The sequence below is a fragment of the Macrosteles quadrilineatus genome, unplaced genomic scaffold (genome assembly GCF_028750875.1).
Source record: "Macrosteles quadrilineatus isolate MER2022 unplaced genomic scaffold, UCM_ALF_1.0 Scaffold_5__1_contigs__length_97177068, whole genome shotgun sequence".
Taxonomy (NCBI): Eukaryota; Metazoa; Arthropoda; class Insecta; order Hemiptera; family Cicadellidae; genus Macrosteles; species Macrosteles quadrilineatus.
Window position 1 is genome coordinate 52,129,461 of NW_026542598.1, and position 144,179 is coordinate 52,273,639.

At 35.1% G+C, this 144,179-nt stretch overlaps 1 protein-coding gene across 5 annotated transcripts; it reads left to right on the forward strand.

The window, feature by feature from the left end:
* The first annotated feature begins 7,025 nt into the window (after nt 1–7,025).
* On the forward strand, nt 7,026–72,383 carry LOC128994181 (serine/arginine repetitive matrix protein 2-like). 5 transcript variants are annotated; one of them, XR_008490875.1, is made up of 15 exons: nt 7,026–7,225; nt 32,100–32,155; nt 36,868–37,002; nt 37,854–38,020; nt 38,678–38,941; nt 41,748–42,038; nt 42,276–44,196; nt 44,430–44,602; nt 52,519–53,518; nt 54,060–54,186; nt 55,290–55,454; nt 55,864–55,979; nt 56,708–56,864; nt 57,708–57,774; nt 66,694–66,726. XR_008490875.1 is itself a non-coding variant. In XM_054418550.1 (15 exons), the coding sequence occupies exons 3-14, from the start codon at nt 36,870–36,872 to the stop codon at nt 67,052–67,054; spliced, it is 4,875 nt and encodes a 1,624-aa protein (XP_054274525.1). In that variant the 5' UTR covers nt 7,026–7,225; nt 32,100–32,155; nt 36,868–36,869; the 3' UTR covers nt 67,055–67,059; nt 71,189–72,383. The 5 variants fall into 5 exon arrangements, 4 of the variants coding, with proteins under 4 accessions (XP_054274525.1, XP_054274523.1, XP_054274524.1 ...); XM_054418550.1 differs by lacking the exon at nt 57,708–57,774 and adding an exon at nt 71,189–72,383 and having other exon boundaries at nt 66,694–67,059; XM_054418548.1 differs by lacking the exon at nt 57,708–57,774 and adding an exon at nt 71,189–72,383 and having other exon boundaries at nt 66,694–67,046.
* The last annotated feature ends 71,796 nt before the right edge of the window (nt 72,384–144,179 follow it).

A 144,179-nucleotide genomic window follows, 5' to 3' on the forward strand; every position in this document is an offset into this window, starting at 1 on the left:
AGGAACTTCGTGATACTCTGGAGACGCGAAGGAAAAATGGTGATACTGATCTCACGATTAATATCGAAATGGAGTACCTAAGATTGTTAAGATTAAAAAAAACTAGTCACGCCCGATCGCAACAACCTCCAAGCGTATATGCAAAACGTCAACGGACTCCGCACTAAGCTGGCAACTTTTAGGAAATTATTATCCACTGCTGTCTACGATATTGTTGCTTTGCTGGAAACTAATCTTTCAGATGACATATTAAATCAGGAAATTGTTCCTCCTCACTACAAAATATTTAGGAAGGATCGTTCCTGCATAACCAGCAACAAATGCAGTGGCGGAGGAGTTCTTGTTGCGATCAAATCAGAGTTGAAAGTCAAGGAATTGCCATCTCCCGTTCCCGATATTGAATGTATTTTTTTGAGTCTCCAGATAAACCCTCATATAAATATGCTTATTGTAACCTCTTACATACCCCCACAAAGACCATCGGCTGATTATGATCGCTTTTGTGAAGGTGTTGATGAGATCTTATCAACCGGGCCCAACTTCTCCATGTGTCTCCTCCTTGGTGACTTCAACCTGCCGCATGTAGACTGGACTGCTAATATAATTATGCCATCTTGTAACTCCTCTAGAAGACTGATAGACTTGGCAACTCTACATTCCCTTTATCAAGTTAACAATGTGCCTAATGCCAGGGGAGTCACTCTTGATCTGGTCTTTTCCTCGTCTAGTTCTACTAAAGTCTCACATGCATTGGACAATATTCTAACTCTTGAAGATATTCACCACCCAGCTTTATCTATCGATCTGAATGTGGATACCTTTGCCGATCAAAAAAGCACACTTTATGTCCCTGATTTCAACAGATGTGATCTTGATATGATATATCAGATTTCATGATGGGTAGCCTCTGGACCATACAGCAACAATAATAATGGTTTAGTTTACCTCTGTCAATATGGTCCTTGCGTGTAGTTTGTCACTACTGCAGTTTCGTGCTCGTGGAGCACATCATCAGGTGAAGGTCAAAAAGTTAAAACATTTTCCTCACGTGAAGGTCGTCAATTCAAACACACCGAAAAACATATACACACGAACGGTACGATAAAAAACATTTATAAACATGGCCAATACATTAAAAACGTTACACACGGGGTCCGGCGCCGGTAGAAGACAAGTCATGACTGACCTTTATTGGTCAGGACTGACCGGTTGATTGGTCAGTCATGACTTGTCTTCTACCGGCGCCGGACCCCGTGTGTAACGTTTTTAATGTATTGGCCATGTTTATAAATGTTTTTTTATCGTACCGTTCGTGTGTATATGTTTTTCGGTGTGTTTGAATTGACGACCTTCACGTGAGGAAAATGTTTTAACTTTTTGACCTTCACCTGATGATGTGCTCCACGAGCACGAAACTGCAGTAGTGACAAACTACACGCAAGGACCATATTGACAGAGGTAAACTAAACCATTATTATTGATATATCAGAGTCTCCTCAACAAATTGGGTACAGTCTACTATAGGATCCCAGGAATGCAAGACAGTATCTTCAGCTGGTTCTTGGAAACTATCAGATCTACAGTTCTACAGTTCACACCTATGAAGAAACTTGGGGCCACACGTTTTCCATGTTGGTTCAATGCCGAGTTGAAGAAACTAGTCGTGCTCAAGAAGTCACTTCATGCTCGGTACAAATATTCATTGCTACGCGCCGACTACGAGGAGTTCAGTAGAGCTAGAGCCAGGTGCAAAATACTTGCTGACAAATGCTTCTCTGATTATGTTGCCCATATAAACTCTTCTGTGCCTAGTAACCCAAAAATCTTCTGGAGCTTTGTAAACAAAATGAAGCGTGATAGAGACTCGGCATGCAGTTATACATTCAATGGACAGCTTGCGTCTGATCCAGCTGAAACATGTAATCTATTCGCAAACTATTTCTCTTCTGTATATAGACAACCTTCAACTCCACCACCAGCGTATTCATTCGACACTCATCTCAACATTTCATCTTGCGTCTTATCACCTGAAGATGTCTTGAAGAAACTGAAGTCACTGGATCCTCACAAAGGAATCGGGCCTGATGAAATACCTCCATCAGTTCTAAAACACTGTAGCGAACTCATTGCTCCCGAGCTAACTGTTCTTTACAATGACAGCTTAGCATCTGGTGTATTTCCTGCTGAATTTAAAATGGGCTTCGTAGTACCAATACACAAGTCTGCGTCTAAAGAGGAAGTAAAAAACTATAGACCCATTGTGATTCAGCCTGCACTCGCAAAAATCTTTGAGAGTCTCCTTCTTGATGCAATTAGTTTTCCCTTCAAGAGCTTGTTAAGTGTGGCTCAGCATGGTTTTATGCAGGGTAGATCTACAAACACTAATCTTCTTATTTTGCAACATCACATAATCACAGCATATTCATCCAAGGAGCAACTAGATTGTATCTATATTGACTTTAGTAAAGCATTCGACTGCATCAGCCACGACCATCTTTTGGCAAAATTAAAAGGGTATGGCATAGTCGGAAGCCTTTTGCGATGGTTTGAATCATATCTTAAAGACCGCACCTTAGCTGTCAAGTTTGCAGGAGCCAAGTCAATCCCTTTCCCTGCGGTTTCTGGAGTCCCCCAGGGTTCTCATCTAGGTCCATTTCTTTTCAATATATTTGTTAACGATGTTGTGGATAGTATCGACTCTCAGTGCTTGCTGTTTGCTGACGATATCAAGGTTTTCAAGTGTATAAAATCTCAGGCAGACTGTTCCACCCTTCAACAATGTTTGCACTCAATCGACAACTGGTGCCTGGATAACAGCATGGATATCAATGTTTCAAAGTCTGCAGTGGTATCTTATCACCGTACCGAGCAGCGTATTGACTTCTACTACACGATGAATAATGCCATCCTGCCACGGAAGAGTGCCATACGAGACCTAGGAGTTTTAATGTCATACGATTTAAACCCAGACCTGCACATAAATACAATCTGCAATAAAGCCTCTAAAGCTCTAGGTTTTGTCATTAGATGTGGTAGATACGGACTTGATGTTAATGCTCTGAGAACTCTTTACATGACTCAGGTTAGGCCTGTGCTGGAATATGGCAGCTTGATATGGAATCCACATCAAATCAGCCACATATCAAGAGTAGAAAAAATTCAGAATCGCTTTCTTCGCTCTATTGGCGTCAAGTTGGGCCATGAATTCTATACAGTGCCGATTGAAGATATTCGCATCGATATGGGCCTTCCTCGACTGAGTGACCGTAGACAATCTGCAGACCTGTCTTTCCTCTGGAAGTTGTTGAACGGCGAAGTTGATGCTCCAGAAATACTTCGCCTAATTAATTTCCACGTTCCTCGACACTTCAGGCACATTCAACTCTTCAACAAAGCTTCTTTTTCTACAAACTACGCCTTCCACAGTACAATTCCACGGCTCCACAGAATTGGAAATCAAGCATGCCAACATGTTGACGTGTTCACCTGCAAACTGAAAGCCATAAAAAATATCATAGTTTAAGTTGTTATTGTTATTGTTATTTTGTTGATGAGAAATTGTCCTGAGATCACTGTCCGGAATTTGCACCTTGTTTGTTGTTTGCACATTCAGATAAATTTGTATTGCACTGTTAAAATTTTTCACTTAGTTTACGTCACTCTTATTAATTGTTGTAATTTTTTTTCTCTTTTTTTGTCTTGTCTGTCAAATATATTTATATTTTTGCTTGTTATTGTTATTATATTGAAATATTTATCAATTGTTATATAGTTTTGGTAATCGTATTTTTCTCTAAAAATGTTTATGCTTGTTAACTAGGATTTATAATACGCATGATCCAATTTTTGTTAAAGCATTTTTGGACAATTCTGTTGGTGTCATTTTTTCATGTTAGCAATCTTTTTTTTCAGCAAGATGAATCTGAATCTGACTTATATATATTTATAAATATTTTATTGTATTGCCCTCATGTATTATCAATTGTAAAAATGGTGTTTACCGTATGATAAATAAATAAATAAATAAATAAGAGAAGAGTGACGTCACGCCCCCCAATCCTTCGCTAGAGGTTCTCATCGGTTCCTGACTGGGAAAACGAGGCGCTATCGCTATATATTATAGTAGTCACATGACATATGTACTAACTACCGGTAGATCTACCACAGATGCCCTCAAACTTTCAAGAACGAATTACCATACACTTAATGAACCCCTCACTCCTTTTCCAGAAGATTAGATTACATAAACTGTCAACACAACCGGGTGTGTATTTAAAAACGAAAATAAGTATAGTTATAACTTATGAACTGTCTAGTGCTTTTTTACTGATTTAGATCATTATTTGCTCTAAATCTATACATTTTTTTACTTGAAGCCCAATAATCAAATACAGCTGTAATCAAATACAGCTACCGCTGTAATCAAATACACAGCTACAGCTGTAATTAAATACAGCTACAGCTGTAATCAAAATCAAATACAGCTGCTGGCTAGGAGGTGGATCACAGCCACCTTTGGATCCATCCTATTGCTCTAAGATATTTGGTTTACAGGTCTAGTACTTTCAATTCAAGCAAAAATTAATTCAAAACTATCAGAATTCCTATAAATTATAAAACTAGTTGCAGGCCAAAATATTAAAAACCCAAAATGCACGGTAGTTAATTGACTTTCATATTCGATGGTGGTATCATTGATTATAGTGGGGAGGTAAATAATCAATTGTTAGTATGCAATTCATGACATATTATGGCTTACACTGTCGGTTATTTGGGAAATCGGTCAGATGCGACTATTTCAGTTTCGGCCATCTGGGATCCCACGTCCATAAACATGTCAACACAGTCAAACCGTCACAAATAGAAATAATTATTTTGAATCTGAACTGGTACAGTCAAGATAAAAAAATAAAACAATGAATTAAAAACCAAAACAAATGTTTAAATTGAAAATCCATTTTTTGTGCATTAAAGTGGAGTGAATATTTTCATAGCCCAGTAACCAAAAGCTCTCGTATTCTAAAAAAAATACAGAAATGCCTAGCTCCAATAACGCATTTAGGGCTGGAATTCTCAGATTGAAGCAAATATGTGGGTGGCTGGTTGCGGAGTGAAAATTAGTTTTGACTTTAAGAAAGTGAGTACTTCCAGAATGTAAATACAGGGAAAAGTTAGAATTGCAGATGATTTAAATACAGCTCTACGACTACGAGTATGTTTGTAGAGGAGGCCATGAATTATTCTGAGCTCTCCCTTGAAGACGAAAAAGGAAATGGGTTCTTGTGTGCTTTCACCACCCCATAGTGCAACTGCATATATCATGTGTGTGGATAAAGAGCACCGTAAGAAGCAGTAAGTACATCTACACATGTAAACCTACATTTATTCGAACGAGTTCGCGAACCATCATGATCGGACTATGGGAACGGGGGTTTATGGGGTAAAAATATGGTTTTCGCGTTTTTATCCTAAAAACACAAATTTTCACAGTTTCTTTCCAAACCCTTTTGTAGAGCTTAAAACAAATAATTTAGTATATTGAAGCGTTATTGTGCACCCAATGTTCACGGAGAAAATTCCAAAAAAATTGTAAATTTTAAATTCCCATGTTATTCTTATTGTAGTTTGCTTGTTTATGAACATATTTGATCGAATTTGGAAAATACATTCATTTCTTACAAAACTATTTACCTTAAGAAATCAGGTAGTTATAACCAAATAAGAAACACCAAAAATAACTACTATAAGAGGTTGTTTGAAGAGAACAGTAAAAACCCAAGTAAGATATGGGAAAATATAAACAGCTTGTTAAACTGAAAGAAAAAGAATTAACATTTCACAACAAAAAAAAACACTTGATTACCCTTCCTGTTGCAACAAACCTAAGTAATCGTTAAAATAATTCTATTTAAATAGGGAATAAATGGGATATTTCTAAGGAGGCATTTTAGTGTAAATCCAATCAGGCAAATGAAAAATTTGCTTAGTCTGCAGGTTTGCTGTGGTGGGGGTATTTTTTATTTGACTGGCTGCCAATCTCGAAGAAGAAATTATTAAATCGATCAGCTACTATGTGGATCTATGATTAAATTAAATTTCTCATCAAGGAGGTGGGGTTCCTTAAATTGTTTTTATTTCCCCATTTTTATTTTCATTCCATTGCATCCCATATCTTGCTTTTATTTTCTACCTGGGGCCCATTTCATAATAAAGTACAACCTAATATTATTAGTAAATCAGCTGATCGCAAATCTAATGAAAATTACAAGTTACAAGTTGTAACTTGTAACTTGTAGTTTATTATGAAATGGGCCCCTGGTTTATTTTACATAAGAACAATAATTCAGAATTCTTTTGCCCCACGAGTGTTTTTTTTTTTTTTTTTGCCTCATGTAATGTTCGGAGGGAAGATATTTTGTTCGGTTTTATTTAGAGCCGGTCAATCATTTCTGTCATTAGCTGCTTCCAAACAAAACAGCTGTTACTACACCACTTGCAATGTTGCCACTTCGAAGGCCGCGACTGTCCTCTGTAGGTAGAAAATTCTATAGCCCCGGGTAGAAAGTTCAGAGATGTTGTTTTACCTGATTATTTTAGAGAAATGTGTTTCGCTCCGGTCTGTAAAGGAGTGTTTTTTTTTTAAATCGAAACAATGGAGATGTTAACCATTTTTACCATACGATATTATAACGAAAGAATAAAGCATAAAATATGTAAATAAATGTCCGATCAATGTAAAAACTACCCAAAAATATGCGAGAAACATTGAATCGAAATCAGTGCACTCAAGCGTAATCATCATGAAACACATAAAACCAGGCTTGCGATTGTACAATAAGTCTACTTGTGACGAAGTCTATTCCTTGGAAATATCTTTGATTATGACTGCAGTAATTTGGGTCTAATGTGATCTAATGAATTATTCTTCATTACTAGGACTTATTATACATCAATACTAATCTTTCTTTGCGGCGGGATTCTATCCCACAATGCAAAGCATTGATTTGCGCATGTCAGTTAGGAGCATTGCAAATGGCGGCTCTTGTTATTGTTCCGTAGCGTTTATGACTTTGTCCATTATTATGTCCGCTTTTTCTACATTTTTAGGTAAGATGACATGAGTAATCAAATAATACGAAGTTTCTTGTGTGTGATGATTCGTTTTAAAGTGGTGTGCAGTGATGGATTGGTTCTCAAAGCAAGTTAATGGATATACGAAAATTGGGTAAGATTAGATTTTCCGTATTTTATTCGATCTATTTTTCGTATCCTGACAATATTTACCGTCTAAATTTGTTTAAGACCCGACGCATTGTGTGTTACCGATGATTCGATTAAATTCCTTGATTTATTCTTAATTTATAAAAGCTACTTTTAATAATTTTATTTGAAATTTAAGTTAAATTTTCACTGAATATTTGGAACATGCTGGAGTGATATTCCACTCCCCCATGTCACAAAATGGAGGTCGGGATCCCCTTCAAGTTATTAATGTTACTCATTAATAGAATATGTTACTAATCCTACGCATTGGGGTGGAAGAAACGTTTACAAAATGTAAATCAGAATAATCTTTAGGAAGTAAAAACATTCCCTGGCTCCCTTTTCTTGTTCAATTACTTAAGCCTAGCTGTAATTGTAGGCCTTGGTTAGGTTTACCCTGGTGGGGTAGCTTTGCCATCAATGACAGTAGGCTGTTAAAATTAGCTTTTTATAACAATGTATAGGTGTTTTAAGCTTAAATATAATAAAGAACATGGTATTATACATTTGAATCCAAATTTTTGGGCAAACTTATCCTACAATTGAACCTTAAGTTTTTTAATAGATCCCTAGATGAATGGTAAAACTTAGCCATCCAATCTAAAATTGGTTTTTAATTACCCTAAAGTAAAGGTATCTTACTGTATTTTAAGCCTTATTATAGTCCTAGTAGGAAGCCTAAGTTCAAAAAACCTGTTTGTGACAGCAAACAATTAACTTAATACAATTATGCAAATATAAAGTAGGCTAACTTAACTTAAGTTAAGTATAAACAGTTTTAACTTAGGCCTAACTTGGCCTTTTAAGTTAGACTAGGACACAGGGCTAGGGCATAACTTCATCATAGGGCACTATTTTCTTCATACGAGTACGGTTTAAGGTAGCCTAGGCTATCAGTCTTATAACTTAGCCCTTAAATCCTTTAAACTTGGTTAGTCTATCAAGGTAGCCTACTCAATATTCCCAAGATCTAACTTAACCCTCCGAGTGTCCCTTGTTTAGGCCTTAATGTCTGCCTAGGCTATTTTTTGCTCATTTGCAAGGTTTTATTAAAACGGATCTGAGAAGCTTGAAAACAATGTTAATTATACCTACTGTTCTATATACCATTTTGTTTGGAAAATCATGGACTTCAATATTATACACAGAACATAAGGATCATTCGTTTAAAAAAAAATATTTTTTAGGTACCCTAGCCTAAAAAAAATATTTTGGAAAATTTTCAAAAAAAAAAGTTTGTGCTCGCTCAATGAAATTGTATAAATTATACGCCTATAAATATTTGAAAATAGCCACTTTGTTCTAAATTTTATGAGGATTACAAATATATAATAATATAAGGAAGTAGATTTGCAAATAAATAAGTTATGGGCAAAAAACAGATTTCAGTACATAGTGTTTAGCTAAGAATGCATAGCCTAGGCCTAACCATAGCTGCTAGGAATCTGGCTGATAATTTACATCAATATCACTAGGCCTACCTACTTCTTCAGGATCATCAACCAGCCCTTCAAAATCACTTAAATCTTCTTAGGCCTATAATGCACCTTGTATATCACTACTTTTGATTTTTAACACTAAAACAATGATAAACGTAATAAAACACATCAGTCATCGGTCCGAGGTTAACCGAGCTGTTTACAAAATACGCACGTCAGCTGTCTGCTACAATATTTTTGGAACTAAAATGAATAGCGCTTAGAGACAGACCTCCGGAGAAAGCTCTGAATCTGTCAAATAAAATGATGCCTAACTCGATCCAGTTCAATCCGATTTTGTCAGTCATAGAGCCTTCGCCGTAAACAGTGTTTGTGAGTCGCTGCAGCGACACAAAACACTACACAAAGTGTGTTATGTGTCGCTGCAGCGACAAATAACGCTCGGAGGGTTAAATAGGTGTTTGTATACCGATAAGTTAAGCATAAGTTAAGCCAATTTTTTTGTGATTAATTTTTGAGTGTAAACCAAAGCATTCAGGAAACTTGAGTTAAGTAGGGGTATTACAATTTAACTTAAATTATGATAAAAAAATCTGCCTAAGTTAGCAACAGGCTTCTAAATTGTAAAAAGTAAACAAGTTAACTCTGAGCCTAAGTTTTAGAACGGCAAATATTTTCTTAAGTAAAATCTAAACCAGAACTTACTAAAGGTACTGTACCTAACTTAGCCAATGCATAACACCCTGGCACCCTGATGGTGTTAATACTTAGGCTTGATTAAATTTAACCTAAGTCAACTTAAGTTGTACCGGTATGTACAACAAAAGTTATATCAATAACAATGGAATTACAATAAGAATAACACTGGAATTACAATAAGAACAAATAGAACAATAAAGAGCAACGAGAACAACAAAGAACAAAACAAGCATTAATAAATTAAATTTAAGAGTACCAAATGTAACTAGAGGGTAGCATATTTCTGAACTCGTGTAAAAGAAGACACAAATATAAATAAAAAGTCTAGGGCCTAGTCGGCTAGATTTAATTCACTGTAACTTAGGTACTGCCTAACTTAACATACGGTACCTAGTCTAACTTACTTATCTCTTCCAAGAAAAAGAAAAGAAAAAATAGATTTACAAAAGATTCTTCTGAAAAAGACTCTAAGGTAGGCTATGGCTGAAAATGTTCAAATAGGTTCAATATTTAACTTGAGTTTAAGTTGATCAATGTTAAGTTCAACCCATATCGCTTGAAACGATTTGTGATAACTAATGATTTAGGCTATAGGTACATATCAAATTAATAAACTTATTTCATCCGATAATATATTGTTGGTAGGTTCTCTGCGGTCAACTATAACTGACTTACGGTATCCCTTTTAACTTAGCATACCGGTAACATTGTTGGAAATTGTGCATATTAAGGTGACCATGGTAACCTTGTAGTAATTTACATATAAGGAGATAGGGCCTACGGTATATAGAAACTAGATTTTTACCTGAGAACAATGGTGCAAGATTTTTCTGCTGTGACAAAAACTGAATAAACTATGATTATTTAAATTTTATTAATTTAATGCCTCTTGTCTGCTTGTCTCTGTCGCCATTACTGTATTAGGTACTGTAAGTAAATTGAATACTAACACAAAAATGAATGATTGAAAGGATTAAGTTAAGTCTTTTTTAAGGAAGAAGGTGAAACCTAAGACAACAAACATTAAGTTTAGCGGGTACACTTCCATATCTGTTGGTACAAACAACCGAATGAAGATATCAATCGATAGGCTATATCGATTATTCGATATATCGTTTTTTTAGTTATGTAAGGTTAACCTAACCTAACTAACCAAACGATATATCGAATTAAACAATCAAATAATCAAAATTACTCATTCGGCTGTTTGTGCCAACAGATATGGAAGTGTACCCAGTTTAGCCTATACAAGGAGGACAATGCGGTAGAGACATTTGTAAATGCAACTGATTATTGATTATTGTGAACTAACTTAAGTTAATCAGTTCTTATTTAGACATAGGTTGGGTTTTATGTGGATTCGTGACTGTATAAAGTGTTATGAAGTTAGGTTAGATTTAGGGAGGTAAAGTTAAGGTTATATATTTAATGAATCAAGTTTATGTAAAAAAATTATGTTTTCACCAGAGTGTTTTTGCACTATTGAAATAAGTGAACACAATAAATAATTCAAAAATGCTAGCACCAAGTCGGAAATGCCCGAGCAGAAGTTCTACTGCTCTTGTCGACGTTCTGCAGATGACTCGTTCATCTAACCCAAAATGATTAGTGGCCAAACTAGTGCAATGCCAGTACTGTGTGTGATTTTCATTTTCTAGGTTATTGCGGATCATTTGTACGTTATAATCATTACTGAATCATTATTAGCACAATTTAAATTATTAATTTTAAGAAATCACAAATTTCTTGTTATCATTACTTAACTTCAAACTGAAACATTCCTATAAACGTAATTATTGTTTTCAAACTGGAAATTAAAAATATATATATTTACCTGGCTAAAACAACCTCAGATAACCGGAGCTCGGAGTGTACTGTACAGTTGTTTTGGTTGTTGCAAATGGAAACTGTTGTTGATAAAATATTAACAAATGTTTGTTTACATTGACAGTACTTAACAAATTTGATTGAAAACATTAAGTTTGCATTAAGCACTGTTAACATTCTTTTTGAATGGTAAACAATCATGAACTTTTGCTGGTGATAAACATGTCACAAAAAAATTGATTACATAGTAGAGAAGTGAAAATACAAAACACCATAGCCTTTATCAACAAACAAAAGAAACATGTACGGTACAATATAAACTGTTTACTTTTAAACTTTAAAATAGGTTTACCATTCAAGATGCACTTTAGCAAAATGCGCAAAAGAAAACTACCGCCGCGGTAGTCTCAACAAATCGGTAGGAAGCGGTAGTGCTGTGTGACTTGGTCCATTTGATAACATGGTGAGCGATTTTGCAAAGTTCGCTCCTGGCGCATATATATTTTGTATTTTTGTAACCAACTCACACAATAATCCAAACATTTAAAAATATGTAATAGGCTAATATACATTCTATAAGCACAATATTTAACAGGCTATAAGACTCACTTGGAACTTATTCTTGAAGAAAAAGCCTTTTTCTAGTTCTAAAGGTTTAGTGTATTAAAGTGAAATTATTATGGTTGTGACTTACATCATTGTCAGAATGTAACACCTCAGTATCTCGAATTTTTACTCTTTCCCTTTCAGTTTTAAGATATATAGGTCCGTCGATTCTTATACTGGACTCCACGTAGCCACTTCAGACCTTGCTTTGCAGTGTTTAGCTTACTGATCATCTAACCCAAGATAAACAAATCAAATCTCGCCAGTAGTAGGCCTAGCGCTATATTTGTTATTTTTTGTTTATTATAACTTATTTTGTATATTTATATTTTGTAGGCCTAGGCTATATAGAAATTGTATATTTCTTAGAAATAATTAATATTTTCTTTTACAAACCGGTTTCCCCGGTATGTGTGTTCATCTCAATAAAGCACAATGCCCCGCTACCCGATGGGCCGGTGAAACTGGTGGTCCGGCGAAGTAGAGAATATCCGGCGATTTTGCCGGAGCATTTTCCCGCCGGACTGGCTGTTTCGCCGAACCAGAGAAGTGTGGCCTTCCCGATGCCTTCCTGTGTATCTCAACTTTCTCCGGCTCCGCTGGATACGGCGTCCGGCAGTTTCGTGTTTTAGTGTTTCCTTGGCCTAACTGACTTCGCAGGATTGTTCTGGCAACATTCTGCTTCTGATCCACAGGCCATTTAAAATTGTTGTATTGTAACTTCTGATAAAGTCTGATCTCAGATGATCATTTCTACATTCTATGCTGAATAATGTTTTATTAACCCATAGGCCTAGAATTATTTGTGAGAGCTACTACCTACACAAATCAAATCCCACTTTATCTTTTTGATGTTCCATAGGCTATAAACATTGTCAAATTCATACCGTATATGTTAATGTGTATAGCACGATAACTTATTACATGTATGCACAGAGAAGTAAGATACAGAGATACAAGCTTATGGGGCAACCATGCGCTTTTAGCTCTAGTATGGTGGGGTGGAAATGTACCTATACCGAGCAAGGAAGACACCGCACGGCGATGGCCTCAATAGCATTTTTGTTCAGCTGTTGTAGGGCACAGGTCTTCCTACAGTGCACACGCTATAGTTTGTGATGGCGAGAAGGGAAAGGAGAGCGGGAGGGTACGATGAATAGAATTTGCCCTAGACACTAGCGACTGGTGCAAGACATCACTTAGTGTACCATTGAATGAATCCTCTGCATTTACTTCTCTGTGGGTTTATTTTAAGTTCGAGAACCAACATGAGTCGTGGTTTATGGCGTAAAAATAGGTTTTTTAATTTTGACTCAAAATATAATATGTCTCAGTTTCTTTTCAAACTATTTTTTTTATAAAAACACCAATAGGCTAATTTAGTATACTAATGCGCCATGGACTGAGAAAATTCATATAAACAAATCCCCATGTTAATCTTACGGTATGGAATATAAATAAAACAGTAGTTGTAGTTTACTTGCTTATATGAATATAATATGTTCATCAAACTTGGTAAATTCATGACATTCCTTTTATCAGCAAACCTAAATACTCACTAAACCTAACTTTGTTTAAATGGTGAATAAATTAACATGTTTAAGTGGATATTTTAGTGGAAATCTGATCATGCAAATAGTAATTCTCTTAGTAAGCAGTGGCAGGGGTAGTAAAAATTTAATTTGTTTCTTAAAACCTATAAGGATTTATGGAGACTGAGTGATTCTTGAAACATTATTCTGCTTCTGTGATTCTTTTAAGATTGTCAAAAATTACAATAATTGCTTTACCGATTGATTTTTTATATCCTAGCATATGCAACTATTAAAACCTATGCGGTTAAGCTTATTTTCTTTGTATTGAATTGAACGATCAGTAGGTCTACTGTAGGGTCTAGATCTGCTATATACTTTCTTAAACATCTTTAAATATTATACTTACAAAATTAATAAATTCTGTTAATCATGCAAACTGGAAGCTTTGTTTTCAGTAGGCCGAGGTGCTCAAATAATGCTCCATTTTAAATGCAATTAAAGGGCACTTTCTTGTTAAAGGGAACATTTATCATTATTGATGATTTTTCGATGTATCGATATTTTTGTTTTCCTTTGTAAACGATCCATTACAAATTGCCAACTGATCTTGTTTAGGCTAAAATATAGGCCTAGTCTATTATATGGATTAAGGAATGAAACTGTTCTAAGCTAACCTAACATAACCAACCAAACTTCCGCTAATAACAGAAAAGGTAAGTTAAACGGAATTTTGTAATGTTACAGCGAGTTTGGTTAGTTATGTTCACAGAAATATAGTCGCCACTCCTATACTTACAGCTATACCAGTAGTGAAGCCGATTTCCGCCATCTTGGTAAGAGAGTCGGGCTCGGAACTTTGAAAACACGGCGTCATCACCACTGTGTTATTCTATGCTACTTTATGAATTAGGTGAAGCTACCGCTCCGAGGATACATATACAACTACCCCCCCCCCCCCTTCGATATTGATCTGGGACTCTGCCCCGCGGGCTTTCAAAGTTCTGAGGTGAGAGTTTTTAAAGTAAATATTGATTGGTAACAATATAATGGTTTAAATGTAAATGGAGACCGGGCCGGCCGCCATCTTGGTACGAGAATCCTGCTTCCCCCAGACAACAAAGTGCCGCCTCTATATTTATTCTATGCTCTGTGGTTATGTGAGGTTAGTTTAGAACAGTTTTTTTTCCAAATTTTTTACAACTATTGTTTGTTATACTGAACATTATTTATTCATCGTAGTTGTCAGCTAATATGTTTCAATTCGTTAATTCAGCATCGATATATCGAGAAAAAAAATCATCGATGACAATGAATGTTCCCTTTTAACAGGAAAGTACCCAATGAAGTTTGTGAGAGAATGAGAATGAGTGAGTTGAATGAGCTAGCAAAATAGAAGCTAAGTTTATTTAGTTTATATCAACGAGCCGGCCCAAGTACCAGTCAGTTTGATCAGTTGGGTGGTAGGTGTCAAGTTACTTAGGCCTATTTGCACCATGTTAAATTGTTAGCCGACTGGCACATTTTCAAGAGTAAAAAATGCAAAAATTAAAGTAGCCTAATTATAAAATATGACGTAAAATGTTACATGATAGTAAAATCATCGGTTCCAACCAAATTCCCGTGATTCTTACCCAGTTGTTCAAGCTATATCTTGGATACAGTTATAGATTTTCCCCATTCTGGGAAACTGCCACTGCCACAGCCTACAACCATTTGACTTTAGGATACTGAACTATAGTCGAATAGATTACAGAATAGGACTGGCCATTGAAGAGGTAGGGGATGCGACATTGCCTCGTCGTTTTTCTCTGGTGAGCTGACTTTTACCTAGAGCCTGGCACCCCCCTGACTCTATCTTCCCATTTGTAGGGTAGTTCAACTCTGCAAATTAATAATTTATTTTTTTCTTGGTAGTATCGGTTAGTGTTGTTTTATTTTTATATCAAATGGAAGATACATTCATCCCATACATCATTATGGTTTGATTATTTGCATCACAGTTATCTTTAAATTGGCTCAAACAACTACAAGATGCAGTTTTTGAAAAATATACAAACATAAAATTAATAAATTACACTGTAACAATAACAGTAGATTTATATGGCCAAACAATTTTTATAACAGTTCTAAAAATCGCCTTAAACATTGCCCAACTTATCGATTGATACATGAAACAAAATTAACATGGAAATGAAGAGGATAAAAAAATCTTCCATATTAATTATTAATCTGAGATGGGGAGGCCACCTATGAGCGTATTTTAACACGTTCAGTGCGGCAGTCATTCCAACAGGCGCTCGCCAATGGCGGCGAGGCCCGGGCGAAGCCCCGGCGTGGTACCGTAACAGCGAACGCAATTGGCAATCAAATATTTCAATCTGACGAATAACAAAAGAGCAACGGCGATTGTACTTAGTTACCCCGAGATTGGACGTAGTTCCCTAAAACACCCAAAGGTAGCAGCACTGCCTGGATCAGTAAACAGTGGCTTTGTAATATGACTTAAAGAGAGAAAATTCCCGAAACCGGGACATATCAGTAAGCATTGTCAGATGGGATTTTACGGGAAATTCTAGTACCAACCTACATAAAAATAAAGCTCACATTCTAAGCTACAGGCTAGCAAGGATTTTAACGTTCCCCGGCAATAACTGAGCTCATACTGAACTAATGTAGTGGGGGTTGCGCAACTACATCAATTGATGTAAGCCACTTGTGGCGCCTGTGACTACATCAATTGATGTAGTCAGCACTGAACGTGTTAACCCAAATATGAGTGTAGAATGGAGTGAGATGCCTTGTGTAGGTATGTTACTGGCCTGTTTCGAATTATAAGCACACTTTAAGGGAATTTCTTGATAAAAGAGGATATAGGCCTACTCTAAAGCCGGGTTTACACGATGCCAGTCGGCGAGGCAATTGTCATGAGACAACTGACTGGCTTGGAATTACTGGCTTTGTGTAAAAACTTCAGGCCAATTGGCCCGTCAACTGTCCCGAAATTCAGTTGTCTCCGGGAGCAGACTGAGGACAATGAGCTGGGCCCAGTGAGGCCCCCACCCCTCAAAAACCCAGTTGTCGTGACAATTGGCGCCGTGTAAACGGTGTAGAGGCCAATAGCACTGTTTTGACTTTTAGCAGTAGTACCCTGGTTCAATGTAAAATGCCTGGGCAAGTGTTGGCCACGTGTGAACATGTTCTCGTTCAACTTGCCTGGCCTACGACAATTCCAAAACCACGTGATGCCAATTGGCATCGTGTAAACCCGGCTTAAACGCACAGGCCGGCTGTCGGGCAAAAACTGAGTGCATGGCACAACTTGGCATCAGTGGACAGTTTTCTGAAAGCTCATTGGATGCCGCTTGTCCTCACCCTACCCGACTTAACCTGGTTTTGGTCCTATTCTGTAATCTATTGGACTATAGATATCCCATCTATCCTTTATGAACCAGCTGTAGCATATTTTTTATTCACGAAGAACCTAGTTGAATGATATTCATTTGTTAAATCTGTTAATCATTTGTTTTCCCATTAACGGCTTTTATTATAGGGTAGGCCGCAGTGAATATAGCTAGGTTAGTTTATGGTATAGGCTAATAATGATTGTACAATACCTTCAGAATGAAATTATTATGAGAAAACACTTGTTTTATTGTAACACTAAATATTTGTGCAACACCTGACCTTTACAATTTAAGCTGGGCTATTTCATAACTTTTAGATTAGTTACCATAATATAGCCTAGGCCCGAGGTATGACTATTTAAAATACAATCTTTGTAATTTCAATAAAAATTGATATTTTTAAAATTCTAAAATTGCAAGTTTTTTTATCACTTAGATTGAACAAAATGATCTAGTCAATGTTGTGAGGACTACATTATTAGTAAATTACTAGTAAACATCATAAACTAATTCTGCATTTTCTACCTCAACTGGTTGGCCTAAATCCATGGATCTTGGTAACATTTCACTGTAATCATATTTGGCTTGGCTTAAGTAATAAGCTTGTTTTGCACCTCCTTTTGCTAGAACTTCTTCTGAATTGCAATGAGCTAAGACTTCAGTTGTAGTTCCATCAAAAAGTGAGGAAACAGCGTGTTTAAGACTAGGTACGTTTACACCTCCACCACATAGGACCACTTTGTCAATCGATCCATTTAATTCAAACTCTTTAATAAATACTCTCAGTGGTTCAATACATCTTTCCAGAGTTGGCTTGATTATCAATTCAAACCGTGCTCGTGACAAGTTAACAGATAAATCTAACCCTTCATGTAGTGATTCTATCAAACAGTTCACTGTTGGTAGATTGGACAAAATGTTAACACAATTCTTTGCTTCAAGTTTGAGTTTTTCAAAAGATCTTCTTCTCTCCCTTGGATCAAGCTTGTACTTCTTGACAAATTGGTCAGCCAAGTAGTTTGCAAGCACGTCGGTAAAAAGATTTCCACCGATGTCTTCTTTGTATGTTGAACCAATAATTGTTACCATCCCTTTGGAAATTTCACTACCTGTTATTTCACAAGTAGTTCCCCCCAGACGGTAAACTATGATAGTTTCACTGAGCTTGTCTTCGTAATCCAATAGTGAGTAGGCAAGAACAGCTGCAGATGCTTCATTAATCACCTGTATTACTTTCCACCCTGCTTCTTCTGCTGCAGTTTTGTAATTTTTGCAGTATTCTTCTGGGAAACTTTCTGGCATCAACAACACACAATTAAAACAATCATTCTTTACACCCAAAGCACTTTTTGCTGAGGCCAACAACTGTTTTAAAATTAACACCATGATGTATTGTGGTGTTACATATTGTATGTTTCCCTTTTGAGGGATGCAATAACTGAATATATTATTTTCCATTCGAGTTTCAACTTGATTGTGGAAAGTATCACCATTCAGATTCTGACTGGCCATTGCAGATTTATTGTGTGTGATTGTTTTAGACATATCTTTTTGGGCTGTATCTCCAAATGTAATACCTGCATCTGTAAAAGTCACTATAGTGGATGTCTGTCTATCTCCACTTTCATTGGTTATTAGTGATACTTCCCCATTCTCTTTACAATAAGCGATTGAAGCATTTGTATTACCGATATGTATACCAAACATTTTTATACACTCACAAAAAGTTAAGTTTCAATAGAAATGTTTATAGACAAATTCTTCATTTGTAAATGGTTGCAGGTTAAGAATTGAATGAAGTTTTGTTTGTAAACAATGCCTGGTATTCACATTTAAGACCAGCTGATTGCTTGTTTCAAAACAAGTTGATTTTGTTTTACATTTTATTGCTGTCTTACATTAAATATCTTTTGCTCACTACAGTTGTTTTGTGCCAGTGACCAATACAATTTACACAGTATGATTAAATATAATTTTTTAAACTATCCAAACCAGGCCTTTTATCAGTCCTATAAAATAAAAGAAAATTAAATAATAATATAAATTTTTATTATATAGCCTAGTTAATTTCTTTGAAACTAAATTGAACAAGCAATTAATAAGTAAATTAATTCTATTCATAAAAGATTGTTTGTATAAAAAAATTATAATATTGTCTTTAAATACTTTAAATAGCCTACTTTTATATGAAATGGTGACCATACTCAGTAGGTATTTTAAGCCAAGTATGAATGGAGATGAGTGTAGGATGAGTCCTTTAAAGGTCTAGTTTTAACCCAGTGGTGTACTGTCATAGTTGGGGGCTTGGGGCGGCTTAGATAAGGGGCCATTTTTATATATACACACACATATTATAATTTCTTAAGTACTTTTTTTGTCGGTTCACCATAACCTTCTTAATTCTTTGCCAATTTTCATAAATGAGGTGTCAATTTAAAACTCCTTTTACCCGCTACATCAGGGAAGTATACAAATCACTCACTCATGTTTCAGTATTTTTTTTGTAAAAACGATCTATTATTATATCATTCTGCAAGTAATTTAAACTTGAAATTTTTTACGCTATTCGATCAGCTGAAACATGTGAATTAAATTATTGATCAAAACAAAAAAAATATTTATTTCTCAAATCTGAGTGTCAAATTTCAAATAAACAAAAATAGTCTGTGCTTTTCTACGATAAATAACCCCAGAGATGAGAAAAGACTACTTTAATGAAGTCTAAACAAGAACAACTAAAAATAAGTACAGCATGGATTCTTTAGCTTTTATATTTCTTTATACCACATAGGCCTACCATAATTTTGACATACCTACCGACCATTTTACTACAGGTTTCAATGAATGGTTATGTTGTGTCGAATTTGTTAATGGTCGACAGGAAACGGTTTATATAACTTTTGATTCGGTTCTTTACCAAGGAACGTAGAACGCTCTGTTGTATCCATTAGAGTTTTTAAAACTCATTTTAGCCCTTTAGGTTCGTTAACACATAAACCCACGCTAAAAAGAACTCTATTATTATGAGACGTAGGAATTGGCTAACTCAGGAACTCGCTAACTCGCTTGTGTGTCGGAACTGGCTAACTCTGGAACTGGCTAACCGTCTCAGTCAGGAATTGGCTAACTCCGGTACCCGCTAACTTGATTTTGTCTTGCGGCGGAATTCGCTAACTCTGGAAGTCGCTAACCCGGCCGCACCCACTGCACAGAGCGGTGCCAACCTTGTACAACAAAATGGTACTCTGCCGTATTTCAAAATGTCAGTGTCAATGAAGATACAGTAAATGTTATTGTTTTTTGTTATAAATTCCACTTGTAACAGATAACTAGCCCAAAGTAATTCAAAGACAATTAAGTAATCAAGAAAAAGACGGTTAATATAAATGCCATCGGTATAAAAGAAAATAATAGAATATGAAAAATATTGGAAATTCAGTTTAATTGGTACTACTGTAAATAATTAAACCTGTACCAAATTAAGCTATAATACACAAGTTCTCAAACACGGAAAGCAAATTTAATCGTAATGTCGTAAGAAACCAAAACCATTAATTAATACAGTTATCAACCATCGTAACATTCATAACTAGGCCTAATTCATAGATTTAAAATTAGATGTTCGTCGTTGAACCGTCCAACTTACGTGTACAAATATGATGACATAGACTAAGTTTTTATCTAGGCCTAATAGTTTAAACCAAAGCATTGTAGGCCTACTAGTAAATAGTTGCCTAATTCTAAAATGTGTTGAATTTTTTAGCAATAATGTTACATGTTTTAAAACAGTTTTTAGATTGTACACCACTACTAGCACCACTTGTAAAGATATAATATTGCTATGATAAAACGTGACAGGGTTATTTTAATTCACGATTCTTAATAAACGAATTGACGGATTTTCCTGATTTGAGTGTTGTGTTTTCTTTATATTGCTTTCACAACCGAAATAAACTATACCAAGCCATTGCTCGGTTCACCGTTCCCCGGTACTGAGCTACACAATAGACAATAGCTTTGTTTTTGGATAAGATCAAGTAATTTTAGCTATGGCCATTTAGAACCAACCAGCCTGGAGAAAAACTCCAGACTTTTAAAAAGTAGGCCTACTGAAAGACGTAAAATTATTAATTCAACAAAATTAAGAGGATGACCCGGGTTCTACACTAATAGCCCACGATAAAAGAAATTTACAAGTTGTATTTATGCATAGACTAATTTTTAATGCAATCCATGAATACATTAGGCCTACCACTTGATAATGTATTGATAAATCTATTATATTATTAAAGTGATACAATCAAATTTTATGTAAACATTTAAGGCCATTTACCAAATAAAAATGTAGGCATATGTCACATCAAAATGAAGCTTAGAGTGTGTAGATTTGCCGAAAAGTATTGATATGGACGAATGTCCTAAGGGCTCTGCCCCACAGGCTGATTTCCAAAGGGCTACACCTGGCATACTTCCAAAGGTTAAATGATTTAATTTAGTTAATGGAACAGCTGGTCAGTACAATGAACTGTTGTTTGTTTATTTACTCGAAAAAGATGATTGTGACGCTTTATATAGATTAAGGAGGGTTATGTTTGGTTTTAAAGAAAGGTTGTATACGTTTTGTAAAGTATTGCTCAAAGTTTCATTTTGTAATTTATATAGTGAGCTACATGTAAAGAGCCTTGACTAAAATTGAAGATTTATTGTCAAACATGTCATTCATGAAGCATCAATATGAAGCAATTGATGCTATTGCTACACTAAGGTATCTTGTCATATTCTTTTGGATCTATTAACATTAAAAGTAGGGGGTTCAAAAGTAAGTAGGTTTAAAATCAGTTTATATTTTCAAACTAAATCATAGAGTTGCTGTATTTTAAAACACACATCCGCATCTGCACCACTTTAATAGCTCTCTAAGTCCCATTTTCTTCCCGTTGCAAAGCACGGGTATAGCAGCTTGTATTTATTTAAATTCAATAGCTCTATTTAAAAATACATTACCACTACAATGTAATTCTGTAATGACGTTTAACGTGTAAATTTTATTATGATTTATGATTCAAGGTCACAAGCCCAGTATATAAAATACGAACTCAATAATTTTATTTGCAGAAGTTCACAAAATGGTATTTATTCGAATAGGAGAAACAAATGGCGGACTACGAAAATAGATATTTCATAACATGTAATAGATCCATATTAAATGTGCATTTTTATCTTTTTGCATACCAATAAGCTACTATTTAAGTAAGAAACCCACATATAAAACATACTCCCTTATATTAGAACATTTCTCATCCTTAGCCCTACCGCACACGAGAGACTTTTTGTCGGCCGACTGTTGGCCATCTGTCTGGCTGGAGTCGGGTGGACAATCGAAAAGTCGTCAAGACTGTTTGGTCGTTGACTATGGGTGCGCACACGCCACGACTGTTTAGTCTTCTTTTGAGTGTCAAAACGGTCAAAAGGATGTATATGACAGAAACCGCTGTCATATGTGCGTTACTGGTAATATTTCGTGCAAGAAAACGTGAGAGAAAATACTGGGTGCATCCAATTTATAGTTCGAGAACCTTATAAGGCTATTTACCTATATACTCGGATTTGAGGAAATATCCGGACAAATCTTTCACGTACTCATGATTGAGTGTTGATAGTTTTGACCAATTGTTAATACCCCGGCTTTAAATATCTCATCCCATATCTTTTAGGGAATAAGCTTTAACCGTAGGTCTCATGGTAAGACCTGGTCCCGGGACCGATTTACCTTTTAGTTTTGATGTCCCCAGAGGCCAAAAACACCATCCGTTGAAATTCACACACACATATATATTTTTCCGTTAGCACGATAACTCGAGCAAAAATGGTCCGATTTTGATGAAATTTGGTACAAACGTGTAAACCTACATGTATTTTATTCAACGAGTTCGCGAACCAGCATGATCGGACTCTGGGAACGGGGGTTTGTGGGGAATTTTATCGGGCAAAAATGGGGTTTTCCCATTTTTTACGATAAAAACAAAAAAAATCCGCAATTTCTTTAGAAAACATTTTGCAGAGCTTAAAAAACAAATTTAGCATGCTAAGTGTTATCATAATGGTTACAGAGAAATTAAAAAAAAAATTAAATTTAAAATTTCCATGATATTCTAATGTAGAACAAGTTTCCAAACTGTTGTAGTTTGCTTGTTTATGGATATTTTGATAAAACTTGGCAAATCTATTTTATACTCAGCTATTAATCTATACTTATTTAATACGCAAGCAGGATTTTTGTGACAATTACTCCTCCGAAACTACTGAACTGATTGACATGTTTTTGGTCTCATTGGAAAGAGCGTAACGTGAAGTTGTGCAGGAAACTTTTTTTTAGGGAAATAATTAATTATAGAGTGAGGCCCTGGGGCCCTTTAAAGTTTTGTATTTCTCCATAAGATTAACATGGGAAACAAAAATTGTTTTGAAACTCCAGCTGTTGTCAGAAATTAAAAGTGAGAATAAGAACATATGTTGTAAACCGTCAATAAGTTTGCTAATTTAACAGTTTGCTACAAACATTTACTGTCTTGGTTGAAATGAAATTTTTACTACTATTTGAATTTTGGTTGGCGTAAATATTACAATGGAAAAAAGTGAGAGAGCCTGGATAAATTGATATCTTAAAAAGAAAACAGAATTAACATTGTGCTGCATTTCTTATTAATCATTGAAAGAGCCCATTTGCAAACTATGGAAACATAGGAAAGTCATAGAACACTACCAAGGAGAAGAAATAGAAATTTTTTTTTAAATTTATAATGTTATTATGGGTAGGCTATGAGTAAGGCTATTTGTAGAAAACACTAAAAAACAAGATCAGCTTTTAAAAAAAAATTATAAGATATTTACAAGAAATTGTGATTATATCGATCTGCTATGTACCTACATCATAAGTAAAAAAGTTCCAAAATCTTTGAGTTGAATCTTTTAAAGTCATCAGAAATTATGACTGTTATTCGTTTTAAAATAACGCCTTTAATACTTAGCAATTGCTCGAATTCAAGCAACAGGGACACTAGTGTTTTACTAAAACACACCCTGAATACCCTCCCTGTAGCAGCAAACCTAGGTACTCGTTAAACCTAATGTTATTGAAATAGATCAAATAAAACAAAAATTAAATCAGGCAAATGGGAATTCATTTAGTCTGCAGGTTTGCTGCAGCGGGGGTATTTTTTTATTATGTCCAAATACTCCTTCAAAGACTTTTTATAAAGAAGGGACCGTGCCTCCACTTCATCGAGAAGTTTATCAACTTTCTCGTCCCTCAAAACACTTGCACTGGTTGTTGTCGAAGCCATAATAATAACAATTACACACAAATAATAATACTAATCATAATAACAATAATAATACACATGATAACAACGCACTCGACTGTCAGACAGACAGACTTTTTAGTCGTCAGTGTGCGCGTTCAAACTTATCTCCATGCCTTTATGAATACGACACGACAGTTGAGTCGGGGAGCAGTCGGCGGGAAAATCGGTCATCACCAAACTGCCCCGACTGTCTGCAGACAGTCTGTCGACTGTCTTGCTGGGGTTGGCCCGTGTGCGCGTTTAGATTTATCACTATGGGGCCGACTTTGACTCCTGACTACGACTAAATAGTCGGCCGACAAAAAGTCGGTAGGCCTTATGGATCAGCTGAAGACAGTTTTTTATTGTTAGTTCTGACTGTCCGGTGCACTGCCTTTAGAGGTTGTGTTTTATTTACAATTGTTTCTCGTTTTCAGTCATTTAAAACCTCGTTTAACCAAACAAAACGTTCTAATCACAACTAATAACACGTCCCCTGGTTATATAACCAAACAGTAAATAACAAATCATGAAGTTAACTATAAAATAATAGAAACACAATTTTGTCGACACTAGCGATCAGTGTCACCGGATATGAACTAGACACGAAAAACGAGCTTAAAAGTTTACAATGGGATGTAAAGTTTACTTGTGTTGGTTAGTCTATGATAAGGCTGTAATGCATTTTCCACCCTGATAATCATAAGAATAATGTTAAACATAGGCTACTTCTAAATATATTTATTTTATCGACTACGTTGCTCTTGCTCCTAATTAATCGTAGGATACGACATTATGGTACCGATACGATATAGGTACTACACTTTCGGCAACACTGGCCAAAAATATTCGTGCTTGGCTCCCATTGGACGGCCCGCGAGGCTTCTGATTGGGAGTTAGCGAATTCCGCCGAGGGACCGAGTTGGCGACTTCCGTACGAGGACGGAATTCGCTAACCCGGCTCTAGAGCGGGTTAGCGGGTTCTGGAGTTGGCCAATTCCGAAACCGAACAAGTTAGCGAGTTCCTCTCATCAAACGAATTTGAAGATAGGGCGTTTAACATGGGGTTAGCGAGTTCCAGAGTTAGCCAATTCCGCGGACCCATTATTATGTTGATGAGAGACCTAAGCATTATCCAAGACTGGTTGTAGCTAACTTGGGCACATACACTATCAAAGCGAACAGTGGCGTAACAGAAGGGCCCGCAGGGCCTGCAATGTAGGGGGGCCCCGCAAAACTGCTAGCGGAAACCGGCGAGAATAGAGGCCCGTGAGACAAGTGGGGCCGAAAAATTGGAGTTCATTCTTATTGAAATGTAGTATCAATCATTCCATAATTGTATTGAACAAGTAATAACATTAATACAAACAAACATTTACAAACAACATTTACTGACTTGGTTGAAATGAAATATTTACTATTTGAATTTGGTTTGGCGTAAATATTACAAAGGAAAAAAAGCGAGAGAGCCTGGATTGATATACTAAAAAGAAAACTGATAGACCTAAAGACTGAATTAACACTGTGCTACATTTCTCAGTAATTTTAATCATTGAAAGAGTCAATTTGCAAACTATGGAAACATAAGTCAAAGAACACTTCAAAGGAGAAGAAATAGAAATAATGATATTTTTTAGAATTTATAATCGTTATTATGAACAACCTAATGCGGCTATGAGTAAGGCTAATTTAAAAAAACATTAAAAAACAAAACCAGCTTTTGAAAAATGATAAGATATACAAGAAATGTTGATTATATCTATCTTTTACATACATCTTGAGTATTTCCATAATCTTTGAGACCAATATTTTAAAGTCATCAGAAATTATGAGTGTTATTCGTTTTAAAATAACGGCTGTAATACTTAGCAATTGCTCGAATTTTAGCAACAGGTAAACTAGTATATACTTATATGGCAATACAATCAGGTGATTTTTGTTTGCAATCTGGGTGACGTCAGGATATTACAGGAATAGCACACCTATGTTTTCAGTTTAGTGTATAATGACTACGCACCTGACGTTGGAGTTATCTCCGAAACGGCCGTAGTGCTAAATCAACAGTATTGCGAAGACTGTAAGTAGTCTTTATATGCAATAGGCTATTTTAGCCTGTGATAAAAGTACGCCAATCTTCAAAATTAACCAGCTTTGAGTGTATGAGTTACGCTCCTTTCACACTATACAATCTCGCTCGTGCGGTTATTAATCATATTTGTAGTCGACCACTGGAGCTTATGGCCCCTTTCACATTATACGATCACCAACCATGTACGATTTTCACCCGCATAGCGACCGTAGGTGCACATGGTTGGTATCAGACTCCCGCACGAGTAAATAATCGTGTCTTCTGCTAGTGGACCATGTGACCATATGGCCCCTTTCACACTACACAATTTTTTAGTCTTACGAGAGCCCTCCATACAACTTAAAACACTTTCCACTGAAGTGTCAATGAACTCTGTTCTGCTGGAGTGGGGGTTAAGATTCTTAATCGTAAGATTGCAAATCGTATAGTGTGAAAGCAACATACCTATGATCATCTGCCCGTACGATTAACACTCCTACGAGCGATCGTATAGTGTGAAAGGAGCGTTGGCCTAATTATAACCATCAATAAAAACTAACCGAATAACCCTTTTATGGGACATGACATAACCCATAATATATCCATTACTACAGTACTACAGTGTATTTATGATTAATCCTTTTGGCCATTGTATTGTTCATCGAAAAATAACTCATGGGGGGGGAGGGGCGTTTGATTATGTTGTATTGGTGGTCTAAAAGTACCTCATGAGAGGGGGTCCAAAAAATAAGTTTGCAGGGGGGCCCAGAAAAATCTGTTACGCCACTGAAAGCAAAGTTGGCTGACTCCGGTCAAACTGTCATACTACTTAAAATTCTGTAATCCTTTCAAACTGACTAAGAAGGAATTTCCCTTAAAAGGTACCCCCCCCCCCCTTATAATTTTCCCTTATGACATTTTGTCTCTACTGATAAGGCATATGGACGGACGCTAACGAAAGAAGGATTGCACGTACCAGACCAAGACCCTGATTTTACACATTCGGTTTGTGTGGCTTTGTCAAGGGTGCGCTGTTTCAGTGGAAACTATGTCTGTGTAGAAACAAAGCCGTCAAAACAAAAATCTTATCAACATAGTGTTCAAATATGTCCTGTAAAACTGTAAAAACGCAAATAACATTATACTTTGTAAAGGTTATTTATCTAAAAAGTAAACCCACATCTATTTCTGAAATCATCAATGTACTTACTGCGCAATTTTAACTGTATGTTTTGTACTTCAAGTGAGATTTGAGAAGGATTAAATGTAAATAATTCTGTTGGCGAGTATATATATAAACATGAGGAATATAATTTACCCATTTTCATGAATGAAAATACATTACCAAATTTCAGCCCAATCCATCCAGTAGTTAATGCATGATTGAACTTCAAACAAACAAACAAACACACACACCTTCACATTTATAATATTAGTAAGAAGGAAAATTAAATATATTTATTTACATTTCCCCTCACTTATGATTACAAATAACCTTTTAAATTTATGGATAATATGTGCAGTAACCTAGTACAGCATAAACAAGTCTCGTTAAAAACTAAATTATAAAAACACTGTTTAGATATGGTAGTTAGTTATTTGATTGTTAACTTTTTAATTCTTTACTATGTGGCTGTTTAGACAAGGCACAAGATACAATTTCAGTTAGCCAAATTACTGTTTAAGTTCACAGTGTTGATGGATAGTGTGTGATTCCTCTTTAAATTTTCTTTAATTAATTTACCTACCTACCTTAAAAACAATAAGCAATTAAGCATAGTTCTCTACATCCTACGAACTATTAATTCACAATTTTGATATCAGTATTTTTGACACCATTGTAATTCCTACACAACCATTGTAATGAATCCTACTAATATTATAAATGTGAAAGTAGGGATGTTTGTGTATAACTCTGAAAAACTACTGGACTGATTGAGCTGACAGTTTGCAGAGAGGTACTTGATAGTCTTGAGAAACACAACAAATTTACTTATTTGCTGGAACTTGATCCACTAACATCTGCACAATTTGAGATTAAGTCCCTACTGATAATGTGTCAGGTTTGTGAGTACCGTAAAAGAAGTAGACCTAATGGTTAAAAAGTGAAAAAAAAAAATTTTTTCCGTAAATCTCTCAAACTACAAGAAAGGTCCTATGCATTTTTTGGCTAGGATTATTACTTTTAATAACCCTCCTGTCCGTTAAATTTCCCGTCTTAATTTAGGAAAAGTATGTTTGGATGAGTTATAAACATTCAGTAGAACCTTTATTTACCGTCACTCTTGGGGCCGGGAGCGGGTTAAGCGGATTGATGGATAACAGAAATCCTGTTATAAACCTCTACAGTAAGTTGATTTAAACGGTTTTGGAATAAATTAAACCCTCTAAAAGAGAATAGTGCATAATATTTAAATTACTTACATAGCCTACAACAGAACTGTTACTTTGTATGTTGTACTTGTTCAATGTTCGTACAGTGAAATAAAATCACATTTATAAATAATTGAAGTACTGTAGTGGGTTGACGGATAACATAGAGTGACGGTTAATCGAGGTTCTACTGTAACTGTCATGATTTCCTGTCATATTTAAAAACAATAGGCATACTACATTGAAAGGTAAATAATATTGCATTTTAATCTAATTCTCTTGCTACCAATTCTATAACATCACAACATACAGTTGTTTGTTTGTACTGTACTAACATTACCTAACTGCTATAGCACATAGAGTGGGATAGGTAGCCACCAGGGCAGCCACACTGTTATTGTAAAACTACTTATACTTGTGACTTTTAAAACTACCTACTCTTTTTAAACGAAGAAGTTTATATAATAATCACTGTGGATGATTCCTGTTGCCTCAAATGTTTGATTCCAAATACTTCTAATTGAGCTCAGAACACAATATGTGCTTAGCCTACTCTTATTGTTTACAATGAGAATTGATTGATTTGGAAGGGATTTATTGTGAAATCTAATGTAAGATTTAGAACATATAAAATTGGCAATAATGTGGTTTTTAAAGAGGTTGATAGACTTCTTTTAACGTTAATTTTGTTCATCCACATGAACCTCAGGTCTGTGCGGTTAACATACCAGGCAAAACAAGGGGTGAGCCGATACAAAACCTAGAGACTCTGAAACACGGACCCACAACCTCACTGCCATAGTTTTACATTATGTAATGCTACTGTGTACTGACTGAGCCACTGACACACAATTAACTGGAGAAACATTAAATGACGATACTTAACAGCCTCAAAACTCAATCAAAAGATACTCTGTGTAATGCATAGTGCCGCTTGTAAAAATTGAAAGCTTAAGACTTAAATTAAGTTTAATTAATTAAACTGTTGATCTACTCACTGAAGGTTTCTATCTGGCCACCGTAAATGATTCCAATTGCTCCAAACCTCTATCCATGGTAGCCAAAACACCTGAAGATATAGTAAACATTTAATACAGATATTCTTTGCCAACGACACAAAATTAAAATCAAACTGAAGTATTTTGTCAAGTCTTAGTCAGCATAAACAACCACACTTAGATTAGCAACCATAGTATAAGAGTTTTAGGCATAGATGAAGCAATTCAATGTGATAGAAGTCTTGAGTAATATAATATAATAGCCTCCTTGTATAAATTGCTATCAATGGATGCAATGTAAATCACTTAAATCAATGGTAAGGTCATCAAGTAAATTGTTATCAACAGTAAAAACTAATCTTCTCACTTTATTTTACAGAAATTTAATTTGAAAAAAAAAAAACAATATATTACATTAATGTAGGTATTAAAACTGTGTTAGTTGCCCTTACCGTTTTCTGCCATTCCTTTTTTTATCATTCTATAATTATATTACTGCTTTGACACTTTAATATCAATCTAAATTTAGTGTTTAGCCTAGTTGTTTTGGAAAATTCAAATAATATTAATTGATTGTAATAGCAAATTCATCAACCTTGATAAGTGTTTATAGTAATTAAGGAATCCTACCAATAGTCTTGTTATTGAGATGCTTTTGTGTCATAAAACAAAGAAGTATTAATTTTTAATATAAATGATCATGTTGTTAACAGCCACCATCTAAAGAGTAAAACTCTTGACTTGTCATTGTGGCCATTACAGAAGTGAATTTAAAAAGAAAAATTCCTAGGGACCTGTTCTTATTACTAAAACAAAGAACCATTGTAGTGTACCTGTGAACTGACGAACACATGTTGATTGGCTGAGACTGGAGGCGACACTGACAGTGGGGCTGAGATAAGTTGCATTATCAGCTGTTTTATCTCAAGGAATGTATTGTTGGCTAGCTCCTAGCTCAGCTGTTTGCCCCCTCCTCTGACCACCTGCCTTATCACTGCCTAACTGTTTGGCGGATAAGCAATCTTTTGCCAACTGCCAGATTACTTCATTGTATTTCCATGAATTTTGTAATGTAGGTGACTAAGTATTAATTTATTCCCCCACTGTCTGTAGACATTTAACTGAAATATAGAACAGTATAATGTTTATATTTTGTCTGTGTAACATTTTGACACCTAGTAGAAATTAACCAAGTTAATAAGGATTAAATTGAATTAAAAGTAGTTGAGATAGTAAAATAATCGATATTTAAATAGGTCTATTCTTCAATAGTTTGAAAATACACATTGTAGCAGCACTCTATTGGAGTCAATATTTTAATTAAAATCAATAGAGTACATTACTAGTTATAAACCAAAAGCAACTTAATGGATACCGTAACTTAAACTGGAAATTTCTTCCTGCGTAGGATGGTCTCTAACCCAATGTTCACAAAGAAAACTCTTTTGTTTAAAAAAAGGTTGTTTATACAAAGTCGCACAATAAAACTAAAAGTTGAATTTTAAATTGAGAGTTGACAGAATTTTATAAACATAATTGATGGCTTTTCTTATAAAAGGTCTAGTGGTAGGCCACTCAAAGTCTATATATTTTTACCACAAATCCTTTAGCACAAGGTAGAACCAGGTTGAAACAGCTCTGAATAAATAATATTTGAAAATAAAAATAAAACCATACCATGCTCTTAGACTGCTTAAGGTTTAAAATTCTAATTTGTATTTTATTCGTGGATATGAAACCTGGCATAGCATAATTGTCTGGTCACTGTGTGGTTATAGTGCTCCCCTCTAAATCTAAGGTGTCTGGTTTTTACACCCAAGTGGAATTGATCCTGGACTCAGATGCAGTGTGTAATAGGTATCAACCAATGATGCTTTCTAACTAAATGCTTTCCCACCAAAACCCATTTTAACAAACTCTTACAATAATTAACAAATCAATTGGAAAATCAGCTAGGCAACAAAAATTGTCTGTAGTGGTGTAGGTAGTTGGGGCCCGCCTTGGTTAACAGAATATAATGGCGGAGGCGATAACCCAAATCTAATAATATGATGAAGACAATGTTCAGAAAACATTCGTCAATTATTTTACGAGACAGATTTTGTGTATTACAGTTGTAGATTTTAAGATGACAGTATTTTTTTTAAATATTATACTATTGTAGATATCTTTCAACCAAAAAAGCCTTCTAATTACAATCATTGATTAATCTAAAAAATAGGTTATCCGATATGGCCTTGATTTAGGTTAATGTTTTTCTGTAAAAAGTAGGCTATTTACATTTCTCTTTCTAAAAACGTAAATATACCTTTGGGAAAAACGCAAAGATAAACCCAAATAAAACCTAAGGATGGAAACCTTGTCATTTGTGACTTTGTTTTAAGGGATGGGATTGTTTTTTCATACTTGATATAGATTAATTTTATTTCTTGTTCTCTTTCTGTGTGTAGGACTGTTAATAAATTAATTTCCGTTTCCATTTAATGCGGAGTGAATGATAGTGTGTGTTAATAATAAATTTTAATGTAGATTTTTCTGTTCCAGGTTGTTTCTTCATATGCAGTAGTAGCCTATTTTTGTGAGGAAATGTTGGCCTGTTGGTAAGTAAATTTATAATGAATCGGCTTGTAACTCTCCTATTATAACTTGAACTTGGCTTTAAACATTTTTCAATAAATTATAATTTATTATACGCCGGTTTCAGTAATTGAAACTTTTGAAATTGAGTTGAGCTTGTGTTCAAATAGCAAAATGGAAAAGTGCAAGACATCGAATGAAATTTAGTCCCAGTTCATAATAATAAGGCATTATAAACTTAACTGAGGTCTGTTTCCAAATCTGAAACTCAACTCGATGAGTTTCAAGCATTGAAACCAAATAGGTAGCCTACAGTAATTGGATACTTTGAACAAAGATTCAAATGCAAAACATCTTTATTTTCCTAAACATGTTCATGGGTACAAAAATAGTGTCAAATATAAAGTAGTAAACTAGCCTAGGTATTACATTTTAAGTACTAAATTATTAATGAGCATTTATTCAATGAGTTCCTCCATTGTATAGGCGCTTTTCCTATTAAATATATTTTTTTAATTTAGCTTTAAATGATTTATAATTTGATTCCTCCTTTATAGAGGCAGGCAGTTTCCCTAGAATTAGTGATCCAGTAAAAGTCGGTTTCTTTTTGGAGAATTCCAGCTTATAGATTGAAGTTAAAATATCCTTTTTATGTCTTGTATTATAACTATGTGGCACAACTGGCTCATATTTTATGCTCTCTTTTTTTTAGCTATGCTATTTCAAAAGTATTAGCTACAAAAACTGTCAAAATATTTAGATTTTTGAAGTGTAGTGAGACTTAACTGATTCATCTTTTTTAAGGTGTAACATAATTCTAATGGCTTTTTCTTGGATGTTTAGAATTTTATTTAAATTTGTCTTTGAAGTTGACCCATAATTATTAGTCCAATGCCATAGTTTATGTGAGAATGAATATGGGCAAAATATATTTGTTTGAGTGCATCGAAATTGCATAAATATGACATTCTTTTCAATGCATACTGTACACTCCAGAATTAAGCTTAATAATTTTTATATGTGAATATTGCAACTTAGATGTTCATCTACAGAAAGACCTAAAAATTTGGCCTCAGAAAGTTGTTCTATTCTGAATCAATGACCAAATTGGGTTCAAGTTTATCTGTTTAGTTTGTTTTTGTTGTATTAAGATTAAAATTATTATTTTTTATAAACTGCTGTAGCCTATGTTAGACAACTCTACAGAGGCGGAAATTTCCAACTCATCTTTACCTTTCCCCGCCACTGTTAAGTTTGAATCATCATAAACAAATTTTACGCTTTTGAGGATTAACAATACTTTTAGGCATTTATTTTTTATAACATAAAAACAAAATTGGTCCCAAAATTAAACCCTGTAACACTCCCCACTTAATTCTACATTTATGAGAATTAAATGTAGTTAAATAATTGTTTTTGTTTTATTTTATTTCAACAAATTGCATTCGACCATCCAAATAAGATTGAAACCATTTTAAGAGGACTTCCATTATAAATATATGGATACAACTAGATAGGATACATTTTTTTGAAGGAAAAGTTTCCATTTTATATAGCCAAACTAGCTGTGTGCCCGTTCTACGTACGGGGATCTTATAGTAGTTAGTTGAATGTGACAAAAATCTCACAATGTTGGGTTTTTTGACATTTGTAATTTTATTTCTTAAGTAGGTAGGCCATGTATTCTATGGAAAAGTACTGGTATCAAGGATCGTCGTCGAAAAGGTTGTTAGATGAACAAATAGGTAGGCGTACGTACCCAAGAGATGGGCTGTGGGCCTATTGGCTGTATGGTCCAGCGATTGCATCACACGGTGAGTAGGAACAGAAAGTTACACATTGGAAAAGCGACTTTAGCATCATCCGTAAACCTCTGTTACAATCACCCACTGCAGTTGTGATTTTTTTACTTTACACTTTACATAATCACCATTGAAGCGCCGTCAATGCGTGGAAACCTTGTTTGTCAGTTATTGGCGACGATCATTAAGTGTCCCAGCCATATACAGCACTGATTCAAGGTCTTTTTTTGGTTATCAAAACTCGAGAACAATTTTATACACAATGAATTTCTGGTTCCTGACCTGGATGATGCCTAGTTATTTAATTTCATTTACGGTTACACTATGATATTGCACTTGTGATTAATTAAATCCGTCATGTAAGAAAAACGTTTTTAATCTCACTTGTTTGGGATTTGCTTTCAAAAAGTGATTCGAAATGGTTGCGGTATTAGTAAACAACATTTGTAAACATATCAGTGACAGCTAGAAAAAATAATCTTGATCCGAACAGCTGTTCGTTATTTCATAGACGATTATGTGATAAAAATTGAACGAAAATTTGAAAAAAACCGCACAAAACTGCATTTTTGAACGTCCGTAATTTTATTTACAAAGTAGTGAGGCCATAATTTAATTGCTAAGATTGCGTAAAATGCCATCTTGAGTGTTACAGACAGACAGACAGACAGAAATAGAGATATGACTTGTTTCTGCTTATTTAATGTATAAAAAGTAAAAATAGCATAAAAATATATAATTCTGAGCAATGTACAGACACAACTCTAATTTTATTTATATAGATTTTATTAGGGTTTTAAAGAATTTCACTTCTAAATAAGTAGCCTACTATTATCTACACGTGGTGGCTATACAAGTTCTTGTAATACCAGCCTTCACTTATAATGTAGTAGGTTGGATGATGATTGGTTTATAAACATTTCATCTCTTTAAATTGTAATGGGAGATTATTTTTATGCACACTTCACCCACAAATTTTGTTCATCCTACCATGACCTATCGTACCTGTCCTACTAGCCTTGTACCAACATTGTTAGCTTCATGGTTGATTTGAAATATGATTTTACAATTTGAGTTCTACTACATTATTTAGGCCTATTTATATTTATGAAACCTCATAAAAAGTAACCTGGTTAATGAGTTTGTTTGAAACAGTAACAGATTTCATGGTTTTATTCTGTTATGAAACACTTACTTTAAAACTGGTAGGCCTAAGAATGTGAGCTTGAAACACTTTTTCTCCAATCGCGCTCACTTTTCTTATTTGACTTCTGAAAATTTTATGTAAAATTGTACTGCAAATTGATGTACACCTACCAACAAACTGAAGGGGCAACATAACAACTGTAGAAGTAGTATCTAGTTATGCCTCATCAACTATCATAGGGTAAAAATTAAAAGAGAAAATAGGCCTAGACTTTAATATATTGGTATATTAGGGACTAATTCAACTGTTTTTTTAACTGGCCATAGTTAGTTCTCGTAGATTCTATGTGTACTTCAGTATCCAAAGTCCATGATCCCATCAAATATAGTACTGTAGAACCTTGCTAATCCGACCTCGGATGGGCCGGCTGCTTGGTCTGACCGCTGACACAATAGGCTTCCACTAACATAACCTCATTGTCCAAGAAAAATACCTAGAAAGTTTTATAAAAAGTGTTTTTTAGTCAAATGACTTGAAATTTGTTGTATATTTAACTATTTCTGCCCATTATTTATATGTAGTAGGGTCCCATATTATTGTTTTTTAACAATCACAGTTCATTTGACAAAAATAAAATGGAAGCAAAACAAAGAAATGTCGAACAAAGCGTCAAGGTCAAGCTATCCGTTTGCACTGACAATCGTCTGCTCCTTAGACCTACACATCTGTCTGCTGTGGCACTTGCTTTGTCACAACATTTTGTGATTGAGTATTTGTTAAACATGACAACTTTAGTAGCCTTTGATTGGGTGATTAGTAACCATGGCAACTTGTTGAATGGGTGCATGAAGAGAAACTCAAGAAAGAATCTAGAAGAACAAAGAGAAAGAATACACGATCTTTTTATGTAATTGTTATCTTTACGATGTATTTTATGCGATTTTACGACTGTTTTTATCATAAATTGGCTACTGTTATTTTATACTTTTTTATGCGTTACCGGTATCTTATCTAATGTTTTTATCGACATTCTTCTGTCCTGAAACAGCGTAGCAGTAGCCTACACAACAGAATTATCATGATTGTGCAATAGCTTACTATTTGTATTTTGATGATGTAGTATGCAAATTATCACATTTAAGTTTATTCATACAATATTAGGCGTTGTTTATGAATTTTAAATGCCATGTTGGATTAACCATGGCTTTCAGTTATCTGTGGTCTGTTCAAAATACAGCTTTACTATGTTTTTATGTCAATAAACGCGTTCCTCTGATCATGCTCCCGGTCCCGTCGGTGACGGATTAGCAAGGTTCTACTGTAGAGCAAAGAAAAGAGCAACAACAACAACAAAAAGAACTAGGCCTAATCAATCCTTTGTCCTGTAATGATAATGGCAAATACAACTGATTGTGCTCAGCTCAGTCCGAAAATGGTTATTTTTGGTGAGTCGGTGGCTCAGTCGGTAGTGTCACGAACTTCGAACCCAAGGCAGCGATGTCGTGGGTTAGGATCCTGGTCACTGCTACTATCAGTACAGTTCACCATGTACTATACCGGCTTACCCCTTGCTTTGCTGGATACGTTCCACACAGAGGCCCAGAGCCTATGTGGACGGGATTGGAGCCAACCTCTTTAAAAAAAATGATATGTTTCTGAGTTTTTGAACCATCAAATTAATCATGAGATACAATGCAGTACTAATTTGCAGTCAATTTATAAATGTAATGATAGTTTACCTTGCTTCCCAATGTGATTTTGCCTCAATGAGTGTCTTCTGTTACAGAAATGGCCGCAGACAGTGACGGAGGAGGACAGTTGGTTGAAACTATTGTTACATGTGAAGGCGACATCACAGACCCCCAGTTCCCTCAGAAGTTTAAGAAAATCGTTCAGAAACTACGTTTTTTACTCTGCGACGGTAAGTTTAATCTGAATGCTAATTAGGAATTTATTCCTATCAGTTTTTCAGTTACCTTTTTTATCCTTTTAGGGCAAATTTCATCTGTAAGTTGACTAGAAATTCAGTGTTTTCAGACACACACGTAATTATGAAGGTGAAGGAATATTTTTGTAGGTACAGTAGAACCCCGGTTAACCGAAATAAAGGGGGGGGAGACGTTTCCAATTAGCCAATTTTTTCGGTTAACCCGTCATATGCTAAAAGTAGCCTTTATGTATTTACCACGGTGTGTAGGAAAAATTAATGTAAAACAATGTCTATATAATACAGTGTTTTATTTTAGCTACAAAAATGTTACAATGGGTTAGAAAAGCCCCTTTCTAGAGAGACAGGCTTGGTGCTACGTCTCTCTGATTACATATTACCATAGACAAAAAGAATTAAATATAGACCGTCAGCTGTACTGCGGTTACCATAGGTCATAGCGCTCCCTGCTGTGTGCGCCAGAACCTATTGTAACCATGGTAACCGCAGCACAGCTCTATATTCAATTCTTTTGGTCTATGATATTGTGTATGTACTTATATTTTAGTCCTGTATTAATTTAGGGAACTGTTTCGGTTACCCGGGTTTCGGCTAACCCAATTTCGACTAACCCCGGGGTTCTACTGTATTATAAATTATGAAAATGAAATAGCCTGATTTATCTAGCCTAAGATACAATAGCTATGCCCTAATATTGATTTAAAATGAACAACTTCTAAACATATTGTATTTTCAAACATTTTAAAATATGTTACTTGAAGTTTTATGTTATTGTTTAGTAAATGTATAGGCTACTGTATGTGAATTGTTGCATTTTTTATCAGGTAACGGAGAATCACTAAGAGTGGCTAAGGTAGAGCCATGGAACTCTGTGCGTGTGACGTTCACCATCCCGCGGGATGCGGCGCAACGGCTGCGACAACTGGCACAAGCTGGGGATGCGGCGCTGCACCAGATGGGCATCCTCAGTGTACAAGTGGAAGGGGATCAGGTAGGCTGAGTCTGGTCTTAGACTAACTTTAACTTTGACATGTGTTACCATTGGCGATTGACGGTATTTGAACCCAGGATCCTACTCCCTGAATTTCTTATTACTTCAGAAAGTACAAAAAAATTAGTACTTCTGAAAGTAGTCGATTTTTTTCTACTACCAGAAGAATAAAAGCTTAGCATTTAAAACATTTTTAAAAACATTTATTGTTTCTGAGTTGGCAATTTCTTAAAGTGTTATGTTTTTTCTAGTTTAGGATCCAGGCCTTATTAATAATTGGGATTATTATATTAAAGGGATTGCAGCTTACTTTATAAAAAGTCCATGTAGGCCATAGTACACACAGAATACAGAAGAACCCACATTATACTCCGTCCCTTGAGGATTTGTCAAGTGTAGACACAGTAGTTATTATTGGCAGAAGGAAATAACTTCAAATAAAGTGAGTTTTTCTTAACTGTATTTGCCTTTTCCAGGAGAAAAGATTAAACTTTGTCTGTTGTGTCTTCAATGTTTAGTATAGCCTACCTTCGTTTTTAAAGGTAATCTTGCTGCTATCTCTTTATTCTAAAAGGGTGTTGTGTATTTTTTTCATGCACTTGTTTACACAGTTTACATTTTACGAGCTTAGTGCTGATTGTTATTAATGTTTGACAGGTGATATCACTCCGCCTAGCTGGCAGGTTTGGTGGGGAGGGGCAGGAGATCGTGTTACGAACTGCAGACGCCTCAACCTCCTCAGCCTCCACCAGCGCAGACGTTGCAGCAGTCGCAGGACCTTCCTCCACGCAGTTCCGCAGCCCCAACGTGGTTGCCCCCTCTGACGGGGACCCCATCCCTCCCTTCCCCTCTGCCAACAAGAGCTCTCCCCCATCTACCTTCCCCTTTGCCAGTATGACTCACGCCGCCTCTGCTATACAGGCAAGTGAATTTATCTACATTTTCAAAATGTTAACCAAGTGGAAAGATTAGGAGAAAGCCATATGGGTAGATGAATAGTTCTCCAAGAAATGAAATATTATTAGATCCAAATCATCAGCTATAGTTAAAATATACGATCTGTGTGGGCTTTATAATAAACAAATAATAACCAACTAGCTGCTAGCCCGTCCTACGTACGGTAATCAAGTAGTCGATTAAAACTTTATTTAATTCAGAACAGCTAGTTTACACGCATACAGAAAAATTCTGCCAGTTTTAATAAGGAAAATCATCATGAAAACTAATATCACGTGACCACCTATTTCTTTCATCTTATTTAAGGCTAACATGATATGCATTTTAAATTCGATGATAATTTTACAATAAAACAGCAATTGTGTCGATTTTAAAAGCCTTGAAGTGAGATTGGCGGTTGTTTCACACACACTGGTTTAAAGTACAGTAGCTACATACCACCTTCCATTGTATATTTTCACTTACCGTACCTTATTTTACCTCAGTGGCCACAGAAACATGAAGACGGTTTTGGTCCCCCATTCTCTTCTATCCATCTTCTAATGCTGATCCCAGTGTGGGAGTTAAGTCTTTCATTGCTTGGTCCTCCAAGTGGTCGTCTTACTTGTGATACTTCCTGGAATACCTTTTTAAAAGTTAATGTATCTTCTCTCCTCCACGCATAGCCTGTCCATCCGAGCCCTTTACTTCTGGAAATCACCCATATATCTGGGTGTTTAAACATTCCTCTTAGCTCTCTGTTCTTTCGTATCTCCAACCTTTGTTATGATGAAATGATCCGTATATTTTCTCTGCACTCTATTCTCAAACTTTTCTTTGGTCGGTGCCCAAATTTCTGAACCATACAGAACTACTGGGATAAGATGGTATGGTATGAATCCAATTTGTTATCTTGTGACACCCTGCAGCTTATTTGACAGTTTTCTAGAGAACCACTATACCGGTTGACATTTGGATTACCAACCAAAGATTTGATGTGCCGACATTAAAGAAATCATCCATACCTATCTTTATATCGATTTCACTGCATTAATTGCTAAATAAATTAGTAAACAAAGGAAAGTAAAAACAATAACAGATAGTTTGTTTTGAAACAGCTGTTTGGTTAAAATAACATTCATTTGAAAAAAATAACTTGTCACATCCTGTAGAAGAAATTTAAAAAAATTAAACACGCTAGTAAGCCATATTGACGTAATTTTACTAGCCTATCTTTTTTATAAATAGCGTTATCAATCTAATATCTGATAATTACCCACCCTCATTGAATCTATGAACTGAACATTCTAATTTCCCATATTAATTTATTTAAACTATAAGATGTTTGGTTGAAATAAAAGTGACTTTTTGCCTACATCAGCGCAACCAAACGTAAGTCTACTTCTGGTATCCTAGGTCAATGATATAATCGTGTTTAATCTATGTTATCCATCTCTTTATCTCTTGATAAAACCCGTCAGAGGTTGTTGTAGTAATTTAAAATAGTGATTCCTGATCATCTTTGATCTTATTGTTTTATGACATCAATATTTCTAGGCCTAATCCAATCTAAGTTAAGCAGTCAAACATTTATTGTAAACAGAAAGCTACCAAGATGAATTAAATCATGTAAACATTATTATTTTCCTACGATTTCCTTAAAAAGTCGAGCAGTAAAATAATTTGCATAGAATTTTCTTTGAAGAGTCGTGGGCAGAGCCTTGATTTGTATTCAGCAATGCTCTTACTTATCTCTGTGGTCTACTTATATTTACTAATCTTTCTTATTTCCTATAATCAATGACAAAATCATAGAGGAAAAAATAACCTCATAGTTCTATAGGATATTCTTATATCCAACCAGCTGTTGGTTCAAACAAATTATATTGCACTAAAACAAACCCAAGTTTTAAAGACTGCTTTAAAAAATAAATTATACTAGGCCTATCAAGTATTTTACAATGTATATTTAAATAATCTGTCATCCCCTTAATGAATAAATGAACGTATCAATTATTATATCATTACACATAGTATAAATAAGTCAACCCTACGTATGTCATTTCATTTTTATCAACATTCTGAATTTGTTTCACAAATGCTGATCGTTTACAGCTGTTATGTTAAGCAAATGGTATTATACCAAAAGCTAGTCTTAAATTTTAGCATCGGCTGCTAGATTTTTTAAAAATTAAAATTTAATTTCTGAAATTGAAACCTTAAACTAAAATTATGGCTTCGACATTCCCTAGTTCTTAAAATTAATCTTTCTTTCAACACAAAAACCATGAAACCCGTCAAGTGCTTGATTCAAAATTGTGAAATAAAAAAACCCTGTCACGTTTTATATATATCTGTGTGCTGTGTCTAGACTCTACAGCTCCCAAGTATTTTGTTAGTAGTTATAGCTAGATGAGTGAGTTCAGAGGAAGCTTCGAGTTGTGCTGTTAACTAATTTATTTACGGTGAACTGTGATTAGGTCTACGTATTACGGTGACATGTTTTTTCACACACACTTAACTGTAATATAAGTATAAACATCACCAAATTTTCCCCTTTAGCATACATTTTGCAAACTTATTTTTACTCAATTTGTCACTCCTTGAAATCCTTGTGAAAACCCCGATTTGTATGGAAGATGGAAGTCATTGTAGACTCTCTCAATACAACGCCAGTAGTATTCATCAAAGGGAAGAATATTGATGGAAAGTAAATTAAACTAAAAGAATATTTTAAACAATTACAGTTTAAACAAGTTTGTAGATGTCAACAACTGTGATGATATTTCAGAGCCGGGCGGAGCCACATTTTCCTGCGCCGCCCCCACCGCCACCTTACCCTGAGGCGGCTCCCAACGTGGCGTTGTCCAGCCCTCTGCTGGTCAACCTGCTGCAGAATGACGGATCTCCAGGCCCCTCCACTTCAAAGATGCCACCTCCGGCTAGCAACCCCACTGCTCCCTCCGCCTTTGTACCCTGTCAGAGGCTACCTGTGGGGGTGAAGCCACCAACACCTGTGTACGCCCAGCGACCACCTGTCGTGGCCACTCCGACACCCGCTCAGCCTTTCAACTCACCTCAGGTATAGCTGTGCTGACTACTATGCATATTTGTAGAGTCAGGTTTAGCTACATCAAGAATAGTTTTGTGTCATAAGTATATTGGTAATGAAAAATAGACTTGGTGTTGTGTGTAGATAATGAGGTATCTAAGTATATTCTAAATCAAGTTTCTCCTAGTGCAAATAATCTATTTGTAATAAGCATTGTATTTTTATTATCTTACTACCTGTATACTAACAATGTTGTTGTGGTTGCAGGTAATCAGTCGAATGCCGCTACAGACGGGTCAGCCACAGGTGGTGTTACCTCAGAGGACAGTCCCTCTGACTCAGAGGCTAGTGTCTCCCAGCAATCCTCAACCTCCAGTGTACAACACACAACAATCCTCAGTACGCTACCCTCCCACCAAGACACCTCAGCTGCCTATCAAGACAACTGTTGTCAATCAGCAGAGGCTCTTCACACCTCACCAACAGCAACAACCCACTCAGATGCCTTTATCCAACTCACACAATCCTCTACTTCACCAGAACCAGATAGCTACGACGACGGGGCTCGTGGTGAGGCCGCCTCAACAGAGGATATTCCAAACGAGGCAGACCCTGGAACAGCGAGAGGCTACGTTGCCAGTCATTCAGCATGCCGTCAGACAACCACAGAACCCTGTGGTGAACTTTCCCCCTCCCTCTCCTGCCCCTGTCACCAACCCACCTCCCTACCCGAGGATGCCCAATCCTGTGCTGAGATTCCCCACGACACAAGACCCTCCTGTCACGCAGGAGGAGAAGGTGACAGGAAGTGAAGAGAAGGCTCCTGAACCTGTCAAGGAAGAAAAGGAGCCTACTCCCCCGGCCTCACCTCAGCTAACATCAAACGGCAAGAAAAGGCAATACTTAATAAACCCTCTGACGGGGCATTTAGAACCGATGCCTAGCGAGAGCAGTTCAGACAGTGAACCGGAAGAGAATGTGCCTAACTCAACGTCCCAGTCTAACTTGGACGATCCTTTTTTCACATTCCCATCACCACTGAATGACCGGTCAAACTCTGTATATTCGGATGATGATGATGACGTCAGTTCGACAGTTTCTCGACGTGCTGATACCACCACGACAGACCAGTCAGACTCTGAAGCCACAAACAGGTCTACTAACAGTGAAGCATCATCTGTAGTCAGGCATCGAGTGAAAGCGACGTCTAGTCCTGCGCCGGGCGAGAAAATCAAACTGAGGCTCAAGTTAGAGAAGCCAAACGAACCTGTAACATCGGCTTATAAAGTAGATTTTGTCAATGTGCCACAAGCCAGGAAGGCAGATAAAGGTGTGACCCGAATGTTCTCTAGCACAGGAGTAGCGGGACCTTCGGTGCCAGGAGAAGAGCCTAGAGTGCCTCCACTGCACATCTCTTTACGGGGCAGAGCTGCTGTTGTAGTTGGCTCTAAGAAGGACAAAAAGTACTCATCCAAGGAATCCAAAGAAGGGAAAAAGTCTAGTAGTAAAGTTAAAACCAAAGCTCTGCTTGAAGATTGTGTCGGAACAACGGTGGTAAAAAAGTGCAGCACAGGTGATAAGATTTCTACAAAAGCAGTAATCAAGTCCAGTTCATTTGAACCGGGCGAAGTGAAAGTGCGAACAAAGTCCAAAGGAAGGACGGCTTGTGACCATGACAATGAGGACGAAATATCCGAACCGCGGATCATCGAACCGGGCGAGATAGTTTTACCGTGCAATCAACATCAATTACAGACTCCTGTCAGGACATTCCCCACCCAGGAAGAGGTAGCCTCGATATTGAGATCCATGCCTTCAACGGGCGGCCACCATAAACTGAGTTTGAGTGGTAAAGTAAAGAAACGGGACTCAAAAAAGAAGCTTTATCCGAGAGAGCGGGGGTTGTTATCGGGCGGTAGGATATCTGAAGAGGGAAGTGGGGGAAGCAGTGGGGTCAAGAGTAGTGTGCAAAGGAAAACGGGTAAAAATAGTAATGTTTCGTTGTTAAAGAGTGTGGTGAAAACCGCATCGAAAGAAGCCCGAATGATGGCTGCCGCAAGGCATATGAACAGTCAGCTGAATAGTGAACGGCAACGGGTTACCAACGCTAACTCAGCCCTAGGCAACGGAGTCGTGCAGAGGAGGCCAAGCAACACCGCCACTGATAATAAAGACATCAGCTTTACAAGTTAGTAAACTACCAATTTAAACCCTTCTAATGTAACCTCAAGTTAAGTTTCTTGAGATAGGTCCAGTTAAATACATATGATTACTCTAGCTGTGTGGTTTCTTATGTATTATCTATGCTTGTGATACTTTTACATATAAGTCCACACATTGGTCAATTTAAGCTCCTTATAGATGTAACTCCTAAACTACATGTGAGCATTTTATAATAATTTATTTTTATTCCATATCTAGCAGGTACTCAATCACTGGTGCCTGTGAAGCCAACAACGCAGCCATCATCGCCTCATGTGCCATTCCGCCATAACTGCTTGACCGAGCTAGCAGCTGATACGCGCAAGGATTATAAGACCAGCAAACGACTGGACGCCAAACGCAACAACCAGGCTGCTCACTTCACTAAGAAGGTAGCCTACTGTAAAATTATATACTGATCAATTTATTTTTTTAACCCCACTCCGTTCTTTTTCTGAAGTGCAGTTTACCTGTGTGGAGTAAGATCTGTTTTTGAGCTAAACTCATAACCATCTAAGTCCAACCTTACTTAGTTATGTTAGCCATCCATACTCCAAGGTATGCTGCAAATGTGTCTTATCGCTTCCTATAGATTTTTAATAAACATCCTTCTGTGAGTAAGTGTTGTGGTAAGGAATAGAGTTCAGATAGTTTACCTGAGAATCGAGAATTTGTATTGATACTAATGTCTCATAATACCGATTCAATTCCTAATCTATTATATTATTAAAGTGATGCAATCAAATTTTATGTAAACGTTTAAGGCTATTTACCAAATAAAAATATAGGCATATGGCACATCAAAATGAAGCTTAGAGTGTGTAGATTTGCCGAAAAGTATTGATTTGCACGAATTTCCTAAGGGCTCTGCCCCACAGGCTGATTTCCAAAGGGCTACGGCTGGCATGCTTCCAAAGTTTAGATTATTTAATTTAATTTAGTTGATAAAACAGCTGGTCAGTACAATGAACTGGTGTTTGTTTATTTACTCGCAGAAAAATGTTTGTAACGCTTTATGTAGATTATGTGTGGTTTTAAAGAAAGGTGGTATATACGTTTAGTAAAGTAAGTTATTGCTCAAAGTTTCATTTTGTAATGTATTATATATAGTAAGCTACATGTAAAGAGGCTTGACTCAAATTGAAGAATTATGGTAAAACATGTCATTCATGAAGCATCAATATGAATCAATTGAATATTGATGCTATTGCTACACTAAGGTATGTTGTCATATTCTTTTGGATCTATTAACATCAAAAGTAGGGGTTTGAAAGTACTTATACTTAGTACAGTCCAACCTCAGTATAATGAATCTGAAGGGACCGAACTGAATATTCATTATATCAAGGATTTTGTTAGAACGAGGTTCGTTATATAGAGGTTAGGTTTGCAGGAATTTCGCTAAGTCGAGGTTCAGAACCAGCGTCGGTCAATACAGGTCGGGATTTGACCTCATTAAAATACAATTAAAGTAGCATAGGTTACAATACTTTACAGTACACTGTTTACATTGTACAGTAGAACCTAAATTATCCAGCATAATAAAGGGGAGGGATCTTGAATATTGCGCAATCATGACAATGGCATTGACCTTGGTACAGGTTAAAAACTGTAAGTTTAAAATCACAGCTTGTTCTAACCCTCCTAAAACCTAGCCAAACACTGTATTGTGTAGTCATAAACTATGTAAAGAACAAAACAGCAACAAACCGCAGTGCTCCTTCTTGGTTAACTGCGTTAACGGATGAGCGATTTCACTGTACTTGGGGATGAATTTCCTATAGTATGACGCAGTACCCAGAAAACTCAGCACGTCTTTGACTTTACGGGGACGGGGGAAATCCTGTATGGCCCGAATATTTTCCTGGAGGGGCCTTATACCATTTGGCTGTACTTCATGCCCCAATATTTCAATTTTAGTGTAGAAAAAATGACATTTAGATGTCTTAAGCTTCAAACGAGCGGTCCTAAGTCTTTTGAATGTCTCTTCTAAACTCTTAAGCTGCGAGTCAAAAGTGTTACCATACACGACCAAGTCGTCAATGTATAAAACTATTCCGTGATACAGCAATCCCGCAAAAACCCTGTTCATTGATCGCTGGAAAGCATTTGGACTAGTTTTCATTCCCTGAGGGAGACGGGTATAGCGATACAACCCCTTGTGGGTTATGAAAGTTGTATAATCCCTATGCTCGGGGGCTATTGGCTGTTGAAAAAATGCCTGATTTACGTCCATTTGAGAGTAGAATGACGCACCTTCCAAGGTCTCAAGGATAGTATCTATTCGGGGGAGAGGATATTTGTCATCCACTATTAGTTCGTTTATTTTCTTATAATTATGTACTAAACGAAACTTACCCCCAGGTTTCTTTACCATGAAAGTAGGTGCCGCATACTGGCTCTGACAGTGTTCAATAACGCCAGCTTCTAATAAACCGTCCACCTGTCTATCTAATTCTTCCCTTTCTTTGGGGCCTAACCGATAGGGAGGTAGGGCTACAGGTTCATCGGACTTAACTCTTATCTCGTACGGGGGAATATTGGCTTCCTCTAAGTCTGTATCGTCCTTAGCAAACACGTCCCTGTAAGAATTTATTAGCTCCTGTGCTAATTTGAATTGAGAAGGCGTTAACTGTGGGTTTATATCTATTTTGTTCCCGCCACTATCAGTTATACTTCCTGAGAAGGTAGGAAGTAGAGGGTCCGATTTAGGTACTATCGTTAGAATATCAGATTCTACAACATCAGAGATACCATTAAAAATAGGGCTTAAAGTCACGTTTTGGGGCTCGGGCTCGTGGAAAAGTGTTTCCAAATTATGAATCACGTTGGATGCATCTAGTGTAAAGTTTTGGGAAGCATCTAATAAATCGACTGAGACTATTTGTACTGGGGCACTACGTGTAGCGGCTGACTCATCATTGCGCGCTGAAGTGCGTGTCCAGTTACCTAGCATCGGCAACTCTGTACGTTGACCCTGGCACGAGAACGTAACTGTTCGCTTATCATAATCGAGTACTGTACAATACTGAGACAAGAAATCATTTCCTAGCAGTAGAGAACAATTAAGTTCCTCTACTACAAATACATTATGTACAAAACACTTAGAGTCTATGCGAAATTCCACTTCTGCTTCACCTAACACATTTAAATGGGTTTTACCCGCTGTAGTGAGGAGTGCGTTAGTTGGCTTGATAATATATTTTGATTCCCTGAGCTCCTTGCTATTTACACATGAAATATTAGCTCCAGAATCTAAGAGTATAGCTACTTCACCGCCCTCCATTAGTCCGTTCACGTGCAAAGGATATCTTTTCTTGATTCCCCGAGTAACAACTGAGCTGCAAACACTTTCCGCTTTCATTTGTTTTGTAAAGTCAGAAAGGAACCTTACATGCTTTTGCTGATATTGCTTTTGCACGCATGGATTGTAAATGTTACACTCATCATTATCTATGCTATGTACACTGTCGTTAAACTTCCGAGGTATTTGGCCAGCGGGGGGAGGTTCATCATCCCCCGGCCTAATTAGTTTTTTTGATAACGAGGGGCACGACAGTCAACAGTGAAATGTCCCATGTTATGACAATTCCTACAAGGCTGACTGGGGAAGTTAGAGAAATGCACCTGTTTACCAGGTCGGCCCCCATAATGTACATTTTCCCTGCGGGGGTATCGGTCACGATCACTGTACGAATTAAGCTGAGTATAAGACCTTGATTTGTGGTAAGGGCTTTCAGATCGGTAAGGACTACGTCCCCTTTCATCTCGATTATTATAGCTGGTACGGGCGGGGGAATGGCGATAACTTGGTCTCCTATTCTCCTCGCGGTATGGTGATCTGGCAGGTGATCGGTGATACTTTTGGGAACTAGACGACCTATTTTCTTCATGACGTGGTAAACTACGAGAGCTATGTGGAGTATAGGGCGAGATATCCCTACGAGATCGCCTGCTGTCGTCTAAGGATCTGTCGTCGACTCTATCTTTACCATAGCGTTCAACTCTGTCGGTTTTAGCAGAAACATGTATCTCGTGCACCATTTCAGTAAGAGAATTTAATTTGGCTTCAATATCAGCATGACTGGACTGCTTAGGCTCCAATACCCCAAATCTACGCCTTAACAAGTAATTACCATGCTCAAATTTAGCAATGTTCGCCTTTAACAATCCTAGAGTGGTATTATCCAAAATTGAAATTTGCTGCAACATCGCAGGATTTAACCCCTTTAGAATATGACCGCAGATTTTGGACTCGTCCATTGTCGAGTCGACCAGCCGGCAGAGTTTTTCAACGTCAGCAGTATATTCTGCTACCGTTTCATTAGGTTGTTGGACTCGTGAGTTTAGCTCTAGCATAAGCAGTTCTTTGCTTTCAACCGGTGCAAAATTCGATAAGAAAGCAGTTTTGTAAGCTTCATAGGTAGCCTGAGGGTTTTTAACTTCAAGATTTTCAAAAAAACTTAGTGCAGCGTTTTCCAGATACATGGGAAGATATAAGACCTTTTTATTATCATCCCATGCGTTTATCTTGGATGCACGCTCAAATTTGTTAAAAAATATGTGAATATCCTGACCAGCTTTTCCCGTGAAATTTCCAGGTTGATAAAAAGGAGATTTTTCCCTATTCATAGTGACGGCTTCTGAAGGTTCAAGCGTATAAAGTGAACTGTTGGTCTGGTCGACGGTATGCGATTCCGAGCCGGCACCTAAGGTCTGGATGTCGGTATTTTGATATACGGGGGCGGGGTTAGCGGTAGATGGAAGTTGTCTATTATCTAAATTTATCTCATTATGATACTCATTAACTGAATCATAAGTGTGGAACTCACTTGGTGAACTATACAAAGAAAGTTTAGAATCCTGATCGTACTTAAGTTTCAATAATCTAAGATTACCTCTTAAATAGTCGAGATCAGCGTCTACCGGATAAGTTAGCCCTAAATTTTTATACCAGTTTAATACCTCCTTTCTATTACAGCTTTTAATGTCTGACAAACTTAGTGCGTCCATTACTCGCCATTACACATAGTTTTGTTATATGACATGAAAAAAATGATCTAAATAAAATAATTCATAGAGCTAATGTAACAAAATCAATCCACACATTCCTACGTTAAAGAAACACATTACTAATTTTTAACTCGCTATAGAAGCCTATCGCATCCTATCAATAGGTACAAAATAAAAGACATGAACAGATATAAAATTTAACTTTAAACAGCGTTAATGTTATCAATCGTCATTTAAATAACACGCATAAGCAATCTTCAATAATACAAAACAAAAATATTCGTGTAAATAAGCTAATAATAATAATTATAATCGAGCCCTAATACCTGGTAAAAGACGTATAAAACGAAAGAGTGGCTAAAAACTTTAAAACTAGATTAATACAGAGGCCTAACAACGAGAATTAAGCATGAGCTGCAGCTCACTGTCGTCAAGCTATTTATTCTCAACGAGGGTATATCAAACGGCTTAAATTGCTTATCACGCGCCCAAAATCAAAAATAGATGATACTTTTATAAAACACAACACTAAATAGAAATTACTTACTTTCTAACATGCACAAAAACATACAACGATTGTCCAGGTAATAATAACAAAGGCCTAACAATTATAGACATATAAGATGTAACTCAAACAAAAGAAATTACTGATGTACACACAAAAGAACTATTCTTAAGTAAAAACTTAAGACACGGCTGTCTCCACCATTTGCCACGATTGAAATTGTGACCGGGGGCGTAACCGGGATCGATTTAAAATAATAAGAATACTTTAGTGAGAGGTAAAAGAATGTTTAATCACTATTCAAATAAAATGGGTGGACAATATGATAAAGATAATAATAAAGACAATAATAAAAATGGATGATAAAATAATTACAGGCTCCTTTTATTTAAGTAGGCCTAAGCAAATGAAATTTATATAAAACTCTAATAATTATAATTCTTTTTGACACTTTATTATATTCAAACAGGAATTTAATAGTAACTATATTTATTCACACAAATTATAAATGAAATCAATTATTATAAAAATGATTACGATTAACATCAATCAATCACTGACTTTAAAAAGGTAAGTTAGCCTGGACAATCACAAAAATTATAAAGTTAAATATTAATAAAGTAATCGCCTTACCAAAAACCCGGAGACCGGCGAAGTGTCCCCTTTGAGTCTGGGGGCCAAGTCTCTTCCTTTCGGTCAACTCCGACCTCAGTCTCTCCAAAGTACAATTGCTAAGTCTACGGTTTTTGTGGGTCGGTCGATTGAGCAAGCTACGTGTCATCAAGAATTCTGTCTACTAAATGCCAATGTTCTGACACTGGTATATGCATTGTGAAATCCATTTACCAGGTCTTTTACTTTTGAAATATAATCCCAAAATAATTTTTGGTGACTACCCGTCACAAAACAGTAGAAAGTTTTGTAAGCTACTGCTCGCGATAGGCCGGTAGGCTACTTACAGTACAGTACTGATTTATCACAACAGAGGAATGTCAATAATAATCATTATCTATAGCATTGGTGTTGCTAGTTGAAACGTGTATAATCATAGCCAACTTAAGGATAATAAAAACACTCGTAAAAGGAATGTTAAAATAACGATGTTGCTATTCTTTCTCTTTGGTTTTGTTTTTATATTCTTTCTTAGTTTTCTCTTTATCCAAAAATTGTACAGTTCACCATAGTTATCCATCCCTTATCGCCCAATCACAGCTTACTAAGGCCGGGGCCACACTTGTAATTTTTAACCAGCGAGACTGTTTTTTCCGTTTTCACGTGCGACGCACGTGAAACAGTTTGACCGTGGCCACACTCGTCTTACGAGATAGGGTTTTCGGGCCAACCAGTGAGACTGATAGAGCATGCCACACTGGCAATAAAAATCGTCCGTGTCCGTGTTCCGCCCCCTCCCCTCCACGCTCACTGTACAGTATAGAAACGTCCGTGGAAAAAATTCAACGGGATAAGATGAGTGTGTTCACTCCCATAAGCCGCAATGCCTCGCGACTAGTTTTACGTGCAACGCCCGTGGAATGTTAGTAGAGAATACACGTGCAATTCCGTTTGTCAGTCTCGCTGGTAAACGCGTTCACGGACGTTTTTACTCTAGTGTGGCCTGCCCCATATACCGTAATGTATCTCTCAAACCCACGGGTAACGCCCGTGGAAAAAATTCAGCGAGATAAGATGAGTGTGGCCCCGGCCTAAACATTACATCGTCATCAGTCCTCAGTGAATGAAATCGGTTCTCAGTTGCAACATAGCGCGCGCAGCGACAGCAGACAAAGATGTAAAACGGAGCAGACAAATGTTAGCGCAAGCGATGACGTGACCTTTCCATTTCATTTGATAAAGAAACAGATTTTCCCAAAACAATAATTGGGTGGGGGATTTGTTATATCGAGGGAAAGACGTAGACAATTCGTTATGCAGAGGTTAAATTCGCAATGTAGAGGTTCTGACAATGATAAATTCGTTGTATTGAGGTGTCTTATTTTAGCCGAAATCACGAAAAATTCGTTAAATCAAGGTCGTTGTTATGGTTTGTTTGTTATGGAGAGGTCTTATGGAGAGTTGTAGGGGATTAAAAAAAATTCGTTATATGGTCACATTTTCTTCCCGTTGCAAAGCACGGGTATAGCAGCTTGTGACTAATTAAACTACTAATGTTGGTCATCAGGGAATTGATTTTTTTTTAGTTCAGGTGGTTTGTCAAAAAGGGTTCTATTGCAGTGAGGTTACATTTGAACATTTGTTGTAGAGCAATTATTCAGGAGATTAGTTCTGTGTATTCAGTTAATGGTAGTTGGTTATCAGGTCGATGGACATTGTATCTATACAATTTTTTCTATACAAGTAGGCTTGCAGTTCTGTGATTTTTTTTCTACAAGTAAGCCACATCAGTGTTTCCTGTGTTTGCCAAGACAACATTATTAATAACTTGCATTTTTACAATTGTCAGTTTGTCAGCAGGGAACACATTGAAATAAACATGGAATGAGTACCATCTCCTGCTGCAAACCTTAGCTGCAGAGGTTCTTGATTTGCTCCTAAGGTTTATTTTTAGTTTGCTAAACCTTGAGCTTGGCATGGGTAACGTAAAAACTTGATGGGTCAAGTAAGCTTGCCATGTCTTAGGTTGCAAAAAGACATATGATACTGGATAAAAATGGTAACTTATATATTGTTATTTGTTAGGTTTACACATAAGCCTTTTTCACACTTTTTCATAACTACGATATTAATTAAATTTTTTTAACATCACTTAAAAAACACACTTTTATTTCTCAGGTATCTGAAGAAAGGAAACCCACCATTCTGACAGTAAACAGAGTCCAAGTGATGGAACCACTCTTACCTAGAGTGTCAGTTAACCCTACTAAGCAGTCTGGACCCAGCCTGCCTGTCAGTGAGTTGGACGTGTCGGAGAAGAAGGTGAAAGAACGTCTGCTAGAGGAGGAAGTGGGCAAGAAGGATATGGAACCCAGTGACTCTGTGCAAACGGACATAAAGAGTGAAGTGGAGTGTTGTACGGTGAAACCAGTGGTGGCAGAGATAACAGCTAGAGTGGGAGGAGGGGGAGAAAGTCCTGCGGGGGGAGGGGAGCAGGGCAACACGCAAGGTGAAGATTCAGGGATAGAATCCATGGACGCTCTGTCAGAAAAGTCACCCAACCAGGGCGAATCACCTTGTCGCAAAGACGATAAAGATCCTAGTGGAATAGTACCTGCCTCTAATTCTAATTTAGAAAAAACACGGACTAAAAGCGGTGAGGGAGAAACCCCGCCTCCTGTTAGTGTTTCTAGTGTTAAAGTCGAGGGCGCGAGTGATAGTGTCAATGTCACAGACAAAAGTGCCGATCGAACTGAACCCCCGGTACCTATACCCGTTGTTGATACATCTATAAGTAAAAGTGAACCTACCGTAGTTGAAAAACAGACTGATAGCGATAACGTTAAAGAAGAAGGGCCGAGTTTGGAAGGTAAACCGGTAACGGAACCAACTGTCTTGAACTCTCCCACGTTAGAAGATCCTCAACCTATTAGAATTACCCCGGCCCTGTATACCTACTCTAACCCCGAGAAGCATAGAGAAGACACCCCCTCGCCTAGCCCTGCTGAGGAGGAACCGACCACTCCGGTGCTGGAGAGTCCTCCTCCTGCTGTGCAACTTCCCCCAGCCAGGGCTAAGAGAAAAAGGAAGCAGGACCTGGAGGAACGGCTGGAAGACGGTAAACCCAGTTTAGAGCCTACAACAGAGGCTCCTGCGGAGAAGCAGAAACCTGCACTGGGTATGACATTTCATTGATGAGACTATTTAGTTTATGTTTGTACATTATGCTGCTGAGATTACCATTTTCTTCTAACTATTTTATGATCAATTTTTCGTTTTGCAAATAATTTTATTTTTAATAGAAGAAGCTTTTTAAATATGCAACCAATTTAATCTGTCATGATTATCAATAATTTATTTCATATTTATAAACAAATAAGATTTATTTACATTATCTACTAAATTCAACACCGTATCTACCTTCTTTCCGTCTATGTGTACCACTTAAAATTAAACTATTTTAGCATTTCTTATCTAGATTTTTCAATTTAAAAATCTTTTAATTTCAATTTTGTGTATCCATTCCTTTCAGATATCAATCTACTAGTCTATTTCAATCAGGATGTAAACTATTTTTCTCTGGCTGGTTAAAATACCTCAAGTACCTCCAGTGGTTAAGTGATTACCTCCATTGATCAACAAATAAGGAATTATATGCTAGAGGCTGCAGGCTGTATAGTATATATTATTGAAGTGATTTGACTGTTGGGTTTGTGTAGACTCGGTGAGGACGCCGAGGTCAGGCAGCGGTGGAAAGTCTCTGTTAGAGCAGCTGCTGATAGAAATACCCTCTGAGCAGAGCTTGGAGCAGCGGCGAACACGAAATACTCGCTCTCACTCCAACAGGTAACTTGAGTGTCTTAAAAGTCCCGTATTTTACCAGGAGGTCACAAAAGTCACCTCACTTAGTTTAGCAGGGGCCGGATATCGCTGAACAGTTAACTTTTTTGCTAGGAAGTCACAGAAGTTACTGGGAGGCATTTATTTTACTAGGGAGTAGCAACTTTTACAACAGTCACTGAATTATCATTTATTTTATTTACTAGGGAGTTGCAGAAGTTACTGAAAGGCACTTATTTTACTCGAGAGTTATATTAGTCCCTGAAAAGTCACTTTTTAACTTGCTGTTTGGGGAAAGTCACTGATTTAGATTTAAATGCATTCAAGTCATTGATTTTAATCAGAGCCAAAGAAATTAAATATATCCTAATTAATATAATTTTATCATTAAAACCAACATAAGAACAAAAATGTAGCTATATACGAATTATATATTAAGTAAAAACAAAAAAGTAATTGTACATGACTTTTATGCACTTTCAGGTTAGTTTTTTAAGGGGGAAAAGCAACTTTTCTTTGGAATAATTATTGAGGAGAAAGGAAGGATACACAAACTAACTCACCTGAATAAAGAGTCCCAGGAGGTTAATAGAACACATAGAAAGTACACATTAAACTGATATTTCGCCCCTTTCAGGGGCTTCTTGAGAGGTAGAAGCTAGAATGGAAGTTACAGTTCTGGCCAAACAAAGTTTCTAAAAGGGGCGAAATATCATCTTAATGTGTACTTTCTATGTGTTTTATTCACTTTCATAATTTACTGAGGGATCAACTCGCTTCTGAAACTTGTACTGTATATTTTATTACGATAGAAAAACTACACTTATCTTCAACAGTTCTTTCAGGTAAAAGGTCATAAAAAAGTCACATATTTTTATTTTACTAATTGGTTACCCTGAGTCTGAATTTGAATGTGATATTTGTTTATTTTTCATTTATTTTGAAAGCTTTAAAAAAAAATTAGTAGGCTTCAATTGAAGTATGGATTAGAATGTAATTTTTCAATGCTGAATAGAAAGACTTGGGCAAGGAAGACTTTTTTGGCTATTGCTGGTTTAAATACACCTATGAGTCATGAGCTTTGTTTTTAACTCACTTGACCTATGCAGGATGGGTCACCCGAGTCCGGACGTCGGGTCCAGCGGGTCTCGTACACCCAAGGTCAGTCCCAACTCCATGACGCCCCCAGCGATACGACAGCCTTCCAAACGTACCAGGCGAGGCTCAGAGAGTTCCAACGCCTCTCATGATGACTTGCCTTCCTCCGCACCCAGGTATGTCCACAAGTCCTGTCAATATGTTGGTGTCCAATTCCAAAATTTACAGTCGGTCCAAAAAGTGTCAACAGTGATCACCTTTGGGATTATTTTTCATTGAACAACAAACTGAGTTTTAAATTGCAACACAACTTAAACACTTGGTTGGTATGTCAAAAGGTGAAAGATTTGCGGGTTTAATCTTAAATATGTTACTCAACATCTGGCTGTTAAGTGTTAATTACACAAAAAAATGTCTTAGACAAGTACTGAAATCAGGTTTAAGTTTGAGAGGAGGTTATTTTGATATTTTTAAAAGTTGTATAGTACTTGGCCTGATTATCTTTATTTTTCTTATCTATAAAGCATGAAAAATGGGTCCTAACAAGTGGCACTTAAATTTTTATACCTCTGTTATTTTTTGCAGACCAAGCAAACGGAAGTGCTCAGAGAATGCTGCCGAACTGATAAAAGCATGCATGGGGTTGGAGGAATACCAAGGAAAGAAACCAGCAGATGCGGAAACTATCAAACCCAAAAAAGGTATGATTGTAGTATATCCAGTCACAATTTGATTGAAATATTTGTTTTTTTTAGATTGACTTAGTTTAATTTATTTGGTAAATTTACAACTAAATTTACTGTTTTACATTTATTTTATGTAGTTGCAGTAGGCTATTCACAATCAAGTATGACACACATATTTTTATTTTATTTAACCATTAAAATGTTATTTATTAGCAGTACCTCACAAAAGAAGAGCAAAGAACTTTCACAATGTGATAATAATATGGAAATATCTCAATATATTTTGGTTAAATTTGCATTGTTGAGACTTCTTTCTTGTCTCATACCAGAAGTATATCATATCATATCAACCATCTATATTTTTAAATATTCAAAATTTTTCTTCGATTTATTTTATTTTTAAAGCATTGAGTGTCTGGTATAAAATGCTTGAGACTTACATTACACACTATTAATTACATTAAGTTTAAAACATCCTAGCTAAGCTATAGCCCGAAACTGTTTTATACATTACTTAAGGCCAGAAGTAGAAGGTTGTGGCAATGTTACATGGACAATAATCATTAGTGATGACAGGATATGAACCTGGAATAGAAGCTCTGTGCTACCACTAGACCAACTTTCTCTCCACAACAGTACTGTAGAACACTAGGGATTTTTGGGCTTTTTAATGGGAGCTCTTTGTAATAATAGTTTAACAAAATATTTTGTCATTTAAAATACTGATCGGTGTTTGGCACCAGGAGCGAGTTCAACTTCGGCAGAAGGTGTGGAATCGTCAGACGATGAGCCTTTGATAGAGATCGTGGGGAAGAACCGGAGCAAGACCAACTCCGTGTCGGAGGAACACCCGAGTCCTTCTCCGCGGTCATCGCGCGGCAGCAAAGACGAGGAGGGAAAGTGAGTCAGTTTGTTGTGTTGGCAATAGTCTAAGTGGCGACCGCTCAGGTCAGGGATCATGTTAGGCGTACAGAAACATTGCCAACTGAATGTTGTCTTGGACAAACAAGTTGGTAGTGGCTGTGATAACTACCAGTTTGTTGCTTTCTAGTTTCTTGCTTGGCGCTCATTCCAAATTGCTTTCAAAATGTTGTTGGACTCTTGTAAATTCATTTGTAAGACGACCAACAAAACAGACTTTTATTCAACACTCTTCTCTAGAATTGTTAGCAAATAACAGCAAGCTTGGTTGTTTAATTTCTAACGTAACAAATTTTAGGTTTTTTTACTAAAGTGTTTTGAATTTTTTGAAAAGTATTTATATAAATATTATCAGTGATGTAAATGTGTGTTTTAATTTTATATAACTTTACAATCTTCCTGTAAGTTTGTCAACGTTACAAAAGGAATTAAGCTATGGTGACTGATGTTGAAAAAATTGGTTTAAAATAATTGATTTATAACATGTGTTAAAAAAGAATTGTATGACTTATACCTTTACAACAAAGTGAAAGAGATTATATGAATGAATTTATTTATTGGCAGATATATTAATCACTCAATTTTGTGAAATTGTTTGTGTTTCTGTAAAATAATATGATCCCTGATTTGGGTACGGAGAGTGTTTTAATCTATACATTTTTTTCCATATAATTTTTTAAGTATACTTACTGCCATGTTTAAATTTTATAGAGTTAGAAAATTGTTAGTTTTATTTTCACTTACTATTTGAGTGTTTTTGTTATTTATAAGTATTATTTTGTTTTTACTTGTGTGGAAGTTTGGTTTTCATTGTTCTTTCAGCTTTCTGGGGTGGTGATTCAGTTCTATTTATAGCTGTTACCATTTATAAATCTCATCAAATAAGAAGGTAGGTCTAACTTACTTCAGCAGTTTGTTTTATGGTATGTACACTATTTGCTTATGTTCAACATAAAAGTGGGTGTTTTATTTTTATTTGTGGCTTAAATTCTTGACTGACTTTCTCTTATAGTGTGTAGTCTTTCGGGCTAATTCCAATTTTTACATTTTCACTCATACAATATGGCAGGAATTGTACATACTGTTAATACACTTTTTTCAATCTAAAATACTTATGCATAAACACATCATCACATGTACATCAGTGTCCCAATATCACATATTTAACACTTTGTAAGATAGCTCGTCTACATCTACTTGATTGAGGTTATGAATGTGATAACCTTATTAATGGTGTCCCTGGAGTATGTGTGCATCCTGTCTTTACTAACCCAATTATTTAATACAAAAACCCCGAGCACTTTCACACAGTTATACATTTTGAGTCTTCACTATAAGAATGATTTCAAGCGCTTCAATGGTTTCATTTTGGACACAGGTAAATTTTCTCTTCATCTACAGTAGTATGAATGACAACAACAGATCTTGTACAACTCATAGAACTTGTAGGTTTAAAAATAGCCTTAACTAAACTAATAAACACAGTCAGGCAATGCATTCTTTAGACCTTTTAGGGTTATCCCAAATTGTGTTTTAGTCCTTAAAAATAAATTTGAAGATTTAGAATTTTCACAATTAACTCACTAAATTTGTATTGAAATTTTTGTTGCTTTGAGCTTTTAATTAGTTTATAAGTAGTAGAAATAGCGAAATTAAATCAAAGTAAAACTAAGGGTTTGGGGGTGAAGGATAGACGGTTTTTATGGTTAATAGGACGAGCGAAGCTATTTGAGTTTACCTTATAGTTCAATTTTTATTAAATTTTTTTCTAGTTTGATTTAATTCTACATGTTTTATAGCTAGGTTTGAAAACATTGCAAGGTTAAGGTAATGGCTAAGAGACTAAGAAGCAAAATTTCCTTAACAAACCCCCGTCGTAAAGCTTTCTTACTTTTTCCATTTAGTGTTTTGGTGAGAAAGCAATTTGCCTAAGAATTCATTTAAAGAGTTCTCATAGCTTTTGTTAACACTTTATAAAAAAATTACCTGTAAATAGGTACATCTTAAGAAAAACAGCCTACTGCTTAGTCAATGCACCTCGTTTGAACAAAATTAATCATGTTAAGTTTGATGAAATTCTACGTTTGTATATAATGCTATAAATATCATTCCTAGTTTCTCTATGAAATCTTTTGTCGTAAAGCTTTCTTACTTTTTCCATTTAGTGTTTTGGTGAGAAAGCAATTTGCCTAAGAATTCATTAAAAGAGTTCTCATAGCTTTTGTTAACACTTTATAAAAAAATTACCTGTAAATAGGTACATCTTAAGAAAAACAGCCTACTGCTTAGTCAATGCACCTCGTTTGAACAAAATTAATCATGTTCAGTTTGATGAAATTCTACGTTTGTATATAATGCTATAAATATCATTCCTAGTTTCTCTATGAAATCTTTTTTCAAAAACATTGTAAAATGAATTATCCAAATAAAAGTTAAATCACTCGAAATCACAGTTTAACCATCAAATAGACAGGAAGGTTTGATTTGGTTTTTTATAGGAAAAAAAGCTAACCTTTACTTGCGGTGAGTAGTCTTCTCAATAGAAAACACATTTATAACACACAAAATTGAAATATTTAACAATTACTGACTACCTTGTCTTTCACAAAGAAAGGAAAGATGGAAATTGCATTGTGTTGGAAATATTTTGGCCAGGAAAAATAAAAAGCAACCTAAAACTATCTTTGGACTAAACATATCGTGATTGTCTCCTGACTGAAAATTCTGACTTTGGGGATGTGTCGATTCTCGATACCACCAATCGATCGTCAATAGTCTATTCTGATACTGATACTCAACTCGTCTACGAAGATCGTGCGATCGGAAAATTAACGCTGTTTCCAATTGTACAAGACGACGATGACGTTTCCATAACTGCGGGAGTCAATGATGATGTCTACTTAGCAGCGAGAAATAATCAGAATTTTGCCACAATCATGGAAGATGGTGATAATTTCTACAGGATTGCTGAAGATGTTCATTATTGTTCTGCGATTGCGATAGACAATGCCATTTCTATGTCTACAGGAGTCAATGATGATGTCTACATGGGCGTGGGAGATGATCAGAATTTTGCCATGATCGTGGAAGATGATGATAATTTCTACAGGATTGCTGAAGATGTTTATTATTGTTCTGCAATTGCGATAGACAATGCCATTTCTGTGACCACAGGAGTCAATGATAATGTCTACATGGGCGTGGGAGGTGATCAGAATTTTGCCTCAATCATGGAAGATGGTGATAATTTCTACAGGATTGCTGTAGATGTTCATTTTGCGATAGACAATGCCATTTCTGTGACCACAGGAGTCAATGATGATGTCTACATGGGCGTGGGAGGTGATCAGAATTTGGCCATGATCGTGGAAGAAACTAATGACGTTTCCATAACTGCGGGAGACAATGATGATGTCTACTTAGCCGCGAGAAATAATCTGAATTTTGCCTCGATCATCGAAGATGGTGATAATTTCTACAGGATTGCTGTAGGTGTTCATTATTGTTCTGCAATTGCGATAGACAATGCCATTTCTGTGACCACAGGAGTCAATGATGATGTCTACATGGGCGTGGGAGGTGATCAGAATTTTGCCTCAATCATGGAAGATGGTGGTAATTTCTACAGGATTGCTGTAGATGTTCATTATTGTTCTACAATTGCGATAGACAATGCCATTTTTGTGACCACAGGAGTCAATGATAATGTCTACATGGGCGTGGGAGGTGATCAGAATTTTGCCTCAATCATGGAAGATGGTGATAATTTCTACAGGATTGCTGTAGATGTTCATTATTGTTCTGCAATTGCGATAGACAATGCCATTTCTGTGACCACAGGAGTCAATGATAATGTCTACATGGGCGTGGGAGGTGATTAGAATTTTGCCTCAATCATGGATGATGGTGATAATTTCTACAGGATTGCTGTAGATGTTCATTATTGTTCTGCAATTGCGATAGACAATGCCATTTCTGTGACCACAGGAGTCAATGATAATGTCTACATGGGCGTGGGAGGTGATTAGAATTTTGCCTCAATCATGGATGATGGTGATAATTTCTACAGGATTGCTGTAGATGTTCATTATTGTTCTGCAATTGCGATAGACAATGCCATTTCTGTGACCACAGGAGTCAATGATAATGTCTACATGGGCGTGGGAGGTGATTAGAATTTTGCCTCAATCATGGATGATGGTGATAATTTCTACAGGATTGCTGTAGATGTTCATTATTGTTCTGCAATTGCGATAGACAATGCCATTTCTGTGACCACAGGAGTCAATGATAATGTCTACATGGGCGTGGGAGGTGATCAGAATTTTGCCATGATCGTGGAAGACAACAATGACGTTTTCATGACTGCAGAAGTCGATAATTGGTGGCTACGCGACTGCTGGAGATGATCAAGTTACCTCAAGTTTAACTTGACTGATTTAATCAATCTGGCACAACTCTAGTTAAAATATATTTTTTTTTTTGTTACATCTTTATTTACCTTTGATATGGTAGTTATTTAATATGTTTAGAAGGATTAAACTGAAATCGGCTAGTTAGAATTTTTCAGTGCTGCATTAACTATTTCTTTGCTTAATTGACACTCCATTTACCCCAAATACTTTATGGATGGACATAAAGACAGGGGTTAGTGTTGTATAACCAATCCATTAAGAAAATTTGGTAAAACTGTAAAAAATGGTTTTGGTATCGAGAATCGATAAATCTTGGTATCGACACATCACAAGTTGACTTAGCTAAGCATCCTGTGATAATCTCAGGACTACATACGTATAATCGACCTAAATCTGTACAACCTATAATTATCTCAAGACCAAACATCCTATAATTTGCTGAGGACTAAAAATCCTATAATTGACTTAAAAATAAGCGTCCTATAATTATCTCAGGACTAAACATCCTATAATTTGCCGGGGACTACAAATCCTACGATCAACATAAATCTAAGCCCTATAACCAGTACTAAACATCTCATGTCTCCGGACTAAACCTCCTACTATAGCGTTCAATAGGTTTGACACAATTTAGCCAAGTGACACCAACCACTGCCAACTAACACTGGGAGAGTAACGCGGGTGTAATTGGTGATGTTGGTTCTAGCTTGCTGGAAGTGGGCGTGAGGTCGGTGTGTTTGTGATTGTATGCCCTCCACAGCCCAGGTAAGCAACGTGCACTCTCTTTCTCTCTATCTATCTTTCTCTTTCTCACAATAGCCGTCGCTTTTCAGTGTGTGCACCTTGGGCGCCTAAACGTTCGTTACCTTGTGTTTGTTGGTTACAGGTACAATGGTTGATCTCTTTTGGATGTTGTCACCGATACTCGTTTTGCAAACCATTTCCATGCTTTTTCATATTTTTAAAATTTAAATTCTTTCATGTAGTAATATGTGAGTCTTAAAAAATCATGTAATTGAGTTGAAATTATTCTGTTAATGATGAGAATATTTACTCTTATTGACTTTAAATTAAGATTTAGTTCAACCAAGTTCATCCAAGTTGCTTGGATGTAATTAAAAATAACGTTCCTTAACTAAAATTGAACAGTTTTACATTCAGTCTTATCAAAAAGATTAATCATCAATGATAGCTTTTTAAAATTAATTAAATTTCTGTAGCTATCCCTATATTGTTTATCAACTTTAAAATATGAAGTTTTGCTGTTGAGTTTCAAGCTCAAGTTGTTGATTAATAATTTTACATAACAATTTGCTTTAATTTAATTTAGTAATTTTTCCATGCAGTCTTATTAAAAAGTTCAATAATCAGCGTTTGCCCTTTTTAATTAATAAAATTTTGCCATAATATAATTGGCTATAATAATATATCCATCCAAATATCAACATACCTTCCCAAAAATATGAGGGTTTGCTGTTAAAAGCCAAGTTAACATTTTTAATTTATCATTTTATATTAATATTTATACTAATAATATATACACAATATATATATACTTTACTGTTAGCACCGAATTGTTGAAAGCTTTTCAGATTTACAGAGTTCAGTTGAAGTAATTTTAAATTTGTTGTTATATTGCTGACTAAAGTAAAAACCCGCTGTCTGGCTTACGATGGTCCGGCACTTTGAATAATTCGTCATCAGAGTCTATAAGTGTGATAATTTTGTGTATGCTATTTTAAGTAATTTATTCGTTTGTAGTGATCGGCAGACGTTAGCGATCGGCAGACCTTTGTAGCGATTGACAGACGGCGCTTGTGATTGTTTAGACTTCTGCAGCTATCATTCAGACGGCGGGAGCTATTGTTAAACTCCGGGAGTATTAATGGTTCAGGCGGTAGTATCGGTCGTTCTGTCTGCGGTATCAATCGTTCAGTTGTCGGTAGCGATCGTTCAGACGTCGGCGGTGATCATTCTGACGTTGCTAGTGATCGGCAGATGTTATTCCAATTATTTTTTTTGTGGTAACTCCGCTAGCCTTTCTATATTGCCGGTTTTTAGAAGTTAATCAATAATCCGGCAAAGCCGAAGTCCCCAACGTTCCGGATTATTGAGCACCTACTGTATTTTTTACCATTTTTTTTTTTTTTTCTAAATTGCTTTTAAAAGCTCCTTCGACTTTTCAAAATTTTATTAAAAGACTAGCTGACCCGGCGAACTTCGTATCGCCTAAGTTATAGGTTTCCCCTAAGACAGACCGATGGAAAGAAAGTACCGTTACGTTTAATTTTCAAGATGATCTCGTTCGCATCACTCAATCACGTCCTGGTTGAAGTTCGTTCGCTACGCTCACTCACCTTTGGGTTGGAGCTCGTTCGCTACGCTCACTCACCTTTAGGTTGGAGCTCGTTCGCTGCGCTCACTTGCCTTCAGGTTAGCTCGTTCGCTACGCTAACTCGCCTCCAGGTTGAAGTTCGTTCGCTACGCTCACTCACCTTTTGGTTGCAAATTAGCTGTTGTCATAAATGTAAAAGAAATAATAGTGCTGCACCCTGTTGGTAATCCTTGTAACTTTAATGCTATTGAACATCATAGAACAGAACCAACTTGTTTAATTGAAACAGCTGTTAAGATTAATTAATTCCATTTCTCATAAGGTTAACATGGGAAACTCCAGAGCCACTGGGGCGGAGCCCTTTTAAGAATTTCGAAACGGGAAATAGTTTACGTCCGATTCGCATACCTACAGAATTTACACACCAAATTTCATAACGATCGGTGAAGTCGTTCCGGAGGAGTTTGCAGACAAACACTGTGACACGAGAATTTTATATATTAGATTTTCACGGTTGCCATTGGTTTTGCATTTTGGCCAAGAATTTTTTTGAAATAAAGCCTAACTCAATAAAAATGAGACTGTATAATATGTTTGTACAATTTTAGTGTAAAGCCAATATATAGCAATCAAGTAATAGCAACAAATACAGACCTTCCAACTCACCATTACTATGCTCTTATTGAAAAAATACTTAATTATCATTTTAGTCTTTTCCTAAATGTAAATCCATGCAATTCACACGTAAATCACCTTCATACTCATTAACTTAAACTAAAACTTAAACTAAGAGTCACACTCTCTATTGGAATTAAATCTTATTAATATGAAGTAAGACAAATTTCAAAATTTCTAGCAATTAATTTCATCTTATATAATTTCATACATGAAAAAAAAAGCTTAATTATTAAATTTTAATCAATGAAAAAGCATGAAATGTGTTTCATATTTTAATTTATATATCTTAATGTTTTCATTTATAGGTTATAGAGACATGTTTAACTCTAATCAATGTTAATTAATTTGATTATAATATGTTTTCAGTTCATATGAGTTCAATGCTTGTTTAAATCATTATGTTTTCCAGTGGTTTTAGTTAAGTATATCAATAGTTTTATATTTTTGTTATTGTTAAAAGTTTGTTATCTACATAACTTTCAATAAATAATTAAAATAATAAATACTTTTAATTTAAGACAAAAAAAACTCACATATTTATTTTAAGTGGTCATTTGAAATGAATTTTAATTAAAACTTGCCTTAAAAATTCATTAATATCCTTAATTTGATATTTATCAGTCACACCAAACAGATAAATCTATTGTTTGTAGAGACCAGGTAAAGAAATTATTACCATCTATTAATTAGTATAAAAACTATAGGCTATATAAATCAATATTTAAGTTAATAATAATACTTTATTTCTTCCTTCAAGGTTTCCAGATATTATTAAAATATCTCTGTTACTTTTAATCCAAAATATTATTCATATTTTTAAATCAATACTTACTAACACAAAATTTTCTCTCCCGAAAATATTTTTATTTCCATACATATCCATTTTTGTTCCCTTCTCTCGAATTATTAGGTTTCTTTTTGTATCGTAGATATGGGATATGCATGGTATTTTCAAAATTTAGCTGCTTCGTATTTTGTGCTTTTAGAAGTTTTGTGTGTGTGATATGCGTACTTTGTTAAATCTAGCTGTTTCATGTTAGTTTATGCCTTCTTAGAATCTTATGTCATGCATAATGTAGGCATATTATGTTTTGATTCTGTAGGTTGAGGAATATCTGTTTTGAAAAAAAAATATTAATGTTATAGTTTTGGTGGAGTAGATTTTCCAAAATTCAATATCTTTGTTTACTAAAGTTATTCATTTTGTGTGAATTATTTCAAGTTACTGAAATTTGTAATAATTGTTTAGTTCATTTTAAACCCAACTGATCATAGTAATGCTATACAATTTGTTCCTAATACTTACATACAATATATCTTGATTTAATTTTTCATCTTTTATGGAACCGCCAATGATCAATATAATTTTTTATGCATGGATCTCATACCAGTCTCAAATAATGATAGTGTTTGACCGTAATTAATTTCAAGCAAATGCTAGAATGTTTCCCTTATTGCATTCTTATGTTAATATAATCTATTTATGAATCATGTTTGTCTTGAAACACTGGTTCTGTACAAGGACTGATTATGCAACTGACTTGCTCTGGTATAACATATTTTTTCCTTTTATCCATTATTCATGTCTTTTTAACAAGCACTCAACCAAAGAGAGTTACTATCTATCATCGATGGTAAATTTTCAATTGGTCCCTTGCTTTATTTATCACCCCAAGGGCATTTTCCTTGTAAATAGTATTACATTGTTAAATTAAATTCTACCCTCTAATTAGGATTGGAAGTTATCTGCCCTATAGATAAATCTACAACATGTTTTATTACTTTATACAGATAGGTTCTCAATATAAAACTTGATGTTGTATTTTTTTATTAGAGTTCTTAAATAAACTATTTCGTATGTTTATCTCCTGCAATATTTAAGTTAATGATGTTAAAAATTGAAATTTTATCAATTATTGTGATTTTTTAAATATTCTAAGTTTAAAATTCCTTACGGAACCAGTATTAAATAATCATACATATACTGAAACTAGAAATAATTGATGGTTTTAGGCAATTAAGTGATAAATTTTGTAAAGCTATCTTCAAATGACCACTTAGCCTAAGGGTTTGCTGATACAGTTCAAACAATTAAACAAAATGTTATTAGAAACAGACCATAAAATTCAATCATGAAGCTATTGTATTACTATATTGTTAAAATTCTATGGTTTTGTGAGTTTTCCTGATTCAAAACATCATTACAGTATCTTTTGCTAAGGCCCTTTGTGTACTGTAACACTATAATCAAATTAGTTTTCCTGATGATTGTTTACAGGTTTTACAATCGGTGAATGGCTCAATTGCCTTGTGACTTGTCAATGGAGAATTATTGAACAAAATAATGTGGAGGGATCATAACTAACACTACTTGTTGCAGAACCGTCAGCGGGGCCGGCAACACCCCGAGAACCAACCACAAGTTGCCTGTTGGCGGCAACGTGAGCGCCGCCAAGCAACCCCCTGCCAGCACCGCCAGCACCCCCGCTCAGACCCCTGCGGCGCGACGCTCCATCAGGCAACACCCTGCGGACGACAAGAAAAGTGATAAAGTGATCTCAGTAAACACACAAGTGACCAACACCAAGATCAGTGCTAGTGTTAGTGCCAAGAACAGTAGCAACGGCTGTGCCGCAGCAACACGAGGCAAGACTAACTCACCCCCCTCCACTGCTGCCACCGCGACCGACGAAATCAACACTCGACGGAAGACGCGGAGCGGAGCTGTCGTTGGTCAGTAGATACGGTAATCCGGTTTTACATTCTTTTTCTCTACCTAGTTTAGTGTTGTTGTTTGCAAGGTCTTTTTTGGGTAGCTGGAAATAATTTATGGAGGCAATAATTTGGAATATGCCTGGATATATATTTTTTAGTGATGGGTCGGTACCACTTTTTCAAAGTCGGTACCGATACCGGTTCCTAGCCAAAATCGATTCTCGGTTCTCGGTTCCGGTACCATCGGTACCTTATTTTAATTTTTTAGGATAGGCTACTTAATTTTTTTTATTTTTAAAACAACAAAAAACCATAAGTATTTCAATTTAAAAGTAATTTGCATTAGTATTAGGTTGGTACAAAACTTAAGGGATTAAAAAAAAACTTATTTGTACAAAATCCTCAGTCACGGAAATGTCATCGTGTAGACGTCATCATCATCTCCCGCGATCGCGGTAACGTCATCGTCGTCATCCGCGATCCATCCGCGATCGCGATCGTGGCGAAATCATCTTCCGCGGCCGTGTAAACAAACATTGACTCCCTCGGTCATGGAAACGTCATCGTCGTCTCCTGCGGTCACGGAAACGTCATCGTCGTCTCGCGGCCACGGAAACGTCATCGTCGTCTCCCGCGGTTACGGAAACGCCATCGTCGTCACCCGCGGTCACGAAAGCGTCATCGTCGTCTCCCGCGGTTACGGAAACGTCATCGTCTGCTCCCGCGGTAATGGAAACGTCATCGTCGTCACCCGTGGTCATGGAAACGCCATCGTCGTCTCCCGCGGTCACGGAAACGTCATCGTCGTCTCCCGCGGTCACGGAAACGTCATCGTCGTCACCATCGGTCACGAAAATGTCATCGTCGTCTCCCGTGGTCACGGAAACGTCATCGTCTGCTCCCGCGGTCACGGAAATGTCATCGTCGTCTCCTGCGGTCACGGAAACGCCATCGTCGTCTCCCGCGGTCACGGAAACATCATCGTCGTCACCCGTGGTCACGGAAACGTCATCGTCTGCTCCCGCGGTCACGGAAATGTCATCGTCATCTCCCGTGGTCACGGATTCGTCATCGTCGTCTTGCGCGATCGCGGCAATATCGGTAATTTTTCGGCATTATTGGTACCGATGGTACCGGGACCGACTTTTTACCATCGGTTCTCGGTTCCGGTTCTTTTGCCAAGAACCGGCGGAACCGAGATTTGCCGTGAAGTACCGACTCATCACTAATATTTTTTAAATATTCTGTATAGATATTGATATTTATTTAAAATTAACAAGATAATTTAACATATTGCACCTGCTACTAGATACGAAAGATCATCAGAATTGTATTTTTTATCTAACTTTCAACGGAAACTTGTAAAAATTGTACCTATTACCGTAGTTGAAATTTACCATTAGATAATTTTAGTAGGTATCCTACAAGAAAAATACAAGCAGTAATTACAATTTTATCAATTATTGTAACTCTTTCAATATTCCAAGTTAAACCAGTATTAAATAATCATATATAAATTGAAACTAGAAATAATTTTTGGTGTTAGGCAATTGATGTATTTTGGAAAGCCAACTTCGAATCATCACTCATCATTTCGAAGCTTGAAGTTTTGCTGAAAACATTGATTCTTGATTACTGAAGTAGACATCCCATCTATTTGGACCAGCTGTTGCCAAAGGACATACAGAAGTTATGAGCTAGTCAGAGAGTGGGCTACTGTCTAAAGTTCTATTTTCTGCCTCATTTTTTTATCAAGATAGTTAATATGATATAAAAGATACTTAAGCTTACAATAATTTTCCTTCTCATGAGTTTAACCCCAGATTTGGTTCACCCTAGTCAGAATCAATTTTCTGGCAACTGCTGCAAAGATGTAAGTTTAGAAAAAACTGTCAATAGATAGGGACGGGACAGGATTTTTATTTCCTTCCCAATTTTCAGGACGGGACGGGGCAGGATTTTTTCCTGTGCATAAAAAAAGTCTTGAGTATTGCAGTTACCAAAAAAGAAAATCAATTTTTACCGTTTGTGGCACTGATCTATAAAAACTAAAAAATGGGTAACAATTTACAGGTATCTATAGAAACTTGTGACTCACGGTCGAAATGACTCATGGTCACGTTGCAATCGTCAAAATGACTCGCGGTCATGGGGTGATCGTCGGTATGACTTGTTGTCACGGCATGATCGTCGGTATGACTCGCGGTCACGGCATAATCGTCGGTATGAATCCGCGGTCAAATCGCGAACGTCAGTATGAATCCGCGGCCACATCACGAACGTCGGTATGACTCTGCGGTCACGGCGCGATCGTCGGTATGACTCCGCGGTCACGGCATGATTGTTGGTTTGTCTCCGCGATCATGGGGTGATCATCGGTATTACTCGCAGTTTCTGCGGGATCGTTGGTATGACTCCGCAGTGACGGCGCGATTGTCGGTATGACTCCGCGGTGACGGCGCGATTGTCGTTATGACTCTGCGGTCACGGGGTGATCGTCGGTATGACTCACGATTTCAGCATGATCGTCAACATGACTCGCGGTCACGGCGTAATCGTTGGTATGACTCCACGGTCACGGTGCGATCGTCGAAATGACTTTGCTTCCTGTGTTCGCGGAACTATCATGAACATCACTCGCAAAGCGGCAAAATTGCCAACGATCGGACCAAATCCCGTCCCGAAAAATTCCCGAATAAAATGTAATCCCGTCCCAAAAATTGGGAATATTTTTTTCCCGAAAATTTAATTTCCCTAAATTTCGGGACTGTCCATCCTTAGTTCTAGATTTTAACATTATAGTAGGCCTAATTAAAATCACGTAAAATCTACTGTTGTCTTTGAACCAAAATTGCTTCTTAATTCAATCCAACAATTAACCGTAAATAAATAGGTTATTTAAAAATGGTCTCGCCCTCTTTGTTGAGCGGAGCGAGCGGAGCGAGCGAAGCTCTTATACTACACTCCTGCTTTTGTTTTACAAATACTCCTCCTGAACGGCTGAAGCGATCTGCACGAAATTTAACACAGTCATAGTACCCAACCATGGGAAGGTATAAATCTGAAATGGTGCAAATCGGACCATAGGACTTTTCCCTACATGAATGCAAACTTTTAGAAATTTAACATGGGCCTTATGGGGGAGTTGGTTGCCATGGCATTATTTTCGAGATAACAATAAAAAGGTAAACAAGAGTCGAAACTTATGTTAGTCAACAAATCGTCTGAAATAGCTGACTACAAACCGTACAGAGGAAAAGGGAAGAACAATCGGATTAATGGCATTGAGCATAATTTACTAAAAAATGAATAACCAATAATAAGGATTGCCGGAATTAGGCTGATGCACCATATTGCGTTTGGATACCGGTACTGTAAATAACTTTTACAGTAGTTTATGTGATCAAGACTTGCCATTAATGTAGACTTTGAATACGTACTGCAATTCCTATTTTTGCAGTCTACAAATAGGAATTCCATTAATGTGAACCAAATATAACACTCATAGTTTCGATACTGCAATTAGACAATTCGTTGACGTGAACCCGACGTATCATTGACTTTGAATACTCCACATAGACATCCCATATAAGTGAAGCAGAAGTAGGCCTAAGCCTACCATTGACTTCGGATACAGCAATTAGGCATTTTATTTATGTGAACAAAATAAATTGATTTAGGATACTGCAAAGACTATTCATTTACATATACCATTGAGTTTGGATACTACAAGTAAACAATCCGTCTACGTGAACCATACGTACCATTGACTTTAGATTCTGTAAATAGGCAATCCATTTATGCGAACCAAATATATCATTGGCATTGGATACTGCAAGTAGACATTTAATTTATGAGAAACAGTTTAAACATAGAATATGGTTCCTGCAAGTAGACAATTCATTCAATTAATCCTGACTTATGATTGACTTAGGATACCTACTACAAATAGGCATTCTATTTCAAATGCGAACCAAATATATCATTCGCATTGAGTTAATATGCTGGCTCCGCTCAATATTGCAAGCAGACAACTGCATTGTACACCTAGTTTAGGCTGATGGAGGGTTCAATGTAAGTTGAATTAAAAGTTTTTGGAACAGAGTCTGCGTGTCTGTGCTATGAAGGGGTTATGTTGAATTTTCTGTGGTTGGTTTCAGGAGACTCAGAATCTACCAAAAGACGACGGCCCTCCAGAGATAGCAAGTGATGGATGACCACGCCGCAATGCGTCTCAACTTAGTTACTTTTGTTTGTTGATCATTTGAATTTTATTTTTTTAAATTTTATGGTTATCGGTTGTAAGTACTTAGTAAGGCGAATCTTATCTTTTAATATCTTACCCTTTACTGTTGTGATTTGATTAAGCCGTGTTAATTTAGTCTGTTTTTGTTGACACTAAAAAGGTTTTCCATGATTATTTTTTATAGTTGCGATTATTCACTTTTGTATTGTGATATTATACTTTAGCCGATTTTGTTGTGTAGATCAGAGGTTTTTAGACTGTATGATTTCGTCGCTTTATTCGTTTTGTGAGATTTCACGCGGTATTTATTTTCATCTTAATATTTTTAATAGTTTTTTTCTGATCGTGTATTGCTTTTAACATCAAGTCCAGGGAGGGTTTTCATAAGTTTAATATGCTCGAGTTTTAATTTGTCGGTTCTTGTATGGGCGTGCAGTCAGGTGGATAAAGTGAATTTTGCCTCCATAACCATAAAACGCCTTAGGTTACACTTAACCTGTACATTTTGTAACATTGTACAAATGACAAGTATAAGATGCTGCAGAATATATTTAGTGGAAACAGATTCTATATATTTTTTGTTTTTAATAATTTTACGTAAATGATAAATCGTAAAAATTTGTCTCGTGTATTTAGTTAGGTAATATGTATAAATGAGTGTAAATATCTAGCGGGGGTCATGTAAATACACTTGTGTACACAGAGTCGTGTTCTTTTGTATATTCGTATGTACATTGTTGTTAGCTCTAACTTTTGTTATACAAATTATATTGTGTTGAAATGTATATAAATCAATTTATAGAGTAATAACGGTATTTTGTTTTACAACGGCTAGATTTGATATCTAAATTAATTTGAGGATTGATTTTTGCCTCTGATCCTCGGTTATATTCCTGTTATATTGATTACCATGTCGAGTTCCATTATTTTGTTTATGTTAAAAGTGCTACTCTATAGTATAGGCTCCGTGTTCAGATTATGTTATTTATATTATACATAAAAGTCAATTCTCAAAGATAAATATTACCACCTTATTAAGATATATGAAATCTATGTTTAAGGTAAATGCTTCTGTGTCTTAAATACCGTAAATAAAAGTTTAAAAATTACTGTCTGATTTTATTATTTTAGCTGTTGGAGCTTTTTAAAACAGAAAATTGCAAAGTGTTGCTAAACTATATATATTTTTAAAATGTTTTAGTTAAAAACTTAACCATTTATAATATAGTAAGTTTCTTATATTATTAGCTAAATATAATATCACATGTTTGTTTTGCGATGCTAAAAGTATACTTTTTGTTTACAATTTCTGTTTTGAGAATAGAAACGCTTAGTTAAATTTTATTTGTGTTATCAGTAACTTGTTAACAAAGAATCTATATTCGCTGCAAGCTATTTTATTTTAAGTTGTTAGAATTTCATACAAAAAAAATTGTTTCATACACTTGGAGACTGCAGGATTAGTATTTTGTTTCTAAAATGTAATTTGCATAGTTTTCTTGAGTCGACCATAGTAATCTGATAGATTATTGTACCTTAGACATTGTACATGATTACAAAAGTATATGTAGGAGATAAAAGAGTTTATTTTACATGAGTATTTGCAGGCTTGTTAAATGTTAATTTGGTCAATATTTTGGGTCTTTTTAAAATTTTAATTTGTACTTTGGGTAAATCATCTTTGCAGACTAGTAAAATAAATGCCAATCTTTCTTGTAACAAAACCAATCGCAGCTTTAATCATTTAGTTCAGTTTTGAATCGCTCCAAGAGTTGAAGGTCACCAATATTTGATATTTTCTAAGCTAACTTTAAGATAGTTTTATGTCGGGTAGATTTAGAGGCTTCCCTAGCTTTAATAGGGTCTATCATAGAAGTGACGGGTCTCGCAATGAAGTAGACCTCAAGTACAAATGTATTTTTAAAATGGTTTTGTATAAATTCATTTGTATGAATGGAATTAAGTGTTTCTGTTCATATTTGTATACAATATAAATAATATATATTATATAAAATAAAGCTTATGACGTTGATGAACTGTTGCCTCTATTTTTACACTATCGTTGAAGTTAGTGTCTTAGATTCTAATCGTTGTTCGCCCTTTGGAAGCCGTGGCTACAAAAACTTGCCTTATTTTATGTTGTCTACTCGTCTAGTTAGCATGTATAGAGAAATGTCACATTTTTTGTATTCTGCATGCCAAAAATCTAACAAGTCTTTTTCACAATGTGATGCTTTTAACTTTTTTTTTATTTGGGGGTGAAAATTATTGATCTAGTTAAAGTTTTGTTTTGGGATGTTGGTCCACGATGGCGTTTTATAGGTAAAATTTAAAGTAAAATGTTAATTTTTCAAGGTGTTAACGTATAATTCAATTTAAACTGTTGTGTAAGAACTTAAATAATGAAGATTAACGATACTAATGGAAGTAGATAAATGTGGCGGGTAATAGAATTAAATTGAGATGTTTAATCCAAATTTTATGTCACACCCTAAATGAAATAGTAAACTAAACTAAAGATCTTTTTTCAAATAAGAAAATTGAAATTTATTGTGATGTGTGTGTTCTCTATGATAAAATTGAATAAACAAATTAAAGGCAATGTTTTTTAGACTAGTAACGCAATTCTTAATAATAGTGATTTGTATCAAAAACTGTCATAACTAAATTAATATCATCAATTTGTTGAGCACAAGAACACGTAGGAAGTTTTCTTTACGTAGGCGCAAAAATTATAAAATCTTTGTAATTTAATTCACATACATTTGCGTGTCTTAGATGTATTGTTAAACTTTGAAGTCAAAACTTAGTAATTTATTATCAAAAAGGTCTGTTGAGAGCAAGACAGCATGCTTACTTGAATGTTTTCTTAGCAGTAATAAACACAATTTATCTTAGGCAATGCGACATATGCTGGATTACTAGACTAATAAACTTAACTAATGTTTGTGACTTTAAATAAATCAAGTTAAAATTTAAAAGAGCTAAAGTAAAATTGACTGTCAAATCAGACTTTGAATCAGAGACGTCATTGTGAATAAGCAAGCTTTGCCTTCTTAATTCTTAATCTGTTGTGATTCAAAATGTTAACTGAGTTAATTTAAAGTAAATATACATACATGCTATTAATAAATAGTACAAATTGTGTCATTATTGAACATCAATTAGTTTTTCACTTTTATACATTCTAATTTTGTGAAATAATATCCATAAAAAAATAAGTGAAAGAATTTATTCCTAAAACTGAATTAGCAAACACAGATTTTATGAGTTTCTACTGTGTAAGAAGTTGGTACCATACCACTCTGTATTGTAGTTTTTGCATTAAATCCATATTTAATTTGATATAATTTTTGTTTACACTGGTATTCAGAAAAAGATTTTACTTTTGACAGTCAAGTTCAATGTTTTTTGGGCCCTAGGTGGCAAAAAGAACAATCATAGCTTTGCGAGTATTTATGCCTTATGGGACCACATTTGTAAATATAGTAGTTTGAGTATGGGGTCACTATCTAACCTGTTTAGTGTGTATAGTGTGGCCAACAGATAGTCACGGCTTCCTGTCAAGTCCCACTTTAGTGTTTCAATGTTGGCAGTATGACTGATGAAGGCAAATCAAAAAGTGTTAACTTACAAGACCAGACAAAACAATGTGACTTCAAAGGCTGGAACTGTCGAAAGTGGGAGAAATTTGTTATTTATTTTTTTTACAGGTTTATTATTATTTTGCTGAAGTGGTGCCTAGAGTGGCACTTGTTACATCAACCATTGACCTAAAATATTGAGACTATTCCAAAAATATTCTCAAATGTGTTACAGTTTCAATGACGGTTTCGGTTTAAATATACCAAAAGATTGCCCTAAAAATCCCTTTTTTGTTCATTAATACCGTGGTATAATTTCTTATATTTAAGGTATAATTAGAGGTAATTTTTAGAAACCAATGTTCGTAGAGATCAGTAGGCCAGATTTTAAAATTAAACTATAAAAAAATTGAATGCATTATTACATACAACTATTTACTGTGGTGAAAGATTTTTATGATTTTAAAATACTCTTTGCACAGGTACACTTACTGTGTTTTGGCAACATTTTGTCTGGAACATTTTCTAACATTCCCGATGCTCTTAAATTTTGCTTGAAACGTGCAGATGAATTATTTTTCTTTTGTGTTGAAGTTATTAGATCAGTTGTACACCAACCCTGACGATATTTGTGTGCCATACAGTGAAATGAATATCTAAACTCAATCCTACTTTCTATGTTTATTATCATTCTGTATTTGCTCATTCTAAAATGCATGTTTGACTCACGTTTGTGCCACCTCACCATCCGAAGGATCTTATTAGTGCCTTGACTAGCGAAGCAATGTAGTGTCGTCTGCAGCCATACAAGTATATTGCCAACCTTGAAATGTCCGGCTCGCTCACGTTTCATGTAGCCTCGTGATGACCATTTACCATTATTATTTTACGAGTCTGCTCAGACTCGAGTATTGCCGAGCAGTTCGGTGATTGTTGTTGTTTATTTTTAAGTTCCCGGTTCCTTCTTCCACCAGTCACGTGTGTCGATGCAAGTCGTCGTGTTTGGTATTGCCGGTGAAGGGTTATGTGCATTTCATGTTGTTTTTAATTTGCTCCGGTCTAGGTGAGAGTACGTTAACTGTAAAAAAGAGACGTGTTCTAACACGCTGGGTGTTTGTTGTTGATCCATAGTTGTTAGTGTTTTAAGTTGGACATATTATTTGTATATTAGAGCGGTAGCGTATGACCATAATTTAATGTATGTATAAGAGTCGCATTATATATAAATATAGCACCTTTGCAGTGTATATACATTTTATGTACATAGCCACTTCCTAGCCTTTCCTTAGACACCGACTTTTTTTTTGAACAAAGTAAAATGAATATAGTTGTATAATTTGTCTGTACAGATATTGTAATTTGAACATAAGAATTCACAATATATTCGATTTATTTAGGGTTATTTGTATTTTAGTACTTCAAACAATAACATTGAAAATAAATACTGTAGCATTTGGAAATCAAACTAGTAGTTTTATTTAATGCCTATTTATTTTGCTCTGTAAAGTGGTAACTTAATATGTTTCAGGTTCAGGTTATTAAACTGATTTGTTCTTACGATACAATATTTAAACTATTCTGTTGTTTGATTTAGTTTTACATATTTGGAACTTAAGAACGTGTATTAAAATAATAAATGAATTCAATCGAATATAATAAATATAAAATTATCTAACATGATTTGATACATCTGTATTTATAGTAAACTGTAAAATGACAGCAGTTACGAGTGTGGAAATTGTAAGGGGTTGAAGTGCTGAACTGTTAGTTAACATTTACTGTAAAAGTACATAAAAGTCCAAATTCTCCTATTCCAAAAGTAATAGGATTCTTATAAACACAGTAAGAATCTCAAAATGAGAGGTGCGCCACTCTGAAATATAGTAATCCCACCAAGGCATTCAACAAACAGGCAAGGTTAAGAACATTCACCTATAACTTGCTCGTGGGTTAAGTGAAACATTTAAGACATACGATCATATCTTCAACCCACCCAGGTCTGGGTTTAGGGGGAATCACACTCCCTCGTCTCCTACTGAGGGATCTCAAGAAAACGTTTGTATTTACTGTAGCTGAAAAGCAGATTTAAGTTTTAACACAATTTGGAGTTTAAAATTCAGATTGAAATGTGTGCAAATAATAGGTACAATCTAATGGGGAAAATTAATAACTTTAGCGGAACAACTGTTGGTTGTATCTATTCCCTTGCCTGTGTTGTGTATCCATTAGAAATTCTTTATTCATTCAGGTATGTCGTCTCATATACTCATGCTAAAAATGAACGTTATCGTAATGCTATTTTGAACCCAAACGCTAAGCAGGGCTGATGGTGAGTGGTGGCTCAGTCAGTAGCGTCACAGACTTCGAGCCCAAGGCAGCGATGTTGTATGTTCGGATCCTAGTCACTGTAGCTACTTTTTATCAGTACAGTTCACCTTTGTACTGTACCGGCTATTACCCCTTGCTTTGTTGGATACGTTCCACGGACAGGCCCATAGCCTGTGTGGACAGTCAAAAACAAGGTTAAAAGAGGCCGCCAACCTCTTTAAAAAAAGGAAATGGTGAGAAATAATCACAATGAAATTTATTGACTCTCGACAATCGACATTTTATACCTCTAGATTTTAAAATCGGCGCAATTTTCGATTGCCTGTGCGCGCGCTTCCATTCTAATACATGACGAACTTTTTGTTCATAGTCCACCTGTTACTAATTTTGTATGTTCTATTCAGTAGTATTACTATCCTTATGCATCTTGTGTTCACCTATTGTATTATTTAGTATTTATTATTGCTTGTTATCTCCCGTATGTAATGGCATTATTGTACAATGGCTTCTGCCGTGAATAAACGAATTGAATTGAATTGATGCACAGATTGACCCATGAAATAATCGCTTGTGTGCGCCTAGCCTAATTTATTTTACAAAAAAATGCCCCAGCGAAGAGCTGGCCAAACAGCTAGTAAACATTTGAGAACAAACTTAATTGAACAAACAAAATGTTATGATTTTAACAAACAGTTTATTTGAACTTAATATCTATATAGATTAACGGTAACGATAACACTTTTTTATCAGCAATTTATTGTATATACTATACTCCGTTCAATCAGCCGTGGCACCTGAGGGATTAGGAGGCCCCAAGGGTTTCCATGGGGTCTCCTAATCGGTCAGGTGCAGCGGCTGTTTGAACGGAGTATAAACACCTTCTTTATTTGTGTATTTTTACTATAACACAAAATTATTTACTTTATGGTAATTTAACAGTACAAAATTCTGATTATCTTTGTTGCCATTGTATTCAACCTGAGGGTGAGGGTGAGCGAATCCGTTCTTTCGTGTTTTCTGTGACTGGAAGATCAGAGCTGAAAGTTGGTAAGACGTTTTGTAACTAGAATATCAGTTCCAAACCAAAAATAAAATAAACAATAAAAACATAAACCGATATTAAAAAATATTTTTATCAAAAATACTGTTTCTTGAATAATTTGTTAACTTTACTTTGATAAAAATAGATGATACCCTATACTTTCTCCCTCTTTACCATAGTATATGGAAAAATAATTTTTTTGTCAAAATTGTCGAGTTTGAGTTTTGGGTGGACATTTAAGTACGTTTTGGACCCCCCCCTGGACCCTAAAAAGTGGTTTTATAAGTGATGTCTCTGTGTGTGTGTGTGTGTATCTCTATGTTTATGTGTGTATGTGTAAAGAGCTACAGACCACACCCTGTGGAATAATTTGGTATGTAGGTCACAAACATCCATGGTATCTCCAGGAGTAATTTTTTCATTTTTTTGAAGTTTTGAATTTTTTTTTAGCATGTCTGATAAGGTAATGAAAACTATTTGAAATAGGATGTTAATTGTGATTTAGATAAGATGCATGAATATTTTAATTTATTACCTTACCGTCAAATTTTAATCTCTCGCCATGGTCTGTAACTTTTGTATATTAAATAATTTTTGAATTTATTTGCTCGTTGCTCAATTTTAGTTTTTAACTCTTGTATTTATATTGCATGTATTAACTTAATTCCTTGTTATTTATATTTCTATTCAAAGACGGAATACAAGATGTATTAACAATAAAATTGACTTGTCTATGCATTAAGTATAATGTAAAAAAAAGTGACAAATGTCTTCTCTTATGCCCCCTGTACAAGTTTCTGAAGCAATTGCTTAGTTACCTGCTCACGCACTCTACACCCACTTTTGGATCATTATTCTCATTGACTGGACTAATGCTACTATAGATTAATATTTATGTTGGAAACGAAATTGTTGGTATGGGAGGGAGATCGCCTGATCTAAAGTCACTGGCTGAACTGAGCTCTGTCAAATTGTTGTTCCGTTTGTCTGGCTTTAAAGTATATTATTGGGCAAGGCCCCACTAGAAAATAGTATATTTCATTACTAGGACCAAAAGTGGCATTTTCCGTCGCGCGCTCAAGTTTTTGTGTGAGGCGAAGCCGAACACAGGGAACATCAATTTCACGTGCGAGGCGAAGCCGAGTATGTGAGAGCTATTTTCACGAACGAGGCGAAGCCGAGGACGGGAATAATGGAGCAAGTGCCGGATAATAACTTTCGGTACGAGTTATGAACGATACTTTTCATCAGCAAAAATACACAAAAACAGAATAGCAGACCTCAGTAATATTACAACTATTTTATTTCTCAATTAATTTGATTGAACATCAAAATAAAATAAAATACAATTTTCTAAAAGAAAACCTACAAATATGTCTCAATACATTTTGTTTAAATATCAAAATAAAAGAACAAAACAACTTTGAACCATACATACAGCTGATTCAAATCATTAAATTAAACCATAACAAAACACTAGCGCGTGTAGTGAATAAATGGAGAACTAATTGAGAGCGAGGGAAAGTAAATTTAGAGCGAGGGAAAATCAGCTGATCGATTTTCCCTCGCCCTAAATTAGAGCTTGGGAAACGACTACTTTCATTGATGTCAGCTGTTATCGAAAATAGTTACTTTCGTTAAGGAGTGATGAAAATACAATTTTCTAAAAGAAAACCTACAAATATGTCTCAATACATTTTGTTTAAATATCAAAATAAAAGAACAAAACAACTTTGAACCATACATACAGCTGATTTAAATCATTAAATTAAACCATAACAAAACACTAGCGCGTGTAGTGAATAAATGGAGAACTAATTGAGAGCGAGGGAAAGTAAATTTAGAGCGAGGGAAAATCAGCTGATCGATTTTCCCTCGCCCTAAATTAGAGCTTGGGAAACGACTACTTTCATTGATGTCAGCTGTTATCGAAAATAGTTACTTTCGTTACGGAGTGATGAAAACTATTTTTCTATTGGGGCCTTGTAAAGTTGGGAAGGGTGTTCACTTTATATTGGGGGATTATATTCCAGTTTCCATGATTCCTCAATCCATATTTTTCCAATTTTTCGTCCCTCTGCTCTGTCAGTCCAGCCTGTTCTGTCCGAGTCTGACACCATGATTTCTATGCTCAGCCGCGGTTCCCTCCCTTCGCCTTCTTCCTTCTGTTCCTCTAGTCTGTCCGTGGTCTGAAACTGAGCCAGCGAGCCTACAGAGTACAGACAGATGCCAGATGGTCTGCTGGTCGTGGTCTGCTACTGGAAATGACAGCTGGAGTATGTCGTTCGTTGTTGTTTGCTTTGCATAGTTTCGTGTTTCGTGACATTGTTTGTATGTTGATCACAACACCAAATGATTGCATAAAATAGGCTATTTACCTATTTACGGGTACTAACTATATACATCCAAAACTAACTCAACTTATCAATTCCTTCACAGTAACGTTTTCTTGGTCGTATGTTATGTACCATAGTATTAGAAAACTACCTTGACCCTTTTTAACAAGTTGATTGAGATTGAGATAGGCTACATTTATTTTGTTATTGGTTATCAAGCAGAAGCAAGCGGCAACAGCAACCAGCAAGCACTAACTTATTGGTGCACACTGCACAGTGTAGTTGGTGCCTTTTCTTCAGGAGGATGAAGATCGTTTATTCATTATCATAGGTAAGTTTCTACAAACATTTAAGCATAAAACAGTTAATAAATAGTTTTTGACTCTGTCTATCCAGCAAGTCTGAGAAAATAAAAGCATATGTTTGCTTTCATCCGTCTACTTAGCTCATTTTCAAACTGAAATAACTTATTTACACAGATTATGAAGCTGTTAGGGCTAAGCCTACGGTCAATCCACGATCACCTCTCGAATTCACTACACATTGTGAACTTAAGTCTTAGAACAGGGAGATTATGCGATACTAGACAATTTAAGGTGGATAAAATATTTCTCTCACATAATCAACTGCTCTTTTACCACTACTCTCTATTTTTTGACAACTGTTGTTTAAGTTAGGCTACTAATCCTAGCCTACATTCTCAATATACTTAAGCCTACCTAGGTAAAACAAAAACTCTACCGGGCCAAATAACAATATTAAACACGATGGTAGGCCTAGCCTAATCCATTAAAATGTAGGCTAGGAAGGCCTAGATATAGGTGGTGTGACAATAAGCAAGTTAAGACCAATTTCTTTGACTAATTATTGTAAGTTAACGTATCTTACAGTCTGCATTCATCCTCCTTGCTGTTCACTGCTTAGTAGCCTACTTAACTTAACAGTAGAGATGAGCATCGATAACTTAGGTCAACAATATGTCATCAATGTATCGATAACACAAATCCGTTAAGTAATTTTACGTCATAATTTAACTAGGTAGTCAAATTAGGCTAGGGGACAAGGAACAACGCAACCTGGGCAGGCCGCGGCAGCGGTGCTGCACCGCACATCGGTACTCTACCATCGATGTAAAATCATATGTTCAAAGGGGAAAATTCAATGAGAATGGAAATTCACTTAGTCCGCAGGTATGCTGCGGCTGGGCGATTTAAGTAGGGTTTAGTTATCACTTAAAACAAAAGCCATGTAAAAGATCATAGGCCACCAATTTCTATTGGGCTTATTTAAGTAATGTTAGTTCTGGTACGGTAAAATTTCAAGTCTAACCTACTTAACTTTGAATAAGCTTGTCTCACTAATAAGTCGTATTCGTCTCATGATTGCATGGCTTCTATCTAGGTAAGATTTTAACAGGTTTGTCAATTCAAAATAATTTTAGCAGTTACAAACTATTAGCATTAAAATGAAAAGTACCGGTATCATAACTCATTCTCAACAACCTGTGTAGACTGTTATTGAAAGATAAATTATTAGGCCTAGGCCTACTAAAAGAAAAAAAATCTTTTAATCTCAGCCCATCTAAGTTTATCTAAATTAAAAGCTATAGGCCTAAAGCTCAACGGGACAGCTTTCAATGTAACCTTATTTTTACATAAATTTAATAAAAAACATGAATATGGTACAACTTTATTTGTCATTGACTTTTGATACTGCAACTCATTGTATTGCAAAATCTGATTCAATGATGTCTGTGTTTAATGTTAGCATGCTAATGCAGACTAAGTGTTCTAGGCCTACATTTTAATCTTTGTGTGCATTTTCCATTTTGGTTATGATTTCAGAGAACAAGCCATTGTTTATAATTATTTTTTTTTTTAGTTTTTAAGTTATCAGAAATAACAGTGAACATAAAAACACACTCACCGTAGCCTACACTGGATAGAAACATACCCTAAAATTGTCTTTTAGCTTATCCTTAAAAATGACATTTTTAAAGGAGAAAGTTTAAGCCAGATAGTATAGGCTGTTGTTTTCTCATATGATATTGTCAACCAATTCTGATGGGTACGCCAAAATATTTAAACATGTATGCATCTCACTTACCAAGGGACTTAACCAGGTTCACATTGCAACCATGAGTTCTGTAGTGGGTCAGTTGTCAAGGCAATCATCGATATTATTGACGATCAAGTATTGTAAGCTTAGTGTCACACTAGCTACAGTTAGTGTTTACTTTCCATTCAACATGAACAGACTGTGCCATTTGTTTAAGGTAATTTTATTTATAGGTATTATAGATTTCCTTGTTTAATACCGGTATTTATTTTGATTGGTTTCACTTTGATGCATGAAAAAGCCATGAAACAAATAAACTTGAATAAATACCTGTAAGCTAACCTCAGTAGATGTGTTTGTGGATTGATGAAAAACTTTAAAGTCACGCCGCAGCAAACCTGCAGACTAAGCTAGTTTTGATTTGCCTGAATGGATTTTCACTAATATATCTCCTTACAAATTTCATATCTAATATTCCATATTTAAATAACATTAGTTTAAGTAGGTAGGTAGATAAGGTTTGCTGCTACAGGGATGGCAATAATGTGTTTTTATAGTTAAATGTTGATGGTATAACTTTTGGAATATATTTTCCAAATTTGTAGGCCTACATATAATCAAGCACTAACAGTTTAATTATTCTCCACAAAAATAACATAGGAATTTTAATTTACTTTTTTCAGGAATCTTCTCCGTAACCGTCAGGTATACAACAATGCAAACAAATATACTAAATTATTTGTTTTTTTTTTTGTGCTCTACAAAATGGTTTGGAAATAAATTGCTAAATCTTATGTTTTTAGGGTCAAAAATTAATGGGAAAACCCCATTTTTTACCCATAACCTCTTATAAACCTCCGTTCACATAGTCCGATCATGCTGGTTCGGGAACTCGTTCAAATAAATGCAGGTTTATACCAAGATTTCATCAAAATCGGATAATTTTTGCTCAAGTTATCATGCTAACGGACATATATTTAAATACACTCAATTAAAAAATACCCCCGCCGCAGCAAACCTGCAGACTAAGCGAATTTCCATTTGCCTGATTGGATTTACACTAAAATATCTCCTTAAAAATATCACATTTATTCCCTATTCAAATAGAATCAGTTTAACACATACTTAGGTTTGCTGCAACAGGGAGGGTAAAAGTGTTTTTTTATGTAAAATGTTAATAGTTAGTAAGAAATAAAAACATTTTCCAAATTTGGGCAAAACATGTTAATAAACAAGCAAACTACAACAGTTTACTTATTCTCCATAAGAATAACATGAGAATTTTAAATTTACAATTTTTTGGAATTTTCTTCGTAACCATTAGGCGCATTATAACGCTTCAATATACTAAATTATTTGTTTTTTTAAGCTCTACAAAACTGTTTGGAAAGAAATTGCAAAATGTTATGTTTTTTGGGTCAAAAATGGGAAAAACCCATTTTTACCCCATAAAAGCCCCCATAAACCCCCGTTCCCATGGTCCGATCATGCTGGTTTGCGAACTCGTTCGAATAAACGTAGGTTTACACGTTTGTACCAAATTTCATTAAAATCAGATCATTTTTGCTTGAGTTATCGCGCTAACGGACACATATATAAATATATATATGAATTTGAACGGATGGTGTTTTTGGTCTCTAGGGACCTCAAAACAAAAAAAAAAATCGGTCCCGGGTCCAGGTCTTACTATGAGTAGGTACTACGGTAAATAGCTTATTCCCTATTTGGGAAATTCGCTAAAAATCACTAACATTTGACAAAGCTCAACACATTTAAAATAAAATTGTTAAGTTTATACAAAATTATAAATAAAATATGTTTTGTAATACACCAATAAATAAATGTGGGGGAAGGACATATTATATTCCTGATCCCTGGAGCAAATTTCGGTGTGCCCTCACAACTCACCATCACTGAGGATATTTTCTGCTCGCGCCCTACCACCTAGGAGTTAATTTTTTAACATAATATTCTATTAGGGCTACTCCGTTCTCTGTGAAATAGTGATGTACTGGTATTCTTTTAACACTTAACTCAAAAGTAGTAAATTCACATTTTTTTGTCTCCAGCGAGTTTATTTTTAGTGTGAATAGTACACTTTTAAACATTGTTATGACAATACTGTATTTACTAACTAACACTTTCGATCAAGTTTATGATACAAGGATGAATATGATAAAATAGAGTTAGTGAATTTATTGCAAACTTTTCTATCCAACATAATAAAGTGAGGAAATGTTTAGTGCTGCCTTTGTTAAATATTCAAAAAAATTTTCTCTTAGGGTGGATTTATTTCCCAAAATATTTCTCAAGATTATTAGGTACCTACCGTACTGCTACTAAAATCAACCTGTAAAAACGCCAATCAATCAATAACTTCATTGTTAATAATAAACGAGGCATCCCAGGTAATAACCACTTGGAAACGTTATTGTCACCTGTCACACCATTAGTAAACATAATTTGTCTATAAATTGTTTGTTTCACATTGAAAATTCATCTACATAAATTAAGTCGATATTTGTATTACTTGAGCTATCCTGAAGTTAGGCAGGGTAAAATTTTGCCATTGATTATGGTAAGTAAAGTATTTTTTAAGCTATATGTAAGCTTATGTAAATTTCAATTGTTGTTTAAATTCAAATTCAAAAATAGTTTATTGCCATTAAGTACATGTCATACAATAGGCCCGGTCAATGGAGATGTACAATTCATAGTACAATGTACAGAGTCATGTAAATAGGATAAACATGCTATACTAATAAACTAATAGGCCTAATACTAGTTTTTATACAAAAGTATTTGAGATTTATTCATGATGATGGCAATAATACTGTTGATAGTCAAGCAAACAAGTTGGACAAGTGCCTATATAAAAATAATTAGGGCTAAAATTGGCAGTGAGATACAGCTTAAATATAAACAACAATAAATTTTTAAATAAAATTGACAGTAATAACATTGTTATGAAAGACTATTATATCATAGTTTATGAAACCATTGTTACATACATTAAAAAATGATATCCTACTTAACAATTAGAATTTTCTTTAAATCATCACGTTTAAAAGATAAATTTTCGTTGATAGAGCAGATTACCTTCCTGTTAAAAAAATCGGTCAATACATTTTTCTATGACTTTCGGCAAGTTACGTACAGTTTCAGATTGAAAAGTTAGAGTTGTAAATATTTATAGCTGAGCTGTGTTGAGGCCAGTCTTAATGATGGTAAGTCTTAATTATTCCTTAATCACGGTTTTAATGACTACCATTAGCATTAATTGATATTGATAACTATGCAGATTGAAATAAGAGGTTTCAATATTTTTGTCAAATTAGCATACATTAAAAAATGATATCCTACTTAACAATTAGAATTTTCTTTAAATCATCACGTTTAAAAGATAAATTTTCGTTGATAGAGCAGATTACCTTCCTGTTAAAAAAATCGGTCAATACATTTTTCTATGACTTTCGGCAAGTTACGTACAGTCCTACTTTACCTCACGTACTCATCCTACTTTACCTGTGTAACTTTCAACAGTTCAATGCTCGATTAAATAAATCTCATTACTACTGTATTAGCTACAGAATGCACTTCAAAACAGGATGCGGTTTTGCAGGATGATAATTTGTCCTTAACTTATTTATGAAGTACTTTTAGACAGTAAGTATAGCGAGTAAAGCAATCTAAAAATCAGTTTGACTAAGATAGGACACAATTCCCATATTATTCAAATGACTCATGTACTGTCAATAATTTTGGAAACTAAAAATGTCATTGCACACCAATAAAACAATTATCACAATTTTTTCAATAATTATTTAAATGGATTACGACTTTAGAGTGGACAGGAAAAAGTTTCTCCAAGTTTAAGGTTTGAAACTATTCTCATGATAAATTGATCAAACATTTTGTAGACAAAGTGAAGAGTTCCGTTTGCATGCTTGTCCGTCAGGTAATCTCCCATGCGATCAGCTTGGTAAAGTCAAGGGCGAGCTCGTGCCGGAGAGTAAACAACTAGATCACCCAGTTATTGACTAACAAATCAGATTTTCACTTTTAAAACAGTCACTTATAAATATTATACTCACAGCAAGTTTAAACTGTTAGAAAAGACCGCTACTACCCAACAGTGCTTTGTCATAAGTGATTAAGGTTATTTTACCCAAGTGCTACAGTTGTTGGTTTAGTGCATTGGTTATTTTATCTGAGTGCTCAGGTTATTTGACCAAACGCTTTGGTAAATTTACCTAATAATAAATAAGCTTATGGTTGTATGTGTCATCTATAATATTAAAACGAAAGAGTGTTTTTTTATTTCACGATTCTGAATCAACCACTCGACGGATTTTCATGATTTTTGTGTTGAAAGAAAGATAATTTTGAGAACTAGGGAATGTCGAAGCCATAATTTTGGTTTAGGGTCCCAGTTTTTAAGAAATTGAGTTTTAATTTTTAAAAAGTCTAGCAGCCGACGCTTAGATTCTAAACTAGCTTTTGGCATAAAATAATTTGCTTAACATAACAGCTGTAAACATTCAGCTTTTGTGTCACAAATTCAGCATTTGGATAAAAATGTAAAGACATACTTAGGGTTGACTTCTTTATATTATGTGTAATGCTAATCATTGATACGTTCAATTCTTCTGTAAAAGGATGACAGATTAATTAAATATACATCGTAAAATACTAGGATGTTCAAATCATTTTTTAAAGCAATCTTTGTAATCTTCGATTTGTTTTAGAGCAATATAATTTGTTTTAACTAACAGCTGGTTAAATATAAACTATGGAACTATGAGGTTATTTTATTTACTCTTATTTTGTCATTGATTATAGGTAATACGTAAGATTAGTAGAGATAATTAGACCACAGTTTTAACCAAAATTAATTAAACCACAGTACAAATCGAGGCTCTGTACACGAGTCTTAATAAAAAAGGATAGATGCAAATTATTTTACTGCTACACTTTTCAAGGAAAGATTAGAAAAATAACAATGTTTGCATGTTTTAATTCTTCATCGTAGCTTTTTGTTTACAATTAATGTTTGTCTGCTTTAACTTTGTTTGGATTAGGCCCGGAAATATTGATGTCATAAAAAGAAGATCAAGAATAATTAGGAATCACGATTTTATATTACCACCACAACCTCAGCCGGGTTTTATACAAAGATAAACAGATGGATGACATAGATTGAACACAACTACGTCAACATTGACCTAGGATACTGCAATTAGACAAACCATCCTTTTATAAAATCGTGTTCAGCTGTGGTTACGTTTGGGGGCGCCTATATCGGCGCCCCCAAACGTGAAAATATCACTTTGATTTCAACTATGAATATATTGTAGTTTAAATTAACTAATATGGGAAATTACGATGTACATTTATTAAATGAGGGTGGGTAATTATCAAGGATAGAACTGATAACGGTATGGATGATAAACATTGACAATTACGTCATTAGCTTTACTAGCGTGTTTACTTTTTATATTCCTGCTACATGTGACCAGTTCTTTTTTCAAATGAATGTTATTTGAACCAAACAGCTGTTTCAAAACAAACTGTTATTGTTTTTACTTTTCTTTGTTTACGCTTATTTATTTAGCAATTAATGCAGTGAAATTGATATAAAGGATAGGTGTGACGATTAGTTTTGATGTTAGGACACCAAAGTTAAATTATGTGTACTGTGAATTTTATTGGATATTATAGTTTAATTTTAGGTCGTTTCTATTCAGACCTACTGGAAATTGTGTATAGTAGTTGTATTGTGGTGATAATAATTATGGAAGAGGCAGGTATGCTTATGGAAGGTGGTATCGTTGACTAGGTCCATACACTTCTCAATTGACTATTACTCTCTCTACTGTAGGCTACTTATAATCAGTTTGCGTCTGTGCGAATCGGCTGCAAATCTCGCTTCAACACTTTTCACATCGTAAAAATTGCAGAACTGCTGTTTTATTGTAAAATTATCGGATTTAAAATGCATATCGTATAGGCCTATGATGGAATAAAAAATATTTGGTCACACAACATTTGTTTACAAGATGATTTTCACATTAAAAAAGCAAGAAACTTTGTCTTTATATGTGTAAACTAGCCGATCTGAATTGTACACGGTTTTAACTGACTAATACTGAATTCCCGTACTTAGGACGGGCTAACACCTCGTCTATATGAATAAAATTACAGTTTTGTCTGTACATTGCGTAGAATCATGCAGTTTTTGGTTATTTTCAAGTTTCATAGCCTAAGAAAGCCAAACCGAGTCTTATCTCAATTTCTGTCTGTCTGTAACGCCAAAATGTCAATTTAAACGCGGCCTACTCTGAGAAAACCAGAATACCGATCAAGGGTCAAATCATTTTTCTGTATTTACTGGATTGGTGAGAGTGTCTTTGGCTAATAAAATATGGCCTTGCTACTTTAGAAATAAAATAACTAAAATAAAATAACGAACCATCAAATCCCAATTTTGTGCTTTTTTATCAAGTTTTCTCCCAATGTTAACTACGTATGTTGCTTATGAAATAACAAACAGCTGTTTGAAGATTCTCACTTCTAGCTGTCAATGATATGTTTACATTGAATGTTGTTTACAAATACTGCAACATTTCCAATCACATTTTGTAAGCAAATCGAAAACCATTCATTGAATCAAGTGAGATACCTCAAGTGACCTTTTGACAGATAACAGATTTAATTGATCGCAAGTACAATAATGTGTAACTTTAAATTAAAATGATCATCGTCCAGGTCATGAACCTGGAGATTCTATGTCTGTCAAATTCTACTTGAGTTTTGATAACTGGGAAAGATACTGTAGCCTAAATCAGTGTTGTATAAGACTGGGAAACTTTCATTTTTAAATCATCGTCACCAACCTACAATCGAGGATTCCACTCATTAACAGTGTTTCTAGCTAATAGTAAGTGTGACATAAAAAATGCCAATATTTATTGTAAAACCCATTATATGAAGATTTGTTTGAAGAATATTTTTTAAATTGTTGAATAAATTATAAGGATTTTCAAGTCAGATAATAAAATCAACTATCTCTGAATTAAATTGTGAGAAGACAGAGTAACTAGTAAAGGAAGATAAGTTAGTGTTGATGTAACAATCCTGGTTATATGGATTTGTAATTTAAAGTAGGCCTATATATAGTGGAGACGCTAAGCTGGCCATAAGACAACCACGTTGCAGTACACATGGCCATTGATGGACTGTTCGGGACTGAAGTCTTACAAGTTGATGCACCTGTCTTTTTATAACTCTTACTTGCTTTTTGTGTAACGGTGGTGTATCTGATGGTGTGCAATTCGTTTGTCTAAAAATATTCGTAAATTTAGGAAAAGTAAGTACGGTAACTGATTATTTTGATTTTAGCCCAATTAAATTCTAACTGACCAAAACTTTAATTAAGTTTTGTCAGTATAATTTTTATTAGGTATACCTATTCAAATTTTTTTATACCAATGGCAATTTTACAGTTTTTTTGTACGGTTGACATTTTGATTGGTATCTAGGTCCACAATCAACTCTGCTTGAGATCAAAACAGCAACCTTCAAATTTGAAGCCGGGCAGTAGGTATAACACCATCTAAACTCAGTAGGCCTTTTATTTTAAAGTTGTTTTTAAGACTTATGACAACCTATCATTTGGTTTTCTAGATCAGCTATTATTATCTCAGATATTGTTGCGATTATGTAATAATTTACCAATCAGTAATCTTATAGTTTTAGTTTTATGTTGTGTTTATTTTATTACATATTTTTACCAATTATTTGTTGCACTAGAAGTTATAGGCATATTCATCTTCATATTCACAAACCATCTTGCAATATCAAACACAAATTTTCCAAATTTTTTAAATTACGGTGCTATCTTTACTTGTTGATATTGGGCAAGTTATTTAATAAATCACTGTAAGTTCAATAGAGTTCTTTACACACAGTGAAATAAGCTTCAATCAAAAGTGAAGTATAGACTAATATTTTTAGATTACTAGCCGTCATACCCATGCTTAGCAACGGGAAGAGAACGAGAACGCTAATAAGAACAATTTAATTATTATATTCCCTAGATCTGCTGTATGTAGATAGACTTTTATTAATTTACTATTAGTATTAACTGGCTACATAAACATAACTGTAAAAAAGCCATCCATCCATTCCATGTATCACAGCTTTTTGTTTCTGCTTGGTACGAATTAGCTGTTGTCATAAATTTAAACTATTAATAGTGCTGCACCTTGTTAGTAAACCTATTCACTTTTCAATGCTAGAACATCACAGAATCAAATTGTGTAGTTAAAACAGCTGTTAAGATTCTGATGGTGTATAAACCTATTCTATGAAATTCTACACGTATGTACCAAGTTTCGTGGCCATTGGTCTGGCGGTGTCTGAAATTATCACTGCCAAATATACAAACATACAAACAAACCAACATCCTCTTTTATATACTAGGCTATATAGATTAAACTTAATTTAAACTTTTTTTTTTGTGAAACAATTAATTATATATTCCGTAATCAATGATACAACTATGCGTCCATAAGCTGAAATACATACATAAGCTGTGCAAAATATAATTCGATCATGTCTTCGTAGACGAGACCAGTAAAACCGAGGCTGGATATAAGGGGCTGTACTGTATAAACAAAAGTTCTAGTTCTGTTATAGATGAGCTAGGGATTAGAAAGTTGGCAACACTTTGACATGATTCTCTATGTTGTAGAGTATGGAGAGGTTGGTGGAGGTTACCGTCACACCCCTAACTCAGCTGAGGTCTGGGGAGATAGGCAACATCTCTTGTCTCAACAACTGCTCCAGCCATGGCGAGTGTATCAACGGAGTCTGTGTTTGTGAGGTTAGCACGATAACTATGAACAATTATCCAAAATTTTAAAGTTTAAGGTTAGTTACTATATTTTTTTTTAAAGTAAAAATTACAGTGATAAAAGTGATTTGCCAGAGTTGTGCTTAAGCCCATCTCTATAATGTGTTTTGGTTCATTGTGGCTTTTCAGATTAAATTCTGGGTTGCCTGTCTGCAATGGTTTTATATTTAAGCCAACATTTATTACAATAGCATACAAATCCATTTGAATGTGGTTTGAATGGATATAGTTCAACCCAAACAAAATTGTATGAGGCTAGTTTAAGAAAAGTGAAAGAAATATAAAATCATAGTTTGATTGCTAACAAGCACCGTGTTTTCAGATCCAGTTTGAGGGAGAGGAGTGCAGGCGTGTCAACTCCAGCTACTTTGTCGGGTTTGCAAGCGTGTTTTTCACCCTCGCGTTGGTATGCCTGGCCCAGCTGGTGATGTGTGTGATCGCAGAGTGGCACAGAATGAAGGCCCCTTCGCTACTTCACGCATGTCGTGTCACCACCCAGAAACTTCTTTACTTTGTTGTCTTCCTCGCATCCATACTTCGCGGCGCTTATTTCACAACACCAGTGAGTTTGTACTGCATTTTTTTAAATCGTTGGGGGTAAAGCTTTATTGGTTTTCACAAGAAATGTGTTACCATTGACTACTGAATAAATATAAAATATTTGTATAATAACCTTGTTAAATGAACCAGTCACAGAGTTAACAAGTTCTATTATCATCACGGGTGTCCATAAATATATGAGATAGGAAGGCTCAAGGAGACCTCACGTTAGTTAGCTACATGTTTAGATTGTGCAGTCAAAATATAAATTTGACAAAGCAAATTTAGGTACAAAAATGTGAACATTTTCCGAGTGAGGACCCCCCCCCCCTCCCACCAATACAGGGGGTTATTCCTTACCTCTTATGTATAAGCTAGATGGACGCCCATGATTAGGCTATCTTTCTTTGGTACTGTGGTTAATCAATAACTTCTACAGGCCTTTCAGTTTGTCTTGGTTAAAAAGATGGTGTATTTGACAAAACATTAATTCACATCAACGCACTTTGTCTATGGCTCAATCCAACTTATTCTAAAACTAGATTCAAATGTATCTTGAAAATGGATGTTTGTATTTATAGTCAAAAGTATTACACAGCGTAGCCTATACGCATTGTAGTGGCTGTAACATATTACATTTCTGGCCTATAGACTCAGCTATTTTCCCTGCCAATTGAGGCGATGTCATATTGCTACAAAAACAAATACAGTTTACTCTACAGGCCACTTAAATACACGTATTGTGTAATGGAAGTCACACATTAAAGCAGTACATTATGTTTTTGATTGGAAGGAAGAACTGAAGTTCTAAGACTCATTTTTCTAGATAACAATTTTTTAGTCTTCTGCTCAGCTCAAATCTTACCAAACCCAACGGCTTTTAAACAAGCGATAATGTTGTGGTCTGGTAGTATTGATCTTACCCTAACATGTTATTCGTCCTATCTACAAAATATTAAGTACACGTAGAGAACTTTAACTGCGTTCTAAAGCCAATGTCATTAATAAAGCTCAATATTGAATTGAACTTAATTTCTTGAGCTTGAAATTATAGCTTTAACATGCAATAGTAAAAATTGCAGTACTAAATGTTTCATTCATATGGACAAGCGTCGTACATATGCGATGGCCGGTTTCTACCTTCTACCCATAGACTGCCATCGCATGCAGCGATTGGTCACTGTAAAATAGACTGACGTCGCATATTTTCATCGGTGTTCCAATGTTGTTAAAAAGGCTTATATCTTCGTAACAGTCTATTTGAAGGCCCTGATTTCTCTGCAGTGTTTTACAGGAATGTCTGTCGCACATGTGTGTCACTTGGTCTGTGGATATGATGATTAGTGACATCATAATATGATAGTTGGCAAAACAGTTTTTAGCGAATTTCCCATATAGGGAATAAGCTATTACCGTAGTACTCATGGTAAGACCTGGACCCAGGACCGATTTTTTTTTCGTTTTGAGGTCCCTAGAGGCCAAAAACACCATCCGTTCAAATTCATATATATATATATTTATATATTAAAATTAAAACATATATAACAAAGTACCCTTTTAGTAATTATTTTATTTTTATTAAAATAAAATAATTACTAAAAGGGTACTTTGTTATATATGTTTTAATTTTATTATATTAGTAGCCCTAAAAATGCAAGAAAATAATATATATATATATATATATGTGTTCGTTAGCGCGATAACTTGAGCAAAAAGGATCCGATTTTAATGAAATTTGGTACAAACGTGTAAACCTACGTTTATTCGAACGAGTTCGCGAACCAGCATGATCGGACCATGGGAACTATTAACATTTTACATAAAAAAGCACCTCTACCCTCCCTGTTGCAGCAAACCTAAGTATGTGTTAAACTGATTCTATTTAAATAGGGAATAAATGTGATATTTTTAAGGAGACATTTTATTGTAAATCCAATCAGGCAAATGGAAATTCGCTTAGTCTGCAGGTTTGCTGCGGCGGGGGTATTTTACCTTTGCTGCATCACTAGCCCGTGGTCTGCGTGAACTGTTAACCAAGTGACTCCGGGTCTATGTGTAATATTAAAATGTATACCTCAGTCCATGGCAATGACCGCAGTGTCGCATATATGCGGCGATCAGTAGCGAACGTGTTAATCATTTTATACCATTGGCAATAGGTGCTTGCATATTTTGTTTTATGCCTTTCCTTTTATGTTCCACCCTAGAAAAATTGGAAAATTAATATAATCCTTATCCCTGTGTTGCAGACAAGGTCAGAAGACGGTGGTTGGTCTAGCAGTCTCATGAGTGCCTACTACCCTCTACTGCTGTCTGGCTCTTCTCTCATTGTGTGTTTCTGGGCTGAAGTGAGTACATTACAAAAATATTTTTCAAACATCTTAAGAGTGCAGTAGGGATAATCCAACGTTCAACTGTCAGAAACTGCGGTAAATAAGTCATCAGCTGATGCTCGTACATTACTGGTTACAGTTTCCAGTTCGTCTCCTTTGTCCTTGAAATAAGTAGTGTGTAGAATAAGTAAATTACTTTATTTTACTTTATTATTTGTCAGTTGAACTTTAAACACGTTCGCTGCGGCCCGCCAAATGGCAGGCATAGCCCCAGTGCGGCACAGCGTCGAGCGAACCCGTTTTGCTCAAATATTTTGGTCTGACGAATAGTAAATGATGTGCGTTGATGTGCTGTGTTCCGACGTGGAGAGTCGAAGTAGTTTAATAAAACACTCACAGATAGCAGCACTGCCTGGAACTAGCCGGTCCCATTGCATTGCCAATTGGAGGGAGAAAGACAGGACAAGTTGATTTCTAAGCTTGCCAGAAGGGGATTTTACGGGGAAACGTACTACCAACCTACACCACAATAAGCACCCATTCCTAGCTAAATGCAGACATAAAAATACTTGTTTTTTGCCGGTGTGCTGCTGCGCAGAAATTGAATGAAATTTAGGCGATGCCTGCACTCACCTGTGAGCATTCAGCGTGGCAGAAAGGAACAAGAGCACTCACCGGTGAGTGGCCTGCAGCGAACGTGTTAAGCATGTAATTTACATGAAGTCCAAACCCATATCACCAAAGAACCTTACATCTCCAACCATCTACAAACCATTCAGTTTGAAATTTTGATCACACCTATCACCTTTTATTAGTTATTGCAAGGATGGTTAAACCTCTGCAATACCCAAGGCTCCAACAGAACTTCCAACCTTCTAATGTACCGTAATGGTTCTTTCCAATTATAAATTTTAACCACAGCTCATCACCATTTGCATTCCTTGTCATTTCCCAACCAATAGAAAAATAATCTAGATCCTAGACTTCAAACGCTACAAAGAACGTTAGAGACAGCTGCTGTCGCACCTTCTTATTCTAATATGCAATAACTCTGATGATTTTTACTTCGTTGATCAGCAAAGGAATACGTCGACTAGTCCTGATTAGATTCTATCCTTGTAAATGATTCTTTTGTGATGGAGCCAGTCAATATCCCCCCCCCCCCCCCCCCCCCCCCCCGCCTATGCAGGCCATTTCTCTTTGAATCCTTATATATAATACGTGAAGGCGATTTCTTGAAAACACTACTCCTCCGTTAATAATGGACGGATTTTTACAAACGACGTGTCAAAATAAAGTATTTTTTGTGTAGACGCCCCCTTTCACCAATTCATGTAATAAAAATCCTCGGGCTTTGCCCCACAGGCCACCAAAGTTGGATTTTCTCCCATAAGATTAACATGGGGGAATTTAAATATTTAATTGGAAACTTTGTCCCCACTAATTTGAGAGAACGGCTGGGCGTAGAAACTTGGTAGAGGTGTCCAAAGAAAGGTCTTGGTCTGTAGATGAGATATCAAAAGAAAAACTAAGCAAAATCCCTTAGGGCTCTGCCCCAGAAGCCTTTAAAGATCCCCCACAGAGTTGTTTACATTTTGGCCATGTGAATAATACTTTTTAATAAAACAGCTGTTCATTTTTAAATTGAATTTCAAACCACACATATTTATTGGGTTACTGAATTGTACCAAATAAGTATTTGCAATGTTATTTTCTGATTTTAAAATTAATTTTCCGCTTTATCATGTCATGTTTTGCAATATAACGTTCTATTACGAAATCAGTGGAAAATCCTTTGATCACAGAAATTCTTAAATTATTTCTTATTGAACTATCTTATATCTATTGTACGGGTTGGTGTCTGCCTTTTTCACCACTTTTGCCTAAATTTTATCATATTATTCTACACATATCAAATATTCATGTAGAAATATCTACTCTTATCGTGTCTAATAAAATCCAAACATAGAAACATTGCCTAAAATGGTACCCATCTTGACAAATTATTTGCACCTGCCTATATTACGGACTTTGGCGCACTGCGTTGGTAACATTATTGAAAATAACACGACATTTTGGCTGTAAAATATGGTACAAAGAGAAAATACTATTTTAGCAGCTACTGTCATGACAGAAAGGTCATATTCCTTTTAAACTAGACCTCATAATCCTTTATAAGATACGTTGATTTACAATATGTAAACGTCAATATATACGCAACAGCCAATTTACAGTATTTTTTTCTTTTTGGAAATGTCCCATTGCTATGTCATTTGCATTATTTGTTGCCAATGAAGCCGCAAGACCATATAAACTAGGAGGTCCCTAACAGTTTAAGAATAAAAGCCAACTTCACTTCAAGTATTCCACTACACCTATCATTCCGTAGAGAGATTATATTGACAACTTTATGTTATTGATAAGGCTGAGACAACTAACTGACATCCCCCATGTCAAGGAATTCCAGCTTTAACAGTACCCCACAATAAATTTCTCATAACTATGCTAGAGGGTTCATTCATTGGCACAGAAGTACGATATGAACTGACGCGACGTGACGAAGGAAAAATCAAACTTACACTGTAACGGACATACCTCCCTTTGAAGTTAGAACATTTATTCCCAAAAAATATTTTCTTTTCAAATAAAATCATATTACACTGATGAAATCACAGAAGTGTTTAACTACAAAAGACCCACCAATACGATTTTAATACTATTTAAAGGTTCTTCCAAAGGAAGAGATATCATATAACATACTAATAATAACTCCGATGAGTCAAATGACGTACGGAATGGGAAATATTTTAATCATTGAATGATCAACCAAATTTGGCAACTAATGCAATTAAAATCATTACCGGTATTGTTTTCACACTTACTACCCTTTAAACAATGCTAAATGCTCAAAATATGTATATTTCACCCAATTTATCGCAGTAAGATGAATTAACGTAAGCCTTGAAAGTAACCGTCGATTTCGACGGGTTTCCCCTAGTTTTAATAAGTCGGGTGAAGATCCTCCGAACTACAACTACCTCATGGAACATCTCTGTTGGAGCTGTTGAAGATTAAGTTTCTAAGGCAGGGTTCACACAAGCGTTATATTTAGCTGAATGACATTGACTAGTATTCCCCACCGCCCGGCGATACACTAGTTCACACAAGTGATGAGTCTAGGTCTGTACCAAATTCTAGTATCCAAACCTAACCTAAAACAAAGAGAAGGCTTGTAACCAGTAATGCCAGTAGCCTCATCAATATATCATTTCCAGCTGTTCCCAAGATTATTCTCAGGTCAATGGCCAATGCTCCGACTCCCCTTATGACTAAATAAATACTTTTTCTTTGCCTAAAACCAAGCTCTGCTTGCTATCACTCAAAGTTTTAGCACCTTTGTTATGCTTTAAAAATGTACTTTCATCCCTCTTCTAGTTGTATTTTTGCTGTTAGGACCAACAATATTTTGATATTCGTTTTATACTTGCTTTTACTGTTTAGCTCTACCCTAGCCAAGAAACCAATGCTGTCCATTATTTCTTATAAATTTGAGTCCTTCTTTTGACTGCTAATATCATAACCATCTTCAATTTAGGTGCTGTCTTTTACCTTATATTTTCTTTAAATTTTCTAGGGGTACACCTGGTTTAAACAAGGATGAATCTTATTCATATTTTTGCACTTTCATTGCAATTTGTTTTTTCTTTATCAATCAATCAATCAATCAATCATATCATATCATTTATTTGTCTTTTGGATTTTCACAAATCATTGACAAAGTCAACACATCAGCCTATTGTATAATAGACCTACGTCATATACACACATACTACACATCACAATGCAATAGAGTATAGGATTAAGTATCTAGAGGATGTAAAAATTAAAATGATAAATTAACTTAACTTTTTTTCTTTTACGCTATCTATTAATAAAAATGATGTCAGTTTTCTCAATAAGAGAATAGTCCAAAGTCTGGTCTTATATAGTGTTTTTATTAGCTAGGTAGCTTAATTTATTGATAGCCTAATCCCATCTGGGTTCAGAGGCATCCCTTCAGTCATAACTTGTTAGTGCCTCTATAGGCTTTGACTATAGATACACTACTATTAATTGATATTGAATTCCCTTGTTAAATCTATGGGCAATTATTGAATGAAAATTAACTCGATTCAATTAAACTATCAACTGAGTGGGCTGCTGTTTAATACTTTTCATCCTTTTAATTGTACAACTGAAAAATATTAACTTAAGCTGATATTCAATGGTGATATTTAACAAAAGATCGACATTAGATGGTAACAAGACTAGGGTTTGTATTGGTTCTTTAGAAAAGACTAAAAAATAAAAGGTAATTTCTTTAGGTAAGCTAAAGCATATATTATTTTCTCATTGTAGCTTGAAAAAAGAAATATAACTTCAATAGTACACTCTATAAGAAGGTAACTAAACTCGTCTTTGAATGAAGAACTTTTGTAATGCCAAGGCCTTCTAAGTGAATTGTAGAGACGATTTGTCAACTGATCATTTTGCGACGACTGATGGATTTACAATTGTAATTAATCAGATGATTGTATTCTCATTAATCAAATTACAGTCATTCTCCGCAACTACTTTCAATCTAACCATTTTAAGTTGCTGACTGGTGAATAATTTAAGAATATCGAATCAGGCTGTCATTTCAGCATTGCATTAATAATAAGCAATAATTAACTGGTGAATTAATGTTATTTTACAAAACATCATGAAATTTGTAAGTTATACAGTAGTTTACGATAGTTATTTCTTTAGATATGTTCTATTGGAAAATTTTTTATTTAAAGGATAAGAATCATTTGAAAATTTTCAAACATCTTAAGAGTGCAGTAGGGATAATCCAACGTTCAACTGTCAGAAACTGCGGTAAATAAGTCATCAGCTGATGCTCGTACATTACTGGTTACAGTTTCCAGTTCGTCTCCTTTGTCCTTGAAATAAGTAGTGTGTAGAATAAGTAAATTACTTTATTTTACTTTATTATTTGTCAGTTGAACTTTAAACACGTTCGCTGCGGCCCGCCAAATGGCAGGCATAGCCCCAGTGCGGCACAGCGTCGAGCGAACCCGTTTTGCTCAAATATTTTGGTCTGACGAATAGTAAATGATGTGCGTTGATGTGCTGTGTTCCGACGTGGAGAGTCGAAGTAGTTTAATAAAACACTCACAGATAGCAGCACTGCCTGGAACTAGCCGGTCCCATTGCATTGCCAATTGGAGGGAGAAAGACAGGACAAGTTGATTTCTAAGCTTGCCAGAAGGGGATTTTACGGGGAAACGTACTACCAACCTACACCACAATAAGCACCCATTCCTAGCTAAATGCAGACATAAAAATACTTGTTTTTTGCCGGTGTGCTGCTGCGCAGAAATTGAATGAAATTTAGGCGATGCCTGCACTCACCTGTGAGCATTCAGCGTGGCAGAAAGGAACAAGAGCACTCACCGGTGAGTGGCCTGCAGCGAACGTGTTAAGCATGTAATTTACATGAAGTCCAAACCCATATCACCAAAGAACCTTACATCTCCAACCATCTACAAACCATTCAGTTTGAAATTTTGATCACACCTATCACCTTTTATTAGTTATTGCAAGGATGGTTAAACCTCTGCAATACCCAAGGCTCCAACAGAACTTCCAACCTTCTAATGTACCGTAATGGTTCTTTCCAATTATAAATTTTAACCACAGCTCATCACCATTTGCATTCCTTGTCATTTCCCAACCAATAGAAAAATAATCTAGATCCTAGACTTCAAACGCTACAAAGAACGTTAGAGACAGCTGCTGTCGCACCTTCTTATTCTAATATGCAATAACTCTGATGATTTTTACTTCGTTGATCAGCAAAGGAATACGTCGACTAGTCCTGATTAGATTCTATCCTTGTAAATGATTCTTTTGTGATGGAGCCAGTCAATATCCCCCCCCCCCCCCCCCCGCCTATGCAGGCCATTTCTCTTTGAATCCTTATATATAATACGTGAAGGCGATTTCTTGAAAACACTACTCCTCCGTTAATAATGGACGGATTTTTACAAACGACGTGTCAAAATAAAGTATTTTTTGTGTAGACGCCCCCTTTCACCAATTCATGTAATAAAAATCCTCGGGCTTTGCCCCACAGGCCACCAAAGTTGGATTTTCTCCCATAAGATTAACATGGGGGAATTTAAATATTTAATTGGAAACTTTGTCCCCACTAATTTGAGAGAACGGCTGGGCGTAGAAACTTGGTAGAGGTGTCCAAAGAAAGGTCTTGGTCTGTAGATGAGATATCAAAAGAAAAACTAAGCAAAATCCCTTAGGGCTCTGCCCCAGAAGCCTTTAAAGATCCCCCACAGAGTTGTTTACATTTTGGCCATGTGAATAATACTTTTTAATAAAACAGCTGTTCATTTTTAAATTGAATTTCAAACCACACATATTTATTGGGTTACTGAATTGTACCAAATAAGTATTTGCAATGTTATTTTCTGATTTTAAAATTAATTTTCCGCTTTATCATGTCATGTTTTGCAATATAACGTTCTATTACGAAATCAGTGGAAAATCCTTTGATCACAGAAATTCTTAAATTATTTCTTATTGAACTATCTTATATCTATTGTACGGGTTGGTGTCTGCCTTTTTCACCACTTTTGCCTAAATTTTATCATATTATTCTACACATATCAAATATTCATGTAGAAATATCTACTCTTATCGTGTCTAATAAAATCCAAACATAGAAACATTGCCTAAAATGGTACCCATCTTGACAAATTATTTGCACCTGCCTATATTACGGACTTTGGCGCACTGCGTTGGTAACATTATTGAAAATAACACGACATTTTGGCTGTAAAATATGGTACAAAGAGAAAATACTATTTTAGCAGCTACTGTCATGACAGAAAGGTCATATTCCTTTTAAACTAGACCTCATAATCCTTTATAAGATACGTTGATTTACAATATGTAAACGTCAATATATACGCAACAGCCAATTTACAGTATTTTTTTCTTTTTGGAAATGTCCCATTGCTATGTCATTTGCATTATTTGTTGCCAATGAAGCCGCAAGACCATATAAACTAGGAGGTCCCTAACAGTTTAAGAATAAAAGCCAACTTCACTTCAAGTATTCCACTACACCTATCATTCCGTAGAGAGATTATATTGACAACTTTATGTTATTGATAAGGCTGAGACAACTAACTGACATCCCCCATGTCAAGGAATTCCAGCTTTAACAGTACCCCACAATAAATTTCTCATAACTATGCTAGAGGGTTCATTCATTGGCACAGAAGTACGATATGAACTGACGCGACGTGACGAAGGAAAAATCAAACTTACACTGTAACGGACATACCTCCCTTTGAAGTTAGAACATTTATTCCCAAAAAATATTTTCTTTTCAAATAAAATCATATTACACTGATGAAATCACAGAAGTGTTTAACTACAAAAGACCCACCAATACGATTTTAATACTATTTAAAGGTTCTTCCAAAGGAAGAGATATCATATAACATACTAATAATAACTCCGATGAGTCAAATGACGTACGGAATGGGAAATATTTTAATCATTGAATGATCAACCAAATTTGGCAACTAATGCAATTAAAATCATTACCGGTATTGTTTTCACACTTACTACCCTTTAAACAATGCTAAATGCTCAAAATATGTATATTTCACCCAATTTATCGCAGTAAGATGAATTAACGTAAGCCTTGAAAGTAACCGTCGATTTCGACGGGTTTCCCCTAGTTTTAATAAGTCGGGTGAAGATCCTCCGAACTACAACTACCTCATGGAACATCTCTGTTGGAGCTGTTGAAGATTAAGTTTCTAAGGCAGGGTTCACACAAGCGTTATATTTAGCTGAATGACATTGACTAGTATTCCCCACCGCCCGGCGATACACTAGTTCACACAAGTGATGAGTCTAGGTCTGTACCAAATTCTAGTATCCAAACCTAACCTAAAACAAAGAGAAGGCTTGTAACCAGTAATGCCAGTAGCCTCATCAATATATCATTTCCAGCTGTTCCCAAGATTATTCTCAGGTCAATGGCCAATGCTCCGACTCCCCTTATGACTAAATAAATACTTTTTCTTTGCCTAAAACCAAGCTCTGCTTGCTATCACTCAAAGTTTTAGCACCTTTGTTATGCTTTAAAAATGTACTTTCATCCCTCTTCTAGTTGTATTTTTGCTGTTAGGACCAACAATATTTTGATATTCGTTTTATACTTGCTTTTACTGTTTAGCTCTACCCTAGCCAAGAAACCAATGCTGTCCATTATTTCTTATAAATTTGAGTCCTTCTTTTGACTGCTAATATCATAACCATCTTCAATTTAGGTGCTGTCTTTTACCTTATATTTTCTTTAAATTTTCTAGGGGTACACCTGGTTTAAACAAGGATGAATCTTATTCATATTTTTGCACTTTCATTGCAATTTGTTTTTTCTTTATCAATCAATCAATCAATCAATCATATCATATCATTTATTTGTCTTTTGGATTTTCACAAATCATTGACAAAGTCAACACATCAGCCTATTGTATAATAGACCTACGTCATATACACACATACTACACATCACAATGCAATAGAGTATAGGATTAAGTATCTAGAGGATGTAAAAATTAAAATGATAAATTAACTTAACTTTTTTTCTTTTACGCTATCTATTAATAAAAATGATGTCAGTTTTCTCAATAAGAGAATAGTCCAAAGTCTGGTCTTATATAGTGTTTTTATTAGCTAGGTAGCTTAATTTATTGATAGCCTAATCCCATCTGGGTTCAGAGGCATCCCTTCAGTCATAACTTGTTAGTGCCTCTATAGGCTTTGACTATAGATACACTACTATTAATTGATATTGAATTCCCTTGTTAAATCTATGGGCAATTATTGAATGAAAATTAACTCGATTCAATTAAACTATCAACTGAGTGGGCTGCTGTTTAATACTTTTCATCCTTTTAATTGTACAACTGAAAAATATTAACTTAAGCTGATATTCAATGGTGATATTTAACAAAAGATCGACATTAGATGGTAACAAGACTAGGGTTTGTATTGGTTCTTTAGAAAAGACTAAAAAATAAAAGGTAATTTCTTTAGGTAAGCTAAAGCATATATTATTTTCTCATTGTAGCTTGAAAAAAGAAATATAACTTCAATAGTACACTCTATAAGAAGGTAACTAAACTCGTCTTTGAATGAAGAACTTTTGTAATGCCAAGGCCTTCTAAGTGAATTGTAGAGACGATTTGTCAACTGATCATTTTGCGACGACTGATGGATTTACAATTGTAATTAATCAGATGATTGTATTCTCATTAATCAAATTACAGTCATTCTCCGCAACTACTTTCAATCTAACCATTTTAAGTTGCTGACTGGTGAATAATTTAAGAATATCGAATCAGGCTGTCATTTCAGCATTGCATTAATAATAAGCAATAATTAACTGGTGAATTAATGTTATTTTACAAAACATCATGAAATTTGTAAGTTATACAGTAGTTTACGATAGTTATTTCTTTAGATATGTTCTATTGGAAAATTTTTTATTTAAAGGATAAGAATCATTTGAAAATTTTAAACGCGTATTGTGTGTCAGAAGGTTTAATTTTTTATGAAATATAAACTTGTTTCATTCTTTACATTGGTTTTAGGAAAAATTACTATCCAAACATCAACTTTTTTTTTAGATTGGTTAAACACAACAAAACTGTGCTTCTCAAAACTTCCATTATTTAGGGATTTAACCCTTTGAGTGCCAACGTCCGGGGAACCGGACGTTTTTAAAACGAGCCAAAAGTGCCAACGTCCGGCCGACCGGACGTTTTTAGAACGAGCCAAAAGTGCCAACGTCCGGCTGACCGGACGTTTCGTAATGATCAAACAGTTGTCATAACAACCGAATGGATACTCGGATTCTATTAACCCATATATTAACATTGAGTCGAAAGTTACTAGATGCAATACATCGATTTTCGTTGGTCGAAATATCGAAAATTCGATTTTTACGAAATTTTAACCTAAAAATCGCCAGATCGCGCTCGGCATTTTTAGCGCGACCTTCGGGAAAAATCATTGGCATTTTTTGAGCGTTACTTTTATTTCTCGCCTGGCACTCTAAGGGTTAATTCATTGTGTTACAAACGTAACATTGATGAAATAAATTCCCTTAGTACTAAAAGTTTATTTTCCTTGAGAGCAGAATATATTTCTGTTTTTGTTTGCTATATGTAGGTGCATTTTTATGTTTGCTATTTATATCTTGTAATTTTACCTACGTGTAAACTATTTCAACCAAATAAAACCTATTTATAAACAAACAGTGGCCCGCTTGTATTATAAACCAAGGAGTAAAGAGTTAAATTTGCTCCAAAATAAGAGACATATATTTATCTCTCAAACCTAATCTAACACATTGCTCACATCAAAACATGCTGCAGACTGTATAGTTGTAAACTTACATGAAGCTATAGAAAATGAACGATAGCAATTAGGGATGCTTAACAGGTAGAAGTTAATTTATTTGTTCATTGCACATACTAGTTTGAACTAAGAACATATCATTATGTGTTCACCAGTGCAGCGTTTGAAAATTATACATAACTATTATTATTACTGATAATGCTAGTTCTTATTTTAACCTTGTTGTCTCAAGGTTAGTTAGGTTAGAGCTGAAGTTTCACTAAGTTCTAATATTCGACATTTATTGTTTATTAAGTCGTCTCTTAAAAAGAATCTGGTTTACCTTGATGGCGGTAACTTGAGCTTTGTTTGCACATGTTTCCTTCCCTCTCTCTTTAGTTCTCTCTCTTTCTCTCTTATTCTTTTTCTTTCTGTGCCTCTCTTTGTCTTTTGTCCAAAAGCCGTAACCGAACCAGTTCTCCCACAGAAGTTGATTGAGATGTTTTAATTCAGTTTTGTTAGTGGAGGTTCTTGTTTTGTGCTGGTGTTGTGTCGTGCATCACTCGTGTCGTAATGTATGTTCCAACCACTCAAATTTAAAATTGTCAAACTGTAATAAACCCTCTCATTTACTTTTCAAGTAGGCTTATACTTATTTGTATCAATAATAGATAATTTGTATTAAAAATTATTATTGTAAATTGTAAAAGTCTTATCTCTTTTTTTTATTTTGAGAACAAGCTGTTTCCTTTGATGGTGGATTTGTTTTTATAGGCTGATACTCATATTATGCTATGAAATCTATTTTTTTTAATTGTTATTGGTGGTTTTATTTGTTTTTGTTTAGTTGGGGCATATATAATCAAACATAAAAAACTTTGCCATTTGCTGACTTCAGATTTCATAAGTAGATAACCTTCAAATTTAAAAACCTGTTGACAAACTTGTTACAATAAAGTTTAAAATTCCTGTATCGTTAATGTTTCTTGCATTACCTTAGTGTTTCATTGTTATCATTTGCTAAAAGCTTACATTAATTATGTACATTACAAATTCCTTTAACTATTGTAAATTCATATTAATGTTCTTACTAGTAAACACGTTGCTCAAAATCGAGCAATTGCAAAGAAGTAAATTAGTTATTTAAAAACAAATAAAAGTCATCACAATTTCCTATGAGTTTAAGAGACTTTGAATTGAAAAATAAATAACAGCAATTAAATTATACAGCTGATCAAAATGTAAACAATAATGTTCTTCATAAGAATAACATGGGAACTTTAACAGCCACTGGGTCAGAGCCCAAGGAACCTTTTCAAAAATGTAAAGTCAGTTTGCAAATCTACGCGACACGCTCTTTCCAATGAGACGTCAATGGATAAAATCGGTTAAGAAATGGCGGAGGAGTTCAACCGACAAAGTTTCATGTAGCATATTAATTATATAGATTCGCAGTATTCCAATATAAATATTTTAAAATAACATTACAAGATCATATCAGCCAAGCATTGTCGAAACAGAACTTTTCTCATTAAACCAGTGGTAACAATGGGAAGATTGTATCACGGTTTATTGAAATGTGTGTAGCCCGTGAACCTTGCCCAAGGGATTTTTTTACTTGTTTTGCAGCATAGAAAACAAAATAAAATCAAACCATACTTTATCTGTGTATCATAAATGCACAATGAATGGTATTGGTATATTCTGCAACTATTGTTCCAGAAGTTTTACATCTTTCTGCAATTTCTGTTGCTAATATTTTGTTGCAATTTAAAGAAACGTTTGCTACAAACATTACTGACTTAGTTGAAATGAAATATTTACTATTTGAATTTGGGTTGGCTTAAATATTACAATGGAAAAAAGCAAGAAAGCCTGGACAATTTGATATTCTAAAAAGAAAACCGAATAAACACAGTGCTGCATTTCTTGAGTAATCATTTAAAGAAGAGTTGATTTGCAAACTATGGAAACATAGGAAAGTCATAGAACACCACCATGTAGAAGAAATAGAAATGTTTTTTTTAGAATTTATGATCGTTATTATGGACAACCTAATGCGGCTATGAGCTGGAAACATTTGTATAAAACACTGAACAACAAGATCAGCTTATGAAAAACGATAAGATATTTACAAGAAATTTTGATTATATCTAACTACTATGTACATCGTCATTATATCCATAATCTTTGAGTCGACTCTTTTAAAGTCATTGGAAATTATGACTTATCGGTTTTAAAATAACGCCTGTAATACCTCGAATTTGAGCAACAGGTACACTATTTTTATAATAAAACTCTTAAGTTAAGGTTAGTTAATTTTAGGTCGTTTCTGTGCCCAGTGATTTGTTGAAGTAGCTCCTCGACAAATTTTTATCAGACATTACTGTTTTCACATACAAGATATAGTAAATATTAAATAAAAATAGTTGAAATACATAATTTTCTAAACATGTTCTACCTGAACTCTAATAGCTTAGACTTAGCTCATTGCTAATTCCTTTTTTCAGTTAAAAATGTTAGAACGTTTGTTATTGTTGCCTTGTACACAAATAAGTAATCAATTTTTATAGATATTAAGTTAAAATAAATTAATTTACTTGTGACTATTTCACAAAACTTTGATAATTTGCAGTACATAAAACCATAAATTGAATTTAATTCAAAATTAAAACCCCTAACTCTTTGGCATGCTCAAATTGTATTTACAATGCACAATTAAACCTAGATAATTAATATAAATAACTTCTCTATAGTATTTCAGGTTTAGCTTTCATTGCTTGTGAGCAAACAAGTTGACTGCCGTTTATAAGCATTTATTTGTGTGAAAGATTGAGTTCTGTTAAGATGAGTTGGACCAGGGATAATTGTTTGTTGTGGTTGGTAGCAGTGCCAAACAGCTGTGGGATCAGTTTCCTGTCAGTCTGTCTCAATACTCCTTCAACTCCTCTTCCTATATACTGGAGTGATATCCATTTTGTGTTATTTTTAGTGGCAGTTTTACTTAAAGTTGAATTTTCTTGTTGAGTGCAATTTTTTTATTTATTAAAGATTTTTTGTGGTAAGTTAAGTTTGGATAGATACTAAATTTGATTGTTTAATATTTATTTGTTTTAAGACTGTACTTATTTTATTAAAGCAATCAAGTAGGAGAAGTTTTAAAAAACTGTTGCAATTTAAAGAAACGTTTGCTACAAACATTACTGACTTAGTTGAAATGAAATATTTACTATTTGAATTTGGGTTGGCTTAAATATTACAATGGAAAAAAGCAAGAAAGCCTGGACAATTTGATATTCTAAAAAGAAAACCGAATAAACACAGTGCTGCATTTCTTGAGTAATCATTTAAAGAAGAGTTGATTTGCAAACTATGGAAACATAGGAAAGTCATAGAACACCACCATGTAGAAGAAATAGAAATGTTTTTTTTAGAATTTATGATCGTTATTATGGACAACCTAATGCGGCTATGAGCTGGAAACATTTGTATAAAACACTGAACAACAAGATCAGCTTATGAAAAACGATAAGATATTTACAAGAAATTTTGATTATATCTAACTACTATGTACATCGTCATTATATCCATAATCTTTGAGTCGACTCTTTTAAAGTCATTGGAAATTATGACTTATCGGTTTTAAAATAACGCCTGTAATACCTCGAATTTGAGCAACAGGTACACTATTTTTATAATAAAACTCTTAAGTTAAGGTTAGTTAATTTTAGGTCGTTTCTGTGCCCAGTGATTTGTTGAAGTAGCTCCTCGACAAATTTTTATCAGACATTACTGTTTTCACATACAAGATATAGTAAATATTAAATAAAAATAGTTGAAATACATAATTTTCTAAACATGTTCTACCTGAACTCTAATAGCTTAGACTTAGCTCATTGCTAATTCCTTTTTTCAGTTAAAAATGTTAGAACGTTTGTTATTGTTGCCTTGTACACAAATAAGTAATCAATTTTTATAGATATTAAGTTAAAATAAATTAATTTACTTGTGACTATTTCACAAAACTTTGATAATTTGCAGTACATAAAACCATAAATTGAATTTAATTCAAAATTAAAACCCCTAACTCTTTGGCATGCTCAAATTGTATTTACAATGCACAATTAAACCTAGATAATTAATATAAATAACTTCTCTATAGTATTTCAGGTTTAGCTTTCATTGCTTGTGAGCAAACAAGTTGACTGCCGTTTATAAGCATTTATTTGTGTGAAAGATTGAGTTCTGTTAAGATGAGTTGGACCAGGGATAATTGTTTGTTGTGGTTGGTAGCAGTGCCAAACAGCTGTGGGATCAGTTTCCTGTCAGTCTGTCTCAATACTCCTTCAACTCCTCTTCCTATATACTGGAGTGATATCCATTTTGTGTTATTTTTAGTGGCAGTTTTACTTAAAGTTGAATTTTCTTGTTGAGTGCAATTTTTTTATTTATTAAAGATTTTTTGTGGTAAGTTAAGTTTGGATAGATACTAAATTTGATTGTTTAATATTTATTTGTTTTAAGACTGTACTTATTTTATTAAAGCAATCAAGTAGGAGAAGTTTTAAAAAACTGTTTTAATTGCAATAGAAATATTACAGGACTTTTGCTTCATTAAATTATTTTTTAGTCACAAAGTACACTAAATACAAAAAAACACACTAAATACACTAAGTACAAAGGTACAAATTCGGTACTGTAGTAGACTTACAAAATACATTAGTGTCTATAAAAAAGTTTCTAGTAAAAACAATCATTAGTCTTAAAATTCCTAATTTAACTAATATTTAAATTGTAGATAGAATATCTAACATTATATTATTAAATACTAAGGAAGAGTAATTTTAATTCTTTCAACTTTGCAAAAAAGAATTTCAAAGTTCTGAACTCTTTTAATTATTGACACTAGTTAACTGTATTATTTTCACAGGAAACTTTGTTATTAACTAAAACTTTCAAGAGCTTTATTTAATTGTTATTAAAGTGATGAGAACTTAAGGTAAATTACTAAAACCATTCAAATACTGTTATTTAATGTTAAATAACGGATCTAAAAAGTTCAACATTATTTATTCTCATATAATTCATAAATATAGGTAAATATAATCGAGTTCAATCATAAAGAGAAGAATTATTTTTTTCGTTTTTAATCTAAAGAAAAAAAATCTGTTGAAGCTATTAGCTCAGTAAATATAGACATACATTTTTTCTGATGTTTAAAGTTCAATGAACTTTAGCAAAATATTGGTGTTCAGTTTATTTTAGACAAAAAATTGTTTAACTCATTGATTTTTAAATAAAAAAAACTTGTTTACCAATAGTGAGATATTACCATCATTTGTAGCAATTTGCCTCAAGTTCGCTATATTTTTGTGAAGTTTTACGATGGCAAAAGATAAAATTATAGGGTTCTTACGTTGAAAATTGATGAAATAAGAAAACAAGCAAGCAATGCCTTCTGATTTGCAGCAGATTAGCTATTTGAGCCAACCCACCAGTAAAATTAGAGAGTCTTGGCTGGATTAGTGGGTAGAGTGAGGGACTTGTGTTCTGGCGACACAGGTTCAAATCCTACCAATCACTAATGACATTGCTATACAATAACACTATCATGATGTGTTGTTTCAGTCAGAGCCCTTCCTTAAACTTTAAATGGATATAATAATGAAAAAAAAAACTCTGATAAAAGTGCTATTTTTGAAATTGAAAAAATGGGATAAAACTTTAGAGTTAGAGAGTTGTTATTGATTTTTATAATATCCTGAAAGAAAACTTTTCCACTAGTGCATCTTATAAAATGTAAAATGCACATCTGTCCTTGGCAAAACTTAGTGATGCGTTGCTAGCAGATGTAAGTGGGAACATCCTCATTGTAGTGTGAGAGTTGTGCAAGTAGAGCAGTTTCTGGTAGGTTTCATAGTTGTGTATGCAGCTGCGCTTGTTGTATGAAAGTAGATTTATTTATAGTTAAAGAGTATACATGACGGTAGATGTATATAGCTGTGCCGGTGTACATGATGGTAGATGTATGCAGCTGTGCCGATGTACATGACGGTAGATGTATGTAGCTGTGCCGATGTACATGACGGTAGAGTTATGCAGCTGTGCCGATGTACATGACGGTAGATTTATGTAGTTGTGCTGGTGTACATGACGGGAGAGTAGATGTATGCAGCTACGCCACTGTACATTACGATAGATGTATGTGGTTGCGTTACTGTACATGGCAGTTGATGTATGCAGCCATGCCTGAAACATGGCAGTGGTCATGTCACTACAACTTTAACAGCTTCCATAACCGCTTCCATACATGAATATTTATTCAATTCAATTTAATTTATTCATCACAAAAATTCACAATACAGAGGTTGAGGATCAGGTATGAATATGTGAGCAAATCATGCATTACTGAATATTTAAACAACAGCTTTATTTTGCCCTATTTATCAATACAAGTTTTGGCTTTTAAAAAGGTGTTATTTACAACAAAATAATTGTCTTTATTTCAGTACCTGTCTACTGTGTGTCAATTTTTTACATCAATTTGATGAAGCCTTCAGTTGATGTTCTTTAAGAACTTGTTAGTTTCAAACAACGATTACATAAGACCAGTTTCAACATTCACTTTTTTATCAGTAAAACTGCAGAAAAAAGTACACATTTATTTAGATCAGGGGTATACCTGCATAGCTTCAAAAATATAATGTAGAATATCTGAACTTCTTTCTTTTGATTTAAAGTTGTTCAAGTAGTTTTTTAAGACTTTATTTTTGGATTGGTACTTGTAAAGTTTCTTGTAATTGAATATTTATTGTTTGGTTAAATAAAATGCAAAAACAGTGTGAAAACAAATGCTACAACGCTGTATAGCTTGTATTTTAATTTTTAAGAATAATTTTTTTTAAGACTAGAAGTCAACCATTGATTTTACCGTCAGCAAAAATATCTTACAATTTGCTTTTTATATTACAAACTTTCTTCAGATATCCTTCATATATTCAAATCCTTGTTGCCAAATAAGTCCTACTTGCTTCTTATTGTGTTATCAGTTCAAGGAAAAGCAGAAGGAAGCAAATAAACAAGTTGTCAGTGTGTGTGGGGGAGGGGTCCATTGTATGTTGATTCACACACATACACACACACTATCACAGAATGCCACAGCTGATAAGATATGAACAGATAGTTGTGTTAGTGTAGCGTTGTCTCACACCAGTTTCTTCTTCACATTCCTCTCTGTCAGTACAACAACCTATTTATACTGGGGTTGTCAGGCTTTTTCAGATCTTCTTTGAAGTAAGTGTGTTGTAGTATTTAATCCATAGTTATTTCGTTATGATCGTGTTTCCCATTAATAATGCTAAATAAAATTTAGCAATTTTTTTGTTAAATAAATTGATAGGCCTACTTACAAATTAATTAAGTAGGGCCTATATATTTTAAATTATCACTTTGGTTAAAATGGTTTTTTGAAACATAATTTGTAATGTATATTGAATATTTTTGTCTTTATGTTTGTTTTGTGTACTACAGTATTTTGTGTTTTTTCGTCTTATTCTTATTTTGAAAAATTCAAAGTAGCCTACCTTCCATATCTAAATTGACAGAACAGAACAAAAGTCAGGTAAGGTAAAAGTTAAAAATTCCATTCCATAATGGTAATTTAATAGTGTGATCCAGTAGCCTAGTAAATTGGTGAAAGTGTCATTTCTCTTTTGCAAGAAACTTTCTTTCTGGTTGCTTGTAGGCTTACTAATTACTCAATAAAATTATCATTTTCAATCAGGCCCAAATAAATTTTTTTCAAATTAGTTTGGAAAGAATTTGTCGTTGTCCTGCCTCAATGATGGTATGTGGCTGTGGCAGGAAGTCTGCTGCTTGTTATGCTGATGTGTTTCCTACTGTGTGCTCCACATGTTCCACTCAGTGAATATGTTTGAGGCAAAGGTGTCACGCCTGTTTTACCGTTTGAACCGTTTTCCACATCGGGAACCCCAGGCCAGGCCTATAGGGTTGCGGCATATCATATAGCTAAAAAGCCGTTAGTGGGATTTGAACCCAGGACCACGGGGACAGAAGGGCCAAGCTGTCACTAGACCAGCTCACTAGCATTGAGTACACTGGAATAAGTGGGGACAGATAATGCTAATAGCTGTTAGTGATTTTGGCGACTTAGTTTTGACCGGTAACGCTAGGGTCGCGGTATTTGGTCAGGAGTGCAGTGCCTCTAAGGACCTTTAAATAATTTAGTATTAAAAATGCATTATAAGACGACAAAACTACGACCAAACAAACAAATTTCATAAAAAATTTCATAAAAATCATGAAATTTTACAATAAAAGTAACATTAAAAAACAACCTAACTGCCTTACCGACATGCCCGAGGTACAAAGATACTGCAATGTTTCTCTGTGATGTAATGTATATTGTTGACATTAATCTAGATTTATGGTCGATTTTAAAGTTTACCATGATGCATTATCTGGATTCTTAAGACTGAATATTTTTTTAAATAATCGGCTTTAAATACTATAAGCTACCAAAGTTGATTTACCAATACTACAGTGTTCAAATGTAGCAGTTAATTCTGTCAATGCATTTAATTCAGTTGTTTATGAAAGAGCTGTTGATATCTTGCACTCAATGCAACATTGTATCGACCTAGTTAATGCATCTACGTTTAATGCACTCATTAGATATCTTACTATTGAGTAATCCTTCCTCATTTAGCCATCATGCAAGATAATTTCCCATGTCAGATTCATATCATATCAGGTTTTGAAATCGTTGGGAAAGTGTATCCATTTTTAGCATTTGGAGTGCTTTGTTTTTGCTCAAATTTTTGTAATACACTTTTGTACGTTGAATTTTTGAAAAGTATTTTCTTAATTTACTAGAAAGAGTCATATTTGTTTCCCTTGATGAATTAAGTTTCATGAAAAATAATTTTTTAACCAATAATTTATGTTTTTATTTGTTGATTTAACAATTTTGAATAATTCAATGGCTAATATACTAAAAAAAGTTCAAATAATTCAATCTAATTGGTTTACTCTGTTTAAAAGACTTAAATGTTTACATCATAACTTTGATTAAGTTTACAGTATATTATTTTTACAAAATTATTTTGACAAACTATTTTCAAAGAACTCAAGACAACCATCACTTTTCCTAAGATTAACCGCTTTCCTCCAAGATCCAATGTGTTGTCAAAGTACGACAGTTGAATTTCTGTGTTAGCAAGGTTGTGATAATTCCTGAGAGATAGTCTTGTGAACTGCCAATCTTCTTACAGCACATCACTTCAGCTGGTAGAAAACTTAATATCTACACTTGTCTTTGAGGCAACTTTTACCAAAAACAGTGATTTTTGTGAATCCGTCACCAATAATTTGAATGATTGTAATTTTGAACATTTGTTGTTTGATATTGTTAAAAGACAAGACTTTGCTAATAGTTGCTGCAATATCGGCGAAATTTGCTAAAAAGTATGATATCCGTATCTACTAAACTTAACGAGATGAGACACCAAGGACCTGTACACTGTTTCTAAATATTAAACTGTGATGAATTCTTAGCTGAAATAGATTTAGAACCATTAAACACTAAAATATTCTATTTTTCCAAATAAAAATCCACTGGTATATAAAGCTTTCAGTTTTGTATAACTGTAGTTGGATGGTTTTGGTTGGACTTGAAGTCTGCTGAAGGGAAGAAGTCTATCTAGCTCAGAATCAAACTCATGAATGCTGCTCCTTTTGTGTTCTTGTTGTAAATGGTTATTCATGCAACCTGTTATATCATGCAATCAGTTGTATGATGGATGGGTGAATAGATCTTGTGGATAGAGCTTGTCATTCAATCCGAATTAATCTAAAGATCTCCTGGAGTACCTACCTATTTATTCACCGTTTCAGTATATTTAATTTAACTACTGTCAAAATTGTCATAAGTATATAGCTTCCAGTAATAGTGGTTAGAAGAGTTAAAATGCTCAGCAACCAAAAGATTGCTGGTTGATTCTAAAAAAGTAAGAAGATATTGTTTGTTTGAAACTGGATCCCATCTATTGCTTATCATAAGACCTTTAGACTATAATATATAGTCCATACTAACAAAATAATTACCTTAGTCAGTACAAATCTAAATAAGGCATCTCACTCATTCCACGCTTATATTCCATTCATATTTGGTAAAAATAAGCTTGAACTGCAAAATAAAGTGAAAGGGAGTAAGAATTCAAAAAAGCACAATCATATTTTCAATCTTCTCACATACAAAACATGTGACTCATGCCACTCACACAAAAACTCACTCTTGGACTCAAACCCATTTGGAAAATTCTTTCACACTATCTGTCTGTAGCACATGTTGACCTACTGATAACCAGAGTTTGTTTTTTGCCTCCCCAAATAGCCGTGGCAAGCTGTTTTTGGTCAGTTATTCTGAGCCTTGCTGCTCAGCTGTCTATTTTCACCTAGTGTTTTGGCGTAAGGGTGTAGTAGTTGTGAGGTTTTGTTCGCTCGTCACCTTCTGTCAGTCTGTTAGTTCCGCTCTGTTGGTTGTTTATCTGTCTGTGTTATCAGTGAGCTAGTTATCCGGTAGGAAGCCCTGTGGCATTGTGCTTTGTTGTTGGTATTGTATCCATACAGACCGCTTCATGTGATTGGGCAATGTTATATCTTTTTTTAGGCTATATCGTTCTGTTTTACGCATTTCACTTTGTGTACTTTGCCTTGTGTGCGGTTTTACTGATGATCTTCCTCACTTTTCTCCAAGATTATTTCAGCTGTTGACTTTTTGGTGAGTTAATCGAGACAGAGTTGAAAGTAAAAGTTCTATCAATTGTTTGTATTTGTTGGGGGAAATTACCTTAAATATTTTTCAATTTTTATTTTCACATTTTGTCTGTATAAATTATAAAGCGTTCAAAAATCTATATTAATAACTATTTTGTAGTGTTGCAACTGAGTGAGAACACAGGGAATTCGCTGTTAGCTCTTAAAAACGGTTGTAACCTTAATCATAGAATCTGAGAATTCCAACTATATAAGTTTTTGTATTTTTCAAGTGAAGAGACTGGACTCACTAAGTTATAAAATGTTTAAATTTTTGTTTTACATTTGCCACGATTACTGGATAATGTGGCAACGTAGTTCCAAGTGAATGTATTATTTTGTATTTATTTGTTTTGAAGGAATAAACTCATTATTTCATTATTTCAGTACATTCAATAATATATTTTAATAGTGTTTAAGTGTTATGGGTACAAAAATGTAAACTTGTTACACACAAAATTGTTATAACATGAAATACTAAGGAACATTTTTACTAATATGTTTTATAAAAATTACTGCATCTTTTTGAGTTTAAACAGGTTAATTACAGTAAAATGTAGTTACATAGAATATAATAGTGTTCTGGTTTGACTTGACACCATCAGATTTCTGGTGCTGGTAGAAATAACATGAATAGTTTTTCTTTATATGCTCCACCTCCACATCCTAGGACGCTAGTTCTAGCTCGTAACTTTTTTACACATTACTTCAAACTAGTCCCAGAGGGCTGTTTTTGTCGTCTGCAATAAACAAATTATTATATACAAAATCCTTTTGGTTCATTTTTTACAGCTATCTGTATGAGTTAAAATAATGACTTTCATAAAATGACAGCAGCAGAGCATTTGTGTCAAGACATCTATGGTAAAAACTATCAACAATTGAAATAACGATTATGTGCTTATCCAATGGCAAAAGAATAAAATACCCCCGCCGCAGCAAACCTGCCGACTAAGCGAATTTACATTTGTCTGAATTGATTTTCAGTTAAATATATTTTAATTAATAACATTAGGTTTAACGAGTACCTAGGTTTTCTGCTACAAGGAAACTAATGAAGTGTGTTTTTGAGTAAAATATTGATAGCTTAGTACGAAATAAATAAATTTGCCAAGTTTGATCAAAATATATCCATAAACAAGCAAACTACAACATTTGACAATATTCTCCATAAGAATAACATGGGAATTTTAAATTTACAATTTTTTAAATTTTCTCCGTTATTAATAATCGAACAAAAATACTTTTATATACTAAATTATTTGTTTTTTTAAGCTCTTTAAAAAGGTCTAAAGAGAAATCGGGAAATTTTGTGTTTTGAGGGTCAAAACAGAGAAAAACCAATTTTTACCCCATAAAACCCCCCGTAAAGCCCCGTTCCCATGGTCCGATCGTGCTGGTTCGCGAACTCATTCAAGTTTATCCCGCTTTACACCTTTAAACCAAATTTCATCATAATCGGACAAAAACTACTCAAGTTATCCCGTTCACGGACGTATATATATATATATATATATATATATATATATATATATATATATACATATATAAAAATTTTTTGGCCTTTAGGGACACCAAAATGAAAAAGTATATCGGTCCCTGGTCTAGGTCTTACCATGCCACCTACGGTAATAGCTACTTCCCTATAGGGAAATTCGCTAAAATCTGTTTTTCTATATTCTGTACTGTAACTCTACTTAATATAGTAGCTAGCTATATTTGTGTGAAATTTCTGTGTATTTGGACCAATTTTTTTGCGTGAAGGATAGACAGACACTTGTGTACTCACGATCTTTATTAACATGAATATTTCTCTAAGCTTGTATGTTTCAGGGCAGAGCTTCAAAACGTTATCAGTAGAACTATCATAATTTAGCCAGTGACTAGTGGCTGTCTCTGAAATGACCCATAAGATTATCTTCTGATATGGTCTAATCTATTAATCTGTTTGGTTTGCCACTATCTAAGATAACCAATGATCTCTATGTCCCTGATAATAATAATAATTGTCTTAAATATACTCCCTGTAAACATTTGTTTGCTTCTTAACCTTCCAGAATTATTTGTTTTAAAGTTTGACAAGTGGATTAGTATTAAATGTATAAACATTTTTAAAATTTGTTAGTATCTATAATCACTAGGTGTCTGTTTAAAGGTAAGGCGGCCTCGAAATATCTTGCAAACATAGGTCTAAAAAGTATCTTATTTATCCCTAATAACTGAGCTTTTATTTAAGATGTAAACTCTTAACTTTTTAAAGTTTTAGCAAATTTATAGGATTTAATCTATGTAACTTGACTTGTTCTATGGGAATAAAATGCTATTGTAAACGTGGGTTTAAACAGTCTTTATTCCAGTAAATTTTTTTTTTTTAAATATTCCTTACAACTAAGCGTCTTTTTGGAGAAAAACTCCACATTCGCCCCAATGCAAAACTCAAAAGCAGACTGATAAGTTTTTATCAATATAAGTACACTTTTTTAAATATGGTGACAATAAAATGTAAGTATTTTGAACTTCCATGTGTTCACACTAATGACATAAAAATGTGTAGTCTATTTTTACTTCACTGTCGTAGGGTTAAATGGCAGCTTAGACCTGTACTAAAAAGACAACATGTAATTCATTGAGGATGCAACTATCATGTTTCTCATTCCCTTCAAGTGTTGTAAGGTTTCCCTCCAGTCTGAAATGCACACTAAGTCCTGCATAGGCAGGAGAAAGCTCATCATATGGCTTTCTGCCTTTGTAAATGTTATCTTTGTGTAAATGTATTGGTTTTAGATATGACCTAATGACATTCACTGGGAAACTCATTATTGGTATCTTGACCCCTAAACTGATTTTTTAAAGTGGTCAGTTGTGAGTTTTATCAGTCTATTCAAGCCTTGTCGTAAAATTGTTTTTAAAGATTACATTTGTCATTTGTTGCTTTACATTTCCATTAAACTATAAATTGCTATGTCACTATAATAAGGTAATAACTTATCCTGGATGTAGTTTACACTCTATCGTTGACTAATACTACGCCTACAATTATGGTTTAACAAAATAAAAGTCAACATGAGCAATTAAAAAAATTGACAAATATGATACAGCAAAATGCCATTTAGTCTGAAGTAATTTATCGTATGAATAATTTCTTAGTGAGATAAACTGTAACACTGAACCAGTAAAATTACTTAGTAATAGTAATATTTAAAAAATACATAATTTACCTAATGTAAAATTTACTCATGATAACCAGTTTTAGCAATTCTATTTAATTTTATGTTTGTGTAAGTTAGAAAAGAATAACACAGTATCAGACTATATACATTATGCATAAACTTAACTATCTTAACCCATTTATTCTATACTATCTTACCTAACCAACACAATAAAATTATTGATGTAGAAAAAATTGAAAAGTATCAAGTATAAAAAAATATAATGGATTTCTCAATTCTATGAATTTATTGCAACAACTACCACTATGCTCTACAAGCCAAAAGAATAGGTCAGCATTAACACCTCATTTGGATCTATGATTAGCTTCGGGCTGTAAAACTGCCAACAAATAAATCTCAATTAGTTTGATGTGTGATTATTTAATGTATTTTAGACTGTGAGCAAGACTTACTAATCAATGCAGTTCTGATGTAACCCTCAATTATACATGACCAATATAATGATCATACTAGTTAAGGACTCATAGTTTTTTTTCAAGATTAATTTAAGTAAGAATGTATTTTAACTCAAGGTTTAAAATAATTGATCAATATAACTGATATTTGAAATTGTCATCATTTCCCCAAATAACAGCTTTTAATTTAGTGTAAACAAGTGTTCATCCCAACAAACCTATTTAATTTTCCCTACATAATCCAGTTCCTTCAGCATTTAAAATTCAATTTCTTGTTATTGAAACGTAATCCAAATAATTTCTTTGTCTGTTCAGTTTGTCATGCTTTCACGTCCACATCACTGGACCAATTTAGTTCAAATATTTACATAAAGATTTGTACCCTAGAGTAATATAAGTCATTGGGTGTTCTGATACTTTGATTATCATACTTAGTTGTGTGAACATTTTGAAGTTATTGTAGTTGCAGTTATTTTGTTATATTGTTAATTGCAGTTATTGGTGATGAGTGAATTACATTTTTACAATGAAGTTCATATGAATGAACTCTTTTATTTATATGTTTGATTGATTTTACAGCTTCTTGTTGGTTTCAGGTGTTTCATCTACGGGACGTTCGCTGGGAGAAGAGCCGATTCCTATCCAAGTCTTTTCTTGCCTTCATCACCTTTAATATCATTGCTTACTCACTATTAGTCGCTGAGTTCTACACCATCCATTACTTGGACACTACTCCAGAGTTTAAAGTGAGTTTGTTATTATTTCACACCTAAAATCATCCATTGCTAAAATCAAGTGTATTATAAGGAATAGATGGTTTCTGTATGTGTGACTTATTTCTCATTGATTTACAATTTTAATTCTTTCCACATATAAATTTAACTTTTTGAAGTAATTGTTGGGTAAATCACTGGAATCACTGATAAATTTACTAGTTTCTTTCAATTGTGATCACAAATATCTCTCAGATGAATGAGTGGTGGGGGTAACGATCCAGGTTTCTTTTAACCGAAAGGAAACTTAATTTAAGTGTTATCAAAGTCTGACTAGCTGTGGTTTTAAGCTTGGGGTTATTAAACTGTGATACGAAACAATATTTGTTTAGTTTCATTAAATATTGAAATCACTCTAGGTATATAATTAATCTAAGATTTGAATTTTTAAGACCGTTAGTCATTTTTATGTTTTTTAAATTATTATTTCCACCTCTAACTCTCCCATGCAGAGGGTAGACCACATTTGGAAAACAATGTCTATGAAACTCTTACTTTTTAGTTTAAAAATATAAACCTTTTAAAATTCCTTTATCAACACTCGTATTGAGTTATGGATTTAGGATTTTAAATATTCCAACAATTGTAAAGGCTTTAGTGTCGTGCTTTATTTCCCTGCAATTTTCTTTTTAAAATTAAATAGAAAATTTGGGATTGTTTACAAAAAAGTAAACAAACATGAGTTTAAACCTTTGGAAATGGGTTTAAATTCAAAACAGTTAAGATTATTGGGGAAGCACTCACTTCTATCGACAGTTACAGCTGTGTTAACAAGGAGAATTAATTTATAGCTCTTTCATAACCAGATGCATGTCTGAAGACAAGTTCAAGTAGCTATTAACCCCTAACAGGAAAGAACTAGTTTTCCTGGTCAATTTTGACAGGTCAAAGTGTCCTAAACAGTAAACAATGTAAATAATATAATTTGTCTATCTTTACAGGATGAATAACTTAACTGTGCCACCAATGGTATCCCTAAAACTACGAAATTTAGAGAAAAATTGCAGGAGAGTCCACCCATTTTTTATGACGGACAATTTGAATGTCACTTTAAAAATTTGAAAGTGACATTCAAATTATCTGAAATTATCTTTGAGGTATACTTTGAAGTTGTTACCAAAACCCCCGACTTTGATGAGATATACATATTTTAAAAGCTTATTAGTTCTTTGTAATTTCCTTCTTAACCTAGATGTTTTGGAAATAATAATCGGTTATAAGTATATTCTTGATAAGAATTATGTATAAGCACATTTTTGTATTTGACATGACTGATTTGAATGTGGAACATTTTCTTTTGATTAATTCTTATTGCAATGATATCCTTATTTTATAACTATTCTGCAATTTACTGATACAATATATATTCTAAAACAGTTGATTTTACTTTCGTTTGGACTTATTTTAAACTAGCTGTATGCCCATTCTACGCACGGGGATCTTGTAGTAGTCAGTTGAACCCTTCCTATATAAAAAAACAGCAGTTGGTTTGCGTATTTTCAGATATGCTGGCCAAACTATTATATATAAACAAATACAGTATCTGATAGTTTCAAGTAAAAAATGTGTTATAGATCTATGAGGCATAGCTTGAAGTAGTCCTATAATTGAAAGCTACTTTCCACAATGGTTAAAAGTAGTTAAAATACTATACCTAAACCTCACCATTAAACATTCACGTTGAAAATTTCACTATCAATATGCGCTACCAACTTATGAATAATTGTTTAGGCCTACGAACCCAAGAGATGGGCAATTGGTCTATTGGTTGTATGGTCCAGCGATCACAGCACATAACGGTGAGAAGACACATTGGAAAAGCGAGTTGAGCATAATCCGAAAACCTCTGTTACAATCACCCACTGCAGTTGTCACTTTACACTTTACACACACAGCACACCACATCTGCCAAAACATAAACATAAACAGCATAACATAAGCCATTGAAGTGCCGTCAATGAGCTGAAACATTTTTGTAAGCTATTGGTAACGCTTATTTAACAAAATTTAAGTTTCCCAGCCATATACAACACTGATTCAAGGTCTTTTAAAGAATCTCTATTTTCATTTACGTTTACCCTACACATTATTGCACTTGCGATTAATTAAATCCGTTAAGAAAAACGTTTTTAATCTCACTTGGTTGGGATTTGCTTTGTGATCGAAAATGGTTGCGGTATTTGTAAACAACATTTGTAAACATATCAGTGACAGCTAGAAAAAATAATCTTGATCCTAACAGCTGTTCGTTATTTCATATATGATTATGTGATAAAAATTGGACGAAAACTTGACAAAAATCACACTAAACTGCAATTTTGAACGTCCGTAATTTTATTTACAAAGTAGTGAGGCCATATTTTAATGGCTAAAGACACTTTCGCCAATCCAGTGAATACATTAAGATGACTTGGATCTTGATAGGTACTCTCGTTTTCCTGGAGAAGATAGCGTAAAATGCCATCTTGAGTGTTACAGACAGACAGACAGCAGAAATAGAGATAAGACTCGGTTCTGCTTCTTTATTGTCTAAAACGTAAAAATAACCTAATACTGTATGATTCTGAGCAATGTACAGACACAACTCTAATTTTATTTATATATATTATATCTGTCTACAGAATTTCTACATCCATGTGTTCAATGGGTGTTATGCAGTGTTGTTGTTTATCGTCGTCGTTTTCTTCCTCATCTATGGAGTACAAGTTTTTGTTAAGGTACAGTAATACTGTTTGTTGACTACTCCTTCTATCGTATGTGCCTCTATAAGTTTGAACCAAAACATCACTTACTAAAAATCTATAAATAATATAATTGATATAAATTGCATAATTTTCACATAATTCCGAATTGTGATTTCTAACCAGTTTACCATTGTGCACATCTAGCAAGTATACCATCTACACTTCAAATAGCTTTAATAATAATAATAATATGTTTATTGCTGAAAAACAATTGTACTGGCCATTGATTTATGTGTTGGTTTGCTTTGCCTGCTGGTGGTTTTGTCCCCAGCATTGTGGTAGCTTTATCATGTCAAAGTTTGACTGCACGTTCGCCAACTTTCCCACACAAGTGTAGTTTAGATTGAGGAGTAGTTTGTGGTCAGTTGTCGGTAGAACAGTTAGTCAACAATACAACAGTTCACCAACTACTACACCAGTTTTGAGTTACCTGTTGTAATATAGTACTGAACTATTTTGAATGATCAATATTCAATAATTCCTAAATAACCAAAACTAATTAAGGTCTCTGAAGTTTTTCGGTTATTTTATTAATTTAAAAATTAATTTATATCAAAACTATTTAGAACGTGGTAGTTGGTTACTTGTTGTGTTGTTTAAAACAAGAGTGAAAAATGAAGTGTTGTGTCAAATATGGTTCTTAACCTGACTTTGATTTTAGGTACGAGGGGGGTTTCTGCTAGAGCTTGAAAATTCCAGCAAGAAGCCTCTTTACAGCCAACTTTTTCGATCTCAAGAAGTAAGTAATTGTTTTTTTACCACATTTTTCTTCTCCAACCCTGGCTGGAGAAGAAACAACTGCAATTAAATGGTCTGTGATTTTTTTTATAATTGTTAACACCTTTTTTATTGCTACTACTTTTGCTATCTTACAAATGTCTGGAAAACAGTAATTTTTCAATATTGGTTATTTAAAACCAATTATATAAATACTCGTACAACTGAATGTAAACAATTATGAGGCCTATCAAGATTATCGCCAAATAATTTTTTTTGTTTTGTTTACACAGTATTCAGTTTTGAGTGGATTTGGTTTCATAATTAAGTACCAATAAATAATAACTAGACTACCTGTTGCTCAAATTCGAGCAATTGCGAAGCATTACAGGCGACTCAAAGATTATGGAAATACTCACAATCTACACAACAGTTAGATATAATCAAAATCTTTTCTAAATATCTTATCTTTTTTCAAAAATCTGATCTTTTTTTAGTGTTTACTACAAATTTTTCCCTCTCATAGCCGCGTTAGGTTGTCTATGATAACGATTATAAATGAAAAAAAAACATTATTTCTATTTCTTCTACTTGGTTGTGTTCTATGACTTTTTATATGTTTCCATTGTTTGCAAATCGGTTATTTCAATGATTGCTCATGAAATGTAGAACAGTGTTAATTCAGTTTTATTTTTAGCCTATATCAAATTGTCCAGGATTTCTCGCTCTTTTCCATTCTAATAATTACGCCAACCCAAGTTTTGTCTACAGATGCAATATGCCAACGAATATCACCTACGTACAATCTTCAAGAAGTGGTAAAAAAGGCAGAAACCAACCCATACAAAAAATATAAGTTAACTCCAAAAGAAATAATTTCAAGAGTTACTGTGATATTAGGATTTTCCACTGATTTGGTAATAGAACATTAACTTATATCATTGCAAAACATGACATGCTGCAGAAGAAAATCCATTTTCAAATCAGAAAAACCCATTGCAAATACTGTACTTCATTTTGACAAATTCAATAAATCACAATTTAAATATTAACAGCTGTTTCATTAAAAAGTAGTGTAGAATTATGCATATGGTCGTAACGTAAACAAATCTGAAGAGGCAACTTTAAAGGCTTCTGGGGCAGAGCCCCAAGGGAATTTACCTCGTTCCTCTTTTGATGGCTCATCTACAGACCAAGACCTTTCTTTAGAGACCCCTACCAAGTTTTTACGCCCAGCCGTTCTCTCAAATTAGCTGTGACAAAAACCCCGTTTTCCTCCATAAGAATAACATTGGATGGGAATTCAAAGGCCACTGGGGCAGAGCCCCAAGGGAATTCACCATGTTTCTCTTTTGATGGCTCATCTACAGACTAAGACCTTTCTTTAGACACCTATACCGAGTTTCTACGCCCAGCCGTTCTCCCAAAATAGCTGTGACAAAGAAAAACCGTTTCAAATTAATATATAGACTAGTGTACCTGTTGCTTGAATTCGAGCAATTGCGAAGCATTACAGGCGACTCAAAGATTATGGAAATACTCACGATCTACACAACAGTTAGATATAATCAAAATCTTTTGTAAGTATCTTATCTTTTTTCAAAAAGCTGATCTTGTTTTTTTAGTGTTTTTAGGGTAAAAAAAAAACATTATTTCTATTTCTTCTACTTGGTTGTGTTCTATAACTTTTTCTATGTTTCCATTGTTTGCAAATCGGTTATTTCAATGATTGCTCAAGAAATGTAGCACAGTGTTCAGTTCAGTTTTATTCAGTTTTATTTTTAGCTTATATCAAATTGTCCAGGATTTCTCGCTCTTTTCCATTGTAATAATTACACCAACCCAAGTTTCGTCTACAGATGCAATATGCCAAAGAATATCACCTACGTACAATCTCCAAGAAGTGGTAAAAAAGGCAGAAACCAACCCATACAATAGATATAGCCTAAGTTAACTCCATAAAAAATAATTTTAAAAGTTACTGTGATATTAGGATTTTCCACTGATTTGGTAATAGAACATTATATTGCAAAACATGACACGATGTAGAAGAAAATCAATTTTAAAATCAGAAAAATCCATTGCAAATACTGTACTTTATTTTGACAAATTCAATAAATGACAATTTAAATATTAACAGCTGTTGCATTAAAAAGTAGTGTAGAATTATGCATATGGTCGTAATGTAAACAAATCTGAAGAGGCAAATTTAAAGGCTTCTGGGGCAGAGCTCCAAGGGAATTTACCTCTTTCCTCTTTTGATGGCTCATCTACAGACCAAGACCTTTCTTTAGAGACCCCTACCAAGTTTTTACGCCCAGCCGTTCTCTCAAATTAGCTGTGACGAAAACCCCGTTTTCCTCCATAAGAATAACATGGGATGGGAATTTAAAGGCCACGGGGGCAGAGCCCCAAGGGAATTCACCATGTTTATCTTTTGATGGCTCATCTACAGACCAAGACCTTTCTTTAGACACCTCTACCGAGTTTCTACGCCCAGCCCTTCTCCCAAAATAGCTGTGACAAAGAAAAACAGTTTCAAATTAATATATAGATTTACATCAATTCTGTCATTGAAATACACTGAACAATTATTTGCTACTAGAAGCGTATATACATAGAAGCTTATACAGCATTCTTATAGCTCTTAGAAGACATGATAGGGCTGTCAGTAAATTAAAGTCTTCCTCGAGCGTCCAAAAGAGCTAGTTGTATCAGCGCTGGTCCGTGTTCTTAAACTCATCCACTATTACTCTTGCCGGTTCTCTCCCAATTAGTCTAATCATAATCGCCAAAATCTAGTGAAGGTTTCAATAGGAGTTGTAAAACAGAAACATAATACCAGATCGTGAACTGTATTTGTTGGGAGTGTAGATTTTCCCCAGATTGTTTTCAACTTCTGTTGCGAGACTAATTGTCAGGGGTGGGGACTGACTAGGACAGTAAGGGGTGAATTAAAGAGCACATTGTTGGTCCCAGATTTGAATTAGCTTGCTTGGCTATGATGGGAACCAAATAATAAGACATTGTTATTTTGTTTTAATCACTAAAAAGTACTCAAAGTCATATTCACACACACTTGATTATATTCTTATTTAATGAGTACCTAATATCACTGATGTGTATTGGTAATTTACTCTTTGCTGTTTAAAGTTTCTTTTATGTGTACTATTTACATTTTCTGTTTTGTTTTTACTTCAAGATAAAAGTAAGTGTAATTAGTTATAATCATATTGATCTTAGCAAACTATATGATCCAACACTGTTCTTTGTTCCCCAGAGTCTGATAGACACATCTCAGTTACAACAGTCCAGACTGGGGCTGGCCTCTCAAACACTCATGCTCAGCTTTGTGGTGGCGTTCCTCTGTTCAGAAGCTCTCTATCTAACACTGTTGTTTGTTCCCCAGAGTCTGATAGACACATCTCAGTTACAACAGTCCAGACTGGGGCTGGCCTCTCAAACACTCATGCTCAGCTTTGTGGTGGCGTTCCTCTGTTCAGAAACTCTCTATCTAACACTGTTGTTTGTTCCCCAGAGTCTGATAGACACATCTCAGTTACAACAGTCCAGACTGGGGCTGGCCTCTCAAACACTCATGCTCTTGGTGGCGTTCCTCTGTTCAGAAACTCTCTGTCTAACACTGTTGTTTGTTCCCCAGAGTCTGATAGACACATCTCAGTTACAACAGTCCAGACTGGGGCTGGCCTCACAAACACTCATGCTCAGCTTTGTGGTGGCGTTCCTCTGTTCAGAAGCTCTCTATCTAACACTGTTGTTTGTTCCCCAGAGTCTGATAGACACATCTCAGTTACAACAGTCCAGACTGGGGCTGGCCTCTCAAACACTCATGCTCAGCTTTGTGGTGGCGTTCCTCTGTTCAGAAACTCTCTATCTAACACTGTTGTTTGTTCCCCAGAGTCTGATAGACACATCTCAGTTACAACAGTCCAGACTGGGGCTGGCCTCTCAAACACTCATTCTCAGCTTTGTGGTGGCGTTCCTCTGTTCAGAAACTCTCTATCTAACACTGTTGTTTGTTCCCCAGAGTCTGATAGACACATCTCAGTTACAACAGTCCAGACTGGGGCTGGCCTCTCAAACACTCATGCTCAGCTTTGTGGTGGCGTTCCTCTGTTCAGAAATTCTCTATCTAACACTGTTGTTTGTTCCCCAGAGTCTGATAGACACATCTCAGTTACAACAGTCCAGACTGGGGCTGGCCTCTCAAACACTAATGCTCAGCTTTGTGGTGGCGTTCCTCTGTTCAGAAACTCTCTATCTAACACTGTTGTTTGTTCCCCAGAGTCTGATAGACACATCTCAGTTACAACAGTCCAGACTGGGGCTGGCCTCTCAAACACTCATGCTCTTGGTGGCGTTCCTCTGTTCAGAAACTCTCTGTCTAACACTGTTGTTTGTTCCCCAGAGTCTGATAGACACATCTCAGTTACAACAGTCCAGACTGGGGCTGGCCTCTCAAACACTCATGCTCAGCTTTGTGGTGGCGTTCCTCTGTTCAGAAACTCTATATCTAACACTGTTGTTTGTTCCCCAGAGTCTGATAGACACATCTCAGTTACAACAGTCCAGACTGGGGCTGGCCTCTCAAACACTCATGCTCTTGGTGGCGTTCCTCTGTTCAGAAACTCTCTGTCTAACACTGTTGTTTGTTCCCCAGAGTCTGATAGACACATCTCAGTTACAACAGTCCAGACTGGGGCTGGCCTCACAAACACTCATGCTCAGCTTTGTGGTGGCGTTCCTCTGTTCAGAAACTCTATATCTAACACTGTTGTTTGTTCCCCAGAGTCTGATAGACACATCTCAGTTACAACAGTCCAGACTGGGGCTGGCCTCTCAAACACTCATGCTCAGCTTTGTGGTGGCGTTCCTCTGTTCAGAAGCTCTCTATCTAACACTGTTGTTTGTTCCCCAGAGTCTGATAGACACATCTCAGTTACAACAGTCCAGACTGGGGCTGGCCTCTCAAACACTCATTCTCAGCTTTGTGGTGGCGTTCCTCTGTTCAGAAACTCTCTATCTAACACTGTTGTTTGTTCCCCAGAGTCTGATAGACACATCTCAGTTACAACAGTCCAGACTGGGGCTGGCCTCTCAAACACTCAATCTCAGCTTTGTGGTGGCGTTCCTCTGTTCAGAAACTCTTTATCTAACACTGTTGTTTGTTCCCCAGAGTCTGATAGACACATCTCAGTTACAACAGTCCAGACTGGGGCTGACCTCTCAAACACTCATGCTCAGCTTTGTGGTGGCGTTCCTCTGTTCAGAAACTCTCTATCTAACACTGTTGTTTGTTCCCCAGAGTCTGATAGACACATCTCAGTTACAACAGTCCAGACTGGGGCTGGCCTCTCAAACACTCATGCTCAGCTTTGTGGTGGCGTTCCTCTGTTCAGAAACTCTCTATCTAACACTGTTGTTTGTTCCCCAGAGTCTGATAGACACATCTCAGTTACAACAGTCCAGACTGGGGCTGGCCTCTCAAACACTCATGCTCAGCTTTGTGGTGGCGTTCCTATGTTCAGAAACTCTCTATCTAACACTGTTGTTTGTTCCCCAGAGTCTGATAGACACATCTCAGTTACAACAGTCCAGACTGGGGCTGGCCTCTCAAACACTCATGCTCAGCTTTGTGGTGGCGTTCCTCTGTTCAGAAACTCTCTATCTAACACTGTTGTTTGTTCCCCAGAGTCTGATAGACACATCTCAGTTACAACAGTCCAGACTGGGGCTGGCCTCTCAAACACTCATGCTCAGCTTTGTGGTGGCATTCCTCTGTTCAGAAGCTCTCCATCTAACACTGTTGTTTGTTCCCCAGAGTCTGATAGACACATCTCAGTTACAACAGTCCAGACTGGGGCTGGCCTCTCAAACACTCATGCTCAGCTTTGTGGTGGCGTTCCTATGTTCAGAAACTCTCTATCTAACACTGTTGTTTGTTCCCCAGAGTCTGATAGACACATCTCAGTTACAACAGTCCAGACTGGGGCTGGCCTCTCAAACACTCATGCTCAGCTTTGTGGTGGCGTTCCTCTGTTCAGAAACTCTCTATCTAACACTGTTGTTTGTTCCCCAGAGTCTGATAGACACATCTCAGTTACAACAGTCCAGACTGGGGCTGGCCTCTCAAACACTCATGCTCAGCTTTGTGGTGGCATTCCTCTGTTCAGAAGCTCTCCATCTAACACTGTTGTTTGTTCCCCAGAGTCTGATAGACACATCTCAGTTACAACAGTCCAGACTGGGGCTGGCCTCTCAAACACTCATGCTCAGCTTTGTGGTGGCGTTCCTCTGTTCAGAAACTCTCTCTGACTTTTGGAAGTACAAGTGAGTATGTGGTTAACATTAAATTACAGTCAACTCTCTATTATCTGGACAATGCAGATTGCGGGTCTCTAAGACTACCATACAATGATATCACTTCAAATCACAAACCAATCATAAGCAAAGTTTCCTCAACTTCAATCACCGTCAATAAAGTAACTGATGAATATGTTTTCTTTCTTGTCATGTACATGTGTACAGCCTTCTGCAAAGTATTTGCAAAGTAATTTGCACCATTTTATAAATTTAAATATTTTTATGCATACACATACACAACCGTCAAATAGCTACGGATATCAATTGTGGTTAACTCTTCACCCCAAGTCAATTTAATTTTTTTTAGTGCTTATTTTTTCTCACATTGCTATCAGCTACCATTCAAGACTTATCTTCTTGAGGGGTAGAAACTGCATAGATTAGTAGAGAGAAGTAAAGAGCGAGGTGCTGTTGTTAGATTTAAACTAGAACAAACAGTTTTAGTAGTAGTTGGTGTTACTTGGCTTCGAGAGGAGCTCAATTGAGACCTCAATTTACAGACAACCGTATTATTAAAAGTCCAATGATTAAGGACAGCTAAATCCAGTTTTAAACCCTCCTGAATTTCCTCAGGATTGAACCAAAAATCTTCTAACTACCAGGCAAACACTGTGATTACTAGTTTTAGTTAAAATTTAATTAATGATGCCTCGCTATAAACTTACTTGACCAGTAAGCACTCCATGTAGAGGATTTATCCATGTGTGGGGTTTGTAGAGTGCCACTACACAGCCGCAACTGGCATGACTTGCTGTTCCGAGTGGTGGAGATCGGAGTGGCATTGTGGTTCCCCTGCGTACTCTGGAACTGCATGAGGTAATGTGAAATACTTCCTACTCTTATGTTCTTACAGGGTACCCCTTCAACCGTAAAAACCTTAAAACCATGGATGATGGTGAAATCGCAAAAATAGGGATGAGGTCTTGATTCCACAAAACTTTCGATAGGTACTTATGATGTTGACAAATCATTAATTTGAGAAACTTTGCGAGTTTAAAATAAACACTGATTACAGATTCTGCTGCAGTTGAGGCAAAACTGATATCATCTACCTACGATGTAGCATACTGGTAATCTACTGCAATTGCAGTGATTTTGTGAATTTTCAAGCACACAAACTTGGGAGGCAGCTTCCACAATCACTCATATCCTGAGACTTTGGTCTCCAAAACAAAATACTTAAATGATTAAAACTAGGCTAAAATGTAACTTTTATGAATAAGTTGTACATTTCACGTTTCAAAATTGCTTTGTGAACCATCTTAAACTTGTTTCTTTTTATGCGTAATTCTGCCTAATACCGATTACTGGCAATACTTGCCCTCTGGCCCTCATCAGTCGCAAATAATATGCAAATATATTGATCCAGATTTTAGATAAGAGGTTGATCTGACATTTCAGGGTGTCTATATCTCTTGGTTTTTTTACCCACTCTTCCAGAAAAGTCCCTGATATTTCAGTTGTGCCACAAATGTCCGTAAAACCTACTAAATTTTATAATGTTTAGTTCTTTACAAATTAAGTAATAAATTGTCTGAACAATGAGACATTTTGATTCTGGACTTTTTTAGTTTGACTTTTTGGTGAGAATTTGAGCGTTATAAGTGAGGTTGGTAGCTGGGAGTTGTGCTGTTAATTAGTTTTGTTTGACTACAAACTGTAATGTTCGAGGTTAATGAACCAACATGTTTTGTCAGCTTACAACAATGTGTCACACACCTGTTCATAAATGTGAATATTTTATTATTCACTTTTCGTTTACTGTGACATAGGTAAACATCTCCAAATTTGCCACTGTAGCATAAACATTTTATAAATTGTTATATTTTACCTCTAAAGTATCCCTGAAAATTGATTTGGGAAATCCCTGAAGCCTCTTAAAAATAAGCTCCCACTTTTATGGAAAACACTGAAATCATTATTTAGACGCAGGAAATAAAATATAAAAACATTTTCAATATCAAGAGGAATGCATATATTATTTGAATAAAATTTTTTTAATATCTTCCAACACTTAAAACTTTATCTCCGTCAGATTTGTTCACAGATGATGAGTGACAGGTTCAAGTTATTCATCAGTTACACTTGAATAAACAGTCGTTGTGAGCGACACTGTAATTCACTGTGAGCCAGTTGCAGAGTATAAAAACTTCTTGTATAGTTTTGAAAAGTGTAAGTGTACCAGAGCTTTGTTTATTAATAGTAGTTGTGATTTCAGCCCAGAGCAACTGTGGATTCTGAATCCCAAACGGATAATCAAAAACTTGGACATGGACATTTATCAGCTGGAAATGACGATGCGGGAAAAAAAGGACGGCCAAGAAGGTAAAGATTTTATCTTTAAAAAATATATATATATACCTTAATATATTACTCTTCAAAGACTACTTAATTATAGCCTACTCAGTAGCGCTCTTTGCAGGTTCTGAGATTTTCAAAGATTTCTTGATTGGTTAGAAATAGAAAATGAAAGAGTTGTCCCACTATCTCTTCCAATTAGCAAAGAATAAAATTATAGTCACCAGTTATTACTCATTCATAGATTTATAAAAGGAACTTTAAATCAAGCCATATTTAAAAACTATAGTTGTGAATGCCTACATTGTACTGTATTTTTAGCCAGGTTGAGCAATCTCTAGTCAGTTCCTAAATAAATCACACTACAACACAGATTGCTGCGGTCATTTCAGGATTTAGACAAAATTATAACTGTTAGAATAACTTCTTCTAAAAAAACACACAGTTAAGAGAATATTAGGTCTATGGAAGGCTATAGATATTATTTTACCTCTTGTTGGTTATATTTTGCACAGAACATCTAGAAACCATTATTATATATTTTAAAAGTAAAAACAAGAGATTATCTTCAAAATAAAGCAGCTATAAAATAAAAAATATCAGCAATTTATGCGATGTGAAAAAAAACACTCTAAAGCTGAAGATACAGGCTACTAAAAAGTAGCATTTACCAGATTTGTTTACAAAATAATATACTTAATCCTTTTTACCAAGTTAAGTTATGATTACGTTTTTTATTACAAGAAACATTTCTAATGCAGACATTCATCGCCAGATGACTGAAGGTTATGGCCCTAATGCAAAGAGTGAGCGTTAAGTGTGGAAATGGGTTATGGAGTGTAAAAATGGCTTTGAAATCTTTTTTCTTATACTGTCTTTTGTGAGAAGTCTGGGTACCCGTCAAAATCACAACTCCTTCATAAATGAACATTTTCACAGCTATTTTTAAACTCCCTAGCCTATTTCTGCACTTTCCCCACTGTCATTGCATCAGGGTCATAAACTTCAGTCATATTATGATGAATGTCATTATCAGTATGTTTCTTGTAGACATAAATTCAATAGTTTAACAAATTTTTAAAACACATATCAAAGCGTACACAAACTATTTAAAAATAAATAAAATATTTTTCGATTTCATTTACATGTCAGCTACAGAGCTACAAATGGTGTCATTCTGTTCACAAACGATGCCAGTAAGTGGCGAGGAGCCTCATTGCGGCGTACACACAAACTTCAGATCCATACGCAAAAACGGCCCTTACTTAAAAAACCGCCCTCGTAGAACATAGTATAGGGACGGATGCTGGGGGGCAATTATTCAAATTTCCCGGTTTGAACGAAATTGCTAAAAGGAAATTGTTGTATTATTCCCGGTTGGCTAGACATACAAGCTAGTATTTCAGAACACATAGGCCTAGCTTTGTTTTAAGTTTATATTTACTTATTTTAAATTCAGTAACCATTCCTTCCCAATCAGGTGGTTTGGATTAGTTTGGCTCTGGTGTATGTGTTGTTGTACCATCTCTAGTCATTGATGTTTGTGTTGACAGAAGACTCAGCCGCAGCTGCCAGTCTGGTAGAGTCTGAGTGTTTCATCTGTAGAGATCCCACAGAGCGACTGGTATGTCTGTGCTGCTACGCTCACCAACAATGTCTAAGGGAATGGTGCCGTCAGGTAACTACCTCTCAGTGTGACTCAGTGGTTTAAATCCCATGTTAATTGATTTATTTTGGTTTCTGAGGCCAACCTGATCATTCCGTAACATCTTTAGTGAGCCTTCCACGTAATCCTAGGGTCGGATCAAGTAGTAAGAACCCTAGCTGTGAGAGATTCACCACTGAGCCACATTCAAGATTCTTTGTGATGTATTTTGAATGGCTAAAATAATTTGGTTTACTCACATCTTAGACAGTATACATTTTGTATGCTCGTTTAGTTGTCAAATTAATCTTTAAATCCACGTAGAAAAAAGATCGGAGGATGCTCTCAGTGGTGCACTGTTTCAGTGGCTTACGTCAGTTTGTTGTAATAATGTTGGGATTGTAGTGTATCAATTACTGCCTGACAGAACAAATCAAATATACAACCTAAAAGCCCTAAATACATCTTTTTCTTTCTTCTCTTGTAGCTTAATTTAAACAGTAAGAGTACAGTAAAAGCCTGTTAATCCGGCATCCAAAGGTGCACTTTCTATAATCTGGCATCAGTCTGAAGGTATTACAAATGTTTTTCTTCATATTGCAGCAAAAACAAATGCCTGTGTTGAGGATCTAAAGAAGGATTTTTACTCTATAGGGAGTTAAAAGCGTTTTTAGCCCCTAGGGAGTAAAAATCTGCTGTTGCCAACTCAGTTGTAAATTTCAATTGTAAACAATCTCATGTATGTATCGAAAGTATGTATTGATCGTAGCTTATTGTTGCCTTATTTTAAATTGTTCGATCCACACTAACACAATAGTAATAGAAGAAACGGTTGAATCACTTCCTAAACGACTGCGTGTTCCATTAGCATATTAAACTGAAAATTCCCCCGCCACAGCAAACCTGCCGTCCAAGCGAATTTCCATTTGCCTGAAATTATGTTCAATTAACACGTTGACTGCTAACGCCGACTCTAGTCTGTGTCGCTAGCACTTCAATGTGGCGCGCGCCGACAAAAGTCGGCACCAGACCAACAGAAATATATTGAGTCAGTGTGAGCTTAGCCTCAGACGGAGACGTTGTAATCGTTGCCAGCCTGCCAGCATAGAATGCAAGCTTTACTTTGGTGTAGGTTGGTACTAAAATTTCCTGTAAAATCCTGTCTGGCAATGCTTTTGTCCCGGTTTCGGGGATTTTTTCTCTTCAACCCACATTACAAAGACACTGGATACGGATCCGTGCAGTGCTGCTACCTTTGGGTGTTTCAGTGAACTACATCCACTCTCGGGGTAACGCAGCACAGTCACCACTGCTCTTTTGTGATTCGTCAGACTGAAATATTTGAATGCCAATTGCGTTCGCTGATTCGGTTGTGTGCCGGGGCTTCGCCCGCCACTGGGGAGCGCCTGTACGTTGTTTTCAGTAGTCATCGTGTTAATCTATTTCAATAGCATTAGGTTTAACAGGTACCTAGGTTTGCTGCTACAAGGAAACTAATAAAGTGTGTTTTTAGGTAAAATAACTATAGCTTAGTATAAAATCAATGAATTTACCAAGTTTGATCAAAATATATCCATAAATAAGCAAACTACAACATTTTACAATATTATTCTTAAGAATAACATGGTAATTTTAAATTTACAATTTTTTGAGTTTTCTCCGTAACCAATAACTGTACAAAAACACTTTAATGTACTGAATTGTTTTTTTTTTTTTTTTTAAGCTCTTTAAGAAGGTTTAGAGAGAAATTGGAAAATTTTATGTTTTGAGGGTCAAAAATTAGAAAAACCAATTTTTACCCCATAAAACAGCCCATAAAACCCTGTTCCCATGGTCCGATCATGCTGGTTCGCGAACTCATTCAAGTTTATCCTGCCTTACACCTTCAAACCAAATTTAAAAACAAAAATTACTCAAGTTATCGTGTTCACGGACACATATATATATATAAATCTATATATATAAAACATTATAAAAATTTAAACGAATGGTGTTTTTGGCCTCTGGGGACATCAAAATGAAAAAGTAAATCGGTCCCGGGCTTAAGTCGTACCATGAGACCTACAGTAATAGCTACTTCCCTATAGGGAAATTCGCTAACAAGTTAGAAGTAGTTTTGAGAGGTTATCTTTAAATAAAAAGTATTTTAGTTTTGTAACATAGTTTATAAAATAATGGTGCAATATGACAAAAAATATAGCTCATCACATGGGCAAAAAGTGTCTTTTCAACCCTCGCTCATTTTCCGACCTCGTCTTCGCCTCGATCGTAAAACTTGAGCTTGGGTCGAAAAGAGTCACTTTAGGCCGTAGTGATGAAATATACTATTTTAATTTTGATTTATGATATATTTTGTGCGTTTGGTAGAGTTAAGAGTGATCGGCAGTTGTTAGGAATGAACGACAGATGTTAGTTGCACTCGATGGAATTTGGAGGGGCTCATTTTATTTCAAAATTGTTATCACTGAAAAGAAGATAAAGCACAATTAAACACAGAATAGTGGCCATCTGGCCAACAATTTCCTTTTGACGCTCTAAAATTAGCAGTACAGTAGAACCTCTTTAATCCGAACCCCCGTAATCCGAACATCCACTAATCTGAACCCCTCATTGATTGACAAGTAAAAACTAGAAATAGGCAGTTCAAAATAAATTCAGTAAATGCAAAGAAACAATTTTTCCAAAACAAAATTGCAAACTTCAATAACATCTCCAAAACAACTTGGGAAATCATTAACTCAGAAGTAGCAAATAAAAAAATCAAATCTGGTGAAAATATTGTAATAGAATCTGATGGTAGACTGGTCTCCAATCCAACTCATGTTAGTAAGATTTTTAATGACTATTATGTAAATGTAATTGAAAATTTACTTGAGGATTTGCCTCCAGCACAGCCCGTGACTTTGACAAATAACTTGTTAAATCCACAAAAAGTGTTCCGATGCAATCCACTTAATGAGGACGAATTGGCTAAAGTAATTGATTCTTTGAAAAATAAAAACTCTTACGGATATGATGAAATACCAATAACAGTTATAAAATTTTCAAAAATCGCATTGATAAAGCCTTTATTACACTTGATAAATTCATCATTCATTTCTGGCATCTTCCCGGATAAATTGAAGATTTCTAAAATCATACCAATCTACAAAAAAGGGGATGAACTTAATGTAGAAAATTATCGTCCAGTTTCTATTCTCCCTTCAATCTCAAAAGTTTTTGAAAAAGCCATGCATGGAAGACTCATGCTATTTTTAGAACAAAATAGTCTTTTAGATGACGAACAACATGGTTTTTGCAAAGATAAATCTGTCACCACAGCTCTGATCAATTTTACGGAATCAATTATACAATCAATAGACAAAAAAGAATGTGTTGCTGGTATTTTCATGGACCTTTCCAAAGCATTTGATAGTATATCACATGAAAGGCTGTTACAGAAATTGCATTATCTTGGGATTCAAAAAACTCCTTTGCAGTGGTTCAGGTCTTATCTCACCAACAGGGAGCAATTTACAGAAATCAGTCATATAAACAACTCTATAATTTCAAAAATTCCCTCCGCAACACAAAGTATAAAGCATGGCGTCCCGCGTCCCGCAAGGGTCTATTCTTGGACCTTTGCTTTTTATTTGTTACGTTAAGAATATGCCAAACTGTCTAGGTAACAATGTAATATATAGTTCTAAACTCGTACAGTATGCTGACGATTCTAATCTTATTGTATCTGCTAAATGTCAGATGGAGTTGGAAGTAGCAGCTCATATAGAATTATCACAAATTCAAGAGTTTTTTGTAAACAATCGATTAATGCTAAATTCACAAAAAACTAATTTTATTTCTTTCAGTACTAAGCAGAACAAAAATAAGTGTAGCCCTCATATTTTTATTGACAACAACACAATAAATCAAATTGATTGTACAAAATTTTTAGGTATCCATATTGATGAATGTCTTAGGTGGGATCATCATGTAGGAAGCATTGTGCGTAAGGTAAATTCTGGAATCTATGCCTTGAAAAGAATGTTTTATTTGAGTGACCTAGCAACATTAAAAATAGTTTTTCATTCCCATATCCAATCACATACAGGGTTATTACAAATGATGTTCCTGTTTTTGATTATGAATATTACTGGGTTAATTTGTTTCAAGACTATTTTAGTTGGTACCATTGGAAATAAAAACTCATTAAGTTTCATATACATTGGTTTGGGTGCATATCAGCTGTTTGTCAAGTCAATTGTTGTAAGTGTTGTGTAATGGCTGAATTTGAAGGCAGGAAAGCTTTTTGCAGGTTGGAATATTACATTAACCAATCCGTTATTAGTGTGCAACGACACTTAAGAATCAGGTTTAACGATTATCCTCCTAGTAACCACTATATTGGCAAGTGGTACTTGAAATTTAAGAGAAATGGCTGCATTTGAATGTTACTTGTAGTAGGGCTGAACTTAACAATGTGCTGCTTGAGATATGGAACGAGCTCGGTGGTCCGAATAATGACACACCCCTGAACTGGCCTACAAGATCTCCGGACATCACCCCCTGTATTTATTTCTTGTGGGGATACATCAAAGATAAGGCGTACACACCACTATTATCAGATAGCATACTTGAGATCCAGCAACGGATTACCAATGCTATCGAAACAATAGATTAAGACACACTTTTCAAAGTCTAGCAAGAGCTTGACTACATTATTGACATCTGTCGTACCACAAGGGGTTCCCGTATCGAGCATTTACAGTTCTGTGTATCTGTGTCGAAATTTTTTGAGTTTTTCAAAAGTTGTAACCATTTTATTTCTTTGTATAACAAATAAAACTATATTTTATGTATGTTTGAAATCATGAACATCATTTGTAATAACCCTGTATATCTTATGCAATAGTAGTGTATGGAGGCACTTCCCAGAAAAATTTAGATAAGATACTTGTTTTACAGAAAAAGGCAATAAGAATAATGTTAAATCTAGATTATAATGAGTCTGTAAAGCAACAATTTGTCAATTTGAAAATATTAACTGTGTTTAGTTTGTACGTACTCGAATGTATCATACATGTAAAAAATAACCAGGAAAAATTTAAAACACATAGTGAAACCCATCAATACAACACTAGAAACAAAAATAATATAGTTCTACCGAAACACAACTTAGAAATGTATAAAAATAAGCCCTCATATGCCGGTGTAAAGTTTTTAAAGATAATACCAGATGAAATAAAAGATATTAAGGATAAAAAAAAGTTTAGACAAAAACTTAAAGAATTTTTGATAGAAAAACCCATCTACTCAATAGATGAACTGTTTATGAATGTATACAGCTATAGATAGTTTTATTTTCTGTATTTTTTGTTTAGGTTAAGTATTTGTACATAGTAATTATAAGCTTGACACTATTTATTGTACGTTTTGTACATAATATAAATAAAGATAATTTGAATTTGAATTTGAATGTACTATGTACACAGTACAGCAGTTCTTTATTGTATACTGTACTAGCTGAACCCGGCAGATGTTGTCTTGCCTTTGACTATTTATAATCCCGCGGGCATTGCCCCGTTTAACTTCTTAATTTTCAAGATGATCTCGTTCGCATGGCTCAATCACGTCCTGGTTGAAGTTCGTTCGCTACGCTCACTCACCTTTAGGTTGGAGCTCGTTCGCTACGCTCACTCATTTTTGTTGCAAATTAGCTGTTGTCATAAATGTAAAAGAAATAATAGTGCTGCACTCTGTTGGTAATCCTTGTAACTTCTGTGAATTTCAATGCCTCTAAGAATTGTTCAACATGCAATATCCATGTCACAAGGCAACAAAGTAGGTACCAAAAACACAATAAAGATACATTAATGCAATGGAAATGAATATACAAGCTTCATTGGAAAACATGCTGCTGCAAAATTAAAATATTTAGTTAGGCTATGATTAATACATTACTATGTGATTCTGTGTTTGGTCCATAGTGTTTAAAAAAGTATATTTTAATAAATTTAATAGTGTTTTTTTCTATCTTGTTTTGACTACAATCTGCTACTCTACTTTATGTGGTTATATTTTGTAAAATTCCAACTTCTGCTATGTTTCTGTATTATTATTTTTGTATTTCTATCCAAATATGTTTAGATTACAGATCATATTTGGACTTTCTTTTATTGATCATGATGGAAAACGTCCACAATTAATCCCATTACTTAACACAACTTACCATCGCCAAAATACGAACTTCAAACTAAAAGCCACCATTTATAATTCAACCAATTTATTTCTGCTAGTGATTGTTATACGGTTGTCCACAGAAGGGTGTGCTGAGTTGTCAGACGTGTCACAACTCGTACCCTGTGGTGCTGGAGCCTGGCAAGATGGACTGGAAGGCAGGATTCACCTCCACCTACTTCAGGCGGTTGTTTTTCCCTCTTCTGGTCATCGTCGTGTTTGCAGTCCCCGTCTGGCAGGTGTGGCAGGAGCCAGTGGCAGGTCCATTGTCACTCTTGTTTTTTCTGCTCGTACTGTACATTTGTGTAAAGTAAGTAACATCGCTTGAATTAGTTTTAACAACTATTTAGTATGTTCATAGCCCAACGTTCAAACACAAGTCATCCTTATTAATTACAGCTTGATTGATTGATCTTTACTCAGGCTCTACTAGAAGTACAACACATTTTTCATGTCCTCAATCCCTACCCATCCATTGCCATTCTTAGGTTTGCCTGTTGCTTTTGTAAAGGTAATACAAGCCTTTAGAAAAACACAAGGAACAGAAAGTACATTACTTTCCAGGGAGTATCTGCCGCTTCCTAGGCAACAAAGTCCTTGCCTAATGATTATCTGTTACATTTTGGTAAAAATCACAATAGAAATGCCACAATCTCTACACACTACATTGGCATTCGAATGGACTTTCAACCTTTCAGCTCACTGTGAAGTAGCGTATGAAGTAAACAGGGGGAAGTGTTTTCTTCGTTCGCCACTACGCAGCGGCCGGCAACCCGCTCCCCCGGCGCACATGTCCGCCAGTCCAATAGGGCAGCACGGAAAACTCAGCACAGCCGTGTAATAAACTATTCAGGGCTGTGCGAATCCAGAAATTTTGGTTCAAATCCGAATCCGAATCATAGCTGTACAGATTTTATCGAATCCGGATCGAATACGAATATTTTAATTAATCCCGAGTCGAATCTGGGTCGAATCCGAATCTCAAATTTACAGCCATTATCGAACCTGGATCGAATCCGAATCTGAAATTTAAAGCTGTTATCGAATCCGAATATTTAAACCTGTTCAGAGTCGAATCCAAATCCGAGGAAAGTCAGCTGTACCAATTTTCACATTTTTAGACCACATTTTCTGGGGCTGAAATAACTTAGGGAATTGCTTAAAAAAATTCTTGAAATGGGCCAAATAAAAAAGTTATGAAATTTAGGCCTACCTATTTGAAGTTTTGAAACTAAAAAATTGGGCATAAGTTAGGCATACCACCTAGGCCTAAGTTTCTCGCTAAAAGTGATGGACTACCAATTTGTGTAGTCTAAAACATAGGCCCAGCCTATTATACACCTCGGTGTTAATCCTCCACACAAGCCTATGTCTGCATTACTATTACAAGTAACAACTAACACTGTGAGGTTAAGTTTACTGATAGCCAAGATAGGGTTCAAATGCGACCTACACTAATGTGCCTAAAGCCTAACACCAAGTTGGTCAGGTTCCTAACATGAACCAGTCAACAGCAAATCGGAGTGCACAAGTAGTTTTTTAGTGTCTAAAAAATTATATTGAAAATTATATTCAATCAGAATCTAGTAAATTTGAATATCGAATCCCAACTCGGATCTATTTCCAAGAAATTCGAATATCGAATCCGAACCCGGATCTCTTACCAGTAAATTCGAATATCGATTCCGAATCCGAATCCAGTTAGAAACAGTAGATTCGTTCTCGAATCCGTATCGAATCTCTAAAAAGATTCGGATTCGATTCGTTTTTCGAACTATTCGCACAGCCCTGATAACTATTGACTTTTGTTTGACTAAAATGTGTTCTGAAATAATTTTATACTTAGTCAAAATATTTCAAATGGCTGTTTTGCCAGAATGATTTGTTAAACGTTTATTTTTTTGGATTAAAACCTCCCTTTTTCATTTTTTAACCTCCAAAATTTTGCCGCCCCTAAAATTTGCCATTCAAAAATATGCCTCTGTTACTTTATACGGTTTTTGCCAAAACTACTTGACTTTGAATGTTAGTAGCTTTTCATCCTATTTGATACATCTACTCTTATACACATAACTAGGCGGATTCTTACATATGAAAAAATTGTTAAAATTTGTGATTGATTTTGATTCTCAGATTGAAGATGATGACTGGTATGACTGATTGATCCATTAAGCTAGAGGTAGCACTGAATGAGAGAATTGAGAGACGTCGGCCACCATATATACTAGCAGGGATAGTGTTTCTTGTAATCAGTATATTGTAAATATGAGGATTGTGAGATTGTAATAAAGCAATGACCTTTGAACTGGTTGATTCCCCTAGTTGGTAACAACATAACAACATTTTCCAGCGTCTCGATTTCCTAGCAAAGTTGCCCATGCCAGTGCTACCTCCAGTTAGTTGTATTTGTTGCACAGTGGGTTGGTCAGGAATGCTGGTATCTACTGATTTGTTTGGTGTTTTCTTATCAATCTCGGTATTTTCTATTCAGGTGGCTGTGGCAATATACAGATGTTGCACTCAAGGAGGCCAGCAAGTCTGGGGTGCGAGTGCGAGTAGTGAGTGCAGAACTGACGACACTCAGTGAGACTGTGAACCTGGAGCAGATCTGAGCCCCTTGCTTAACCGAGGGACGTGACCCCATGTGACTGCAATGAGGCACTTATTGTTATGTCACTCATCAGAAGATATACTGGTTACATACCGACTGAACACACAGAGGTATATCAATTAAGGTAGTTAAATGACTACTGATAAAGCATTTCTTTCAAGGTATTGGTAATATCAGGTATAATGAGATAGCGATTATGAAGGCAGTCACTTATCAGCTGTAAGCATGTCATGTTTGGAAAAGATGCCTAAAGGTGTGAAATATAATCTGTGTTTAACCATAATTTCTCTAGGAAAAACAAGAAAGGGAAGTACCATTTGTGATGGCATTTTAGTTGAGGTTGAAAGTCTGTAACTAAGAATTTTAAAAGTCATATTGATTAAAGCTACTAACTTATCCATATTAATAGTACTGTATCTACTACCCAAACGGGGGAGATTATACCTACTATCCTACTCTACCACTGCAACCTTACTCAGAAGTTTTCATAAAAAGAAGATGGCAGTCTTTTTTAACCTTGCATTGGCCCATTCACATGCTTGAGGCCTGTGTGTAGGATGTAAGAACTAGAATCGCAGCAATAGGTAAACCCAGCCAAATCTATAAATAAACAGAGAGCTGATAGTTGTCAAAACAAACAAACAAACAAATCCTAAAAGCAAATAACAGTTAGTACAGCACAAATATAAGGGTAAGTGAAGTGAACATAATACAACACAATCCGAAGAATATAGTAGCTCTTGAGCACAGAAAACATATTACTATAACCCAGAATGCTCACCGCATGGTAAAAAGCATTAAGTGTTTTGAGAGAGCTTTGCCTGTCAACCGTAGGCAGCGCCACCAGCGTTGCTATGCTGTCCACTACGATTGACAGGCAAAGCTCTCTCAAAACACTTAATGCTTTTTACCATGCGGTGAGCATTCTGGGTTATAGTAATATGTTTTCTGTGTCAAGAGGGACTGAGGATTACTACTTATTTTGGGAAATGACCACAGTAATTCTTCAAGTATAAACTTACCTTTACAAGGATGAATTTTAATTTCATTATTTTGAATCAACCTCTTGGAAGTTTTAACGTTGATAAAAGTTTTAAAATTCAAACTAAGTCCTTGAAGTTTCAAATTGTAAATCAACTTCAACTAAAATGCCTTTTAACGTGATAACATCAAAATAGTTTTCATGCGATATGTGATAAAATTAATACAATTAATCCTTTATTTCTCGTTGAATTTTAAATTGTTTTATAGTTTGTTGTAAATAGTAATTTTATTTTTATTATAGCGTTGTTTTGTTTAATTCTTGTAAGTTATTTACGTTGTACACTTTTTGTATTTATATGCTAATTTGTTATAAATTAATTATTAATTTTATAAAAGTACTTTTTTTGTTAAATGGAATATATATTCGTTTTAATCTTATCCTAGAACTCAAATAATTGTAGTCTTCC

Bases quoted from the DNA above. Each gene is read 5' to 3' on its own strand.
- LOC128994181 (XM_054418548.1), top strand. From the start codon at position 36,870: ATGGCCGCAGACAGTGACGGAGGAGGACAGTTGGTTGAAACTATTGTT. The intron at 38,942-41,747 runs GCAAGTGAATTT...ATGATATTTCAG, and splicing joins ACGCCGCCTCTGCTATACAG to AGCCGGGCGGAGCCACATTT. The intron at 44,197-44,429 runs GTTAGTAAACTA...TTCCATATCTAG, and splicing joins TAAAGACATCAGCTTTACAA to CAGGTACTCAATCACTGGTG.